This window comes from Myotis nattereri (assembly GCF_964212035.1).
Source record: "Myotis nattereri genome assembly, chromosome: X".
NCBI classification, from domain to species: Eukaryota; Metazoa; Chordata; class Mammalia; order Chiroptera; family Vespertilionidae; genus Myotis; species Myotis nattereri.
Window position 1 is genome coordinate 124,262,661 of NC_138078.1, and position 108,331 is coordinate 124,370,991.

The window sequence follows — 108,331 nt, forward strand, 5'->3', positions numbered from 1 at the left end:
CCTATACTTGGAAAACTATAAGACACTTAAGAAAGAAATTGAAGAAGATACAAATAAATGGATGCACATACTGTGGTCATGGATAGGAAGAATTAACATTGTTAAAATATCCATACTACCCAAAGCAATATATAGACTTAATACAATTCCTATCAAAATACCAATGGCCTATTTCACAGAACTAGAACAAAATAGTCAAAATATTTATATGGAACCACAAAAGACCCTGAATAGCCACCACAATCTTTAAAAGAAGAACAAAGTGGCCTCGCCAGTTTGGCTCACTGGATAGAGCGTCGGCCTGGTGACTGAAGAGTCCCGGGTTCGATTCCGGTTGGGGACCTGTGCCTTGGTTGCGGGCACATCCCCGGTGGGGGGTGTGCAGGAGGCAGCTGATTGATGCTTCTCTCTCATCGATGTTTCTAACTCTCTGTCCCTCTCCCTTCCTCTCTGTGAAAAATCAATAAAATATGTTTTAAAAAAAAGAACAACAAAGTTGGAGGTATCACCCTACCTTGTATACTACAAGGCAATAGTCATCAAAACAGCATGGTACTGGCATAAAAACAGACATATAGATCAATAGAACAGAATAAAGAGCCCAGAAATAAACCCAAGCCTGTATGATCAATTGATACTTTACAAAGGAGGTAAGAACATACAATGGGGTAAAGACAGTCTATTCAATAAATGGTGTTGAGAATATTGGACAGATGAATGCAAAAGCAATGAATCTAAACCGCTTTCTTACACCATATACAAGAATAAACTTAAAATGGATTAAAGACTTAACTGTAAGACTCAAAACTGTAAAATTCCTAGAAGAAAACATAGACATAAAATTTTGGACATTTCTCTTAGTAATATTTTTTTCTGATATATCTCCTCAGCCAAGGAAAACAAAAGAAAAAATAAACATATGGGACTACATCAAAGTAAAAATATTCTGCACAGCAAAGGAAACCATCAACAAAAGAGAGATAATTTTCTCCAATGATACATCTGATAAGGGGTTGATATGCATAATTTATTATTATTTTAATATATATTTTTATTGATCTCAGAGAGAAAGGGAGAGGAAGAGAGAGAGATAGAAACATCAATGATGAGAATCATTGATCGCCTGCCTCCTGCAAGCCCCCAGCTGGGGATCTAGCCCGCAACCCGAGTATGTGCTCTTGACCGGAATCAAACCCAGGACCCTTCAGTCCGCAGGCTGACTCTCTATCCACTGAGCAAAACCAGCTAGGGCAATATCCACAATTTTAACTTCTTCTTCTTCTTCTTCTTCTTATTATTATTATTATTATTATTATTGTTAATATTATTTTAAATCCTCACCCGAGGATATGTTTTTCATTACTTTTATTTTTAAAAAATATATCTTTATTGATTTCAGAGAGGAAGGGAGAGGGAGAGATAGAAACATCAATGATGAGAGAGAATCATGGATCAGCTGCCTCCTGCACGTTCTACACTGGGGATTAAGCCCACAAGCCAGACATGTGCCCTGACTGGGAATCAAACCATTACCTCCTGGTTCATATGTTTACACTCAACCACTGAACCATGCTGGCTGGGCCCAATATCCACAATTTTTAAAGAACTCATACAACTCAATACCAAGAAAACAAACAATCCAATTACAAAATGTGCAAAGGACCTGAATAGATACTTCTCCAAAGAGGACCTGCAGATGGCCAAAAGACATGAAAAGATTCTCAATGAAACTAATCAGAGAAATGCAAATTAAAACCACAATAAGATATCACCTCACATCTGTCAAAATGGCTATCATTGATAAATCAACAAACAAGTGTTGGTGAGAACGTGGAGAAAATGAAACCCTTGTGCAGTGTTGGTAGGAATGCAGATTTGTGCAGCCACTATGGGAAAAAAATATGGAGAATTCTCCAACAATTAAAAATGGAACTGCCTTATGACCCAGTGATTCCACTTCTGGGTATATATACTAAGAAACCCAAAACACTAATTTGGAGGAATATATGCACCTCTATGTTCATTGCAGCGTTATTTGCAATAGCCAAGCTATGGAAGCAACCTACTGTCCATCAATAGATGACAAAAAATTGGTGGTATGTATATATAGTGAAATAATACTCGGCCATAAAAATAGTGAAATATTTCCATTTAGAACAGCATTGATGGAACTAGAAGGTATTATGCCAAGTGAAATAAGCCAAACAGTGAAAGACAAATATCATATAATTTCACTTATGTGTGGAATCTGAAGAACAATATAAGCAAACAAATAAAACAGAAACAGACTCAAAGATAGAGAACATAATAAGCCAGAAGGAGGGGGGGTGTTGGGGAACTGGATGAAAAAGATGAAGGGATTGAGAAGTAGTTACGAAATAATCATGGGGATGTGAAGTAGAGTATAGAAAATATAATCAATAGTAATTTAATATGTGGTGCCAGGTAGCTACTGGAATTATTGTGTGTGTGGGGGGGGGGGCACTTTGTAAAGTATATGACTGTACACCTGAAAGTAATACAAAATAATATTGAATGTAAACTGTAATTGAATAAATAAAATTAAATTTTAAAAAATAGCAGGAAAAAGGAGCAAGAGGAGATGGAGAGACCAGGCCACACCACAAAAGATTTCTTGGGGGAAGGAAAGGGATTATTTGGAGGATGGATAAATTTGAGCACAAACCGAATGAATCTCCTTTGTGAGATTGATGAGTTTCTCTACATAGGTTCCCAATGTGAGAGATGAATTATGCCAGGTGTTTATATGAAAAGAAATCGAACTTACATACATGCATAATCCTTGCCTTTGAGTTCATTCTTTTATGGACTACTACAGTGTTGTTTTTCAATGAGGACAGAAGAAGGAGAATCCAATTTAAATTACAGAGATTTAGGCCACTCCCAAGGGGACAACTTCTTGTACTATTAAGAGACACTGGGGGACTACTGAGATGGGTTTTGAAAGATCCATTCCCCTGAGAGCTCTAAGAATAGGATCAAAGCAGGCCTAGCCCAATCTGCCACTCCTTGATTACGCTGAGCAGAGGTTTCTTTTCCAGAAGGCAGTGGGCTAGATTCGAGGGCTTTTCATTCCCTGGCAGCGCCTTAGTGTCTGTGTGCTGTGCTGGGAGGAGCTGGTGGACAGAGGGCGAAGGGACCCAGCAGAACGAACTGTGAGTGTCGCGGTCCCTTTAAGTGAGGCATGGGCGGCGGCAGCGGCGGCGGCAGGGGCAGTGGTAGAGCGCGCTCAGCCAGCTTCCTCGCGGCCCCGCCCCCTTCCCGTGAGCCCTAGGGGAGTGGTCGGACTTCGGGCGGCGACGGGTGAGGAGTGGGGTGGGGGGCGGGGGGAATCATGGCTCCGCGAGGCTGGCTGCGTTCCACCCTCCGCCGGAGTATTGGCGGCAACGGCCCCCGGGCCCACAGGCTCTCTCGGCCTCTCTGGTTGCTTCTCGCACTGGGCGTCTTTGGCTGGGCCAGGGCTTCGGACGGCGCTGGCGGAGCGGTGAGAGCCATGGACGAGGAGATCGTGTCCGAGAAGCAAGCTGAGGAGAGCCACCGGCAGGACAGCGCCAATCTGCTTATCTTCATCTTACTGCTCACCCTCACCATTCTCACGATCTGGCTCTTCAAGCACCGCCGGGCCCGCTTCCTTCACGAAACCGGCCTGGCAATGATTTATGGCAAGTGCCTCACCCCCCACGTCCGCCCCTGAGGCTCCCCCTTCCTCTGCCCGCTGGCATCTTGCTCTCCTCCCCTGGTCCTGCTGGGCCTACGTTGAGTTCTTCTGATGCCTTCCATTTTTTGCCTCTCCCCCTCCCCCAACCCCAGGTTCTCTCCCTCGACCCCTTTTTTCTGCTATGCTCCCTTCTCTGCCTCACCCCATTTCCTCCTCAGCCTCACACCCCATTTTGCCTGCCTCGCACCGCCCTTTCCTCTGCCTGTCCACATCTTTTTTCCCTCTGACCCCACCCCCTTTTTCTTCTGCAACCCCCTGCCTATGCCTTGCAAGCTGGGGACCTGGGACTGAGGACTGGAAGGGAGTGGGTTCGGTGTCTCGGGTTGGTCTGGGGACAGGGGGAGGGGAAGACATCCTAGCGATCCTTTACTCTGGGGTATCAGTTTGTTTAGGGTACATTGAAGCTGCAGCAATATCTCTACTGCTTGGAACCTGGTGTTGTTTTGGAGCCAGAGTCCACCTTTACCCATCACCCAGTTATTGCTATGTCCTGTCCTTTCGTGATGGAAATTGAAGACCTTACTACCTTGTAGCCCAAGTAAAAACCGAAACGCTGAAGAAGCTAAAGAAGGCTTAGGCATTTTGTACAATGTTTGTAAAATCTGATTGCATGTACGTATGGTTTACCCTTTCAATTCAAGCGTACCGAGAAGAGGACGAGGAAGAGTTAAAGATCTTCCTGCAGCGTGTTGTACTATATGATAATAAGGACAGTTCAGCCAAACAGTAATTAGGAACACCACACACATGCAGTATGACTTGCTGGTGGCATAAGGTTATTGGCTGATCATTGAGTAAATGGCTTCAGTTCTTGTGTCTTGGTGTGCTTTTTCTTGAGGTTATTTATTTATTTTTTTTGGTCCTGAGGGGAAATGGGCAAATCAAACCATGGGCTCAGAGCATTTTGGCCTGTGCTGGGGCCTCATGAGAGGAAAAGATGTATATTGCTGTTTTAAGCTAAGATGCCTATGAGGGTGTATGTGGCCAAAGAGATTCTGGAGGACAAATGATTCTTTCTGTGCAGTATATGGGTGAATATCATCTTCATTTGAAACAGGCTTAAATTGTTGAGCTTGTTGAACTTCATTTCTCAGACTTGCATAAAGGTACAAGAAGCCTTGGCACAAAAAGACATTTCCCTATGCATACACCCCCGTACACCCTTTCCCAGTAAATCCAGACTTCTGGAGTGTGTATCTCAAGGGAAGCAAAGAAATATAGTTGTGTGCATCAGGAAAATGTGTGAACTCAGGTCTATTTTTCATTTGTAAGATAATACAAGTCTAAGCTTGTGTGCAAAATATCTGCTTCCTAGGATTCTTAATTTTTAGACATCTTAGATGGTTTTCATTTTTTGCATTTTATTTGTAGCACCCCTTAAGCTAAATTGGACAGATAAGCTATGTGCATCTCTATATAATTTCTCTGGAAAACACTGTGTGCTTTATTTACTATCCTGAACAAACATTTGCTAATCAGCCTACTACATTTTAGGCGCAGAAAATACAAAGAAATGTAAGATCCCTACCTCCAAGGAACTTACCCTTCTTGGGTAGAAGGTCATATAAAGAAAATAATTGCACCTTTAATTTGGTTAAATGCCAAATGAATAGTATGGTGCTACAATAAGGAATTCATCACAGAAATCGCTTCCAGTAAGAGATAGTGTGACATAGTGGTTAAAGGTGCAAGGCTTTAGACCAGACATCTGTAATTTTTTTTCTGTGAAGGCCCAGATAGTACTGTCAACTTTGTGTTTCACATAGGTCTCTGTGTCTCTTGCATTTTCTTCTTCTCCTTCTTCCTCTTCCTCCTCCACCTCCTCCTCTTCCACTATCTCCTCCTCCTCCTCCTCCTCCTTCTTCTTCACCTTTAAGAACATTCTTAGCTCTTGGGTTGGTCCTGTAGTTTGCCAGCCCCTGCTTTAGAATCAGACCTGGGTTCCTGTCCCACTGCTCCAATAGTTCTGTGTGATCTTAGGCAAGTCCCTTAGGCTCTTACTCTGTCATCTATAAATTGGGAACAATGATAGTAGAATTATTGTGAGGAAGAAATGGTTTTTAACTTAGTACCTGACTCCTAAGTAAGTACTCAATAAATTATAGCTATGATACTATTATTATTGCTGTTATAATTGCATTTTTTAGGTTAGGCTCAGAACTGTTCTTTTAATTGCTCAGTCTTATAAATTAAGAGGCAAACAATATTTTTAAAATATATTTTTATTGATTTTAGAGAGGAAGAGGGAGGGAGAGATAGAAACATCAATGATGAGAGAGAATCGACTGGCTGCCTCCAGCACGCTCCACACTGGGGATCGAGCCTGCAAACCAGACATATGTCCTGATTGGAAATCAAATCGCAACCTCCTGGCTCATAGGGCAACGCTCAACCACTGAGCCACACTGGCCAGGCAACAGTATTTTTTTAAAAAAATCAAATAGAGACTTAGAATTGCCTTGAATATATTTGCTCTTTGATATAATTATCCTCATCTACTTCTTGGGCTGAAGTAAAAAAGTGGGATTACTAATTGCATTTCCTGATGTTTCTAATTTCTAAGTTAATAAAAAAGAATGGGGCACCTGAGTGTTAGTATTTTGTGAAGGAAAAACAAGGGTATCTCTTGTGGAATATAAAGTGGAAAAGTGGTTGATTTCCCACAAATTGGCATTCTTTTTAAAAAAATATTTTCTTGGTTTCAGAGAGGAAGAGGGAAGGAGAGAGAGAAACATCAATGATAAGAGAGAATTAGTGATTGGCTGCCTCCTGCACGCCCCCTACTGGGGATCAAGCCTGAACCCCGGGCATGTGCCCTGGCCACCCGGAATTGAACCCTGACCTGGTTCATAGGTCAACACTCAACCACTGAACCATGCCTGTAGGGCTTGGCATTCTTTAGCTGTCCCATTTTCTTACTATGGGCTGTGGGTATTGTGGAGGAACAACCTCCTGACTAATTTCCAAGTCCAGTTTGAGAATAAGATTGAGCCAAAGTAGTTTCAATGCCATGGAAATTGAGGTTTTCTAATCCTAATTACTGCCTGCCATTTACCTTTTCTTACGACTCCTATACCATCCTGGCTATTATGGTAATATATGTTTTTAAGACCTTCCATTTTCAATTTGACTTCCAGATGAAAAGGCTTCTTACTCTGGGAATGTCCAGATCTCTAAAATTCAGTCCACTGATGATTTTATTTCTGTGATGTCTATTTAGCTACCTAAGTCCTGGGGAAATGCTTTTTAAAATAAGCCTCTCCTTTATGTTTTTGAGAAGCAAGATTTAAAAACTTATTAAATTGTCAATGTGGTCAGTTTCTACAATGTCAAAGCATCCAAGTGTTTTGTTCATTGGGCTAGTTTGCTTAAGAAGCTTAAAAGTGAGTCGCCAGTAGTAAAAATTGTCAGGGTAGTCAATTAAGTCTGAAAAATGATCACTCACTGCAGTGTGCGTACAGATGGTATAAAAAGCAAGACAACGACAAAATATTTACTTTGCCTGTGCTCAATTAATGTGATTCATTAATAAATATTAAGTGCCTTTGATGTGTGAGTTATGGGAAATATAGATGTGAGTCACCCCTGCCCACAAAGCACTTACAACCTAGTGACTTAATAGATAATGATTATTGAGCAGTACAATGTGTGAGACACTGCTAGGCACTCTATATATAAGTATCACTTCATTTAAAGCTCATAACAGCCCTGTGAGGTTGGTACTATTATCTTCCCCATTTTACAGATGAGGAAATTGGAGCATGGAATGAATATATGACCTGCTTGAAATCAAATAACTTGTAAGTATTGAGCCAGGATTCAAGCTCCGTCACTCTGGCTCAAAAGCCTCATTCTCTTAGCCCTTAGCCACATTGCCTTATGTTAAAACAATAAAACTTAACTGTGAAGACAAAACAAATTAGTATTATGATCAACTACATTTGGTGAGACAGGTTCACTGAGAAATTATTTACCCTAAGGTTACAGACTAGAACTTGATGGAGCCAGAATTTATACATCTATATGATTACAAACTTATGCTTTTACTCCTATACCATACTTTACTAAATTTCACGAGATGAGATATGTAGGGCGATAATACTGAAATTTGTAGGGATTTTGGAGGTGGATTGTGAGGGAGGGCTTTGAGAGAATGGAGATACTCCATTCTAAATACTAAACCACTGGAGAAGTTAGTATTGATGTGAGAGCGAGATGATTAGAAAATTATATCTTTGAAAAGGGAAAACCCAGATTTCAGTTCTGTCTTTGTTACTTAATGCCAGATAATTTTGGGCAAGTCATTTATCCCCATTTTAGATGAGGAAATAATGAGTGAGGGATTTATAATAGTATCTATTTCATAAGGTTATGAAGATCAACTGATATATGCAGTGACAATTGGGATGGGGTTGGCTCAAGGTCCCAGGTGAAGGGATTTTCTTGGAAAAGAGGTTGATTATTCCTGAGAGGGAAGCTCATGAGAAATTAGCTCATATTGAGATGGAGAGGCTTGGAATTGAGACAGCTTATATCAAATGGCCTCCAGCTTTTCAGAAACAGGCAGTGAGATTGAGGACTTGAGAAGGAGGATAAAGGTTGGAGGATTTGTAGGACACAAACAGATGAATAAAAACATGTAAAACTAACCAAAAGTGAACAAAACAATTGAATTTTTGCCTATCTGGAAATTCATTGAGCTTTTAAGATAGAACCTAAGCATTCTTCAAGACGTAGATAAATACTATATATATATATATATATATATATATATATATATATACACACACACACAAACATATACTTTTTAATATGTGGAAATTTTATCAATTTTGATAACACCTAATACCCCAGTGATGTTCCTTGCATATTTTTTACTATCAGAGGCTTATAGTGTGATAACCTAGAAGAATGGGTTGAAATAAATTAGAAAACCAATGGTGGGGCTTTGGCTGATACTGGGTTCTTTAACTGTTAGAGGGTTTCTAGCATTAAGAGGGCCAGAAATATGTAAGAGGAGTGGGACCTCTCTGTTTTGTGAAATATATCTCTTCAGGGTTGTGTTCTTTTTTGCCTGTTAGTGTTCATTTAAAATTTCATGATATCAATAATTTTTGTGCCTCTGCCTGTGTAGGAGGCTAGAGGTTTCTGCCTTGTCCCCTTAACAAAGCACTCTTTTTGTGTAGGTTCTCTTTACTGAGAATTGCTTTAACTCAGGGGTCCTCAAACTTTTTAAACAGGGGGCCAGTTCACTGTCCCTCAGACCATTGGAGGGCCGGACTATAGTTTAAAAAAAAAGCTATGAACAAATTCCTATGCACACTGCACATATTGTATTTTGAAGTAAAAAAAAACCAAAATGGGAACAAATACAATATTTGTATTTGCATGTGGCCCGCGGGCCGTAGTTTGAGGACCCCTGCTTTAACTCCATGATTAGGATTTGACCTTTCACAGAACCCAAATTAACTTGATCTCTCAACTTTATTCAAATAAATTTCAATTTTCAGATGTCTGATGCTGTAAGAAAATGATCTTGAGTTTTTCCAACCTGAGTAATTATTCTCCTTGCTGATGTTTTAACTGCCAAGGTGTATGTCTCAGATTTGTCCAAGTGCTGAGTCTTCCTCAGGGCACCCAGTGACATTTCAGCATTGGGTACTTTTCCTTACAGAGTCAGGCTTGGGGACTTGGAAAGAATTTATGCTGCTGTTTATCGTAAGTGTTTCCCTCCACGTCCTGCGTGGTTCAGGGTTTGGGTCTGGAAGAGGAGCCGCACAACAAATGAAAAAGAAAAGACATGAGATAATTTGGGAATATTGGGGGACCAGGCGGCAAGTCCAACTCAAGAGGAAGGACTTCCACTGTGCTCAGGCCTCACCAAGCTTTTTATAGTGAGGGGTAAACAAGGTAGTGGTTACCAAAGTTACACTGTTCTTGTGAGTTTCACTTGTTTACACCATGGTTATACTTCCTGCACTTCCTCAGCCCCTTAGATTCCCAGATAAGATCTAGGGAGTGTTATAAGGTCAAGCCTAATTATGCTAAGAGGACTGTGCCCTCTAAGCTAGGACTTGTTTGTGACTTTACCAACAGGTCAGTCCGAGGCTTAACCCTATATCAGTTTCCCACAGCTGTTATTAGTGTTTGTAGTACTGTAGCTGTGATTTCTACATATGTATAAAGGGAAAACTTTAACTGAGCCTCTTAAGAGCTCTTGTGAGATAGCAGAGGAAAGAGCTATTACTATATCATATAGACAGAATTGACTGGATCTTTCCTCGCCCAAGTTGTTTATCAAACATAGGTGATACCTATTTGTCACTTTTTAATTTTGTTTTCTGTAGGTGAGATATTTTCAAAGTGTATCGTTATTTTATTTTATTTTAATTTATTTTATCCTCACCCGAGGATATTTTTCCATTGATTTTAGGGAGAGTGGAAGAGAGAAGGAAAGACAGAGAGAAACATCTATGTGAGAGAAACACATTGATTGGTTGCTTCTGACTAGAGCAGTGATGGCGAACCTTTTGAGCTCGGCGTGTCAGCATTTTGAAAAACCCTCTTAACTCTGGTGCTGTGTCACATATAGAAATTTTTTGATATTTGCAACCATAGGAAAACAAAGATTTATATTTTTGATATTTATTTTATATATTTAAATGCCATTTAACAAAGAAAAATCAACCAAAAAATGAGTTCGCGTGTCACCTCTGACACGCCTGTCATAGGTTCGCCATCACTGGACTAGAGCCTAGGCCCAGAAGGAGCCTGCAACCAAGGTACGTGCCCTTGACCAGAATTGAACCTGGAACCCTTTGGTCCTCAGGCCAACGCTGTATCCACTGAGCCACTGAGCCAAACCAGCTAGGGCTTGTTCATTTATTTTAAATCTGAACCTTTGTTAAAACTTTTTTTAAGCCCAGCCAGAGTGGCTCAGTTGGTCGTCCTGTGCGCTGAAAGGTTGTTGGTTCGATTCCTGGTCAGGGTGTATACCTGGGTTGCGTGTTCAATTCCCATTTGGGGCACATAGGGGAGGTAGCCGATCAATCTCTTGCATCGATGTTTCTCTTTCCCCCTCTTCTCTCTAAGTACTATGTCCTTGGGTGAGGATTAAAAAAAAAAGTTGATGTCATTGTACTGTTCACCATTTAATCATTGCTTCTCACTTAAAAAAAAAACTGAAGGATCCCTCATTCCCAGTCCCCCCCCCCCACTTCCTGACCAACTACTGCTCTTATACCTGCTATTTCTGCCTCATCACTTCCCATGCTGGCTGGCCTCTGCCCCTACTACTACACTGAAACTGCTCTTACCAGGGTCACCTATGACCTTCCTGTTGCCAACCCCAATGGACTCTTTAATGCCTGTCTTTTTTTTTGCTTTGCTGCAGCATTTGCAGTTTCTCACTTCCTTCTCTTTTCTTCCTACTCCTGTGGCTTTCCCTTCTTAGATTCTTTCATCAGCTCCTCCTCCTCTACCAGCATTTTTATGTTAGCTATTAAATCTTGGGTTAAAACCTCAGCCCTATATCCATAGTCCTCTTCCCATTTTATTTGCTCCCCAGGTAATTTCCTCTGCACCTGACTCAATCATCTTATGACTGACAAGTGTGCATCCCCAGCTGAGAGACCAATCCCCCTTCCTTGAGCTCCAGATCCCACATACTCAGCTGTGCATGTGTCACAGGTACATCAAACTCAACATGTCAAATACTGAACTGTGCATTTCTCCTTGTAAATCTGTTACCTGTGTCACTGAATGGCCATGCTATCCACCTGGTTGCTCAGAACAGCTCTTTCCCCCTCTTCTTAGTTGCCAATTTCTCACTTCCTTCTCTTTTCACTTAAAAAAAAAACCTGAAGGATCCCTCATTCCCAGTCCCTCCCCCTTCCTGACCAACTGCTGCTCTTATACCTGCTATTTCTGCCTCATCACTTCCCATGCTGGCTGGCCTCTGCCCCTACTACTACACTGAAACTGCTCTTACCAGGGTCACCTATGACCTTCCTGTTGCCAACCCCAATGGACTCTTTAATGCTATCCACATTTTTTATGGGATAGCATTCCCCTATGTGCCGACTTTCCCCTACCAACTTAGTTGCCAGGTTAGTTTAGGCTGCTTAGTCTTTCATCACCCTTTTTCCTCCCAGTCTGCTTGGTTACCAAATCATTCTGAAAGATAATGTCTTATAAAAATCACCCTGTCTCTACTCTCTTATATTAGGCCCTAAACTCTTAGTGCCTGAATGACTTCAGTGGCCTTCTGTCTAACCTTTTTGACCCTCTGTAGTCTAGACCAGTCTTTCTAAAATAGAAATCTGATGTCAAGTCCCTGCTTATAACCCTTCTATGATTTCCTTTTGATTTTGGGATAAAGTCTAAACTCCCTTCTTCAATATGCAATGTCTTTTATGATTCACCTTCTGCTGATCTTTAGCACCTCAACTCTTGTCACTTTATATCCCAGCCATAGTGAACGGCATGTGATTCCCTAAATGGCCTGTATTCTCTCACTCTTCTTGACTGGATATATACTTCTGTTCTGCCTACCTGGAAAACCTTTCTTTTACTTTGTTACCTGCTTTGGTGATGCCTCTGGAAAGACTTTCCTAATGTCCCACTCCCTCTTACTTGGTTAGGTACCTCTTTTCTTCTTCGATTATATATACCTCTTTTCTACACACACACACACACACACACACACACACACACTAATAAAAGGGTAATATGCAAATTAACCATCACTCCACGACAAAGATGGTGGCACCCACAGCCACAAAGATGGCGGTGCCGGCCGGAGCCATGGAGTCGGCCGGAGCGGGCAGGACACTTGCCTTCCTTCAGTCAGGACACTTGGCTTCCTTTGTCACCCCAGCGATGAAGGAAGCCAAGCCTCCCGCAAGCCCCGGCCAGCCACTGAGGGCCAGCCTCCGGGCGACGGCCATGGAGCTGGCCGGAGCGGGTGGGAGGTCACTCCAGCCTGGAGTGAAGGCGGGAGGCAGCGGCCAGAGCGAAGGCCTGGGTCCCGGGTGCCTGAGGGAAGCCGGTGCCGGCAGCCAGGGGAAGGAAGGCCTATTCTTGCACAAATCTTTGTGCATCGGGCCTCTAGTATATATATAATTGTTTATTCAGTCTGTTTTATTTTGCTAATTGGACTTAGAGATAATTGGAGGAAAGATCTTGTTTTCATCTCTAAACCCTGAGGGCCTACTTAGGCTAGTACTCCATTCACATATATTAAAAGAATGGCCGGCTGGTTAGAGTGAAATGAGATAAGAAGGTAAAATGTAACTAATAGGGATATACTGTGAATTTTGGAGTTAAAGAAAGTTCTAGAAGTTTAATTTTCAGTTGAGGTATATCTATATAATGTAATATTATTTGACCATAAAAGGGAATTAAGTTCTGATTCATGCTACAATGTGGATAAACCTTGAAAGCATTATGCTAAGTGAAAGAAGTCAGACCAAAGGTCACATATTATAGGATTCTATTTATATGAAATGTTCAGAATAGGCAAATCTATATGTAGAGAAAATAGATGAGTGGTTTCCAGGGGCTGGGAGTTGGGGTAGGGGAAATGGAGAGTGACTGCTAATAGGTATGGGGTTTCTTTTTGGAGCGATGAAAATTTTTTTTAAAATTAGATAGTAGTGATCAACATACAGGCAGTCCTCGGGTTACGTCAGAGATCCGTTCCTACGGTGCAACGTAATGTGATTTTTGCCGTAAGTCGGAACCCACCTACATAAGCACCTACATCACTCACATAGAGCACATACACAGCAGTAATGAAGTGAAACAGTAAAAAAATTTTAAAAGAAAGATAACAATTCCTGACCTTTACTTGTGGTAAATAAATAATAAAAAACATAAAGCACATATGTACATACGTCAAAATGATGGAAATGTTTTTTTTATAAATAAATGGGAGATGGCAACGTAACCACGAAATGACATACGTGAGTCCGACGTAACCCGAGGACTGTCTGTACAACTTTGTGAATATACTAAAAGCCACCAAAGTTTAAAGGGTAAACTTTATGGTTTATGAATTATAGCTCAATAAAGCTGTTATTAAACAACCAGGGACCCAGTGCATGAATTCGTGCACCTGTTATTAAACAGCTGTGGGCCACAAGGTTGTAGTGGGTACAGGGGCGAGTCTTGGCCCATCCTCTGTGCCCCCACCTGGCCCCTCCCACCATGGTCCCTGGTCCCCTGTCTGCCAGCAGCTCCACTCCCGCCTATGTTCCCACACGCTGACGGTGCCAACCCCATTCACATCCACTGACCGTGCGGGTTGGGCCCGGCACCATCAGCCGGTGCAAGCAGCAGCTGCTGCCCCTATTGCCCCTCAGGAGCAGGGGGAGGTGGAGAAGCCCTTAGGGGCGATCGGGGCCAACAGCCGCCATTCGCACCCACTGACGGCAGCAAGTGCAAGCGACGGCTCCGGCTGCGGGTGTGAGCGGGGATGGGGTCAGCACCGGCAGCAGGTGCGAGTGCCAGGTGGGACCCTGGCACGCAGGAACAAAGAATTTTCAGTAACCACCAGAGACTCGCCCCGATGACAGTGACCAGCACCCCGCCTTGTTCTGGTGCCCCCGCTCACTTACTCCACCATCCCCCCACAGCCAACGCCAGCCATGTTCCGTGCATGCCCCCTGGTGATCAACGCATGTCATATTGACCAGTTGTTCAGTTCAGTTGTTCCGCCATTCAGTCTATTTGCATATTAGCCTTTTATTATATGGGATTTGGTCAATATAACTTTATAGTACCTAGAACATTGTACATATTTAAATATCAATATGATGAACCAGGTAAAATTCTAGCAATATGTTAATATCATAGTGCCAGATTCAGGACTTCTATTCCATGTTTTGATTTTGAAGTATGTATTTTTTAAATATATTTTATTGATTTTTTACAGATAGGAAGGGAGAGGTATAGAGAGTTAGAAACATTGATGAGAGAGAAATATCAATTGAGCTGCCTCCTGCACACTCCCTACTGGAGATGTGCCCACAACCAAGGTATATGCCCTTGACCAGAATCGAACCTGGAACCCTTCAGTCCACAGGCCGACGCTCTATCCACTGAGCCAAACCAATTAGAGCTGAAGTATGTATTTTAAAATTAAAATCTGATCTTTTAATAGTAGGGGAACTCAATCAATCTGCAAATGTTATTGACTTTCTAATTCGTTAAATGTGTATTATTTGGCCAGCCACGTGCTTTAGGAGTAACTTGAGATATGTGTGTGTTTAGCAGTCCTGTGAATCGATGGATGGAGGTGGTAAACACATTTCTAACATGATTGCACTGTCAGGTTGAGATATTTTGGAGCATATTCTGTGTACAGATGGTTTGAAGCTATTTTCTCATTTTGTTACCTGCCTAATCACTTCTTCATATCTTGATCTAGAAATGGAATGATATGTGTTGTTACCCTAGGGAATGTTTTTGCCTTCTGTCTCACTGGATTGCATGAATATTGGACTCTTAGCTTTGTGAATTTAGTAATACTTTAAAATGTAATTGCATTCTGTCTAAAAATTGGTTCTGAACCGCATGGGACTATCATAAAATATTTTCTGTTTTCAATTTAAAGATGTGTGTAGGGTATAAAAGAAGTCATCTCTGTCTGAAAGAAGAGCTAATATTGTTGTGGGGGGTTTTTTTGTGTTTTTTTTTTTTTTAATTTCCAGGTCTTCTTGTGGGCCTTGTGCTTCGATATGGAATTCATGTTCCAAGTGATATAAATAACGTGACCCTGAGCTGTGAAGTGCAGTCAAGCCCAACTACCTTATTGGTAAATGTTAGTGGAAAATTTTATGAGTATACGCTGAAAGGAGAAATTAGTCCACATGAACTCAATAACATTCAAGATAATGACATGCTTAGAAAGGTAAGTTCTTAATTAAAAGGAAATTTTGATTTTTTTAAAAAGTGGATAATTAGGAGCAAAGTGATTCAGGAGAAAAATAATGAAATTTTAAATGATATTTAAAATAATTAGCCTCTTAAAATGGAGTAAAATCTCAAGGAATATAATGTAATGCAGAGTAATGAACATGTCTGTACATTTCATTTTATGATTGAGGTTAAGTACTATAAACCTTTTTTTTCACTCTGATGTTTGCAATTGTAATAAATGGTAACCAGTATTGAGCTAAGCAGAATTTATAAATGTTTCTTTCAATTTGAAGATAGTCCTTAGAGTTTATAGTACTCCAACACATTGAGTTGATAATACATAAAATATTCTATTAATATCTTTGAATTCTTTCTTGCCTTGATGGTATTCTGTACTGAGGACAATTTAATCTTTCTTTGATTCATAATCTGGCACAACTTCAGAGGCTTCAGTCTGAGTGTCAGTTATTGTACCAGGCTGTACATAGAGCCTTATGTAGGAGGTTGGGTTGCAGTCTCACTGGCTCCCAGACATTCTTCAAGCTGCTTTCTCCTGTTAACCTCATAGTTTCTATTCCTGAAGCTTCTCAGGGTCTCTTTGTTTCCACCCACTCTTGACCATTTGCCTCCATTTCTATCTTCTACATTGGCAGGACTTGGCTTTTATAACTACTTGATTGTGTTCCTGACCATCTTGAATGCTTTTTAAAATTTCATATGAACTTCAAGCTTATTTTGCTGCAGGAGTTCTTTCTACCTATGGAAAATTCCAGTTCCTTAAAAGTTCTAGTAAACGAACTTGTAGCATGGGTATGTGTGTAGATGCTTTGTGTTCATATCAAATCCTACTAGAGCCTTATGAACAGAAGGGGGCATCTGTATTATTCTAGGGAATAAGTATTAAAAGAAATGGACTGTCAGGATTAGAAATGAGTTGTGCAGAAACTTTTTTTTACCACAATATTATGTTATATACCTTTAGAGATATTACCTAGGCATAAAGAAGTTGGTTTCCTCTTGCCAAACATAATGCTGTACCCCCATATTTCATGTTACTAGTTTTGGGTCTCATTTAAAACAAATATACTTCCTCCTATTTTCTCATGCTTTCTCCTATTTAAAGGTTTTTAATATAGTATTTCAACACATTTTTACAGATCTGACTTAACTGGTTGTTCCAAATCTATGTCCTTGTCATTTGGTTGAGAAATGAAACAACATATATCCTATATGAAATATTTTTGGTTACCACACTAAAATTCTTGCCTTTCACCAGTTTAACATTTCTTTTTTTTTTCTTTTGATAGTGTGATAATATAATATGAAGTGCTATAAGGGAATTCTGCTAAAAGAACTCTTTATTTTAACAGGTTACTTTTGACCCGGAAGTATTTTTCAACATATTACTTCCTCCTATCATATTTTATGCAGGATATAGTCTGAAAAGAGTAAGTGCTTTTGTATTTCATATACTTTGAACAATGTTAAACTCCGTGGGTTTTATCATCTTTGACTCTTCAGAAACAGACAACTCTTCCCAACATTCCCTACCTTCTCTTCTTCTTCTCCTTTATAAATGCTGAAATTTATGCCTGTACAAATATTAGTTCTCTTATTTCCTTTAATGAAAATGCATTTAATATTAGCACATTAGAATAGAAAACCTTTTTTGGTAAGTATTCTAACACAGTGTAATCTTTTCTTTTGTCAGAGACATTTCTTTCGAAACCTTGGGTCTATTCTAGCATATGCTTTTCTTGGAACAGCAATTTCTTGTTTCGTAATTGGGTAAGTACTTGCAGCTTAAAACATGTTTTAGCTTGCAAATTATAATTTTAAAATAATGCATATTTGGTTTATGCAGTATTGTGTTTCTGAATGAGTCTAAGGACTTTTTCAGTAAAATGTGTTCACATAGATAAATCATTTGAATTTTCCTTAAGGCCAGGGAATTACCCTATTTAAATGACATTAATTAAATTTGGGATTAGCTACAAAGTACTACAGTGGACCCATCTTCTTATTCTTACTATATACTAACTTCATTAACAGTTGATTTTTTTTCTAAAGTAGAAATATGTTTATTGAACAGGTCAATAATGTATGGCTGTGTAGCACTGATGAAAGTAACTGGACAACTTGCGGGAGATTTTTACTTTACAGATTGCCTGCTGTTTGGTGCCATTGTATCAGCAACTGATCCAGGTATGTATTACATGAGAGGAGATTAAGTACTTAAGGAACAGTGTTTTGCTGGCAAACATTTGTGGGCAATTCTTCCTTTGAGGTGTAGAATTCATGATTAGGCACTTCCCATAGTACTGTACTTTCCAGTTATGGAGGGGGAAAAATAAAATTCATGGTTCCTTTTGGCTTAAAAACACATTTTTTTTCGTTTACTTTATTACATTTGCCTGTTACTGGTCCACATAATCTGATATGCTGTTTGGAAACAGACTATAAGGTATTTTTTTCAGAATTCTAGGTTGGTCTCTATTCCTAGTGATTAGGTATGGGAGATGAACTAGATTAATAAAAATGGGTAATAATTATATACTTCTTTTCAAGCTTCTAGAAAAGCAGTTCCCTAAAAATCTTCTATTTACATTCAGCTATTGCATGTAAGAGTAAGAAAAGAAGTTTTTACACGATTGTATGAAGACAATTGTGCTAAAAAAGAATTTTTTTTATAAAATTGGCTTTATGATTATAAAATAGTCTTGATATTAGCACAGCTGAAGAGTGACTTTAATTGTACTGCGTTAGGTTATAGTTTTCCGAATATAGTATTGGTGGGCTTAACAGCTACAAATTAGGCAGTTAAAGAATATGTAGGCTGAAGAGGTAGGGATAGAAACATAGGTTGCAGTATTTTTGATATGTTTTTATTGATTTGAGGGAGAGGGAGAGAGACTGATGAGAGCGAACCATCAGTTGGCTGCCTCCTGCACTCTCCCTTCTGGGGATAGAACCTGAAACCAGGCATGTGCCCTGACTGGCAATCTGGGAGGATGCAACCAACTGAGTCATACGGGCCAGGGCTAGGTTGCAGTTTTTGAACTGAGGAAGCAAGTTTTCTTATACTAGACTTTAGAAGCTCGGTAGAGGTTTGTTCTGTTATACCTTTTGATCCTGAACGTTAATCACCTTCTTCTATTGTCATCCAGCACAATTACAGGTAGGATCCTGAGGTTATCTCTGAATTCTGTGTTAACCTTGATGACTATGGGAAATAAGGAAATGTTTTACATTCTATAAGAGATTATTTTAAAAGATAAGAAGACATTTTAGAGATATATTTATGTAGCTTAGCATTTTTAAAACTGAAAATCAAATTGCTTCCTTAAAGACCATCCAGACTGCCCCCTCATTACAGTATTTGAAACTGCTTCCATTATCAATGTGAAGATAGCATGGTTTTTGCAAGGAGCCAGTGTTCTCTGTTTTCTGTGTCATCACTAGAAGCAAGGTCCTCCACTTTTTAAAGCCTATGAGGAATTTAAGTCAATAGAACTGGCTACATTGCTTCAACCTTATGGTTTTGTTCTGAATGGACCAAGCAAAAATCTTTTACTTATATAAAATTGGGCAGTTATAGTTAGTCTGAATTATAAAGGCATATACACCTGTTTGGGTTTATTTAGTGAGTGAGCTGTATGTGACTCAGTAGTTATAACACAACTTCAGTCTCATCAGAGTTTCTAAGAATTTTCATATAAAAGAAGTGTGTTTTTTTTTTCCTTCTCAAGCTATAATAGCATGATAGTTGGCTTCTTATTAAGTTAAATAAAGCAACTATAATTCTGGTCAAAAAGCAAACTTGTCCTGCCAGTGTGGCTCAGTGGTTGAGTGTCGACCTATGTACCAGAAGGTTGCTGGTTCAATTCCTGGTCAGGGCACATACCCAGGTTGCTGATAGATCCCCAGCAGGGGGCATGCAGGAGGCAGCCGATTGATGTTGATGTTTCTCTCTCATCGATGTTTCTATACCGCCCTTTCCTTTCCCCTCTCTCTAAAAATCAATAAAAGCATGTTTTTAAAAAAGCAAGCTTGTGTTTTCATTTCCTACTATCTTTGCTAACTCAGTGTGCTTGAAATTTGCAAGTCAAATAGAAGTGAGTTATAAGGCTCCAAGGAAGAAATGAAGTTTGTAGCAGAAATGCTTTTCATAATATTCTTCTTCAAAGATTAATGATCACCTGGTCGGTAAGAAATTTTGAATACATTCCTTATGGAAAATAAATGTACAGGACAAGAATATTAGCATTCACACGAAGAATGTGGTCCAACTCAGTCTTCCAAGGTTATTTTCAGCTGTTTGTAAGAGAGAGAAAGGAGATTGTGCAAGTATACATTTAGGGAAAAGAAAAATATTGACATAAAACTACTGAATCTTTAATATGGTAAGAGAATGTTTATTCAAGTTGAATTCTAAGACAAAGAAATGAATTTCTAAATAACAATTATAATCATCTACAGAGGGGAATATGTCATATTTATGATGTCTAAATATTACTCTGACTCTTTCTACTTGCTAGTGACTGTTCTTGCCATATTCCACGAGCTTCAAGTTGATGTTGAACTTTATGCACTTCTTTTTGGTGAAAGTGTTCTCAATGATGCTGTTGCCATAGTGCTATCTTCGTAAGTGTTTGTTTCTTATTATATTCCATATATTGAATGTTAGGGTACTAGGAACCAAAAGTCACTTATTGAATGAAGTGCATTATGAATGGAAACATTTGAAAAAACTGAGGCATTATTTCCCTTTTGAAAAAATGCATACTTATAGATAACATGGAAAATGCAGGGATAAAAAAGAAAGAAGAAAATATGTACTCTTAACACCTAAAGACAGTTATTGTAAACTAGAGGTCCAGTGCATGAAATATGTGCACAGGGGGTGGGGGGGGTCCCTCAGCCCGGCCTGTGCCCTCTCGCAGTCCAGGACCCCTCGCTCAGTCCAGGACCCCTCGCTCCTTACCGCCTGCCTGCTCGCTGCTTCTTAACACTCGGCTCGCTGCTCCTTAGCGCTGCCATGGAAGCGGGAGAGGTTCCCACCACCACTGCTGTGCTCACCAGCCACGAACCTGGCTTCTGGCTGAGTGGCGCTCCCCCTGTGGGAGTGCACTGACCACAAAGGGGCAGCTCCTGCATTGAGCGTCTGCCCCTGGTGGTCATTGCACATCATAGCGACCAGTCATTTTGGTCGTTCTGCTGTAACAGTTGCTTAGGCTTTTATTATGTAGATATTCTAGGACATTTCCTGTTTATTCTTTTTCCTATGCATGATATTTTTACATAATTGTGATTATATATATATATATATATATATATATATACACACACACACACATATATATCTATATAATTTTATATTCTGTTTTATTGTAACATGAAATTTTTAGTTTTTGAATTAAAGTAAATTTTTGAGATAATGTATTCACATGATTTAAAAATAAAAACTATGTAGAAAGGTAAATATTGAAATTTTTTTACTCCTGTCCTCATCCACCTGTCCCCCTAGCCCCTTCTAGGTTACCATTTTTATCAATTACCTGTGTATCCTAGTATTTATTTATTCAAATGCAAGCACACATATGAATGAATATTCTTATTTGCCTCATTTCTTATTTTAAAAGTAGCATGCTATATATGTCCAAACCTAGCTTTCTCTTACATAATTGTATTCTAGGAATCTTTCCATATCAAAACAGTTTTCTCATTCTTTGTTTTGAGCATATAGTGTTCTATGTACTGTACTATGAATTAAACTATAGTTTATTTTATCAGTCTCCTAATGTTGGAAACATAAAGTGTTTTCAGTTCTATGCTATCCAAATAATGCTGCAGTGATTAAACTTGAACTTACCTGTTTTATATATGCATAGGTATATTAGTTAGATAAATTTCCAGAAGTAAGATTAGTGGGTTAAGGGGTAAATACATTTGAAATTTTGTTAGACAACGCTAAATTGCCCACCAAAGGGATTATGCCATTTTGCACTTTAAGTGCTAAATTATGGGAGTGCCTGTGTCCTTGTAACTTCACCAGCAGACTATTTGTAAGACTTTTGTATTTTTGCTAATTTGATTATTGAGAAATTTCTCATTGTGGTTTTTAAAAAAATTTCTCTTATTTAATACAGTCATTTCAGAAACACGTTTTAAATTTTTGAAGTGTTAAATAATACTCCTTTTTAAAGACAATTATTGAAATGAGCAATATTTGAATATAATTATAGAAATTACTATACATATTATTAGAAGGTGTTTGTAGGTGAAAGAAGGGGTCTCAACCTCTGAGGAATTCAAACCTGCCAACCCACTCCTACTAAGCAAATATCTAATCTTATAGACATTTGCCTTTACCCTATACCAGAACTTTCTATGAGAGAAAAGTAAAAGCCCACATTTTCTCTTTATTTTTCTCCTTAATTTACACTTTATTAACTATAAAAGAGTAACCAGTAACTGACACTTTATTAACTATTAAAGAGTAACCAGTAACTGGTTTGCATAGCTTGAGTGGCCCCAATGCCTTACTGCAAAGTGGAAAATTATCCTTTCTGAAAGGTAACACTGATCCCTTAAATATTGTGTGTAAAGATATGCAAAAGATCCAATTCTTTTTGGTGAATGTGATTTATGTAAATTCCACCCCCTCTGACATATTCATTGCCAGACATTTTGCAGCTGTCTATAGCTAATGTAAATTTAAGAAATAAAGCCTAAAGGCTAGAACTAATGTTGATACAGAACATATGTACCTTCAATGACAATAGATGCAAAGTAAAAGTTTTATATTATTTGAAGGGAGGAAGAAATGAATAGTGTGGCTGTAACTTAGGTGCTATAAAAATTAATGAAGCTACCAAGATTGTTAAGCTTTCAGTACATAGGAGCATGTAAGATCACTAGATGAAAAGAATAAGGTACAGGCAGTTACCTTTAGCATGGATTCCTCATCTTAGATAATTATTCTGCTACTTAATCATCTTACTAATAAGTATTCCTTCTTCATTGTCTGTTGGATGAAGAGTCAGAAAAATCTCTGTTCTGGTCCTGTCTTAAACTGATGTGCCCTGTACCTTACTTTTCCCATTAGTAAAGTAACGTATTTCTTGCAAATTTGAGAATGAACAGTTGAATAGTATTAAGGGAGAAAATAACTGACAAAGGGCCACAATCCTCCTTCTATTATAGCCTTTCTCAAACAGGGTTCTGTGAGGGAATATAAGCCTTATAGAGAATGATTCGAGTGATTTCTTTTCTCAGTTCTCTTTTAAAGATGGTACATAGCTAGTACTATTCTAGATTCATAGAAGATAAGTTAACTCATTACATGGTCTGGTGGAACTCTGGTGGAGAAGGACTGTATATCTAGAGAATATCATATCAAGGCATTGTTAGCAGTGTAGGTGTCTTAATGGAGCTGAGCAAATGAGTTTCTGCCCAAAACCCGAAGGGAAACCAGTTGTGTTGCTGGCTGGGAGAAGTAACTAGCTGGAGTGCTCAGTAATATGTCTATTATCATCTTTCATTCGCCCTTTAAAGTATGTTAGATAGAAATAGTCTACTTTATGTTGGATACTGCTAAATATCCTACACAGGACAGCACCCACCATCCAACAAATAATTATCTGGCCCCAAATATCAATAATGCTGGATTGAGAAATCCTGGTGTTGTAAAATTAGAGCACTCATACATTGGTGTTAACATTGAAATTGATATCACCTACTCTTTTGTGTTTTAGATTTTGTCATTATTTATGATCATAAAATTAATACATTTGTAACAAAAATTCAAATAATTTGACAAGGTAGGAAATTCCTGAAATTCTAGCTCTCAGAAATAACCATTATTAAGGTTTCACCTAGACTTTTTCCATTAGGATATTAACGTACATATAAATATATTAATCATTTTAAACAAAAAAGATATAGTACTATACATACTTTCTGTAACTAACTTTTTTCACTTGGACATTGTATTATATTAATACCTCTATTATTCCATCATAAGGATATACTACAAATTTATCTCTCCAATCCCCTGTGGATTAATATTTGGCATTTTTGTAATATTGTATTATTGTGGATAGTACTCCAGCAAACATATGTATGTATAAATCTCTGTTAATCCTTGAAACTATTTCTGTATGTTATATTTTAGATGTAGATTTTCTAGGCCAATGGATATGATCACTAAAAAATTAAGAGATATAGTCATATTTCCCTCCAAAAATGTAATACAGATCTATTTGAAAGCAGTTATTCAACATATAAACAGAGGCATAGGTATAGTAATACCTTATTTCTAGGAATGAAGCATGAGGAAATAGTCCAATTTTTTTAAAAAGCACAAATATGTTTTTTTCACACTGTTATTAGTAGTAGCAAAAAGATTAGAAGCAAATTTTAAATATGTAATAGTGGGAAAATGCTTTAAAAATTTATGTTATTCCCATTTGGACCAATTTGAAGTCTTAAAAGCCAAGGTTAGAGATACTATAATAATTCTTATGTCATTGTCAGTTAAAGAAGCAGAATTCATGACCATATGTTCACTATGATTATAACTAAACATAAAATAGCATGAATGTTACAAAAAGGGAAAAGAAATACAGATGGAAAATGATAGATCTGTCAGTGTAGTGGAGTGATTCCCCCTCCCCAATTGTACATTATATTACTTTCAGAATGTTTTTAGAAAGTATTCATAAAAATGTCACTGCCTCAAAATAAAATGTTGATTGATGTAGAAAAGATGAGTTAGGGTTTCAATCCAGAGGCCAACATTTGACTGAAAAAGAAGAAAATAAACCTCTCATTTGTTCTCAGCCCATCATGCTTTTCATGTGTTCTCATACATTTTAGTGATTGAAGCATAAAATAATGATTAATGTGAATCTTGAATATACATGAACTAATCCAGGGAAGGCAGTCTCAGGAGGCATGGCATTAGATAGTTCTAGACAGCATTTTGAAAACTGTCATCAGGGAGAAAAAAAAGGTTGTTGTAGCAATATCCTTTATTTTCTCCAGCTAGCTGCTATATTTTCATGTTATAATGTGGTCACATCTCATTTATGGTGATGGGGTCCTTTATGGGTAGGTAAGAAAGCATGACATTAAAGGCCATTTTGTATTTATTGAAACAATATCAAATCTACTGGTCCCAAAGTGATCTGGTCACTTTGAACATTTAAATGCAGATGTTTAATTTTTTTCATTTGAGATTGAGTCTCAGAAATTTCTTGGTAACATTACCAGAAATTGATGTTAGTGCTCTACTTCAATAAAATAGGTAAAATTAGGAAACTTTAGTTTGTTTTTTTAACCTAACTGGGGAGCTATAGAAAGAACTTGGTGTACATGGTACAGCCAGCTTATTTTGTAGCTTTGAATCAGAAGAAAACATTGCTATAACTACAGGGAGAATTCGTTATATTCTTAGGAATGTGGGTTTTTTCCTCCTTTTCTTTAAATGATTTGTATGATGTCTTTGAGTCTGGACTTTTTATAAAAATACTGGTTCGTTAATTTACTTGTATGAGAACTGATTTAGTAATGGTGGACACTCTTGCCAAAGACCTGCTGGCAATGCTGATTTTCTTTCTTTCTTTCTTTTTAATTAAATCTTTATTGTTCAGATTATTACATTTGTTCCTCTTTTTTCCCCCTATAACTCCCCTCCACCCAGTTCCCACCCCACCTTCCTCCCTTACTCCCCACCCACTGTCTTCATCCATAGGTGCACGATTTTTGTCCAGTCTCTTCCCGAATACCCCACACCCCTTTCCCCCACAAGAATAGTCAGTCCACTTCCTTTCTATGCCCCTGATTCTATTATAATCACCAGTTGATTCTGTTCATCAGATTATTCACTTGATTTTCAGATTCACTTGTTGATAGATGTGTATTTGTTGTTCAAAATTTGTATCTTTACCGTTTTCTTCTTCTTCTTCTTCTTAAAGGATACCTTTCAGCATTTCATATAATACTGGGTTGATGGTGATGAACTCCTTTAGCTTTTTCTTATCTGTGAAGCTCTTTATCTGGCCTCCAATTCTGAATGATAGCTTTGCTGGATAAAGTAATCTTGGTTGTAGGTTCTTGGCATTCATCACTTTGAATATTTCTTGCCACTCCCTTCTGGCCTGCAAAGTTTCTGTTCAGAAATCAGCTGACAGTTGTATCGGTATTCCCTTGTAGGTAACTGACTGTCTTTCTCTTGCTGCTTTTAAGATTCTCTCTTTGTCTTTTGCTCTTGGCATTTTAATTATGATGTGTCTTGGTGTGGTCCTCTTTGGATTCCTTTTGTTTGGGGTTCTCTGCGCTTCCTGCACTTGTAAGTCTATTTCTTTCACCAGGTAGGGGAAGTTTTCTGTCATTATTTCTTCAAATAGGTTTTCAATATCTTGGTCTCTCTCATCTTCTGGCACCCCTATAATTCTGATGTTGGTGCGCTTGAAGCTGTTCCAGAGGCTCCTTACGCTATCTTCGTATTTTTGGATTTTTTTTTTCATTTTGCTTTTCCGGTTGGGTGTTTTTTGCTTCTTCATATTTCAAATCGTTGACTTGATTCTTGCAATCCTCTCGTCTGCTGTTGGGAGTCTGTATAATATTCTTTATTTCAGTCAGTGTATGCTTAATTTCTAGTTGGTTCTTTATCACAACATCGAGGGTCTCATTAGATTTCTTGTAGATCTCATTAAGTTTATCAACAGTTTCTAGAAAACTATTGCAAGACCTTAAAAGTGTGGTTTTGAACTCTATATCCAGTAGTTTGCTTTCCTCCATTTCTGTCATTTGTGTCCTTTTCTTTGTCTCCGCATTTTTTATGCTTCCCTGTGTTGATAAAGTGGTTTTCTGTGCTAAGTGTCCTCTAGGGCCCAGTGATTCAGCCTCCCCAATTACCTGAGGAGGACACTCTTGGTGCACCTCCCTGTGGGCTTTGTGCACAGTCTTGTTGTAAGTTAAGCCTTGATTGTTGTAGTTATCACTGGGAGGAATTGGCCTCCAGGCCAATTGGCTGTGAGAATCAGCTGTGTCTGCAGTGGGAGAACTTCTGTGCTGGAGACACCCCTCTGGGGCAAGACTTGCTTCAATGGGGCTTTGGTGCTCACTGAGTCTGCCCCCTGAGTGTGTGCTTTATATTTCCACGGAGCTGCAAACTGGATGGTCCCACTCTGACCTCTGGGTGGCTCCTGGCTCCTGGATCTCTAGGGAGGTGCTAATCTAGCCTTTGCCTGAGGCTATCCAGCAAAAGCCTCCCTGCAGGGCTTGGGCGGGGCGGGTCACACGGGATAAACAGGGCAGGGCTAGCAGTTCTGGCTGCTCTCAGTCTTGCCCTCAGTGGCTTTGCTTCTCAATGTCCCGGTAATCGCTGCAAGCCCCTTGGAGAGAAAGCTGCCCTCGAGTTCCGACCGATGCCAGACAGTCCCCCTTTCTCCCGTATGAGTCTGGGTCTCTAGAGACTCACCCAGAACTAGAGCTCAGAGCCTGAGACTCCCTCCCAATTGAAAACGACAACCGCGCCCTCAGCCGCCAGCCCACTCCGCATGCACCTCCGCACCTTAGTATTTTACTTCCGCATTGTGCCTCCTCTGAGTCTCGGTGTGCTTTTCTCTTTCCTTCTAGTTGTAGAATTTCCACTCAGCCAGCCTTCGTATGGTTCTGGGTGATGTCCGTTTGGTCTTTTAGTTGTATTTTTGAAGTGGTTGTGTGAGGCAGCAATCTCCAGTGTTTACCTATGCTGCCATCTTGGTTTCTCCCAACATTGATTTTCTCAGCTATTTCTGTTTCATGGGGTGACTGTTTTAAAAGAGGCATTTTAGACCAGACTTGGACTGTGAGTTCAAGATGGAGGGTGTCTCCTGTAATTGCCTATCTTACCTCTTACAGAGTGGCTTTCTTTAAGAAGTTTGAGGTGGATGGTCCAGCTGGGTATGCTAAAAGTACTGTTGAGTGGTTTCTAATTTCTTGGAAGGCCTTTTAAGCCATTTTTCCTGTAAAAGTCCATTTCAGTGAGTGAATATATGTTAGGCATTGGGCCAATTCTGGTATTCTAAAAGTTGAAAAGATACTTCAGTCATCTTTTTTTGTTTGTTTTCCCCCATAGGAATAACAAAATGTGACTGGATTGAGTATTATTTCTCTGCTGGAAATAAGTGTACTTTTTCATTGGTTTGTTCACATTAGTATGTTAGGGCTTTTCAGGCACTCAGTATTGATAAATCTTAAACAGTCACAAAAGGATAGTACTGCACAATATCCAGAGGCTGGAGGAAAAGGCTCAGTACAATTTTCATATAGAGGACCTTAAAATGTTCTACTGCCTAAAACTGTCATTTATGTAAAAGCTGAGTTTTCTTGTTAGCTTGAGCCACTACACAGTGTTTTGTTAACCTTTTGACCTTACTTTGGCAATTTGAATCCAAAGTACAGCACTAACATCACTCTGGTGCCTTTTGATTTCCCCCTTTGATTTCATCTTTTAAGTTCTACACTAGATAGTGTTTTTATTTATTTATTCATGTAATTATTTTTAGGTAATGTTTCTAAAATAAAAGTTGCTTCTAGAAGTAAGAGCAATCTCTCCTTTGTAGCTCAATAGTGGCATACCAGCCAGCTGGAGACAACAGCCACACCTTTGATGTCACAGCCATGTTCAAATCGATTGGGATTTTCCTTGGGATCTTCAGTGGATCTTTTGCGATGGGTGCTGCTACTGGAGTGGTGACAGCTTTAATATCCTTTTATAATATTTATCTTTTCTTATTAACCCAACAATGTAATTGAATGCTGTGTTCTATGGTCTCTCCTAGTTCCATAATTGGCACTGTGTTATAATTATTAACCTTATAACTAAGTACTTGGTTTGAAAACATTAGGTATTCATCTTTACCAATAAAGAAAATAATATAATTATTTTATGTAGGATAACATGCCCTCAAACTTTCACTACAAAGGTTTAATTAGACATAGTCACCCTTTGGGGTGAATTTTAAGGTTGTAGACTAAATTGATATAAAGGCAGATATATTTCAAAGAGACTCTGAGTGTTCTGTGTTGCTGTTCAGTGGGCCAAGCCAGCTCAGCCAAGGGTTTGAAAGCCTGAGTGAGGATGGTGAAGGATGAAGAAATGACAGAGAGAATAAGCTGGGTCTAGGTGAATCTTCTTGTGCCTGGCTGAGGGCACAGAGAGAGATCCAGAGGCAAGCTGAGCCTTTATTTTATAGCCAGAGGTAAGCAAGGTAGTGGTCACCATAGTTACAATGTTCTTGTGAGTTTCACTTGTTTTGGCAGCACTTGCTGCGCCTCCCACAGCCCATTAGCTACCTAGGAAGGATCTAGGGAGCATCATAAGGTCAAGCCTAATTATGCTAAGAGGACTGTGCCCTTTAAGCTGGGACTTGTTTGTGGCTTTGCCAACAGGTCATTTCAAGGCTTAACCCTATAACCGCACCCCACATCTTGCCCTTTTTAAATTTTTAAGCTACTTTAATGAAAGTAAAACTTAAGCATCAAGAACAAAACTCTGGCTATTAAAACAATAACAAAACAGTGCCAATGCAAAACCTAAACTACAGACATGTTAACATTTTAAAACTTAAACATAAAGCTCTGGCTATCAACAAAACAGTGCCAATGTGTTAACATTTTTAAAACTAGTAAGAATAACAAAACAATGCCAATGTAAAACAGCAATAAGTGAGTTTCTGCTAAATGAAAGCTTCTTTTGCTAATTTACTCAGAGTCCTTGGACTTGGCTGCGCAAGACTTTGCAGAAGACTGGCAGCTAACCAATGCTAGCATATCGAGAAACATTATTGAGGGAGTAGCTTCCACATCTTGCTTTTCTACCATCTGCTGGGCCTCAGTTGTTAACTTCTTTAGCTGACCCTATGTTGGAACCTCGGTCCCTCACGTAGCCTTCATCATCTTCCTTTTCTGTATTGCTGTCATCAGGGCAATTCTCAGTTTTTTGAGCGATGGGACAAGGAGCTTCTCTGGGCCCATTGTGGTGGCACACGTAACACTCTGGTACCCAAATTGGCTGCGCTGCTCCTTCTGGAAAGATACAAAACACAACATCTTCCCCACATCATTACTAGATCTGGTAAAACTCTTGACTGGTTTGTGCAAAACTCTTGCCAGGCTAAGTCAGCAGAGGCTATTGTACAGGAAGCCCCAATGCCTTTCGGCCGCTGTACAACTCTCTGCATTGTAATTCAAAAAATTTAACATGTAACATTCTTCTCCCCCTTTTTTTGTTTTTATAAAAAAGGTTTATATTGATGGAATTCTGACCATTCATAAAGAATGTTTATAGTTGATGGAATTCTGACCATTCATATAAAGGTATACATTTTAGAGCTTGCTACTGCATTCCTCCTCATCCCTGGTAATGCTGTCAGGTGCTCCAAAATGTTAAATCAGAAGATATCACATGAAGACTCAATAAGACAACTTCGTTTAACTCGGCTAAAGTGGGTAAGAACTCATTAGAATAGGCTACTAAACATGGTATGATGAAACCTGAAGAAATAGCTCTGACTTCCTAAATACATATAAACATACATGCTCTTCTGTATTTACGACTTTCTACTTTAACTTAAAAAGTTGCAAATTATGCAGCTTTACATTTTTATTGTGAATTGGTTCTACTTTTGAGCCTTAGCACTTCAAAATAAAACCTTAACTTTGAGTCAAACTGTTAGTTTTTCTTTTTGTATCAAGATCTAACTTTGATGTGTTAAAACTAAGTAAAATCCATTTACTCAATCCAAAACAAGCATTAAAAAGAAAACCCTCAAATGCTATCTTATATCCATTTTAAGAGTAGGCTTGGCACTTTCTGCTATTACCTGAGTCCTGATCTATCACCCCAGGAAGAGTTTGCCAATCCTGCACTTCCTGGGGTGGCATGATAAAGGTTTACTGAGCTGGCTGGAAAGGCTGCAGTGCAGTCAAGGGTAAGGACTCTACTGTCTGGTGGGACCGGGGCTGGCCCCGCTTGAAGTTTCCCTACCTAGGGTACATTGGATTATCAACATCAGTCATTTACCAAATTGCTTTCCTCTCCTGCATCCTGAACATAGTCCAGGCTGCTTGTTTCCACTCCCTGTAGCCCTTTGACTTTCATTTCTAGCTGCTTGTATAGGGGGTAAAAGGAGAGGCTTATGAGCAATAGTAAGCTCCCCAAATGTTTGCACCAGACCCTCATTATCCCAAACCTGCTGGCGCTGTTCCCTAGCTTCCTCCAATCCTCATTCCTATTTGGGAGGAAGTGCATTGTCAGGAGGGCTCTCTCCCACAGGAGCTGTAGCCCCAGGCACTGGAGGAGGCAGCGGAGGCGCGGACGGTACAGGTGGAGTTGGAAGCCTCTGGTAGCCTTCCCCCATCTGTCTTGATTCCCCTGCCACATTCGTCCACTCCCTTTCTGGAGTGGGCTCTAGGCCAGCCGTGGGCAAACTACGGCCCGCGGGCTGGATCCGGCCCGTTTGAAATGAATAAAACTAAAAAAAAAAAAAAAAGACCGTACCCTTTTATGTAATGATGTTTACTTTGAATTTATATTAGTTCACACAAACACTCCATCCATGCTTTTGTTCCGGCCCTCCGGTCCAGTTTAAGAACCCATTGTGGCCCTCGAGTCAAAAAGTTTGCCCACCCCTGCTCTAGGCAGTCCCTAATCAGGGACCACAGACTGAAAGCAGAGGCAGGCATTTCCTCTGGACCTTCAGCTATGTAATGATCTTTAAGTTGTTTTCCTACCTTCTCCCATGCCTCTATATTTACCTTTCCTTCCTCAGAAAACCATGGGCAGATTTTACTCACAAAACCCAACAACTCGAAAAGCTGTTCATACCTCACAGAACAGCCCCATGCTTAGAGCATAGCCTTAAGCATAGACACGTATAAATTCTTTTCCTGCGATCCTGAATTTCCCATATTTTACACCTAGTTATATCACTGAACTTCGCTGCTTACCTTCCTTCTTGTATTCTGCACATGCTTCACTGGAGCACCTTTCACCTGACAACTGTAGTTCCCCTGAACTCAGGCCCCACGTTGGGTGCCACATGTGCCGAGCCAGCTCAGCCAAGGGTTCGAAAGCCTGAGTGAGGGCAGTGAAGGATGAAGAAATAACAGAGAGAATAAGCTGGGTCTAAGTGGATCTTCCTGTGCCTGGCTGAGGCCACATAGATCCAGAGGCAAGCTGAGCCTTTATTTTATAGCCAGAGGTAAACAAGGTAGTGGTCACCATAGTTACAATGTTCTTGTGAGTTTCACTTGTTTTGGCAGCACTTGCTGCACCTCCCACAGCCCATTAGCTACCTAGGAAGGATCTAGGGAGCATCATAAGGTCAAGCCTAATTATGCTAAGAGGACTGTGCCCTTTAAGCTGGGACTTGTTTGTGGCTTTGCCAACAGGACATTCCAAGGCTTAACCCTATAGCTGCGCCTTACAGTTCAGCCTGGCAGTCTTTTGCTGTTTGTTTAAAAGGAAAAATAAGAAACCTATGACTGTTATGCCAACTGAACTAGATAGGGTTCCTGGGCTAAGGTAGATAGGAGTTCATCTCAGTTTTCACCAATTTTAGCCTTCTACTACAGAGTCCTAGACACTGCCATTAGTTTTCAATTTGCAATATTGGGCAAGTCATTTTTGTATTCATTCAGAAAACATTTTTATTGCCCACTATATGCCAGCTGCTATGCTCCTGGGCATCAAAAATAAACAAGACAGACATGACCTCTGCCTTGCTAGAGCTTCTGGTATAGAAGCATTGACACTTCACCTCATGGGTCCTCTGTGTAGGAAGGTGGAGGGTAGGAGCAGCAGGGAAAATCATTCAGACTAGATGATCTCTAAAGAGCTTCCAGCTCTAAAACTTCTAAGACACTTTCATATAAAACTAACACTGCTTTCAAGATTCTATAAGTTTGCTATACTTCAGCTAAGTGCTGGAAGGAACTTGCCTTATGGCTTTTTACAGGTGAATTGAGGCACAAAGGGGCAGTAAAAAGAATTCTTCGAAGGAGCTAGGCCCAATAGTATCTCTTCCCCATTACAGTTCCTTGAGGGTAGGAAGTATATCTTATTAATATTTTCGTTGTAGTACAGGTTTATTGAATTGAATGTAGATTTCAGCCTGAGGTTTGTCACAGCTTCACACAGGCCCTTCCATTGTCAACTAGCAAATACTTTTTAGACTAGTATTAAGTGAGTGACTTGCCTCAGTTTCTTCATCATGGAATGCTCTGCATCACAGAGATGTTAGGGCATCAGATAAATAGAAAATCTCATGGAAATGACATTTTAAATAAATATAAATTGCTGTAAGTATGGAAGCTCTTTTGCTTTGCGTCACAGATTAATAATCAGCGTTGGCATGTTGTGTATCTGATCTGTTGCTCCCATCTCTACCTGTCCTTTACTGTGTGGTTTCTGGCAAGGCATATGATACCCATAAAACAATCAGAGTGACTAAGCTGTAAGACTTCTTCGTGAAAGGGATGGCTGCTCACTCAGTGAGATGCTCATTTTAAGAGTTGCTTCACTCTGGTGCCTTTTTATTCTGTGGTTTTTGTGTTAGGCGGTAAAGCCTTCTTTTATTTTCATGGTTGCCTTGCTTTGACTATTACTTTTTCTAGTTGCACTTCTGTATTAAGATCTTGTTACCAACCTTGACAATCTTACGTGACAAAGTTCACCAAATTACGGGAGTTCCAGTTGTTGGAGACAGGCTTGTTCTTCTTGATGTCATGGAGTACCTTCCTCTTGGCTGAAGCATGGGGTTTCACGGGTAGGTTACTTTCTCCTTTTGATTGTAAGCCCTTACAGAGAGTGACTCTGCTAGTAATTTTTTCTACTGGTAGACCAACTCCTTTAGTATTTAAACACACTTATTAGGATTGGGATATATGCTGTAACTTTAGGATGTAAAAAAGATTTTCAATGGAAGTGGTATGTCTCAACAAAGTAAGTCACAACTGAAAATGTCAACACTCAGCGTATAATCTGCTTCTGTAAAATAAAAACCTCCATAGAAAAGTCGGGAACTCTCCTTTCACGTGAACTTTGAACACTTTGTCATTGCAGGAGTGGTTGCAGTGTTGTTCTGTGGCATCACACAGGCCCATTATACATACAATAATTTGTCCACAGAGTCTCAGCATAGAACTAAACAGGTAAGATAAACTTTATAGTTTGTGAATAAAGTTTTTCTCCCTGTAGTGAAACAAATCTGTTCAAAATGATGCCTACTCATTCTGACTCCTCTTCTTTTATTTTTATTATTTTTTAAATCTTTATTATTGAGAGTATTACAAATGTCTTCCCCATTTTCCCTCCTTGCCCCCCACCACCCAGTTCCCATCCCGCCCTAGGCCGTCACCACCTGGCTCCTCTTCCTTTGACCCCAGAAATAGATGGAATTGGCAGGTTGAAGGGTGACAGTTTTTAGGATAGAGGTAGGTGACCAGAATAGCCAGGGACTATTGTGATTGTGTCAGTTAGCTTCCTTCCCTGTTTTCTTAACCTAATGACTTTTAAGAGGAATGTTTTTCTAGTCAGGTCTGACTAGAACCATGGCTGTTTGACGTTGGTAAGTTTAACTTCTAATTTGACTGGATCTACTGCTGGGTGATACAGAGATTAATGTCCTTCAGGCACTTCTAGAAATGTGAAAACATCAGGGGTTGGGCTACATGTGGCCTTGAATGCACAGTTGTGCGAGGCACCTGAAGGGAATTATAAAGGAGCTAGGCATAGCATTTTCTAGTCTTATGAGGTATATGGTGGAAAGATATGAACAATATGTAATGTTTAGAATAGAAACAGATGCATAATTGATTATGATTACATTAAGAAATAGAAGATTTAAGTTTTACCAAATGATTAGAACACTTGAGATTAGCCTGGAGAGGACTCATGACAAAGCAGGAGCAAAGGTACTTCTTTTTTCTGGAACCACAAATTTAGTGATTGACATATGCTTTTTTTCCCCACCCCCTCAAAAGAAATTAGGCTTCTTATACACTGGGGCTACAAATCCCTTTTACAAATTAGTTCAGTGCAATAAGTATAGAGAAGATAATCAACTGGGGTGGTGGCGGCATTTTTCTACCCAGTGGAGTGGGGAATAAAAAAAACAAGGTCACAGTGTCCAGTCTTATTGGTGATATGAAGCTGGTGTACATAAAAAACACACAAAACAAAACAGATAATAGGGTAGTGAAGGCCTGGAGTGGGGCAGGGGTGGGCTAGAAGAGATCAATCGGGGGGAAAGGAGGTCATATGCAATACTTAAAACAATAAAGATTTTAAAAAGCAGACTAATAGAACTTCTAGCTTTGTGTTTCAGATTACATGTCATACCAGATTTCAGAGAAGCAGGGGGGTTGGTTTGAGGCTTGATGAGCTACAAAGCTATCATAGAAAGAGGGTACAGAGCACAAGACAATGATGCACTGATTCCATAAATGAAGGACAAGACCCAGGTAAATAGTGAAATCACACAGCAGGGCAGCAATATGAGAGTTGTCATGAAGTGCTCTATGCCAGGACAAAGAATTTGAACTTGGGCCTGTGAAGAGGAAAGTGTCTATGAAACAGCCATATTTAGAGAGATTAATTGGATAAGGGTATACAGATGGGTGACAGGGATACCAGTTAGGGTCCTTTTGCAGCATTATGGGTGGGAAGTGATGAAAGGTAGACAAAGGTAATGGCAGGACAACAAGGAACATTCCAAAAGAAAAATTGTCAGAGCAAATGTCATAACTACATTTGCTTCCCTCTGAATCACATATTTTGGGGGATATACATGAACTTTACATATTTGAAGTATCTGTTTTGTTGTCTTAGTAATACTCATTTTTTCACATTGTATAACTTAATTTATTTACTGGACTAACCTTTTAACATTTCGTTTCAGTTGTTTGAGCTTCTCAATTTCTTGGCAGAGAATTTCATCTTCTCCTACATGGGACTGACACTGTTCACCTTCCAGAATCATGTCTTTAACCCAACATTTGTAGTAGGAGCATTTGTATCCTTTATAATTTGTTCTATTTTTAAAACTTTTTTTAAAAATTGAGATTTGCATGTGTTTTCTAGAGGGGTAGTTGACAAGAATACATTTAAATATATAAGATGTTCCTCTCAGTACAAGTAAGAATTTTAACTCTTTTTTTTCTGCTCTGTTTATTCTATCTTCATCTGTTTATTGCACAAATAATACGGATAGATTGAAATGACAGAAAAAAAGTTTCCTACCATTCTGCTAATTCCAAAAGAGAAAACTATAAAATGTTTGTCCTCTATTGCGAAAGCGAAGAAAGAGAGTGTAGATACTGGGGAGCAGTGCAGTCTATGCCACAGGGTCGTTGAAAGCTGGTGAAAGGCTGAAGGAGGCCGCCTGCCCCCAACCTCATTCTTGTTGAGCCTTTAAAAATCCAGTTGAAGGAGAGAAGCTGAGTACATGAAAGGGAACAATCAGTATTGCCAGCCTCATGAGAAGGCAGGAGGAGATGAAATCCAGAGCGTGTGGGGAAGGATTGGCCTTCACTGGGAGGAGGAATAACTCCACTGTGGCTCCAGGAGAGGGTAGGCACATTTGTAAGATGGTGTTCCTGACTGCTAACCTCTATTTTAATCTATAAAATATGAGGTGAGATTATCTGTTGAAAGTGAGATAGGAGCAGGTGGCCTATCAGTTACCTATTATGTAACAAATTACCCTAAAATTTAGCAGCTTACAACAACAACAGGCATGTATTATATCACAGTTTCTGAGAGTCAGGATACTAGAAGTAGCTTAGCTGGGCTCTTCAGGCTCCAGCATCCCTCATGAGGTTGCAATCTCTCTCTGGGCTGGGACTCTGCAGATTTGATGGGCTGGAGAATCCACCCCAAGTTTACTCACACGGCTGTTAGATAGAGGCTTCAGTTCTGCTCCACACAGACTTCTCCATGGGGCACCTCATAACATTGCTTCCCCCAGAGGGAGTGAGCTGAGAGAGCCCCAAGATGGAATCCAAAGTGCCTTTTATAACCTAACCTTGGAAGTGATATACCATCATCCCTTCTGCCACATTCTGTTGGTCATACAGGTGGACCCTGGTGCAGTGTGAACGGGGATGTTACAAGGCTGTGAATAATTGCAGGGAGGGATTTTTGAGGACTATCTTGGAGGCTGGATTCCACAGGTGACAGGAGTTTTGTGGAGAAGATTTAGAAATAGTTGTTTTAGAGAATGGGACAGTGAGTTGACCAAAGAAATGCTGTAGGATTGCTGAGCCGTAATAGGGACCCACTTGAGTCTGAGGAATAGATATTAGCAGTAGAATCAATCTGCCCTGTTGTATGACTTCAACCTGGAGTACTTAGCTGTAAGCGTGGAGGAAAGAGATAGTTGATTCCATCTAGGTTTGGGGTTTTGTCAAGTGGGTGCAAAGAAAACGGCTCTTCGGGCTCAAGGCAAAGAAAGCACAGAAAGAGACAAATGAATGTCAGGTATTGCAGAATATTATTAAGATGTGGTTAAGCCAAGCCAGTGTGGCTCAGTTGAGCATCGACCTATGAACCAGGAAGTCACTGTTCAATTGCTTGGTCAGGCACATGCCCGCATTGTGGGCTTGATCCCCAGTGGGGGGCATGCAGGAGGCAGCTGATCAATGATTCTCTCTCATCATTGATGTTTCTATCTCTCCCTCTCCCTCTGTGAAATAAATAAAAATATATATTTTTAAAAAAGATGTGCTTAAGAAGGGAAGTGAAGCAGGGAAAGGACTGACTGTGAGGGGAAAGTAATAGAATCTTTGGACTGGAGGTCCCAGACAGGTGGAAGAACTATCCAAGTGGGATAGATAAACACAAAACGTGAAAAAAAAAATAGAGAGGATGTTTGAATTAGTGATTTTAAAAAAGAAATATTTTAAAACCACCTCAGAATACAGATTCCGCCAAAGAGATTAGCAGAAATATTTTTTAATTTAAAGCTCTAAGTAGGATCTCTGTTAGAAAGTGAGGTATTAGTGAATGCCATTCTACAGAGACTTAGTCTTCTGGGAATGAACTTCAGGAAAAAAAAAGATAAAGCCCTATTAATAAGAGAAGAACCTTAGCCTGAAGACTCCCATGAGATCAGTAACTCCATATCCTGCTAGTATTTGAGAAATTGTTGAACAGTCACGTTCCTTGCTCCACTGTACTTAACCGGAAATAAGGCTAATTATTTTCCCTAGGTTTCTGAGTCTGTTAGGAATTGAAGTTTCTGGATACAAAATCCTACCATGAAAATTGACCCCTACAAGGGAGAGCTGTTCTCTTGTTGGCTATGTTAGTTAGGACCTAGATTTGGTTTCATGTGACAAAGATCCAAATTAACTGAGAATTAAACAAGATAGAAGTTTTACCAATGAGCATATAATGCTTATGTACAGTTCCTTTTTGCCTTTAGCCTTACAGATGCTAATGATTTCCAACGGTACTTAGGTCAGCACTTGTTTCCCCATCCTTGTTTTGTTTTTAATCTTAGATTTTCCTTTATATATCTTTCAGAAAATAGGGTGGAGATTATATTGTAACTCCTGAGATAAAAATTGTAATTGTAAAGCAGAGTCTCTATAGACAGCAAACTGGAATAAAAGACACTAAAATTGTGTGGGTTTTTTTTTTGTTGTTAAAACCATTCTGAATTACCATTAAGCCTTCCCTTTGAAGCAGGTGGAAGTTATAGACTTAGAGGACTGCATCGGAGCTAGCAGAAATTTCAGTGGTATAAGGTGCTTGAGCTGCCCTTTTCTTTGTTCCGAGGAAGCAAGGGCAAGTTTAGCCAATATTACTCTTCCTCCTACTAACACTGACAATTACAGTGAATTAACCTATTGTAGTAATAATCTTAAGATTATACCCAAGAATCTCTGCTTTTAAACATGTTTCTGTTCATCTCATGAATTTCTTATATGTTAGATCTGCACTGTCCAATTTGGTAGCAACTAACCTTTAAATAAGCACAAATTTAAATAAGCACAAATAATTGTGATTATTTAAATTTAAATTAATTTAAATGAAATAAAATTTCAGTTCCTAGGTCACACTGGCCACACTTAGAGCAGTCAGTATGTTGGACAATGCAGATATAGAACATTTCATCATTGTACAAAGTTCCATTGTACTGCTCTGTGTTAGAGAAATCGAAAGACTGTGTTAGAAACTCAGCTTCCTAAGATAGTCTTTCACCATCTTGAATGTAGAGTCTAAATAATATAGTAAAAAGAAATTACCCTTAACCTATTAATAATTTTAGATTGCTATTTTCTTGGGGAGAGCTGCTAATATTTACCCCTTGTCCCTCTTACTTAATTTGGGTAGAAGAAGTAAGATTGGATCAAATTTTCAACACATGATGATGTTTGCTGGTAAGTTATAACTCCCTCTCTTTCCCCATTCCAAGAAACCACTCACAATGTATATGCCAGCTTGATTTTAAATGGAAATGATATGCTGGTAAGATATTACTCCCTTAAACATTGAAGTTGCAACCTCCAATAGAAAAAAAAAAGTTAGTGTCTGTATTCCCTTCTATGGGAAAATTTTAATGTTCTGGTTCCAAATTCCTACATGTCAGACATAGTTGAGAAGATAAAGATTTATGCACTTTCACACAAATATCTGTATGTGAATGTTTATGGCAATCCTATTAATAATTACCCAAACCCAGAAACAGTCCATTTCTGTTCCAATGGGTGGATGAATAAGCAAACTGGTATTTCCATTCAATGGAATACTACTTAGCACTAAAAAGAACAAACTGTTGATACTTACAACATGGATGAACCTCAGAGGCATTATGCAGCGTGAAAGAAGCTAGTCTCAAAAGGTCACATACTGTATGATTTCATTTATGACATTCTGAAAAAGACAAAAGCATAGCAATGGAGAACAGATGAGTGGTTGCCAGGGGTTTGGCAGGGTGACAGAGAGGTTGAATTAAAAAGAGGTTGAACAAAAGAATTTGGGGGTGGGTGGGTAATGAAACTGTTCTGTGTCTTGGTTGTGTTAGTGGTCACACACCTCTATGCATTTGTCAAAACTTATGGAACTATACACCCAAAAGAGTGAATTTTACTGTATGTAAATTTAAAAATAAATTTCAAAAAATTGTTAAAAGATCAATGTATGTCAGTATCATCTACTAATTCTTTTTTCCATTTATTGGTACTTTTTTCCATTTATTGGTACTTTTCCATTTATTGGTACATATGTATTTGTTCACACCCCTCTAAGTTCTCAGAAATTTCTCTGAATTTACGAAGCTCACATTGGTAATAAGTTATTGAAGAAATGCCTCTTCCATTTCCTTTTAGGCCTTCGTGGTGCAATGGCATTTGCCTTGGCCATTCGAGATACTGCCACTTATGCACGGCAAATGATGTTCAGCACCACACTTCTGATTGTGTTTTTTACCGTATGGGTATTTGGTGGTGGTACCACTGCCATGCTGTCATGCTTGCATATAAGGTAAGTAGTGATTGGGGACCTCATTTCCATATTAAATTATAATTCAGGTTATTTTCTTTTAATCATGATAAATTTTTAAACTTTAAGAAATCTATAATATTTAATGTTTTCCTTTTAAAAACTAACATGTAGTACAGAAAAATGAAAAATATGCAAAAGAAACCATTGTTAACACTTTAAAGGATGTCTTTCCAGACCTCTTACTATACATTCTATATATTTTTAACAAAAAGGGCCAATACTGCAGGTACTCTTATAAACTTATTTTTAGCCGAAACCGGTTTGGCTCAGTGGATAGAGCGTCGGCCTGCGGACTGAAAGGTCCCAGGTTCGATTCCGGTCAAGGGCATGTACCTGGGTTGCGGGCACATCCCCAGTGGGGGATGTGTAGGAGGCGGCTGATCTATGTTTCTCTCTCATCGATGCTTCTGACTCTCTATCTCTCTCCCTTCCTCTCTGTAAAAAATCAATAAAATATATTTAAAAACAAAACAAAACAAAAAAAAACCTTATTTTTAAATGTAATATAGCATGGGCATTTATGTTATTAGTAAATAATATTATTTTAATGGCTATTTATTTATTTATTTATTTATTTATTGTATTATAATTTATTTAACCAAATCTCTACCTTGTATTGTTTCTAGGATTTTGCTATTACCATTAACATTTGAGGCTTTTGCTATTACTCTTACCAATAACAATGTGAACATTTGTAAATGCACACACCATTGTGCATTTGATTATTTCCTTATGATGCATTCTTAGAAGTGGATTGCTTGAATGTAGAATATTCATATGTTTAAAGCTTTTGATCCACATCACCAGATTGGATCATCAAAATTTTTCTTCTGCACCCTGTAAGACAGTCCTGCCTATCTCAACCCTAATCAATATAAGATATAATCATTATTTCTCATCTTTATGATCACCATGGTTTCTGACCTGACAATCCAAGGTCGAGATTGTGAGGTCTCTGTCTTAGATTCAAACTCGTTAATGTATTCAATTGGAAAGCTCCCTTGTATCTCAAGAGTTCTGCATTGTTTCCATGGATACAACAGCCTATGTTGCTAAAGCCTTTGTAGATTTTAGTCCTGTGTTTGGCTGAAACTTCATAGACCTTAAGAGCTATGGAGCCTGGCCAGCATAGCTCAGTGGTTGAGCGTCGACCTATGAACCAAGAGGTCACGGTTCGATTCCCATTCAAGGCACATGCCCAAGTTGCAGGCTTCATCCCTGGTGTGGGGTGTGCAGGAGGCAGCCGATCAATGATTCTCTCTCATCATTGATGTTTCTATCTCTCTCTCCCTCTCCCTTCCTCTCTCTAAAATCAATAAAAATATTTTTTTAAAAAGAGCTACTGAGCTTCCAGAATACCTAGGGTTCATTAATGAAAACCATATTTCACATTTTATAGAATCTGTTTTACATTTTTTCATTCTAAAGACCAGCCAGCCTTAAAACACACTTTTTTTAAAAAAAATATATTTTATTGATTTTCTATAGAGAGGAAGGGAGAGAGATAGAGAGCTAGAAACATCGATGAGAGAGAAACATCGATCAGCTGCCTCCTGCACATCTCCTATTGGGGATGTGCCCGCAACCCAGGTACATGCCCTTGACCGGAATCGAACCTGGGACCCCTCAGTCCACAGGCCGACGCTCTATCCACTGAGCCAAACCGGTTTCGGCAAAACACACTTTTAATGAGATTATTATCTTTATCTTGCTTTACTATTCAAATACCTTTCTTGCAATTTCTGTGCTGCTGTATATAATAAAGAATACACAAAAATAATGTTTGTATAACCCTGATTATTACTTCAGGAGAGACCGGGCATTTTTTTTTTTGAGCACCTACTATGTTCTGGGCATTTACGAAGTGCATTTTACAAATTTATCTAATCACAGTAGCTCCAATTTACAAATGAGGAAATAGAGGCTTAAAAAATTCTAAGTTGCTCAGTTTCATACAATTAAATGTTGGAGAAAGGAACATCATCAAGAAATGAGGGTGGTAAATTTTGAGAGGATTAAATATTTTCCTTTTCTCAAGAGCTTGTAAATAAAGACTCCTTATTCTAAAAAAATTAAATGTAATAATTTTGGAAAAATAATACTCTTAAATGGAGTCTTAATGTTTAGGTAAAATCAGTTCTCTTCTCTAACTTGTCTTCACACAAACCAAACAAAATATCCATGCTTTACCCCCCCCCCAAAAAAAAAACCCACAACCCCCCCATAACACATAAAGTTGAATACACTTCACCATCTTTGCAAACTCTTTGGCCCCATCTTGCCTGTCCTATGGCATAGTTTGTTTCTTAATTTTTTATATGCACACACACACACACACACACATACTCACATACTAGAGGCTCTATGCACGAAATTCGTGCAAGGGGCTCAGCCCCTGCCTCTGTGGCGGCTGCCTTGGCTTCCACCGACGTGGCTTCATCCAGAAGGACGTCTGGTCTAATTAGCATATTATGCTTTTATTATTATAGATTACCTTACAGTTTTAGGTTAACTCTTGTTATTTTTGTTTTGGGATTTTTTGGCCTCTGCAAAGAGAGACTGGAATTTAAGTTTCACTTCCCAACTCCGAAATTTGGCTAGTACAATTTTGAGGAGGCTGAAATAAGTCCTTAAAGTTGAAGATTAATGAAGACTTAGACTTTACTTTGAGTTCTTCCTCATTAATTTTGAGTTCTTATTCTTTCCTTTACCAATTCTGTGATCTTGAGCCTCAATTTACCCTTTTAAGCCTCAATTTTCTCATTCGTCATGTGTGTTAGTACCCATCTCCTAGGGTTGTTGTAAGTAGTCAGTGAGCTAATGTCTGTAAAGTTCTCAGCACAACATTGCTAATGTGCCTTTTAGTCATTCATTTGATAAATTGAGCATCCCATGTGCTAGGCACTGTTTTAAGCTCTAACTTAATGGTTCTCATTTGAGGGTGATTTCGCCCCCACTGCAATGGACATTTGGCAATGTCTGGAGACATTTTATTGTCACAGTCTAAGATAGGAGGCTGCTATTGGCATCTAGTTAGTAGAGGCCCATGGTGCTACTAAACACCCTACAGTGCACAGATCTGTGCCAAAATGTCAGTAATGTGAAGATTGAGACCCTGCTCTAGAGAGGTACAGCAGTAGTAATAAGAAAGAAAAAGTCCCTGGTCTCATAAGTCTATATTTTAGTGGGAGAAGACTAAACTAGCAGTCAAATGAAAATGGCAATTTTAGGTGATATTAAATTTTATGATGACAAACAAGGTACTGTGATGGTGACTAGGGATCAAACGTATTTTATAGGTGGAGGTGAGGAAAGGTCTCTCTCTCTCTCTCTCTCTCTGTCTCTCTCTCTCTCTCTCTGTCTCTCTCTCTCTCTCTCTCTCTCAGCTACATTTAACCTCAGTCTATCTGAAAGACAGGGTATTGCCAGTTAAACAGTGAGCAGGAAGAAGAGCAGCCCAGGCAGAGAGAAAAGCATATGCAAAGGCCCTGAGGCAGAAACAAACTTGACCTCTTTAATGAACAGGAAAAAAAGTCCACATAGCTGGAATATAGTGATTGAAGTGTAGATAGGAAATAAGGTGGGCAAAATCCTATAGAGGCAGTAGTTGGCAAACACATCCTGTAAAGGGGTGGCTAGTAAAATTTAGGCTTTGTAGACCACATGGTCTCTGTCTCAATTATTCAACTCTAGCATGAACGCCCCAAAGATGTGCCCTAGCTGGTTTGACTTAGTGGATAGAACATCGGCCTGCAGACTGAAGGGTCCAGGTTCAATTCTGGTTAAGGGCACATGCCCAGATTGCAGGCTCGATCCCTAGTGGGGAGCATGCAAGAGGCAGCCAATCAATGATTCTCTCTCATCATTGATGTTTCTATCTCTTTCTACCTCTCACTTCCTCTCTGAAATCAATAAAAATATATATATTTTTAAAAAGCCCCACAGATGATACATAAGTCAGTTGTGTGGTTGTGTTCCAATAAGACTTTATTCACAAAAACAGGAAGTGCACTGGATGTGGCCTATGAGCCTTATTTTGTGGACCCCTGCTTTTGGGTCTCATACGATATGGTAATGAATTTGGATTTTAAAGTCCAATTGGAAATCTTGTAAGATTTTAAAGTAAAGGAGCAACATGATTATTTTTGTAAGGTAAAAGCATCACTGCAGCTGTTGTATAGACAACAGATCCTCAGTGAGTTAGAGCCAACCAACTAGCTATTCCTACATCTTTTCATAGTTTGTTATGGTCACATTTGGCTCCCTGTCATTTACCACACATATTTTGCAATTCTCTGTCTCCGAGCATTTGCTCCCATTGTTTCTTTGCCTTGAATTCTCTTTCACTCCCAAGAAATGACATAGCTCAAGTGCCTTCTCCTTTCTGCCATCTTCTTTTGTATTGGAACCGTTCTTCCATTTGCTTAATGTTGGGTATCTTTATAACAGCACTTATTTCAATTAGCCTTGTAATAACAACCCTATACAATAAAACCCTAATATGCAAATCGACCAAACGGCAGAACGACTGGTTGCTATGATGTGCACTGACCACCAGGGGGCAGACACAGGAGCTGCCCCCTGCTTGTCAGTGCGCTCCCACAGGGGGAGTGCCGCTCAGCCAGAAGCCAGGCTCACAGCTGGCAAGCACAGTGGCGGTGGCAGGAGCCTCTCCCACCTCTGCAGCAGTGCTAAGGAACAGCAAGTTGAGCGATAAGGAGCAGCGAGCAGGCGGGTGGTAAGGAGCGAGGGGTCCTGGACTGCGAGAGGGATGTCCGACTGCTGGGGGGATTGGGCCTAAGCTGGCAGGCGGACATCCCTCGAGGGGTCCTGGACTGCGAGAGGGCACAGGCCAGGCCAAGGGATTCCACGCCCCCCCCCCCTGCACAAATTTTGTGCACCAGGCCTCTAGTATTGTTATAAGAGCTACCACTTCATGTTAATGATATACCAGACACTCTTTTAACATCTCAAGATGCATTTTTCTCATTTAATTCTTGCAGCAACTCTGTGTGGTGAATATTATGCCTATTTTTCAGGTGATAAAATCATGGTTCATTGGGCTACATAATTTGACTAAGTTCATTCACACAGCTGGAAAGGAGCTGAGATCAGATTAGAACCCAGCTCTTCCTGATTACAGAGTCTTTGGGGATTGTGCTCCAGTTGTGTCTGTTTCCCCCACTAGTCCTTGAGCTCCTTGACAGCAGGGGCCATGTCTAATTCATGTCTATGTCCTGTGCCTAGCACAATGCCTGGCAGATAATGAGTGTTCTCTAAATGTTTATTACATTGAATTGGTGCTTTCTCTCTAAGACCACTAGGTGTCACTTTAGATGCACAAATGTGGTTAGAGTTTAATGTGCTCAAGAAGCTATTGAGCAGCTTCTGGCCATTTTAACAAAGAAGAAATGAACCTTTCTTGGAATTATGAATCCATCTGTTTTCAAGTACTTGACCATGATTCACTTGCCTTTCAGATGAGGTCTTGCATCATTTCTCTCCCTTCAGTATTATTTGTATTCTGAGTTGCTACTGCTACAGCTTCTCACACTGCTATTTTTTCTGTTATCTGTAGCAGTGACCTTAATCGCTAAACATTTGAGCACCTATTGTGTGTCAGGTACTGTGCTAGACTCTGGGGCTACAGAGATGAATTGAGACATGACCTTTACCCTCAAGGAGCTCACAGTCTGTTTGGGGAGACTGACAGCTAAATAGCTATACTGTACTGTGTTAAGTGTTATAGAAGGTTCTAGAAAGTGTTGTTAAAACATAAAGGAAAAATGATTCTGCTTGGAGAGGGTCAGAGAATGGTTCATTTGGAACTCGTAAAAGGAGTAAGAAAACAAGGGACAGTGCATTTCAGGTAGAGGGAACAGCATAAGCAGAGGCATGGAGGCTCGGGAGAGGACAGGGATTTTGGAGAGGAGTTGTCAGGTGTGGCTAAGAGAGAGTATGTAGAATAGAATAAGGGGACAGGAAGGTTGGAGAGGTGGGGTGCTAATTTGTAGAGAATTTTGAATGCCACACAAAGGACTTTAGATTTTACCCTCTGGGTTGTAAGCCGCTCTCAGAGTCTTTTGTCAAGGGAATAACCCACTGAGTTCTATGCTCTAAATAACAAAATCTAGGGGAGAGCTTGGCAGCTGGAAAACCTTACATCCAGTTGCTACAGACCCTGTGAGTCAGAATGAGGCCAGAGCGTGAGAAGTTGGAATGGAAAGGGGAGAAGATGTGAGAGAGAGCTTAGAAAGAATGAACAGAGTTGCTGAGTGCTGTTGGTGTAGAGGAGATAAAGAAGAGTCAAAGAGAACTTCTTTATAATGAAGCTGTTCCCTGGGAAAAGAAAAGCAGGATTCTGAGCAGATGAAAAAGAATTATGAAGAACCAAGGCTAATGTGTATCCATTAGCCTATGAAAAAAACAAACACTGTAATTGGACCCTCTCTTCGGTCATCACAACAGAATGTTACCATGAGAGCTGAGAGGTCCAAAAACATGAAACTCCCTGCTGGAACTGCATTGTGCCAGTCTTGTATTTGGAACTACCCAGTAAGTAGTTCTTATTCAGTAACTGGGACAATGCTGCTTTCTCTGACTCTGCTTATAATGGACTTGTATTCAGAGAAGCAAATGTTATTTTTCTGAAAATGGTAAGTTGGATTGTAGGAAGAGAATCATTAGTAGACCCTGCTTGTCTAAGGATCTGAGCTGTTGCTAAGCAAAGTGGCAGGAGCCAAAAATTTATATCAACAGCCAGAGAGAAGCAAGAAAACATTAACCATTCCATAGCTACTGCATTGAAAAAAGTAGTTCCCTGACAATATACATATGTGAATAGACTTTTTTTTTTGGCTTCAAGATCTCATTTGCCTTTTGTTTTTCTCCTTTAGGGTTGGTGTTGATTCAGACCAAGAACATTTGGTAAATATGCATTTGTGTTGTCCCTGGCGTTTCTGTCAAATGTACAGTTGTTTGGAAAGAAAACAATCTGCTGTAGACTTCATGCCACCATTATTTAGATCCTATCCTATTTGTATCGGCTTTTAACTGGCATCTTTCCTGGCCTTTCTCACTCTGTGATAGAAACAAAACTGAATTTTAGACAGTGTGTGGTTATCAGGGGTGACAGCTCTCATATCTGTGGGCCTACCTGGGCTTTGGCTGCAGAGAAGAACAGTCCCATAAGCACTCCTGAGTTTTCAAGTGACTGTTCTGGCACAGGGAACCTTTTTCCACTTGGGTTTGCGCATGAAGGCTTTTCTCTGATGTAAGCCCCACTCCAGCTGCTCTTCCTGTGTAACTTTCAAATTGGATGACCAGCAGCTGCCCTTGAGAACTGCTTTGGAGCCTTCCCTGCCTGATCAGGAGAATGCAGTTTCTTACTCTGTGCCTTAGCCTTGCCCACATTTTCTTGCCTGCTTCCATGTGTTACTTTCTCAGTTGTTCCTCTGCACCTGAACCTGGTAGACTGAGTACAGTGTAATTTTGTGCCTTCTGTAGACTGATCACTCTTTCCTGGTATTTTCCATCCACCTTTTAATGGATTCTGAGCACCGCTTAATATGTGACTCTGCCCTAGACTTTAGAATTAGATGGGAAATTGCGGAAATATTTTTAAAGGTGGAAAGCATCTCTTTCAAAACACAATTCTTTTTCTTGTCTAAAACAAGCCCTGGGCTATTTGTCTTCAGGGTGTGGTTCAAAAAATCATTAGTCAGATCCATTTCCTAAATGCTAATTTTGTTAGTTTTGAGTGATAAGTGTGTATGTGATATAGTAAGTACTTCTCTTTTGTAAGAACCTTGAAGTATAATTCCATGGGCTTGAAATACCTGAGCAAACTAGGCAGAATAAATTCCCATGATGCTCAGCTGCTGGGGTAGTTTCCAAGGGGATAATAGCTCCTTAATGCTTCTATCTCATGTCTAAAAAAAAGTAAAGTTACCATACAGATCACCAGACAAATGCTTGTTCATTACCTCTTAGTCTCCACCTGCTTTGTCTCCTCTGTCATCACAGAGGAGAAATGGAAATGGAGTGACAGGGAGAGAGCTAGGTTGGTGAATACCACCTGTGACATACAGAAAAAAAAAATACAGTTTTTCCCTTGCCTTCAAAACCCTATGGATGTCTTGGGTTGTTACATTGTTTACTCAATATTGTGAGGGTCCACTGGGAAGCACAGAGGAATAGTATAACAAGTATGGAATGTGTGGGTGTTGGATGTACAGGTGTTTATGTGGTGAGATTTATAGCTTAATTGCTCTTTTGGCTCTTATAAGTCCATGCAGTATTCTTGACCACTTTTCTATTGTGTATATATATTTAAAGGAAGATTCATTTATATCCAGGAAGGAACCAAAACCATAGAGCACTTGTGCTAGAAAGGGCCTTAAATATTTTCTAACCCTCACATTGCATGCATGAAGAAATTCAGGTAGGCCCACAGAGGGGAAGGGACTTGCCCAACTAGTTCATGTCAGAGCTGACATGAGCCCATTCACCTAACTCCCCACGACTGGCCCCACCACATTACAAATAAGGACCCAGTTTATGTTTTTGGAAGCTATTTCGAAGACGCCAGCTTGCTATGTTAGTTTTCCCTCCTAGCTGGTCAGGCTTAATATGGAATTTCCCTACTTGATTTCATTTTGCTAATGTTAGAACATAGTAGCAACTTTGAAAATTTCTAATGTCCCCCAGGTTGGAGAGTACCTTATACATAATAGGCTATATTTCTGGTTGTATAAAGAAATAACTCTTAAATAAATGTGTTTTTATCTTTGTTTATATATTGATTTCTTTATTATTTGTTTGCAGGGTATTCCTGAAAATGAAAGAAGAACTACCAAAGCCGAGAGTGCCTGGCTTTTCCGGATGTGGTACAACTTTGATCATAAGTATCCTTAATTGAGAAAAAAAATGGTATTATGGACATGGACAATTGCAATTTAATGGAACAACTGTTTTGACCATTCCCATCCTGAAGCAGAACATAAAACCTTTGGTCTTCCCTTTCTCCTCAGTGTAGTGAGAAGGTTATTAAAGGAAACGCACACAAATGAATTCCTCTGAAAACCCATGAAACTAGTAGGAACTGATAATTTCAAAAGCTGGCTGTGTGAAGGAACGAAAGATCCCTTATGTTAGATTTTCTTTGATACATAGGTTTTTTTATTGAGCAAACTTTAACATTTATTGTCCTTTAGCTAATTTAGTGAACCCTGAAAAAGGTATTTTTGGTTCTTGTCAGTGTACTTGCTAGAATAAAAAAGGAAAGGCTGCCTTAGGAAAAAGCACAAGATTAAGATAAAAAACACAGTGTTTAATGTTAGATACCCCAATAATGAGTGATATACCTTTTTTCTCTGACCTTTCCAAAGACTGGCAGATTCTACTCTATTCAGAATGCCAGTGTTTTATTGTTTGCCAAGTTTCATTTGTGTCCTCTTGTAATAGTCTTCTTCATAGCTATACTTTGGGTCAAGTTATAGTCTATAACCTATTTTCATAATGTCTTTAAAAATATTTTATCACTATTTATCAAAATTAATTTCTCATTTGAAAATTGAACTATAAAAAGGGACCATGGAGTTCTTTCAGGCTGAGACTTACCAGTAAATGAATCAAAACCTGGTTTATGTTCCATTGAAGCATATTTGGGACAACTACATAAAAAGATTTTCCTTGCTTTTGTCTTTCTGAACAAAATCATTTATATTTAAGAAAAATGCATTGGATACTTATCATTATAATCTACTACTTACTATATTCTGTCAGCTAGATTTTTATGTTCACTTTTCACAGGGTATTCCTGCAAATGAATTAGATTACTGTAAGGAAACAAGAATGCATGCATATCTATGGTATTAAGACTCTCATTAGGGAGAGAGATCCTGGCTCTTTAAAATTGTTTAATGATTATGTCATTACTTTTGGCTCCATTATCAGCATTTTGGATATAAGCCACTTCTACATCTCTTGGGGCCTTTTCACCCCTCTCATTCAACAAAATTTGTTTAGTGTTTCCTACATAAAATGTTCTGTACATTTTCTGCATAATATACAAATCAGTTAACTTATCCTAATATAGAGAAAGAGTAGAATAATAGCTTTTTTTCTTTATAGTTTTATAGAGCTAAACACCAAGACTTGTTTGACTCAATATTACCCTATTAAGTACTAGTAGGCTAAGACCTGGCAATTTTAAAACCCAGTGCCCTGGTGGAATTAATGATTCATCAACTCTAGATTTCAGTTCCTTTGTGTAGCCAGATTGTTTGTTATAATTGAGATACAACTTAAATACAGAAATATACATAAATCTTAAGTGTATAGCTTAATGAATTTTGACCTGTGTATATACTTGTGTGCCTTCCACCCATAGAAAGTGTGTAGAACATTTTCAGCACCCCAGAAGGTACCCTGTGTTTCCTTGTAGTCAATAATGACTTCCCTGTCCACCCCCAAAAGGGCAATCACGATTCTGATTTCTAGTAATATGGATTAGTTTTACCTGCTTTTGTTTATCATACAGATGGAATCATGTGTGCTATTTTATGTCTTCTTTCACTCAACATTGTATATTTTATCCATATTGTCTGTACTAGTGACGCGTTTTTGTTTTGTTTTTTTTTTCATTGCTGTGTAGTGTTCCATAGTATGAATATACTATGGGTTGTTTGGTTGTTGTTTTTTAACCATCTACTATGGATAAACATTTGGTTTGTTTCCAGCTTTGGGCTATTACAAATGAAGCTAAACTTTCATGCATATATTTTTTGGTAAACATAGGCACTCATTTGTCTTGAGTTAGATACTTAAGAGTAGAATTTAGGGCAAGTATATATTTAGCTTTAATAGCTAGTGCCAACCAGTTTTCCAGAGTGCTTGTAACCGATTTGTACCCCCATTAGCAAGTTAAGGAGCTCCAGTTGTCCCACATTTCCACCAAAATATGATATTTGTCAGCCTTTTCATTTTTAGCCATATTGATGGGTTTGTAGTGATGTCTCACGTGATTTAGTTTGCATTTCTCTGATAACCACTGAGGTCAAGCATCCTTTCATATTGGCCATTTTGATATCCTCTTTGTTGAAAAATGTCTGTTCAGTTCTTTTACCCATTATGTGAGTTGTCTTGTCTAACTGATTTGAAGTTCTTTCTATATTCCTGAATTGGGTTCTTTGTTGGTTATATGTATTGTGAATATTTTCTTCCAATATGTAGCTCATCTTTTCATGTTCTTAATCCTGTCTTTTGAGGAACAAAACTTCTTCATTTTAATGAGGTTTATTTTATCTTTTCTTTTATGATTAGTGATTTTTATATCTTAAGAAATCTTTTATATCCCAAGGACATGAAGATATTTTCTTTTAAAAGTATGATTGTTTTAGTTATTGAGTTTGTGTCCGTTGTGAGGTATGGGTCAAGACCTACTGGGTATTCAATTGACCCAGCACCATTTATTGAAAATAGCATCCTTTACCCACTGAATTGCAGTGGAACCTTTGTTGTAAATCACTGGGCCATATATGTGCGGGTCTGTTTCTGGACTCTCTTTTCTATTTGTCTATTTTTACATTAATACCAAACTCTCTTAATTATTGGTATCAAACCAATCTGGCTTTGAATATTGGTGCTTCATTTACTTAATTGTGTGACTTGAGGCAGATCATGGGCCTCTCTGAGCCTTAGTTTTCATAGCTGTGATATAGAGATAATAACAAAAGCTCCCTTTGCTATCTCACTGACATAATGTGGTGATGAAATGAGACTACATATGTGAAATTCCTTTGCTATCCATTCAAATAGTTGGTATATTGTGATGGTGGTTGTTATCAAATGAGTTGTTCTTTTAAATTTGTGAAGAAAGGAGCACAGCTCTTCCTTAACCAGCACAGCTATCTGAAGCCTCTGCTGACGCATAGTGGGCCTCCTCTCACAACAACACTCCCTGCCTGCTGTGGACCCATTGCCAGATGCCTAACCAGCCCCCAGGCTTATGAAGTAAGTGGGTTTTATCCAAAACCTAAGCTCTTTATTAAGTTAAATTTATTTGCTCTGTGGTTCAGTTACTAGTTTTGTTTTGTTTTGATTGCCTTTAAGATATAAAATCCATGAGAGGGAATATAAGCATATGTATTTTGCTCAGCCAGAAAATAAACTGAAATCTATAAATATAATTTACTAGAGGCCGGTGCATGAAAATTCATGCACTGGAGGGGGCGTCCCTCAGCCTGGCCTGCCCCCTCTCACAGTCCTGGAGCCCTCAAGGGCGGGAGGTGACCCGGCGATCAGAGGAAGGCGATGTCCCCATCACACCTCTGCTGCTGCCACTGTTGGCAGCGCAAGCCTCAGCCGGCCCTGGTTACCTGAGCCTCGGGCGGCCTGGGCAGCTGGGCAGCTGCCATCCAAGGCTTGCCTGTGCCTAGGGCAGGCCCTTGGCAGCTGGGCAGCCACCACCTGAGGCTTGCCTGCACCTTGGGCCGGTCCTGGGTGGCTGGGGTGCTGAGGGGACTGAGGGACTCTGGAGGCAGGTGTACAGCAAGGCCATGCGCCTGCTGCCCTGGTGGGGCTGAGGGGACTGGGCGCTGCCATCTTGTGGCTGTGGGTGCCGCCATCTTTAAGGGTGTGACATGACAGTCAATTAGCATATTCCCTCCTTATTGGCTGTGGGTGCCACTATCTTTGAGGGCATGATGGTCAATTAGCATATTCCCTACTTATTGGCTGTGGGCGCTGCCATCTCTGAGATTGGGGCAGTCAGTTAGCATATTCCCTCCTTATTGGCTATGGGTGCTGCCATCTTTGAGGGTGGGGCAGTCAGTTGGCATATTCCCTCCTTGTTGGCTGTGGGCACCTCCATCTTTGCGATGAAGGTCAATTAGCATATTCCCTCCTTATTAGATAGGATAGCCTTTGAAACAGCATTTGAAAACAAATCTAGAATAGTACCTCATTTAACTGTTGGTGATTTTAATAAATAATTCTATTTCCATGCTGGTTTTCATTTATTTGCAGTATGAAGCCTAAGCTCAGTACCAAAGATGTGTCTTAATTTATAAATTCAGGTTGTCACAGTCATATTGAGAGGATTAATAAAACAATCTTTGATGCCCCTAAAGTGCAACAGATGATCTTTTATTTCACACTTACCATCTTTTGTATCTTAGGGAAGCTTTTTCTACTTCTATTCCACATAGCTGGGAGGTGTGAGCATAACTAGATATAATCTAGATACCATATTTTTTATTGATTTCAGAGAGAGGGAGAGAGAGGTAGAAATATCAATGATGAGAGAGAATCATCAATTGGCTGTCTCCTGCACGCCCCCCGGCCCCCAATGGGGATCAAGCCATAACCCAGACATGTGCCCTGATCAGGAATTGAACTGGTGAGCTCTTGGTGCTCAACCACTGAGCCATGCCTGTTAGGCTGATGCCATATTTTTTTTCTTAGCTACCAACATATGATTGATGAGTTGGCAAGTGGTACAACAAAGAAAGAAAATGACAAATGCTAACCAGCTTTTACTTTAATGTATGAACATTTTATTTTTAAGTTCTTTCCAAAAAAAGAATTATTTCTAACCTAACCCTTCAAAATAATCTATGGTATCAAATAAAGTGCCCATGTTAAGAAAACTCACCAGTCCTAACTGGTTTGGCTCAGTGGATAGAGCGTCAGCCTACAGACTGAAGGGTCCTGGGTTTGATTTCAGTCAAGGGCATGTACCTTGGTTGCAGTCACCTCCCCAGTAGGGGGTGTGCAGGAGGCAGCTGATCGATGTTTCTCTCTCATCAATGTTTCTAACTCTCTATTTCTCTCCCTTCCTCTCTAAAAAAATCAATAAAATATATTTTTTGAAAAAGAAAGCTCGCCAATTTTGACTACTCTGATGCAACATCTTGAATAGAGAGGCGAGACTGTGGTGGAGCAGTGCAGACATGCACTCCCCCCAGTTCTCTGTGGTGTGTTAGTGCAGACCCCACAGAGAATAGATGGAGATGATTAGACTCACTCAGTGGGGGTGGCACCTGGATCAGGGTGGAGTGCCTTAGAGCTTTGTGTTACATTTAGTCATGAGTTACATTTCTGACAGATTGTGCTGCTGGGATGGCGGAACATTCCATGTTGTCTCTTCTCTCCCTCCCACATTGCCCAAAGTCCCCTCTCTCAAACACAATCTCCTTTCCCTCTGTGCTCTGTGGTTCTGTGCAGAGGGGTCAGACAGCTCTGTTGGTGAATCAGTGAAGCTCAGCTCTTGGATTTCAGAGACCCACTCAGCCATCTCCAAAAGTCAGAAGAGTTTCAGAAGGACTGTGTGTCCTGTGGAATAAAGCCAAATAGAACATTGTGGTATTAGTTTCCTAGTGCTGCTGTAACAAGTAGTACAACTGAATGGTTTAACAACAGAAATTTATTGTCTCACAGTTCTGGTAGACCTGCTTCCTTCTGAGGGCTGTGAGGGAGAATCTGTTCCATTGCCTCTCTCCTAGTTTCCTAGCTTGGGGTTTGCTGCCAAGCTTTGGCATCCTTGGCTTATAGTTATATCACACAGATCTCTGTCTTCATCTTTACGTGGTGTTCTCTCTGTGTGTGTGTCCAAGTCTCCCCTTTTTATAAGAATATTCAAACAGTATGGAATGTACAAAGTGAGAAATAAAAGTTGCCCTCCTCCTACCTATATCCCTTAGGGCAAGCATGTCAAACTCAAAGGCTAACATGGGCCAAATAAACCAGGTTTAAGTTTATGTGGGCCACAAAAAAAAAGCCTCAATTTTTATAGAAACATAGGTTTATTTCGATAGAGACATGCTGAATACAAAGGGATCAAATAAATGAGTAATCGTTAACCTAAAATAATAGAACATTTTAATAAAAATTAATATTTTTTTCTTGAACATTAACTTACCAGACACTGAATAATTGGACAAATTAATAAGCATAACACAAATAAACCTATTTTTCTTGTTCTCCGAAAGTGAAATATTTCCTGTCGCTCATACCAAACAAATCAGTACAAGACTAATGACGTGGCAATCGGCTGCTAAAATATTCGCTGCTAGTATTAGTGGAGAGAAATGGTGCGCCTGCGCATAAGGCGCGTAAGGGAAATGAATGCAACATGATTATAGTAATCAGTCATTAGCGAGCGTTGTAGTTTGTTATTTATAATTATGTATAACAGGATATTGTAAAAATTAAGTTACAAAATTTTTATTAAAATGTTTCTTACATACTGTTATATTGGCTGGGCCGCAAAAATATTCATTGTGGGCCACATGTAGCCTACAGGCCATGAGTTTGACATGCTTGCCTTAGAGGAAGTCTACTAAGGTTTTATTGTGAATACCTCCTGAAATATTTTATCTTCACAAACTTATATGTGTATATATATAGCTGTTACTGTCTTACACAAATAAGATCATAATCAGTGTATTGTCCTGCTACTTGCTTTTTTATTTTTTGCTTAATGATATGTCATGGCTACCTTTTTATGAGTACATGTGATCCTTTGGCTTCTCTTTATTTATTTGTAGCTGCATTGTGCTCCATTGTATGGCTATACCAAGATTAATTTAGTCAGTCTCTTATGGATAGACCTTTAAGTTGTTTTCTTTTCTTTATTGTTATTACAAGCAATGTTTATGGTGAGTATCCTTGTAAATCTAAATTTACTCAAGTATATAACGGTATATAGAATAGATTTTAAAGGTTAAATTGCTGGGTCCAAAAGCATATATGCATTTTTAAATTTGATAGATACATCCCCAAACTTCAAACTTAATAAAGAAAGACATTAGGATGTGCTGAAGAGCTCCTGCTGACATTTGAAGGTGTCACAGACCTTTTCTCTGAGCATTGCTGAATTAAGTGATAGACACTAGTTAGACTTAGTGTTTTAACTAGTTTAGGCAGGAAGGAATTATAGTTGGTTGGTTGTTACAGGTTTGATCTTTATCTTTGAATATTTAGGCAAATTTCTAGCAAAGCAAAGCAAATTAAATTTATTTTATTTTGTCTAGTAGTCTCCTCAGTCTATTTGACTATCTTACACAATTTTGTTGTTGTTGTTGTTAATCCTTACACGAGGATATTTTTACTTTATTTTTAGAGAGAGTGGAAGGGAGAGGGAGAGAGAAACATCGATGTGAGAGAGACAGGTTGATTGGTTGCCTCTTACACACACCCTGACCAGGGCCAGGTAACTTGCAACCGAGGTACGTGCCCTTGACAGGAATTGAACCCGGGACCCTTCAGTCTGCAGGTCAACACTCTATCCACTGAGCCAAACCAGCGAGGGCCTCTTACACAAATTTAAAATTTCAAACACACATAGTATTGGAGAGCTGGATGTAAGATGTTTCTATCAGCTCTATTCTCCTAAGGAGAATTAGACACACAGGTTGTTGTTATTTTTTCCCCTTGATCATTATGAGTGGTTAGAATGATTCCAATTTTTTTTTAAATATATTTTATTGGTTTTTCACAGAGAGGAAGGGAGAGGGACAGAGTGTCAGAAACATTGACGAGAGAGAAAGATCCATCAGCTGCCTCCTGTATGCCCCCCATTGGGGATGCACCCGCAACCAAGGTACATGCCCCCGACCGGAATCAAACCTGGGACCTTCAGTCCACAGGCCGACGCTCTATCCACTGAGCCAAACCGGTTTGGCGATTCCTACTCTTTACATTAAAAATAACTTTCTTATTTTTAAAAGTAATGTGTATTCATTATAATAAAATTTGTGATAGTACAGAAACATAAAGAAGAAAATAAAAATTACTAGCAACCCTAGCATGCAAAGATAACTGTCATCATTTTGTTGAATGCCCTTTTAGACTTTTCTATGCATACATACATTATTTTTTTACCAAAATGGCACTATATATTCTTGACTTCTTTCCCTTTTGTAGAGCTTTATTCAATTATACTCTTTGGGCCACAAAGTTTACATTAGAACCAAAGTTTATCAAGCTGGGAGACAAGTATGCAGTGAGGATTCAACATATTTGGGGGATATTGTATTTCTAGGCATTGTTAATACAGAAGTAAAAGCTTCATTTATATAAGTCCATTCAATAATCAATTGAAATTAGTTTAGTGAATTCTCTCTGTATGCCCCAAACTGTTAGGTTATTGGACTAGAGCCGTGGTCGGCAAACTGTGGCTCGTGAGCCACATGCGGCTTTTTTGGCCCCTTGAGTGTGGCTCTTCCTAAGCCTTAGGAGTACCCTAATTAAGTTAATAACCGTGTACCTACCTATATAGTTTAAGTTTAAAAAATTTGGCTCAAAAGAAATTTCAATAGTTGTACTGTTGATATTTGGCTCTGTTGACTAATGAGTTTGCTGACCACTGGACTAGAGCATAGAAGGGACTTAGTCTAGTGGGGGGAGAGTGCAAAATAGACCAGTGTCATTGCAGTTACAAGGGTGAGTGACACTCTAGGGCAGTGGTTCTCAACCTTCTGGCCCTTTAAATACAGTTCCTCATGTTGTGACCCAACCATAAAATTATTTTTGTTGCTACTTCATAACTATAATGTTGCTACTGTTATGAATCGTAATGTAAATATCTGATATGCAGGATGGTCTTAGGCGACCCCTGTGAAAGGGTCGTTCGACCCCCAAAGGGGTCGCAACCCACAGGTTGAGAACCGCTGCTCTAGGGAGAGGGCAAAGTACAGGACTAGGGGAGAACATAGCAGGTACACCTCAGCTAGTCTTGGAAATTCAAGAATGACTTCTGAGAGAAAATGACTCTAAGCTGAGACCTCATGGATAACGAGGTGATAATCACGTGAAGGAGGGCAGAAGAGACAGTAGGTAAGTGAAACCTTGAAAGATTTAAGCAGCTGTCAGCAGCTTAGGCTAGCCAGAACACAATGGGGCTATTGGGGTTGGGGAAGTTGACTGTAGTGGGAGATGAAGCTGATGGCACAAGTCAACAATGTCTTTTAGGTCAAGGAAAGGACTTTAGACTTTATCCCAAGGGTAGCTGCTACCCCTGAGGGGTTTTAAATAGGGAGTCCTTGAAAATTCTGCTATTGGAAATGTTTCTTGAATTTCTTAACAATTCTTAAAATTTATTTTATTTGCTTTTAGAACCAGGAGCAATTGAAAGATGATGATTCCGATCTTATTCTCAATGATGGTGATATTAGTTTGACGTATGGGGATTCTACTGTGAGCACTGAATCAGCAACATCTGGTGGCCCAAGGAGATTTATGGGCAACAGTTCTGAAGATGCCTTGGACCGCGAGCTTGCATTTGGGGACCATGAACTGGTCATTCGGGGAACACGCCTGGTTCTTCCTATGGATGATTCTGAACCCCCATTAAATTTGTTAGATAATACGAGACACAGTCCAGCCTAAATTTACTAATACTCACTTAGTGATTTGTAAAATTTGCACATGTGATTGTGAAGAAATTCGTACTACCTAAAAAGTCCCAGTGCATGTCTGAATGTTTAAGCTATATAAATGCTATTTATATGGCATTGAAAGAATATAAATATGTACGAGGCAGATTGTGAACAAACTCTTCTTTTATGTTTTATTGGCTGCACTATGTAGACTGGATCTGTTTTAGAAATTTATTTTAAGTGATGCTGTGTGTTCCGTTAGCTTTATGTCTCAGTTAAAATATAAAAAGTGACAGAGTTACTCTTTCTTATATTTACCTGACACTTAACAAGAGTACCATGTTTTTGTGATGTGAATTAATTTTGTTTTGTAGGAGGAGAGGGGAAGAAGAAAGAGGGAATGTTATTTCAGGGGAAGCCCAGAGAGGAGAGGTTCCTTTGATAGGAGACTTGTGTTGATTGTTGCTGCCTTTGTCCTGACCTTTTCTTTCCTTTTTCTCTGGTGGCCTGTTGTGGCACAAGAGGCTGATGGCATTCTAATCTTGCCCCATTCAGGTTGGGGAGTGAAGTGGGGCCCTTTCCCCCCTTTGCTATGAAAGAACCGATTCCTTGACTATAGTACACTACTGTTGGGAAAAGAAGGCTGCACATGACTTCCAAGACTTTGTTTCTTTTCTTCCAGACCAAAATTGTAGAAGACGCATCCAGCCAGCTTAGCCAAAGTACAGGTATATATAGTTCAGGACACTTGATTTAAATTTGAAGGAGCTGGGCAGGCTGTGAGGGGCAGAGGGCAGGAGAGGAGTAAAGAGAATGGTGGCATGCAGGTCTCTCTTCCCAAATATGTAAATATTCTATACCAGATAAGTTTAAATAAGGAACTCAATTGCTGCTTACTTTCTGATTTCTGTACTTGATCTGTATAACAAGCTTTGTGGTCACAAGTTTTTATATCGATTTAAATTGCTGCTCTTTAGCAGACAAACAGGAGCAAAATGTAAAATTTTTGAACTTAACTGTGTCTAACTGTCACTTGTTAGTCTGTAGTTAATGTTAAAAGTTAATTTATGAATCCATGATCTTTGCACACTACACCAAAGTTGGTCATAAGAGAAATTCAGTGCTCTGGAGAGCTTATTGTAAGGTTGGTGATTCCTCTGTGTGTACTGGTGTAGTTGTCTTTATTTTCATGTTATTATTTAATATGAAATACCTAAGCTGCCATGTGTTTTTGTTTTTTACAATCTTCAAGGAAGAATTCATAACAATTTCCCATTTCATATTCAGAGTATGAAAGTGGATGCTATTTTGTGATGCCGAAAATACCTAAAGGTTCATTGAATGCTGGGAAGGGGGATACTTTCTTATGTTGATTCTAACCTGTTAATGTTTCCGAAGGAAAAGAGAAACTTTGTGGGTTTCCCCCCTCAGGTCTGAGTAGCATTGCCTTAAATTTTATCCAGTTCAAAAATTGATTTATTTACATGATGTTCAAATTTTCCAACAAAAAATATCTTTCCAAAAAAATATATTTATTCTCCCAAAGGTATCTGTGCTGTTGTAAATACTCCTTGAGATTTTAAGGGAATTCTACTGTTGTACACTTGAGTGGCAGCTCTAACTGTTGGCAGAGCCATTTGTTATATGTGATAGTGACTTTCCTGCTATGCAGGAACCCTGTGAAGTGTGCATTTTATATGATGTGTGCCTCTTCATGCAATCAATACTTTCTTGTTAATGTATGCTTGAGGGGCTTTAAACTTCAGTGTCATTTACTCATGAAGTTATTCACGTTGTAAAAGGATATACAAGAAATTAACAGCTACCTTTTTTATTCTTTCAGGTTACTAAGCTCACTTTATGAAAATGACTATAAATACTTAGCATGACATTTTGGTAACTTGTCTGTTTCAGCATGCATAAGACTTTTCCTTAGAGAAACTGATAATGCTTGAGTCAACTAAATCAGCCTTTGTAAATTATCAAAGGGGAACCAAGTCTGCTGTACTCACATCAGCATCTGGAAGATTCTCCTCTCTTCTAATCTATGTGCACATCTCCAAGCAAAGAAGGAAAAAAACAAACTCTGCTCATACATTGTGGGTTTAGACACCTGAATGGACCTACATGAACTACAGTTTGAATTGCCATCACGCACAAGTAGAGCTGCTCTCGGACTTTTCTGTTCTTTGTAAACCCTACACGTTTAAATGACTTGAACCTTCTCTTTTAAAGTTATTTTTTAAGGTTCCTTGGCATTTTATCCTAGTTGTCCGTGTTTGGCAATGTGATGTTATAGTAATAGACTTCTAATCTTTATGTATTTTTTGTTTTCCTTTGGAGTACTTGGACAAATGTTATAGTGGTTTCTTTTAGGAAAATCTGTCATTAAAAAAATTATAGCCTTGCAAATAACTACTCACCGTATTTACGTCACAGTTTATTCTAGTGAGAAGTAAAGAGTGCTGACTCATTTATTTTTGTACCTATATATCTACTGGGAAAGGAGGAAGAAAGATGTTTTAAAAAGAAACAAACAGAAACCTAACAACATAATTTATGGGGTGGCAAATTTGTGGTGCTTATGTGTAAGGCTGGATGTATTTACTTATGGGGACAATTGAACCATTTATGAAATATGACTCAAGTCAGTCAAATCCTGTTGCACTGGTTGGTAGCCTGTTAACTCAGTAATGGATAATGTAATGAAAATGTTAGTTCCATTTTATGGAGAGAGTAAATTCTGTATCCAGTTAGGTAGAAAGACAGTTCCACATTTGGCTGAAAGCATGATCACACAAATAGTTCTTTTTCCAAGTTAGAGCTAGGTCTTTCTTTTTGTACATAAGAAGCTAGGTTAAATTTTGCTGGCAGTAATTTTGTATAACATAGTAATGGCACCAACCACCCTATTTCTGTGTTGTTGCCATCCATTCCAGCTTCCTTGCTCATGGTCCTGTGAGAGACACAGCTAGTGGACTTACACACCACAGGCTCTTTTCTTGACTAAACCCCTGTTTTCTAATTCACAAATCAAACCTTACATTAGATTTGAGCAATAAACTTGTTAACATGACTCAATACATGAGCATACGGAGGTGAAAGTATAGATGTTTTGACTTAATCAAAAAGTCCTTGATAGGAAGTACCCCACATATAATGCAGTATGAGGTATAAGGCTTGAAATAAATTAGACATGATAACAATAGTTCCCCTTTTTTGAGCCCCTCTTAGATAAAACAATGTATATATGAGATATTTTATATCTATATGAATTTAATCTTAATCATTCTGTGGGGGAACATTCTATTCTCATTTCAAAGCTTAGGAAACGGGTTCAGAAAAGTTATCATACTGCTATTAAGTGAAAAAGCCAGGACTCAAATCCAATCTTGACTCCAAAGTCTAAACTGTTAACCACTACTCTACTGGCTTCATTGTCAAGATCCAGGCTAATCCATCTTGGCTATACCTAGAAGGATGATGAAGGGAACAGCAGACTTATATCCTGCTGCCTACCACCTATATGTCATCAGGGTAGGACATGAATTCCCAGTTCTGTTCCTCCACTTGCTGCACTATTGACTGCAGATAAGAGTTCCCCTGGTTGGGAAGTTTCTCATATTATTACTAAAACTAGAGGCCCAGTGCATGAAATTCATGCACGGGGGTGGGGGGGTCCCTCAGCCTGGCCTGCACCCTCTCACAATCCAGGACCCCTCAGGGGATGTCCGACTGCTAGTTTAGGCCTCATCCCACAGTCAGATATCCCTCTCGAAATCCAGGACCACTGGGTCCTAACCTGGCCTGCCTGCCTGCCTGATTGCCCCTAACCACTCTGCGTGCCTACCACATTGTCCCTAACCACTCACCTGCCTGCCTGATCACCCCTAACCACTCTGCCTCCCTGATCACCCCTAACCCCTCTTCCTGTCTGCCTGATCACCCCTAACTGCTCGCCTGCCTGCCTATTGCCCCCTAATCACTCGCCTGCCTGCCTGATTGCCCCTAACCACCTTTGCCTCAGCTCCCGCCACTGTGGCTTCGTCCAGAAGGACATCTGGAATGATGTCCAGAAGGTCGTTTGTCTGGTCTAATTAGCATATTATGCTTTTATTATTACAGATGCCTGTGTCTCTGAGCCCATGGGCTAGGCAATCTGGCTAGCATCATGCCTTCACACTCTAACTTTCAACATTTTCACCAAGGTGCCCATGTCTTAGGGCAGAGCTTATGGTTCTGAATAATGATTCTGTGACCACATAGTTTGGTGTAATAGAAAAACCCCAGGCTTTGGAGCTACACATACCTGGGTTCAAATCCAGACTCTGCTACTTGCTTATTGTGTAACATTGGCCAGTTGCCTTTCCACTTTCTTAGCTGTAAAGTTAATTTATTAAGAAATAGTTGAGTGCTTACTTTGTGCCACACACAGTGGATACAGCAGCAAACAACAATAGTCTCTCCTCTCACAGCATATTCTACAGCAGTGGTTCTCAACCTTCCTAATGCCGCGACCCTTTAATACAGTTCCTCATGTTGTGCTGACCCCCAACCATAAAATTATTTTCGTTGCTACTTCATAACTGTAATTTTGCTACTGTTATGAATCGTAATATAAATACAAGATATAATATGCAGGATGTATTTTCATTGTTACAAATTGAACATAATTAAAGCATAGTGATTAATCACAAAAACAATATGTAATTATATATGTGTTTTCCGATGGTCTTAGGCGACCCCTGTGAAAGGGTCGTTCGACCCCCAAAGGGGTCGCGACCCACAGGTTGAGAACCACTGCTCTACAGGAAATGCCGACAGCTATCACCAGTTGTTAGGAATTATTCATGCAAGAAAGACTGATTGCCTTCTGGTAGGGGAATATCTATCTTAAATAATCAGCAAGTACATCAAATACAATAATCATAAGACTATGATGGAAAACTCCAGGAAGCCATGAGGGAGGACTGAGATCTGGTGGTAGGAGAGGGAAGATTTTTCTGACCAAGTGATATTTTAGCTGAACCCTCAAGAGTAAGCAAAGGGTCAACCAGATGAAGGGGGTGAGGATGAGGAACATGCTAGGCAGAGTGAACAGTGACAGCCCTCTACCTACACTTGATCTTCCATACAACATTCAATCAAATAATTATTGAGTGACCAACATACCATGTACTGTGCTATATCCACATAGTGAGGAATAAATACATGTGGGCTCCACTCATAACACTTGCATATTAGTGTGGAAAACAGGACATAGTACCCAAGAATCATCTGGAACCCAAACCTTCCCCTTAACTTTCTCCCCTTCAGCTCTCTCCCACTGCACCTCTCAGGCAAATCCATACCCCTCCTCTGGATAGCACCCTTCAGAACTTTGAAAAGAGGAGCTGGTATGTCTTTTCTGAGTCTTTTCACTCCCGCCCCCCCCCCCCCCAGGCTTACAACCCCATTCCCTTCTTTTCTTCTGGACATATACCAGAAGATCATTGTTCTAGACATTTTTATGAATGTGCCTAAGACCATATTGGCTTTCTGTTTCAGTGGCCATTTCCCCCTCATCTTATGGTGGGCTGCCACCAGAAAGTGGGCCAGCCCCCTGCCCTCATGGACCTTACATTCCAGTCAGCCATAAATAAACAAATATCCATAAAGTAATAAGAGATTGGGATAAGTGAGAAATAGGAAATGTGGTAGAGGGAGATGGGGACAGGGCAGGTGTGGGAGGGCTTGTCAGATGGCCTTGCTCAGGAGGTAACAGTACCAAGGCTTGAAGGAGCCGGGCAGGCAGAAAACAGGAAGAGTGCTGGAAAGGTCTAGTTTAGGGTAGATACTCAAAGAATGTTTGTTGAAAGGAGTGAAATGTCTTCCTGACCTTTATTGAGTTGGTTTTCGAAGGTCAGCATCGTAGCATAGAAGTGATATAATCCACAATCCTAGCCCTGTCTTCCACTGGATGCTTTTAGGAAGCCAGTTAAACCCCTCTGAGCCTGTTTCTTCCTTTTAAAAATGATTATAGTCCATTGATTCAGTAAACATTTATTGAGCTATTGTCATATGCCAGCACTGTGGTAGGTACTGGATTATGATCCAGCCCCAAGTAGCTGCCAGGTCTGTCTAGGGAATCAGATGAAGTGATATACATTGAAGCATTTTGACCAGGATTTAGAAGGCTCTTGAAACTGAGGTTGAGTATTCTGTGATGTCTTGCTGATGAGGTGCTATATGAATAAAATATGGAAAACTTTTCACACCATGCTTCTACTCTGGGCTGCTTTCCTACAGAATCTCCAGTTCAGCGAGTTGGAGGTGTCCCAAGAGGTTGCCATGGCAAAGACTGAACTCTGAGAACTGGCTTAGCTGGGACTGTCATGGCTGCAGACTGAACTCCATGAGACCTGACAGTTTCTGGCCAATTCTGTCTGCCGAGTGAAAGAGCCATATCTTTACCATGTACTCATACTGCAATTGCAGCTTGGGAGTCCTGCCCTTGGTGTCCTGGCTGGACTCCAGGTCTGCTCATTTTCCACTTGGTGCTGTCTGATGGGCACTGGGACCCACTAAAGAGACGCAGCTTAGTTGTGCATGTTATTTCTTTTGCAGTGATGGAAAATTGCATTGAAGGCTCTGTGAGTGCTTCTTGGAAACAAGGTTTAATTTCTCCAGATTTGTTGGAACTGAAGTGATTCACTGTGTTTTTAAATTCTAATCCTACAAAAATTGCTTGAGAAGTATTCAATTCTTGGTTGCTTTGGGAGTCATGAGGCTTTATTGCATGATTTTTTTTTTATTTTGTTCATTTGAATTTCCTATACAGCTGTGTTCCCATGTGGACTAGGCCAAAAGCATGTGAGCTGTTGTTTTCAATTGAAAAATCTGGAAGTCTTCTGTCAGATAATGGAAGATGCCTGTTTTTTCAATCTTAGAGCTTGTTTAGTATGAGATTGCAAGATAATGACAATTGGACCCCCAATTGTGCTACAAAAAAACCTTTTTTAACATAATTGTGAAACATAAGCAATCACAGCTCCATTTTCTAAGGGGAACCAAGAGGTTGATAGTTAAGCATTCCAGTCAACTAATCCTTACTAACTTCTGGTCACAGACACTGAGTACCTCACATGGGTTGTGCGCTGGGCCAGGCACTAGTGGTACGGAGATGACTAAATCATTATTTTGTTCTGAAGGTGACTGTGGGCAATTAGGTAAAAAGCATTTGTATGAAACTCATTAGAAACTGTTTGCTGTATGGAATTCAGGTCTCTCCCTAATTGTGGTTGATAGTTGGCAGAATAATGAACCCCAAAGATGTCCACACCCTAATCCCTGGAGCCTGTGAATACATTGTTACATGGCAAAAGGAATTAAAGTTGTAGATGGAATTAAGGCTGCTAATCAACTGATTTTGAAATGGGGAGATATTCCTGGATTATCCAGGTGGGCCCATTGTAATCACACAGACCCTCCAAACTTTCCTGGCAGTATTCAGAGAAAGAGAGGTGATTACAGAAGCAGGGTCAGAGAGATGCTACATTCCTGGCCTTGAAGATAGAAGGCGGCCCCTAGAATCTGGAAAGGGCAAGGAAAAGGGTTCTCCCCTAGAGAACACAAGCCTGCTGACACTTTGGTTTTAGCCCAACAAGATCTGTGCCAGACCTGTGACCTACATAACTATAAGATGACAAGTGGGTATTGTTTTAAGCCACTGAGTTTGTGGTGATTTGTTACAGGGTCAATGGGTAACTGACACACTGACTTGGAGGGAGAGGTGTTGTCTAGATCAGTATGCAGTTGTGAATGCCTGCTCTGTGTCAGGCACTGTGAATGGTGCTGAGGATACAAAATTTAACAAGATCCAGAGTCCACAGTCCAGTGGGTAAGACTAGCAAGTATAGAGACCATGTGGCACCACAATGAAGGAAAGCCCAGATGATAAACATACAACCGGGGAAAGGATGGGGAGGCTAAGGAAGCCCTGTCATTTCTATGACTTTAGCCTAGCTTTAACTAACACTTCCACATTACTCACTGGTGTAAGAAAATTTCCCAGGCCCCATGCCCACTACATTACCAGGGAGTGACAGTGTATGGGATAACTGATCAATTTGGGTTCTGGAAAGATTACTCTCATTGTGGCTGCAGTGGAAAATATGGATTATTTGGATAGGGGCAAGAGTGGGCACAGATGATGGTGAGAAGACTTGGCCTGAGGGAGAGTGGTGGCCTGGACTAGAGAAATGTCAATGGAGATGGAGAAGAGGGAATAGATGCAAGAGACATTTAGTCCAATTCAACAGAATTTGGACACTAATCTAGTGAAGGAGTGAGAAGGGGCCATTTATAATGATTCTCAGGAATCTGGATTGGGCAAATGGGTGGGTGGAATGGTAGTAACTACAGTTTTAGAGCATAACTTTTTTGACAGAAATATTAAAATATATATCAGTAAAGGTACAAATCTAAATTTGCCTCTGGATCACATAGGTAAGGACAGATGGAGCCCAATTGGGAAAAGGGGGGTAGGAGAAGGGGACTAAGTGCCTCAAACAAGAAAGTTGGGAGAGGATGCAAGTTTGAAAAACACCAGGACTTGTAATCCATTCTCCCATTATAACCTAGGAACATCTGGAGTTTCCTGATATGGGTGGTGTCTGGGGAAAAAAAGTGTTTAAACCAAAGCAGAAAGCTTCCAAAGTTCTCAGGGAAGGAGGGTGGTGTTAGGAATGTTTTAAAAGTGCCTGACTCTGGATTTCGGTGTATCCTCCATAGCCGGAAGAATAAAAATATATGTTGTGGGATCTCTAAAATGCAGTTCCTAGCATTTTCCAGGAGGGTAAAGGGCCAAGAAATGAATACTGGATCTTGAAAGGAAGCTATGGCTAGTTAGCCAGACCCATTCTGGTTCTGTGGAGGATTATGTGCAAGCGAGGAAACTGCTTCACTTAGAGCTTTTCCCCAAAGGCTGTTGCAAGAGTTTCTAGCAAATCCAATCTAGTATCCAAAGCCTTCTGATACGCTGTTCTCAAACACTGTGTGCCATAAGCTTGCTAAAACAGTCAGCTCTTGAGCCGCAGTCTTTGTGGACCTTTGAGCCAAATAGCAACTATTGGAACAGAGTTCATTAAATATACAGGAATACCAACTTTTTCAAAATCAATTTTTTCCTCAATAGAAGGAAATCAGCAATCGACAGTGTAAGTGACAAAAAAAAAAAAAACCCATAGATGCCTATATTACGATGAAGGAAACATCTGGTTTTTGTTTTCTTAACTTTCATTAATTCATCTGAGGTGTGAGTCACCAGCTCACCAGCCAATGTTTCCAAAATGAAGTCTTCCTTGCCTCTGGAATCGTTTGGAAAAGTCACTTAAGAACTACCTTGAGGGAAAGATGATCCACAGAGAGGTGTCATTTTAAAAAAAGTAATATTAGTCCTGATTGGTGTTTCTTGAAATTGCTTTTCTATTAGCCCATGATTACATTGATTCCTTAGCAGCAGAATTTTATTTCTCCACCCAGAAATTGTAGGACTCATGTGCTGACTTTAAAATGTATATTCAACTCAGAACCTCACAAAGGACACCCTTCACTTTATTGGTTCACTGTAGTCTTTCCTAGTAGCTGGTGGAGTTAGAGCTGTAGCCCCTAGGAATACTAAGGAAGGAGACATTTCTCCTCTACCTCTTGCCAAGGTTTTCCTGAACTTACACCAGTCTCACCCTCCAAAGAAAGTTCAGGTGGAGACACCAATGAAAGAGGAAGATTACTTGCTGGGGATGGTTAGACCCTACCACCATTCGGGTTAGTGATTCTATGTTGCACCCACTCCTCTTGATGACCAACATCCCATTTTCAAGATGACTGCTCAGAGTTCACAGCTGGCCTATGGTTAATATCTAGGCCAGTGATGCCGAACCTTTTGAGCTCGGCGTGTCAGCGTTTTGAAAAACCCTAACTTAACTCTGGTGCCGTGTCACATATAGACATTTTTTGATCTTTGCAACCATAGGAAAACAAAGACTTATATTTTTGGTATTTATTTTATATATTTAAATGCCATTTAACAAAGAAAAACCAACCAAAAAACTGAGTCCGCGTGTCACCTCTGACACGTGTATCATAGGTTCGCCATCACTGAGCTAGGACAAACCTGGCTGGTCCATACAATGATAGAACCAGCAAGTTCGCTCTCATTACACTGTATTTTCTCTAGCTACTCTTAGGAAAACAAGAAGTGCTTACAGGTAAATTAAAAAGTAACAGGTACAGCTCTTCTCTCTGTATTGAACTAGTTGCCCACTTCCTTTCCAAAGCTCTGATATATTTTAAAACTTTCTCTTGTTGTTAATTTAAAGAAAAAACAAAGGGTAGGTTCATTTTCTACCTCAATTGTACAACATCTAATGTTAGTACTGACAGATAATCTATAGTAAATAAAACACAAAACAGTCTTAAATATTTACATGATGCAACTGAATTTGAAAATCAGTGTCTACCTTGGTAATTCAGGACAAGAATTGTAGCACCTGTCCCTATGTCATAAACACAGTAGGCCCTCAAGTCCTTATGTCTGAAGGAAGGTCTTTACCTAGGTAGCTTTCTTCCCTTCATCAGATAATCTAAATTTCTTGCCAGCTTCTGGCTCATATAGTTTCCTGCTCTAAAATAGTCTTTATACTGTGTTCCTTGCAGTAAATGAAAACTCAATCTTCAGAAAGAAAATTAGGTCATAGGCTTGCCCTTTTCTTGATTCCCCATCAGATTGAATTGAGATAGGATACTGGCAAGAGCAGCAGGATAAATTATCATTTGTGAAGTGTCTGGCCCAAAAGGGATTATTTTGACAGTCTGTTCTAACCATCCAAGCAATGTTTCCAATAAAAAGTTTTATTAGGTATTGTCACAGATGTAAATGTTTCATAAAGATATCACTCCACTTGTAAATCATGTACTTGAATTCATACTAAAGTCACCTCATTAAATACCAAGGAAAACGATGTCTTTCACATAAATCCTGGTCTCAAGTGACTTAACAAAAAAGAGCAAAGAACAAAAAAACAAAACTCAAGCCCCAGCCATCTAAGGCTGAACTTGGGAGACTGACAGGAATACAAAATTTCCTTTATCTGTTTCTTTCATCTTCTTTACCAGATCATATATTCCAAGATTTTAATTATCTTCCCATGTCTATCAGATTCTCCCAAGGTAATAGAACTGGAGAAATAATTCAGATTCTAACTTTAAAAGACACTGATTTATTGAGGTAAGATTTGTATGGAGTCAAATCCTTTTTCATGTAAAGTTCTGTGAGTTTCGAAAAACACATACAGTCATGTCACTATCACCACAATAAAGATACAAAACATTTTCATCACTCCAAAAATCCCCATGTCCTTTTGTAGCCCCTCTTGCCCCTAGGCTCCTGGCAACCACTGACCTGTTTCTGTCCCTATAATTTTGCCTTTTCCAGAATGTCAGATAAACATAATCACACAACACATAGCCTTTGGCATACTATTCACTTGAAAAATTAATATTATTTTTCAGATAATAAAGATTAATACATGTTCATTATTAAAAAGAATATATTTAACTAAGAAACAAGGAGATATAAAAATGCTTCCCAAAGATAAACACTGTTAATATTTTGATGGATTTCCTTCCAGTCTTTTTCCTATAGATGCATATGTACTCCCAGGTACAGGAACAAAATGTACAAAATTAGAATCCTACTGTATACAGGATTGTCTTTACTTTGTATTTTGTTACTTAATATTGTGGTCATTTTCTTAAAGATTAACTGCCTTGAGGATTGGAGGCAAGAGCCTAATCAACAGGTTCAGGGATGAACGAGAAATAGAAGCAGAGTCATCATGACCCAGACAAACCAGCTCCAAAGCTGCTTTTGCAGGCTCTGTGCGTTCTACATTGGTTTCCTGGGCTGCTGAGTTCCACTAGTTTTCATCAAAACCTCTTTCTTGTTGCTGCTGCTTGCTGTTTCTCAGACGAAAACACTCCCCTCCCCCATTCTTCTGAGGACCCGACAGCACCCTGTGTTCCTCTCTGGCAGAGAATGTACCACACCACATTAGAATTATTCATTAACTTTGTCCATCTCCCCTACTCAACTGTGAGCCCCTTGTCTCATTCTTCTCATTCCGCCCCCCCCCCCCATACTTGTGTCATGTTACTCAGCCAAGAGTAGATACTTGCTAAGAATGTAATGAACAAACTAATGAATGAACAAATGAACACAACAAGATGAAAACTCCCTCACTGGACTGGTTGCTGCCACTAATTTTTTCACCCTTCTGCTTTATGCCCCTTTTGGGGCATTATTTTTGGTGGCCACCACAGAAGGGGTGGATTTTGCTTTCAAATACCTTGGCACTTCTGACTCACAGCTACACAGCTTGGCAGGAGAGCCAACAAACTACTTGTCACTTTGCTATGTCATGCCTCATGTGTTGCTCCGTGGAGCTGTGCCAAAGTTGTATTGTCAAGGAGATGTAACATGCAGAAAATGGACCAGTCAGGGAGGAAGAAAGAGGCAGTATGCTCAGAGTTGCTGTTGATGGGCACACAGACGTGTGAGTGATTGATTTGTGCTTCTCGGTGGCCAGATCAGCTCTTGCTTGCCCTGCCTGCCCTTTTAGGGGTGGGGAGAGAATTGCAAGAGCCTGTGTTTAAGAGTCAAGATGAGGTGAAAAGAGTGACGGTGAGGGAAGACAGAAGTCAGAGTTGAGAGTGTTCTAATTCCCCCCTTTATTTTTCACATAAAATAATACTAATAATAGTTGCCACTTATTGAGTGCCTATTATGGGCCAGGGACAATGTTAAGACCTTCACGTGCATTGTCTCATTGAATCCTTACAACAACCCTCTGAGCTAAGCACTGTTATTATCACTCTTTTACAGGGAAGTAAGAAATTGAGGCTCAGAGAGGTCCAGTGAATGTCTAAGATCACACAGCTACTCAGTACAGTGCCTGGGCTACAATGAACACTCTATCAATGGTAGCAGTTATGGATATTATCATTATTATTAATCATAAGAAATAGCTGATGCCATAGTTGCAGAGAGTTAAAGCAGGCTCTGAGATACAGACTCCTGTAGGCCTCCTTGGAGCTTTCAGAGGCCTGCTCTATGGGCAGGAAGTCCCCTAACTTCTCTTTCTGACTTTTCAAAAATTTGGAAGGTGGCTCCTTGGGTGGTGGGAAAAATGATGCCATGCTTGTGTTTGGCTCCTTCTTGGTTCCCACAAATGCCCTTAAACTTTTCCATTTTCTGAGCGCTTTTGTGAAACAGCTATGATGTGGTTGACAGTATTTGTAGTCAGAGCCAAGTCAAGCCTGCCTCTGGAGGAAAGCTGGAAGCCTTTAAGGGTCTTGTCAGGGCTCACGTAGCCCACAGGCCCCTTCTCAGTGTCACTCAAGTCCGAGGCTTTCCCATTAGGCAGCTGCCGAGCACAGTGCCCTCATTGATCCCTGCGCTGTTTCCCTGGGTGGGGAAACCAACACCGTATTGGCAAGGCTGGGGCCTTTCCCCAGGGAGGCCTTTGCTGGAGCCCCTGATCTGCCTGTGATGCTCTTCATGGTTCAGGGACTACTGCGGACAGCTCAAGATGATTTCCCTTTCCGTGTTTCTTGCAGCTTCCCCCCTCCCCCGCCAGGACCCAGGAGAAACTTTGAAACTTAAAAAGTTATCCACATGCCAGGAATCCACAGTCTCCCTGTAAGGGGTAGATGAGCACCATATGCTGTTTATATAAAAATAAATGGCTTCCCCCCATGAAGCACCCAGGCCTGAATCACTGGCTAACCCCCCTTTTATCTTAGCAGCTGAGCAGTGGCCCTCTGGATGAGGATGTGTATGTAGAAAGCACTTTGGCTTGAAAAAGCCCCAACAGTTTGTTTGTATGAGCTGCATCTCCTAGGGAGGCAGGTGGTAGGCAGGCCAGTGGCCCCCTGTGGGACCAGCTGAAGAAGACAAGAGATGAAGACAATCAGGTAGTGCTGTACAATGGCCTTCTGCCTCCCCAAGCAGATTTTCAGAGGGGTTCCCCTCATCCTCATGACCCCCCTGTAATATTATGAGCCCTAGGAATAGGGGGAGAGGGAAATCTCTCTCTCTCTCTCTCTCTCTCTCTCTCTCTCTCTCTCTCTCTCTCTCTTTTGACTTCAAACACCACACCACAGGGCTTGCTTGGGTTAGGCAATTGGTGCTCATTCATTCATTCATTCATCAAGCAATTATTGAGCACCTACCACATATACATCTTGATATTGCACAAAGCCTAGACCCAACCATTTGCTCTCTTAGTGATGATCCAACGAGGACACTGAGTCAAAACTAAAAGTTTGGATGTGAGACAGGCTGAAATTCAACAGCCTGGGCAGCTAGTGAGTGAAGGCATCAGTTGCTGCATTTCAGTGTGGTTTCATTCATTCAACGGTCAATTCATGAGTGTCTATTATGGGCCAGACACTGTGGTAGGCACTAGGGTTATCAGAAGGAAGAGTCCCAACTCTGATAGAAGGCAGTTTCAGATAACAGGAGCTAGCATTTATTGAGTGCTATGTGTGCCAAGAACTATGCTGAGCACTTTTTGTGCCTTATCTTTTTGAATCCTTGTTCCAGACCTGTATGGATGGGTAAACTGAGGTTCAGAGATTTTACTAACTTGCACAAGGTCACTTAGCCAAAAAATGGCAAAAGTAAGCTTGAAAAATTAAGTGAGTCCAAAGGCCTGAGGCTGTGTTTTTTGTGCACCCTCTGTCTACTGCAGGAGTCAGTCAATTGCTGCCTGTAGTACAAATCTGGCCCACTGCCTGGTTTTATACTGCTGGAGAGCTAGAATGACTTTTCTTTATTTACCAGAGGCCCGGTGCATGAAATTCGTGCACTGGGGGTGGGGGGGTCCCTCAGTCCAGCCTGCCCCTCTCACAGTCCAGGAGCCCTCAGGGGATGTCCTGCTGATGGCTTAGGCCCACTGCCCAGGGGAGTGGGCCTAATACCGCAGTCTGGCCTCCCTCTGCAGGAGGCAACTGGCCAATCAGGGGAAGGCGACGCCACCATCACACCTCTGCTGCTGGCCATGAGGGTGCCTGAGCCTCGGCCATCGCAGCCACTGTGGCTTACCTGAGCCTCGGGCCTTCACAGCGGCAGCAGCCACTGGCAGCTTGCTGGAGCCCCGGGCCAGCCCTGGGCAAGCAGCAGTAGCCATTGGCCGCAAGCTTCCCCATGCTTAACCAATCAGGTGTGCTCATCCAGTGATGGGCAGACCACATCTTCCAGGGTTCTCCTGGCTGCAGGGGAGGGTGCTGGTCTCCCTCCGGCCCTGGGTCACTGGGTCTGGTTGCTAGAGGAAATTCCCTACATTGGTTGCCCGGACACCTGGAGGCCTCTACCGATTCCTGACCCTCACCTGAGGGGTGTTGAGGGGTGATGGAGGTGGCCTGGGAGTTTGAGGAGCTGTAGGAAGGAGCTGCCTTTTTCAGAACTCCTGACCCGCATTGCTGGAGGCCAAGGTGGGGTATAGCCAGGCCGGCAGCTCTTAGCTGTGGAGCTTGGATTTTCCCTCACCTGGCCTTCTCTGCTGGGCTTTCCCTTGCTCATCTGCCTTCGTTGCTGGGCTGTCCCTCACTCATCTGCTTTCGCTGCCAGTGCGGAGGTTTCCCGGCAGAGCAGCTCTGCTGCCACTTGGCAGAAGGAACCTTCAGGAGCGCTCACAGCTGCCGCCACCATGTGGGGAGTACAGGCTGCCCTCCACCAGGCCCAGCCTCCCCAACCCCTGTCCCTGATGCTGCAAGTCTCCACCCACCTGCCCCTGCTATGCACACAGCCTGCTGATCAGTCATTACATGACGGCATCCCGACCAATTTGCATATTACCCTATTATTAGATTTATTTATTTATTTATAATATATTTTTATCGACTTCAGAGAGGACAGGAGAGGGAGAGAGAGATAGAAACTCAATGATGATGAGAGTATCATTGATTGACTGCCTTCTGCAGGCCCCACACTGGAGATCAAGCCCACATCCTGGGCATGTGCCCTGGCCGGGAATCGAACTATGACCTCCTGGTTCATAGGTTGATGCTCAACCACTGAGCCACGCTGGCCGAGTTAAGAATGACTTTTAGATTTTTAAATCTTCACAAAATGAAGATTATATGAAATTCAAATTTCAGTATCCATCAATAAAATTTTATTGAGATACAGCCACACCCATACCCATTCATTTGCATATGGTCTAAGGCTTTTCCACTGTAACAGAAGAGTTGAGGAATCTTGACAGAGGCTGTTTGGCCAGCAAAGTCAAAAATGCTATCTAGATCTTTGCAGGAAGAGTTTGCAGTGTCCCTGGCCACATAGGTCACTGGCAGAAAAGGAAGCAGGTCTCAGCCCATATCTGAACTCAGGTGGTTTCAGGACCTCTGTCCTCTGATCTCAGCCTCTTCTTCAACAACTCAGGCAGATCTCCAGGGAGGCTCAAATGAGGCATTTCAATGATGGCTGCCTTTGAATTCTTTCAGCACTTCTTTCAAGAGTCTCTGAGGACTGAGCTGTTTAGGGTAGTATTAGATTTTTCCTAATGTTTAGATAAAAATGTAGACAGCAGATCTTGGGTTATTTGTGAACAAAACCCTGTCCTGTTGGTCTTTGCTGAGAGATGCCAAATTATCTCAGGCTCCACTGGTAGCTGCATGCAGGGGCCTTATATGGGCATAATCTCCTAACCCGGGCCTGTCTCCTTTTCTGTGGTATGGTCACATCCACTTTTAAGGTTATGTGTGAACATTTCTGGTCTTTCCATTTGCTCAAGAAGTGGGGAATTTAGCTTCTGCTGCATTTGAAGGAAACATGACTGCTGTCAACTTCTGCACATGTCTTATTTGTACATAAAAGAGGACAGTAGCCTTCCTTTTGGCATTCATCTCTATTAACAATCTTCTGTAGGTGCAGGGGAGAATTTTGGAAATGCTGGAGTGGGGGAAATGTAGCTTCAGTACTCTGTTCTCCCCCCACCGGGATTAGTGTGTTTGAAAAGATACTGATAAAGCAAACATTTAAAGTATGACTATAGGCAATGGGTTCTGTGTGAGGTATCCCAGGTGTGTTATGTTACTCAGATCTCACAGTACTCATCTATTCAGCAGATATTTATTGATGTTTACTAAATGCTATATCTGTGCTAGGCCAGGGCTACAACAGTGAATGAGATAGATAGTCCCTGTCCTCATGGAGCTAACCCTCTTGTGGGAGAGGCAGGCAATAGACAAGTAAAGAAATATTTAGAAACCAGGACAGATTATGATGAGTGGTGTAAAGCTAAAAAACAATACACCAAAACTGAGTAATGGGGTGACCTACCCAAGACTAGGGAGTCAGGGAAAGCCTCTCAGAAGAGGACAAATTAAAGATGAGACCTGAATGATAAGAAGGAGCTGACTGGGGGACTCTCAGTGTTTGGACTGAAAGTCTTGGTGTTAAGATTTTGGTTAAGAAAGTTAATGAAAGCCGAGACCGGTTTGGCTCGGTGGATAGAGCATCGGCCTGCGGACTGAAAGGTCCCGGGTTCGATTCCGGTCAAGGGCATGTACCTGGGTTGCGGGCACATCCCCAGTGGGAGATGTGCAGGAGGCAGCTGATCGATGTTTCTCTCTCATCGATGTTTCTGACTCTCTATCTGTCTCTCTTCCTCTCTGTAAAAAATCAATAAAATGTATTGTTTTTAAAAAAAAGAAAGTTAATGAAAGAGCTATGACAGTGCCCAGCTGGTGTGGTTGAGCATTGACCTATGAATCAGGGGTCACGGTTCAATTCCTGGTCAGGACACATGCCTGGGTTGTGGGCTAGATCCCCAGTGTGGGGTGTGCAGGAGACAGCCAATCTAAGATTCTCTCTCATCATTGATGTTTCTCTCTCTCTCCCTCTCTCTTCCTCTCTGAAATCAATAAAAATATTTAAAAAGAGCTATGACCGTGACTCAGTTGACTGGTGCCTCACACTAAGGAATACGAAGCTCCAGATAGTTATGTTCTAGCTAAGGCCTTTAACCTGGACTAGGCTAGCCCTGGAAAATATAGCTTTGGTTCAAAAGAAAACCTTTAGGCAAGTAAGGTGCCCCACTATTGGACATCTAAGCCCACATATTTATGGAGCTCTTTCCATGAGCCTAGCACTGTCCAGGCTCTGGGGATCTAGAAAAGAATCAGACAGCAAGGAGCCCACACTCTAAGGGAAGAAATAAGTCATATAATCAGGTAAATGAATCCATAGTGTGATAAGTACAACAGAATATGTGCAAGATCTCAAGATAGCTCAGAAGAGGAGGCAGCACTCAACACATTTGGGAGGGCCAGGGAACAGACAAAAGAGGCTGAATTTTGAAGGGCTAGAAGGGCCTTATAAAAACAAGGAACGCCAGTGAGAAAGGCCCAGAGGCATGAAGCCACATTCCCTGGGCCTTTGGAGAATTAGAAGTCATTATGTTATGAATTTTTGAGCCTAGAGTACAAGATGGAGAGTAGTGGAGATTGAGGTTGGAGATTTCAGCAGGGCAGGTCATGGGAGGGCTTTGTTGAATAAGTGTTGTGGATTTGAACTGCACTAAAGGTATGTAAAAACAAGAAACAGATCTCCCCATTGATTTGCCTTGATAATGCCCCTCTTGTTATCTAATCCCATGAATTTAGACTTGATTTTCTAGGAAGCTATGGGATTTCAAAGAAACTGCCTGATCCTTTTCTAGACAAATTTCATTCTTTTGGAAGTAACTTCCCTCCCTCCCCCCACAAGTACTGTATACTTTTCTTATAACTTTTCAAAGCATCTACCATATGGTATTTCTCCCAAGTGAGAGATTATTATCCCTTTATTTGGGGGAGCTGAAATGAAGTCATCTGTCCTCTGGAGTGACAGCTGCAAGCAGAGATGTGCTCTCCAGGGCAGCAGGCCTGCCATCTGAGCATCTTCTCTGTGTCTGTCTCCAATCAGCCGCCCATTGCTGCTTTCCCTTTTTCCCTTGCTTCCCATTATGTAAGATCATTTTTTACAGAGATGAGCTCTGGGCTCATTCTGAATATTTTAGGTGTCAAACATCCTGTTTTTCTCTCAGCAATGTGACCTCGTCAATGACCCGCTGCATTTCAGAATGACATCATGGGATTAAACTCAGAATGGTTGAAGAGAAGTGATTATGGGAGCCTAGGGACCTCTGCTTGTCTCTTTACCTTTCAGCAAGTTGTTTGAAGATGTTGAACAAGAAGCCTGCAAATGAGTGTTCACTTTGCAGAGAAGAGGGGTCATAACCTATAGCCTATGGACTAAATTCTGCCTACAGAGCAAATCCAACCTGAGCTGTTTTTGTAAATAAAGTTTAATTGGCACTCAGCCACACTCATATGTTTGCATATTGTCTATGGCTGCTTTCACACTGCAAAAGCGGAGTTGATCCTATATCACAGAGCCCATATGGCCCACAAAGCTGAAAATATCTACTATGTGGCCCTTACAGAAACATTTTGCCAAGCCCTGCACCGAAGCCTTCATCCTTCCCCTTTGGAAGAGAACATGTGAATTTAGTGGTGTCCCCATTCCCTTCCTCTCTTCCCAAACACATGGCACAACAAAAAGTAGAGATTGAGTTTTAACAAGCATATCAGAGTTTTCATATTTATTCAATGACATCAGTACTTTTACATTTATTAAATGCGTTGCCCTTCCAAAAAGTTCCCTTGGGACATTGCATACTTATTCCGATGCTGCTGCCAGTGTGCTGGACATCTTGGGGGCTGCTCTTCAGAGCCAAGTTATTTGACACCTGAGAAAATTCCCTTCACCTTCTTTTTGGAATCAAAGTAGTGCAGCCTTGTCAGAACACGTGCCTACTGGCCATGCACAAATGTTGGCCAATTTAAAAAATTTTCAATCTACCACTCAGGCTATCCCAAAGAATTGGTTACAGGTTCTGAAGATAGTTCCCTAAAAAGCTCTTTGAACATGATTTCTTCAGACAAAAGAGGTTTGCCTCACCCAAAGAATTAGGAGTCAAGATTATATTTTGGAAACACCTTTTGGAATGTTGGTGGGTGTTTTCAGCATTTGGGCCATTTGATTTATCACAAAATAAAACACTCGGTGTGTGGCTTTCTCCTCCTTATTCAGAGACTGTTTTCATATTCCAAACGCCTTTACCATCTGTCCCACATTTCCCCAGCTCTTTATAGCCGCTGGCAGTGGGTTTTGCTGTGGCTTGCTGCATTGTACCCATTTAGCTAAAAACAGAATGGACTAAGGGATGAGGGAACCCTTTGCTCAATTCCCTTTCTCACAGCCAAGTCTGAATGGGAAAGAGTCTCCTAGGAGCTGGGATGTGGTATACTGTGGGTGGGCCAGGGATTGCTGGGAGAGCATAGAGGCAGTGGACATGTCAACTTTTGGTAGCCACTCTTGTCTCATGAACCGCTGTGTGTTCTGGATTGCTGTGGTAGAGGGGGTCTGGAGTTTGGTGGTTTCTGAAAACCATGAAATGCCTACTTATTGTTCCACATTTCTGCTTTTTCATTTTCCTTAAACTCCTTCTGCAATGGGAATATTGTGTGGCCAGCCCTGAAGCAAAAAGATAACCAGTTAAGCAAGTTGCTTTTTTTTTTTTTTTTGGTCCTTTATTACTTTTTCCCCCCAAGAGCCACTGGCTCCCACACAAAATGTCTATATTTCATGAGCTCACAATTGCTACACAGATTTCTGCTCTGCCAGAGTCTCAGATGCAGGCCTCTGGGGAAGTTACTCATATCATGTTTATATTTGTACTAGAGGCCTGGTGCACGGATTCATGCACCAGTGGGGTCCCTCGGCCTGACCTAGGGAATAGGGCCAAAACCAGCTCTCCAATATCCCCTGAGGGTCCTGGATTGCGAGAGGGCACAGGCCAGGCCAAGGGACCCCACTGGTGCACGAATCTGTGCACCGGGCCTCTAGTATGCATATAAGATCTTTGGTTAATCTCTTCCCACCATCCCCCTTTCCCCCTTCTCTCTGAGATTCATCAATCTGTTCCATGTTTCCATGCCTGTGGTTTCCGCTCCTGCGTCTGTCCCCTGGTGGTCAGTGCACATCATAGCTGCTGGTCGGACGGCTGAACAGTTGGACGGTCTGGACAGTCGCTTAGGCTTTTATATATATAGACTTCCCATTGAAATAGCTTTGCTTGTGTGATGAGGTATGAGTAGGTGGGTTAATAAGAATCAAGGAGGATTAGGACTGGGGCCACAAGTGTACATTCATCACCAGTGCTCCCAGATTGGCATCCCACCACAGCTCTGGGGACTGAGGGGCTGCTTTCCAATCGAACCTTAGTTAAAGTGGTGGGGGGGGGGTAGTTTCGCTTGGAAGGTGCTTTTGCTTTTCTTAGATTATCTTGCTCCAGGAACCAGAATTTAAATTTGAGCTGTTAGCTAGAGCCCTGGGTGGGAGACTGGTCCTGGTCTTGGTATTCTGGAGCCAGGTCTTTTGTGTCATGGGTCCCTCAAGGAAAGCTGAAAGCCTTAGACCACTCACAAGAGGTGGTTCAGAGAGAGAATGCTGGGCACGCCATATGTATCTGTACTACACGTTTTTCATTAACAAGTATGTTCTTCACACATATGGTGATCTGGTCCCACTGGACCCTTTTGAGGGTAGAAATTATGTCTTCTATTGTTTGAGCAGCACCACACAGGGTCTCCTGGATCAGAGGACACATAATGCTCTGATTTGTCTGCAACAATGTGTGAAATAGCAAGTAAATAGTACTTCAGGGCATTTGGTTTTATATTTTAAGCTTATTGTCTATTCTGGTAGTACTTAGTAATCAAGTGGCCTTCGGGTGGGAATCCTCTAAAGGTCGAATCCCACAGGACTTCCATCAATCAGGCAGCATTTGAAGGAACTTGTACTTTGTTCACAAAATGTCTGGCATAACAAGTCTGGTCCTTGGTAGATGTCCAACTGGCATGGCTCTCCACCAAAGCGAGAAGTGGAGGAGGGGCTTTTTGCAAGAGAGTTCTTTAGTTTCCCATTTAAAAAAAGAAAAGAAAAGAAACAGGGCAGCTTCGGAAATGTTTGCTGGAAAGCTGAGAACCTTGATTTTGATGTTGAGCAAGAAAGAAATTATGTTGGCAAGAGCACTATTGAGGTTCAGTTCTTAGTATTCATAGGAGTTAAGAGCTTGACTTGGTAGGTTGGACACGTTCCTGTGGACAGAGCTTATGGAGTTGGAATGATGGCTTTCTGTTCTTGTTATTGGTAGTATGGGGGAGGGGGACATGCAGGGTAGGGGAAAGAGAGCGGGGAAGTAAGAGGGTTGAAGACAGAAGCAGGGCAGTGTTGGAATGCAGGAATATTAGCTAGTATTCCTTTTCACTGTCCTCCAGAAAACCTGAGACTGTTCAAAAGAGCCATTAAACATTGGGGAGGCTAAGTGCTTCCCTGGGTCTCATCACTAGCCAATGGTATACTTGTTTTCAAGTTTACCATGCCTTATCTGTCAATGATTTAACCAGTCTTCAGCACCCATTAACAGTTCTGAGAAGCCACCCTCTGCCACACCTTCCTTCAGCCCTAGGGGTTATTTTTTCTTCTTTCCATTTTTCCTTCAAGTATTTGCCCCATTTGGAAATTTTAAAAAAAGAATCTTCCCCAGTGTTCTCCTTTCATGAGTACCAGAAGCAATTCATACTGGGAGAATGTAGGCCATGGCCCTTAGGCAACCACTGATGATCTATTTTAGACCCCAATTGAGGCTTCACAGCCTCTTCATTTATTGTATTGTTTATACTTGAAGACTGCTGCTCTCCTCTGAGGGTTGCATCTGGTTGACTGATTGACTGAATCATTCATTCATTCATTCATTGGTTCATTCACTCAATTCATCCAACATGTATTCATCCAACTTTCATCCTGCCATATGCCAAGCTTTAATCTAGGTGCCATGTTATAATGTGGGGCGAAACCAGACAAGTTATTTGTTCCCACTGAGCATATATTATTGCTAGGGAAGAAAGACAATAAACAGACCAAAAAATCCACACGAGCAATGGAAATATCCAAGAGTAGCAAGTGTAACACAAAGAATGAAAGTAGGGTGATGTAATGGAGTGACTAGGTGGCTTATCTCAGATAGTGTGGACAGCATCCATGAGGATATGACCTCTAACCTGAGATCTGAAGGATGAGCAGCCAAACTTTTAAAGAATGAGAGTGAGGAATATTCCAGTGTAAGAATGAGCTGCTGTAAAGAACCTACTGTGAGCTAGACACATGGCAGACAGAGGGTAACAAAATAGAACAGGTCTTTGCCCTCCAAAGCTTCTAATCTAGATGGAGAGACAGAAAATAGATAGGCAGTTACAATGCAATTAGGTCAGTGCTATGACAGGAAAAGTATGTAGAGTTAGAGCAAGGTCTCTGAAGGCTAAGATGGAGGGTTAGAGTGGCTTCCTGGAGGAAGTAGCATTTAAGCTATTAAAGAAGGATGAGAAGAAGTTAGCCAGGTCAATAGGTTGTAGGTGACGTTAGGAGAAGGGACAACATACCTGAAGGGCCAGTGATCACAGAGCATAAATGTATCTGAGGGACCAGGAAAAGTTCATAGAGTTTGAGGAAGGAGAAGGTGTTGTGGGCAAGGAGACTAGAGAGGTAGACATGTTCATGTTATGGATTTGTATTCTGATGATAATGGAAGAACTGTTAAATAGTGTTATGTTGGGAAGAGACATAATCCAATTTATGTTTTGAAAAGACCATTGTTCTGGCTGCTATGGGAAGATTGGATTGTATGTAAGGGAACAAGGGTGGAAGCAGGAAGATCATTTAGGAGATGGGTCCAGTCATTCAGGTAAGAAAGGATGTTGCCAAGGACCAGGGTGGTAGATGGAGATGAAGTTAAGTGGACAGATTCATGAGATACTGAGAAGGTAAGACTGACAGTACTTGATGAGGGATTTTTAAATGGAGGTAAGTGAAGGAGAGAGAGAGAGAAGTCAATGGTGTCACCTAGATTTTTGTCCTGAGCAACTAGATATATGTTGGTGCCATAAAGATGGAGGAGACAGAGTATAAGATTTGGTGATGGAGGTGAAGGCAAGATGAGGATCTCTGTTCTGGACATGTTGAGTTTGAGGGGGATGTCTAGTAGTTAGATGGAAATGCTGTTGTCTAGATCCCAGGGAAGAGTTCTAGCATAAGAAAAGCTGTCACTAGATGGAAGTTGCAGCAGTTGAGGTCATGGAAGCGGAGAGGCAATGCTAAGAAAAGCAGGCAGAAACAAAATGAAGGCAGAGAAAAGGAAAGGACCAGGGACTGAGCCCTGAGTCCCTAATTGCCACATTTAGAGGTCAAACAGAGGAAGAGGAGTAGCTAGTGAAATAAAAGAAAACCCAAGGTATCTTCACAGCAGCTGAGAGAAGAAGTGCTTCCAGGAGGAGGGAACTATTAATGGTCTAACACTGCTACTGAGCATTGTGACAGACACAATGGAATATCTTTTGAATTGGATACAGAAGGTCACTGGTGTCCTTGACCAGAGTTATTTCAAGGTGATAGGGTATGGAAGCCTGGTTGGATCCAGTGGAGAAAGGAATGGGGTATGAAAAGGTGAAGATAGAGGCACCAGAGAAAAGGCAACATTTTGCAGGTTAGAGGGCAGCCCAAGATTGCACTACTCCTCCACCGCCTGGGAACTAAGATTCAATTCTTTCTTGGTTGAATTTCTATAGTCACTGAAAATGTAACACCCAACAGTCTCCCAAAGGAAAAAAAGTGACCACACTTTACATAACCTGGATCTTCCTCACTTTACCAAACCCTCATCACAGAGCCTCTCATCCCTAGTTAACACAGGCTCTCCTTTCCTAAATGCATTCTGTTCACTCAACTTTCAGAGACTTCATAAAGGGTCCCCTGTATACTGAGGAAGCAGCACACTCATTTTTAAATTCATTCTTTTTTTTTTAACATTTTCTAACTGCCTATTATTAAGTGCACTGAGTGGGCCCTGAGAATAAAGTATTGAAGAAGACAAACTCATGGGGTTTGCATTCCAGTGGAAGAGGCAGACAAAAAATAAGAAAATAAGTGCCCTAGCTGGTTTGGCTCAGTGGATAGAGCATTGGCCTGTGGACCAAAGGGTTTCAGGTTCGATTCCAGTCAAGGGCACATACCCAGGTTGCAGACTCCTCCCTGGCCCGGGCCCTGGTCAGTGCTTGTGCAGGAGGCAACCAATTGATGTGTTTCTCTCACATCGATATTTCTCTCTATTTTTCCCTCTCTCTTCCATTCTCTATAACAATCAATGGGAAAATATCCTCAGGTAAGGATTAAAAATAATAAAGAAAGTAACTAAATAAGTATGATATTTTCAGATAGTGTTGAGTGCATTAAAGAAAACAACATAGAATTATAGGATGCACAGCAATGGAAAGGGGAGGAGACAGAGTGTAAGAGAGGCTCATTTAATCAGGATGGCCAGAGAAGAGTCTCTGAAGGGGAGATATTTGAACTCTACAGAACTTCACTTGTCTCCTTTCTCCCAATAAAGCAATAACAAGGACATGCACTGGAGCTGCTACCACAATATCTTCTAATACCACCCTGCCACTTCAATACCCATGAGGAAGAGCCTTCTATCCCTAGCTTTTCAGTTCCTTGACCCCCTTTCCTCCAACAGTCTTGTCTAACCCCTGTCCCACTCAGCCACTCAATTCCAAGATAATACCTTAGACTGGTCATTACCAATTTTTCTACCAAAACTTTCACTGTCTCATTGGAAGGCTAGAATAGGAGACTAGCATCTTGTACCTGTCCAGCTCATCCCTATAGTGACCACAACTATTTTTTTACCCCAGTTTACTGTCCATCACCCCATTGATGTCCTCTCTTCCCTCCTTACTTAGCTTACATTCCATAGTCAGTCATTGTAGAGATGAATAGCAGAGGTAGGAAAAAAAATTGTATTCATTCAGTTGCATATGCTCCAATTCATTGCCCTTCTCACATTAACATACTTATGTAGCAACATCCCAAACCTGGTTAAGTTCATTAATCTCTCTCTCTACTTTGCAACTGCAGCTGAAATGTGGCTAAAGAAAAATACCAAACCATGATATCTGGTCTCACTTTAAATTCATGACCACTAACCACAAGTAGGTCCTTAGAGTTGCCTGGCAACCTAACCATTTCCCTAGATATTCACTTTCTAATTCTTGTTGAAGAATATGTCACATGTACTCCTCTCTTCTCAAAACTCCATCACCTCTTTCTCTATTTTTCACTTTCAGTGGGTGATCTATTTTCCTGTTTTATTGGGAAAACAGAAGCAAGCAGAATATAAAAAGAACTTCCAAAAGCTCCCACAAACAAATCTGTTACAATGGAAGAGGTGTTTGTTTCCTATCTAAGGACAACTCTTCCACTTCTTCATGCGATTCCCACCTCTTATCACTTACTCAAAGACATAACTATAAAAATTCTTCCCAGCCGAACCCGGTTTGGCTCAGTGGATAGAGCGTCGGCCTGCGGACTGAAGGGTCCCAGGTTCGATTCTGGTCAAGGGCATGTACCTGGGTTGCGGGCACATCCCCAATAGGGAATGTGCAGGAGGCGGCTGATCGATGTTTCTCTCCCATCGATGTTTCTAACTCTCTATCTCTCTCCCTTCCTCTCTGTAAAAAATCAATAAAATATATATATTTTAAAAAAAGTTCTTCCCAGTGTGATGTTAACAGCTAATCTAATACTAATCTAATGCATAATTTCCACTGAGGACTGCAAAGTGGTGATATTAGAATTCTACCAGAACATCTTCACTTATTAGCTGGAAATACTTCTATAAATAGAAATGTCCCTACATCTACTATATGCTTTTATAATAGTATAGTGGTACCATTTTTAAATTTTTAAAATTTATTGATGTTAGAGAAAGAGAGGAAGAGAGAGCAAGAGGAAGAGAGAAACATTGATTTGTTTGTCCACCTATTTATGAATTCACTAGAGGCCCGGTGCACCGGCCTGCCCCCTCTCACAGTCCAGGAGCCCTGAGAGGCAGGAGGTGACCCGGCGATCAGCGGAAGGCAACACCCCCATCACACCTCTGCTTCTCCTGGTTACCTGAGCCTCGGGCGGCCCTGGGCGGCTGGGCAGCAGCCATCCGAGGCTTGCCTGCACCTTGGGCCAGCCTTGGGCAGCTGGCGGGCTGAGGGCAGGTCAAGCTGAACTACGTGCCTGCCCCTCTCCCCCCGCCAGCAGGGCTGAAAGGACTGGGGGACTCCAGTGGGGCTAAGGGGACTGGGTGCCGCCATCTTGTGGTTATGGGTGCCACCATCTTTGTGACAACATGATGGTCAATTTGCATGTTCCCTTTTTATTAGATAGGATTGGTTGATTCTTGTATGTGCCCTATCCAGGGATCAACCTTGCAAACCTCGTGCATCAGGATGATGCTCTAAAAAACTGAACTACCAGGCCAGGGCCTAGTGTTTGATTCTTTCTCTCTGTTTACCAATTTTCAAAATAATGAGTTAAATCTCTAGCATCCTCCAACAGTGATGAATGGCTTCCCCCCACCATCTCACTCCAGCCAAGTTTTCACCATCACCATTCCACCTAAATAGCTTCTGTCAAGATCATAAATGATTTTCATGATGCTAAATCTAATCGTATAGCCTCAATCTAGTTATATCTCAGGAGCATTTGACATGCTTGTATTGAAACTTATTTTTCTCTTTCCTTCTAGGACAATCTACTTTCCTGATTTTCTTTCCACCTCACTGATGACTCTTCAATCTCTTTTGTTGATTCCTCCTCTTCTCTCTAACTTATTTTTTTTAATTAAGATAGAATTTTTTTATGACTCCTATATTTATTGCAGTGTTGTTTACAATAGCCAAGATATGGAAGCAACCCAAGTGTCCATCAATAGACAAGTGTATAAAAACATGGTGGTACACATATACAATGGAATGTTACATGGCCATAAAAAAGAATGAAATCTTACCATTTACAACAACATGGATGAACCTAAGAGGGTATTATGCTAAGTGAAATAAGATAGTCAGAGAAAGACAAATACCATATGATTTCTTTTTTTATTGTTTTATTGCTTAAAGTATTACAAAGGGTATTAAAAACCATAAAATTTGCCATTTTAGAGTATACAATTTAGTGGTTTTTAGAATACTCAGAGTTGGCAATTAGCCAATGATCTAATTCCAGAACATTATCATCACCCCAAACAGTAACCTCTTATCTACTAACAGGCATTCTTTATCCCCACTCCCAGCCCCTGACCACTGTAATCTACTTTCCATCTCTATGGATGTGCCTATTCTTCTCCTTGACTTCTTAACATTGGAGTACTCCAGGACTCAGTTCCTCTTCCTCTTTATCTATCCTTACTTTTTGGTGATCTCATCTAGTTCCATGGCTCTAGGTACAAATCCATACACTGATAACACCAGCATGGACCTCTCCCCTGAATTCTAGACTTGGTTACCCAACTTCCTACCTAATCTGTCCACATGGATGTCTAAAAGACATCTCAAACTTAACATGGTCTGCCCTGGCCAGTGTGGTTCAGTGGATAGAATGTCGGCCTGTTTACTGAAGGGTTGTGGGTTCAATTCCCGATTAAGGGCATGTACCTAGGTTGCCAGTTCCATCCCCAAAGGAGGCAACCAATTGATGTGGCTCTTATACATTGATGTTTCTCTCTCTCTCTCTTTCTCTACCTCACCCTTCCACTCTCTATAAAAATCAATGGAAAAAATATCCTCAGGTAAGGATTAACAACAACAACCACCACCACCTCAATATGGTCAAAACAAGCTAATGTCCTCCTAGAATCTGTTCCACTTGTATAGTCTTCATTTCAGACTATGACAATCCCATTCTTCTAGTTCAGGGGTGGGCAAACTTTTTGACTTGAGGGCCACAATGGGTTCTTAAACTGGACCAGAGGGCCGGAACAAAAGCATGGATGGAGTGTTTGTGTGAACTAATATAAATTCAAAGTAAACATCATTACATGAAAGGGTACGGTCTCTTTTTTTTTTTTAGTTTTATTCATTTCAAATGGGCCGGATCTGGCCCGCGGGCCGTAGTTTGCCCACGGCTGTTCTAGTTGCTCGTGTACCAAAACCTTGCAGACATCTTTGATTGCTCTCTTTCACTTACATCCCACACTTACAATTAGGAAATCCTGCTGGTACTAACTTCATAACATATCCAGAATCTGACCACGTCTCACAACCTCCACTGCTGTTACTCTTGTTGAAGCCACCATCATCTCTCACCTGGTTATTTTAATAAACTCCCTATTACCACCATTGTGCCTTCTATAGTTTTCAGCTCAGAAAAGGATGGTTCTTTAATATTTATAACATTATATAGTAACACCTATTACATATATAGCACCTGCTACATGCCAGACATTACGAGGCCTTACATGATATGGCTCCCATTACTTCTCTGACCTCATTTGTAACTACTATCCCCATCATTCATACCACTCTACGCTGGCCTACCGGCTGTTCTGAACACCCTATGCACATTTCTGTTTCAGGGTTTTGAGTGTTATTCCCTGTGCCTGAAACATATTTACCCGATATCCTCCTGGTTCATGGCTCATGGCTTACTCATTCACTTCCTTCAGGTCTTTGCTTATATGTCATCATCTTAGGTAACCACTCCCTCAAAAATTAAATCCCCACACTCAGTCCCAGGACCCCCTAATCTCCTTCTCTGCTGTGTTTTTCTCCATAGCGATGATTGCCTCTGTCAAACTATATGTTTTACTTATTTATTTTATTATTTGTTTCCTTTCTGTAGGTTTACAATCTGTTAGTGAAGGGATTTTGGTTTCATTTTTCACTGCTGTATTCCCAGCACTTAGAGCAGTGCTTTGCAAATAGGTGCTCAATAAGTATTTGTTAAATGACTGAATAATAGTACCAATTAACAGACACAAATTATGCAGCTATACACCTTACATTCATGGCATCACCTAGTTTTCATAACAACCCCAAGAAGTTGTATTATATACATATTTTTCAGATGAGGAAACTGAAGAGTTATGTGACTTACTCAAGCTCACACATCCGGAAAGTCCTAGAACTCCAAGCTTCCACAGGGTCACAATCTGGCTGCTCTTGCCTTCCCTCAAAGTGCCTTGTCTCAAGAGAGCATTATTCTATGGGTATCTCTGGAATCTCAATGCAAACATGTAAATGGGACCCAAATAATGACATTTAGATTTTAAAAGTTGCCCAAAAGCAAGCTGTACTTTGTGGGTTTATTTTTCTTTCATGGTTTTCCATCTGTGGAGCTACAGCCACAAAGGACAAACTCGGTCCTGCTCAGACTCCAGAGATGAAGAAACTGACATACGCATCAGTGGGAAAGAACAATGTGATGGGAGTTGGAGAAGAATTATCTTCTGGAATGAAAATTGTGCACAGCAGAGGCAATTTATCATGTCATATCATTTCTGAAATCATCTCCCTGCTGCCTGCCAGCCCATCAGAAGTTTTGCTTCAGTGGCTTCCTTACTGTTCTTTAAGCAAATGAAATATGCTTGCTTCTAGCTTTATTTGTTTATGTAATTTTTGTATTGTTTTCATAAGAGAATGTGTTTTAATAACTTTATGTACTTTACAGATAGTCATAGATACTTGTGACAACATTTTTGCAGCTGTATAATAAAATAAGCATTGGACAGGGTCAGATTGACCAACACTTGCTGGCATAATCTTTTATATTTGATGCCAACTCTACTAAATTAAATACAGTTAAAGCAAAAACACGTTATTGTGAGCATAAAGATCTGGTTTTCCACATAGTTGGACTTTAGTTTTGGAGAAACAAGGGGACAGTGGTTGAAGAGGATGTTTATAAAAGGGCCATAATAAGCTGTTTACTATGCAACTTGACAGGGGCAAGATTTTGAAATGGGTGGCCCCATAAATGGACTGGAGAGTTTAGACTGCAGTTGGAACTGGTCTCTCTTCTGAAAACATCATACTGGGGGGTTCATATTAGCTCCATTTTACAGAGATGCCTCGGGGAAATTACAACCTTACTTTCTATCTCTGGTCCATTTGTAGTTAAAAATGTTTAGTGTTTCACCTTTATAGACATCTCCACTGACCACTTTTAAGAAATTGAGAGTGGATAGTAATGATTGAACATAGGTGTTAGCATGTTTCCTTTCTCATTATCTTTGAGATTTCACCTTCCTTCACCTTAGTGCCATTCTTCACTTCACATCTGGAAAGAGAGACTATGCAGCAGGAGTCCTGTGAGCACTATCCAGCCTGTGGCCATTCCATGAAGGCTTAAACTCTTTCATGATGGTCAGCTCTCTTTCTTTTGCAGGGCCCTGGGTATTAGGAGATCACTTCTTTTTTTTAATTTTTATTTTTTTAGTTTTTAAAATATTTATTGTTAAGAGTATTATAAATGTACCTCCTTTTCCCCCCTTGTAAATAACGGTGCTCTGAACATAGGGGTGCATATATTCTTTCTAATTGGTGTTTCAGGATTCTTAGGTTAACCTCTTAGTACAGAACCCAAGTCAGCTTCACCATCACACCTACCTGTAGGTTTAGCTCTGCCATCAGGAGTGAACAGATATGCCTTTTTCCATATGCCAGCTCTTTCAATATTAAAAAATACTTCCATGTCCCTTCTCAGTTGTTTGTCACAAGCTCCTCCATATATGGCAGGGCCAACTCTAATTACCATCCTAACTCTTGGCCTCTGGATCCTCTTAAATTTGTCAACAACTTTTGGAGATTGTTGCTTCTGGTCTCTAAATCTAATTATAGTTATAAAGAAAACAACTCATTGGACTTTTGCTCAACACTAAAGATTGTTATCTTAGTTAGAAAGATAGTTCTAAGACTCTATTTTCCTAGTTAAGAGTTCTTTCTGCAACCCCATTCTGTCTTACATGACAGAATTAAGAGCCAAAGAGATTTAAAAATGAAGGGTTAGAACCAACAAGATGAAATATAACAGAGACTTTTGCATCTGCCAAAACAGCTTAAATTACATGCACTTTTAAAGTTGTCGTGTCACATGGCTGACTCATGCAGAACTTGTGGTCACCTAAAGCCCCCAAGTCTTTCTCCATGCTGGCAAATTATGTATTCCTCATGCTCTGCTTTAAAATTCTTAGAAATTAAAGATCATCTTCTTCATTTCAAGTCATTCTTCTAGCCTACCTTGATATTTTTAAAAATTTTATTAATGTATAATTTAAGTGCAGAGGTGTTAAATGTACAGCTTGATTGATCTACACACACACACACACACCACTGTAATCACCACTCACATTAAGAAACAGAACATTATCAGCAACCAGAAAGCTCCCTTGTACCTCTTTCCAGTCCATAACTCCACCCCAAGATAACTACTGTCCAGATTTCTGACACAGTAGATTAGTTTTGGTCTGTTTTTTGAATGTCATATAAATGGTTCACACACTCTTTTGTGAATGGCTTTTTTTTTTTGCTCATCCATTATGTCTGTGAGTCTCATCTGTACTGGTGCATACAGTAGTAGGTTATTCTTTTTCATTGCTAAGTAATAGTTTGTTGAATGGGTGTACTACAATTTGTTTATCCACTGTCCTGTTGATATAAATTTGGGTTGTTTCTAAGTTCAGATCAATACAAATAATGCTGTCATATTCTTGTACATGACTTTTGGTGGATACATGGATTTATATTAATAATAAACCCAGAAGGATACTTGCTGGGTCATAGAGTACATATATGTTTAGGTTTAGTACATGCTGTAAAACAGCTTTAAAATGTGATTGTGGCCCAGCCAGTGTGGCTTAATGGTTGAGTGATGACCCATGAACCAAGAGGTAACCAGATCAAATCCCAGTCAGGGCACATGCCCTGGTTGTGGGTTTGATCCCTGATAGGAGGCTAGCAGGATTAATATTTCTCTCTCATTGGTGTTTCTCTCTCTCTCTCTCTCTCTCTCTCTCTCTCTCTCTCTCTCTCTCTCTTTATCTCTCTCTCTCTCATCAATAAAAACATTAAAAACTTTAAAAGGTAATTGTGGCAAATTACAGCCTGTGCTGACCTGTTTATGTGTCCTTGGCTAGGCTACAGTCCCAGTTATTCAAGCAAACACTAATTTACATTGTGCTATAAAAGTATTTCATTGATGTGACAAGTCCATAATAAGTTGACTTTAAGGGACATTATCCTAGATAATCCTGGAGGGCCTGATTAAATCAGATGAAAGGTCTTAAAGGTAGAGCTGAGATGTCCTTGAAGAAGAAAGTCTACCTCTGGACAACAGCTTCAGCTCATGACCAAGTTTTCCAGACTTTCCTGCTAATTTACTCAGTGGATTTCAGATTTGCCTAGCCAAATCTCTCTCTCTCTCTCTCTCTCTCTCTCTCTCTCTCTCTCTCTCTCTATATATATATATATATATATATATATATATATATATATATATCATACTGATTCTGTTTCTCTGGTTGAACCCTGACTGATGCAGATTTTGCCATAACAAATACCTAAATATGTGAAAGTGACTTTGGAATATGATAATGGGTAGAGGCTGGAAAATTTTTGAAAACCATGGTAGAAAAATCCTACATTGGTTTGGACAGACTGTTGATATGGATGTTAAAGATTATGCTGTAGAGGCTCAGGAGGAAGTCAGTAGCATGGCAAATCATCTTATAGAATTCATATGTCATCATAAAGAAAATGCTGGTAGGATAATTTATCTTCTTCATTTTTTAAATATAAATAGATCAAATGTAATTCTAAAAAATGTTCAAATGATCTATAGGAATACAGGAAAAAACAAACAGAGAGAACAATAAGAAAACACCAGTGGGCAGTGTGAAACATGGCAGGAGACCAGCAGCAGTGGAGGGGCACAGAGGGAATGAGGGCAGGAGAGGCAGGGAGGCTGGGAGGTGGGTAACAGTATGGTGGTGGCCCACAGGCTGCAAGGGAAGGAGGAGGTGGGGAGGCAGGGAGGCAGGGAACCTGATTGGCCCTGATCGCAGGCCAGGCCTAGGGACCCTACCCATGCATGAATTTCGTGCACTCGGCCTCTAGTTTATATATAACATTCACCAAGATAGACTCTATCTTTAGCCATAAAGCAAACCTGAACAAATTTCAAAGAATTCAAATCATATAGAGTGTGTTCTTTAGCCACAATGGAATCAAACTAGAAACCAACTAGGGAGAGAAGAGGGAAGGAAGAAAGAAAGGAAAGAAGACCAGCAGCATGTGCATCACCAGGGAGCTTGTCACATATGCAAAATCTCAGGTCCACTACACACCTGCTAAATAAGAATCTGCATTATAAGAATATCCTCAGGTGATTGGTGCCCATATTAGAACTGGAGAAGCATTTGCCAAGACTAAATGGGAATAGAGAGGAAGTTATAGATATGAGAGAACTGTTAAGGCAGAACTGACAGGATTTAGCATCATATGTAGTGATCCTTTATAAATTAACTTATTTCTCCATCTGCTGACATCTTCACTTTTTCATCAACTAGAGTTCCAACTGACCGCACACTCTCTTGGATTGTGTTCACACCACAGCTGAGGAGCTGGCCTTCTCTTTTGGTTTAGAGCTATCTGTAGACAGAATGTTGGTTTCTTTTCAGGGGCCCCAGCAGATGGACCCTTATGCAGTTCAAAATCAATAAACTGTAAAAGAGAACAGTGCAGGATATTTCCACATATTTTCTGTTTTTGCCAAAGCAGATTTAGACTTCAGCTGTTTCAGTAATTTCTTTAAGTTTCTTCAAAGACAACAGTTGATTTTCATTTAAAAGCACTGGAGGGGTGGGAGGAATTGAATTACCTTGAGAAGTTTTTAAAAGTAAAATGTAATCTCTTTATTTGAGTTGCAAAGGACAAAATGCATCCTTGTTTTCATTGTGAATACATATCTTAAAATCAGTAGTTCATGGGTTTCTATAACTATTTTTTTAAACCTCACCCGAGGATATTTTTCCATTGATTTTTTTATAGAGAGTTAAAGGGAGGTAAGGATGGAAAGGAGGGAGGGAGGGAGGGAGAGAGAGAGAGAGAGAGAGAGAGAGAGAGAGAGAGAGAGAGAGAGAGAGAGAGAAACATTGATGTAAGAGAGACACATCAATTGGTTGCCTCCAGAATCCGTCTGAACCAGGGCTGGATATCAAACCTGCAACCCAGGTATGTGCCCTTGACTGGGAATCAAACCCACAAACCTTCAGTGTGTGGGTCCTGGTCCCATGCTCTAACCACTTAGCAACACTAGCCAAGGTTCTATAACTGCTATTTAAAACAGGGAGAATGGTGGGTAGCTTGACCCAGATCATCCAGGAAGGATCCCTCCCCATGAATAATAATTACCATATGCCAGTTTTAGAAGGACATTGACGTCCTTCATGAGTCAATATGTTTATTCCTGTGAGATTAGGATGACAGTTACTTCAGCTGTTGACCTGTTCTCTGTCCTTCAAAACCTCCAAAGTTGTCAATTAATGAAAAAGCGTACTCACCACTAGTCCACAGCAGCCATGGTGGAAAAGCATGAGACGCCTTGCAGAGTAATTTCAAGTTAGGAAGAAACTTAATCAGAAGCTTATTCAGCAAGAACTTATTAAATGCCCACCAAGTTCAAGACGTTGTGCTTAAAGGGTTCATAGTTGCAGTCTATACTAGAGAAACCAACTCTGTTTAAACTAAGGAGAAAAGGAATTCACTGGCACAAAATCAGATAGCAAAGAGAATTGATAGGAAGGCTGCGGAACCAGGTTTGGAAATAGTCTAAAGCTGAGGGAAGCTTGGGGTCAAGGTCCCAGCCAAGCTCACATCACAGGAACAGACTGGTTCAGTGCTTCTGTCATCCTCACTGGACACTGCATGCTGACACTGTCCCCACCAACCATTGCCAATGACTACTTTGATGCCCCAGCTGCTGCCATCAGAATGAATCTGGAACTGTCCCTTGCTTCTTTGCAACACTGACTCCAGATTCAAAGTACTGCACAGCATTATTAGGTTGGTTGAGCTTAGATCACATGTCTATGCTTAGGCTGCTAGGGGTCAGAGACAGTGAATGTGCAGCACTTTCAATTTCTTCAGTGGAAGGTGGGCCCTGCCTCCCATCACGATTCACACAATGGGGATTCCCAAACACACTCTCTCCCTCAGTGATCTCATCCTGCCTCTTGGCTTTAAATACTGCAGCCTACTGATGGCTCCCAAATTTCTATCTCTATCGAACATCTCTATCAAGCTCCAGACTCTTATGTCTGCATGCCCATATGGTATCTCCATTCAGATATCTTATTGACAAATCAAATTCATCATGGCAGACAAAATTTCTTGATTCACCTATCTCCACCCCATATAAGCCTGCATCTCCCCCAAATTTTCTTTCCTTAGTAAACAGCACCACCAACATTCAAGCCAACATCTTAGGAATTTCCTTTCATTCTTTTTCTCTTACCCTACATATCCAATCCATAAGGACGTCCTATGGTTTCTACCTCCAAAATATACCTCATATCTGCCCTCTTCTCACAATTCCAATACTCTAGTCTGAGCCATAAGCATCTTTTTGCCTGCATCAGTCACTTATGCCATTCAGGGCACCAGTAGGAAACAAATGGTTTAACCAAAAATAGTCTAATAACTATTAACTATAAACCATTATATATTATCCTATATAATAAAACCCTAATAAGCAAATCAACTGAAAAAAGGAACAACCAGTGGCCTGCCCCCACCCCCAGAGGGAGGCGACCTGCCAGTGGCGGCAATCCGGAGGGCTGTGCCAGCCGGTGGGTGGTGCCAGGCCTCCAGCCAAGGCGGGTGCCAGCAGGGGTGCCCTGATTGCTCCACCTGCTGGTTGCCCCACAGATGGCCCTGATTGCTGGCCAGGGCTAGGGACTCTACCCTATATATTGGGAACAGTCTCTTTGATTTAAAAATTAAAACCTGGCAAGGCTACTCTAACACTGAAAAAACAGATGATGCAGTGATGACATGCATGGACTCTGGCTTGCACATTTTGGGGGTCAGCCCTGATTCTGACACTTATAACTATGTGACAAAGCCAATTACTTAACTTCTCTCTGCTTCAGTTTTTCCACCCATAAGATGGGGGAAATGGTACTACTGCTTCAGAAGGATCATGTTATGCACTACTTTTTATAATCAGGGCAAAAAAATCTAGCTGCCCATACAACAGCAAGATACCTTTCACCTGTATAAAAGGTATGGTCACTGGTGCATGCGGTGTCCTGAATTGTGAGAGGGATGTCTGACTGCCAGTTTAGGCACAACATCCTCTGAGGGGTCCTGGATTGTGAGAGGATGTAGGCCAGGCTGAGGGGACCCCCTCCCATGCACAAATTTCATGCACTGGGCCTCTAGTTACTATATATTATTATCACTATATATTATACTAGTAGCCCGGTGCACGAAATTCATGCACATTAAAAGGGAATTAATTGCCCTAACTGATTTGGCTCAGTGGATAGAGCATCGGCCTGCGGAATCAAGGGTCCCAGGTTCGATTCCAGTCAAGGGCATGTACCTTGGTTGCAGGCACATCCCCAGTGGGGAGTGTGCAGGAGGCAGCTGATCGATGTTTCCCTCTCATCAATGTTTCTAACTCTCTATCCCTCACCCTTCCTCTCTGTAAAAAAATGAATAAAGTATATTTTTTAAAAAAGGGAATTAATTAGCAGAGATATTTTAATATTGCTATTTGCCCTTTCTCTATAATAGAAGTGTGAGAGATGAAAGGAAATTAGTAAAATGTATATGAAAATAATATGTAAATTTATTAATAAACTAGAGGCCTGGTGCACAAAAATTTGTGCACTTGGGGGGAAGGGGGGGTCCCTCAGCCTGGCCTGTGCCCTCTCACAGTCTGGGACCCCTCGGGAGATAACGACCTGCTGGCTTAGGCCTGCTCCCGAGTGGCAGAGGGCAGGCCCAATACCTAGGTGCAGCCCCTGGTCAGGCTCAGAGCAGGGCTGATTGGGGAGTTGGGCGCCGCCCCCTGTCATGCACAGAGCAGGGCAGATTGGGAGGTTGCGATGCCACCCCCAGTCACGCTCAGGGTAGGGCTGATTGGGGGGTTGGGGCACTGCCCCCTGTCACACTCAAGGCAGGGTCGATGGGGAGGTTGCGGCGCCACCCCTTGTCACGCACAGAGCAGGGCCCATCAGGGGGTTGAGGAGCTCCCCCCTGTCACTCAGAAAGTAGGGCCGATAGGGGAGTTGGGGCACCGCCCCCTGTCACACACAGAGCAGGGCGGATCAGGGGGTTGGGGCACCGCCCTCTATCATCCACAGAGCAGGGCCAATCAGGGGGTTGGGACGCCACCACTCTCACACTCAAGGCAGGGCCGATGGGGAGGTTATGGCTCTACCCCATCACACACAGAGCAGGGCCTGTGGGGGGGGGGTGGTTGGGGCACCGCACCCTGTCACACACAGAGCAGGGCCAATCAAGGGGTTGGGGCACCGCACCCTGTCACACACAGAGCAGGGCCGATCAAGGGGTTGGGGCACCACACCCTGTAACACACAGAGCCACAGGGCGATCAGAGGTTGGGGAGCTCCCCCCTATCAGGCACAGAGCAGGGCTGATCAGGAGGTTGGGGCACCTTCCCCTGTCACGAACAGAGCAGGGCAGATAGGGAGGTTGTGGCCCCACCCCCTGTCACACACAGAGCCGCAGGGCGATCAAGGGGTTTGGGCGCTGCCCCCTGTCACACTGATCCCGGTGCCAGGAGGCCTCGCGGCTCCGCTGATCCCAGTGCTGGGAGGCATATTACCCTTTTACTATATAGGATAGAGGCCTGGTGCATGGGTGGGGCTGGCTGGTTTGCCCTGAAGGGTGTCTTGGATCAGGGTGGGGGTCCCCACTGGGGTGCTTGGCCAGCCTGGGTGAGGGGATGATGGCTGTTTGCAGCTGGTCACACACCATTCAGGGTGGGGGTCCCCACTGGGGTGCTTGGCCAGCCTGGGTGAGGGAATGATGGCTTTTTGCAGCTGGTCACACACCCTTCAGAGTGGGGGTCCCCACTGGGGTGCCTGGCCAGTCTGGGTGAGGGGCTGAGGGCTGTTTTCAGGCTGGCGGGTGACGGAAGCTCCCAACCGCTCCTTTTTTTCTTTTCTTTTTTAAATTCTGGGCCAGCTTTAGCTCTGAGGCTCCAGCTCTTAGGCCTCCGCTGCTGAAAGTAGGTAATCGAAACAATGTATAACTCCAGCTCTGACTCCAGCTCTGAGATCCCAGCTCGCTGAAAGCAGGTTTCTGGGGTTTTGTTTACCTTCTATATTCGTTACAATGTTTTTCAAACTGCCAGCTCAGAGGCCTGCAGCAGCAGGCGGGGAACGTTGGAGTCCTCTGTCACTGAAGCAAGCAAGCGTCATGTTAGTTTCAAGCTGCCTGGCTGCCAGCTGCCATCTTGGCTGACAGTTAATTTGCATACCTCCCTGATTAGCCAATGGGAAGGGTAGCGGTCGTACGCCAATTACCATGTTTCTCTTTTATTAGATTAGATAAACAGTAACAAAAAAATATAACAGAGGCATGATATAAAAACAACAAAAACATGATGAAAACAACAAAAACATGATATAAAAACAACAGTGACGCAAACAATGGCTGATAAAGTGATTAAACTTTTCTAATATCTCCCTGTAAACCACATTAAGAGTGAAAACACTTTCAGAGTGCTTGACTAATTTCCCTTGTGATGAAGTGCTTAGAACTTTAACTGTAACATCACATGCTCTTCAAACTCTAGAGAAAGCAACATATAACTGACCATGTGCAAAAACGGGTTCAGGTAGGAATATGCCTACTTTGTCTAGAGTTTGTCCTTGTGATTTATTAATAGTCATCACAAATGCTGGCATCACGGGAAACTGTCATTGAATCAATTTAAATGGGAGGCCAGTGTCAGATGGGGACAAATTAATTCTTGGAATCAGAACAGCCTCTCCCTTTGCAGATCCTATTAATACTTCAGCTTTGATAATGTTAGGTCATAATCTTTTGATAATAAATCTGGTACCATTACAAAGACCCCATTTACTATTGAGATTTCTCAATAGCATGATGATTGCACCCACTTTCAATTTTAATTTATGACACGGCATTCCCGAAGGAGTAATACTATTAAGAAATTCGATGGGAAAATTTTCCTTTTCAGCATCATCTGTGGAATCAATGGAATCATAGCAGTGGTTCTCAACCTTGGCTGCACATTAGAATCACCTGGGAATCTTTTTAAAATCCTGATTCCTGGGCCTCATCCTCTGGAAATTGTTTCTTTGTTATGGGGTGGGGCCACAACATTAGTAACAAAGAGACAGAATTAAAACTTCATCGTGTGGAGCCACTACAGTGTTTTGGGCAGGTTCAAGCCTTGGGCTGATGAGAGGGCACAGTCCTCTCATTGCTACATGCAAGTTTCAGCTTGGAGGGCAGGGCCTTCCCAGCACAATTATAGCCAACAGTTGTAGTTGTAAGCTTGAACCTATGGTCCGAACACGTGGCCCCATGTGCCTGTGGGCTTGATAGAGTTCAGGTGCATGTAGCTGAGTAGGATTGAAACCCAGGAGAATGTTGTAAACATCTTGGTCACGCCCTTACTTTGCCTCCTAGCATCTGCTATAAAATAAAGGCATGGCTGTGGGCATGGTCGCGCGCTCTCTCAGAGAAGCAGCGTCCCACCAAGACCTGGCTTTCATTCTCTTGTCTGCCTTTTCTAAGCCTCTCAGCCACCCCCACTCAGGTTCACCCCTGGCCGTGCTGGCATTCAGCACACTTTAGAAAGATCTGCCTCCATGCTCCGAGGGCGGGTTCCTGCCTCAAACCCTGCCCTTACAGGAAACAGCTCTGGGAAACAGCTCAGGGGAGGGCGCAGCCATTGCCAAGACAACCCCTGCAGGACTGACTTCCTTCCAGTTGGTCGCCAGCCAGACCCCAGTTGTGATGAACACCACCCATGGATTTTATATAAGTAGATATTATTACTATAAATCACTACTAGGTGTACCGGTTAATAATGGTGGATTTTGTAATCAAAGAAAACATGATAATTTTAAGAGAAATATCAAAAGTGCTTTATTCAAAGTAATGTCCATTGCTAGCTACACATTTCCCCCATCTTTCAGGTAATTTGTGGATACCATTCCAATAGAACTTTTCTTGTTTTGAGGCAAACCATTCAGAGACCAAATTTTCCACTTCTTCATATGTTTTTAAGTGCTGCTCAGAAAGTGCTGTTCAGAAAGTGCATGTGCCATCAATCAGAACAAATGGTAATCTGAAGGAGCAAGGTCTAGTGAATACAGCAGGTGGGTTAATACTTCCCAGGCAAGATCTTTTAATATGTCTTTAACTGGTTTTGAAGTGTGTGATGAAGCAGCATCATGAAGCAAAATTACTTTGCCGTGTCTTCTGGCCCATTCTGGTCGCTTCACGATCAAAGCGTGGTTCAAATTGATTATTTGTTGTCGGTAGCAATCAGTATTAATGGTTTCACCTGGTTTTAGAAGCTCATAATACACCACACCTTCCTGATCCCACCAAACACAGAGCATTGTCTTCTTTCCGAAGCAATTTGGCCTTGCAGTCGATGTTGATGGTTGACCTGGATCAACCCATGATTTTGTGCATTTGGGATTCTCAAAATAAATCCACTTTTCATCGCCAGTCACAATTCGATGCAAAAAAGACTTTCTTTCCTACTGTTGAAGCAATATTTTACTGATGACTTTTCGGTTTTCCATTTGTCTTTCTTTCAGTTGATGTGGCACCTATTTTCCTTCCTTTAAAATCTTTCCCATTGCTTGTAAATGATCGGAAATTGTTTGCTGAGCAACAGTTAATCTTTCTACAAGTTGTTTTTGAGTTTGACACACATCTTCATCCAATAATGCTTGTAATTGTTGGTCTTCAAACTTTTTCAGTTGACCTGGACATTTGTCTTCCACATCAAAATCATCACTTTTAAAGTGTTTAAACCAGCATCCACAAGTATTTGAGTTGGAGCATGTTCACCATAAGCTTCCTGAAGTATATGATAACTTTTTCTTCAAAATAAAGTAATGAATTAAAACTTCCCACAAATGCTCTTTTTTGGCAAGAAATTTGACATTTTTAAGCGTAAAAATATCTATGATGTTAACACCTTCAGCAAATTTGACATGTGAAGTTTTTTTGTTTTTGTTTTTTTAATATATTTTATTGATTTTTTACAGAGAGGAAGGGAGAGAGATAGAGAGTCAGAAACATCGATGAGAGAGAAACATTGATCAGCTGCCTCCTGCACATCTCCTACTGGGGATGTGCCCGCAACCCAGGTACATGTCCTTGACCGGAATCGAACCTGGGACCTTTCAGTCCGCAGGCCGACGCTCTATCCACTGAGCCAAACCGGTTTCGGCGACATGTGAAGTTTTGAAGCTTGCTGTCAATAAAACAAAATAGTATACATATCAAATCGCATATATATCAACATATGTGTAATTCCATCTATTGAAAAAATCCCCATTATTAACTGGAACATCTAGTATATATAAACTATGTATAATATAAATTGTAATATACAGGGTGTCCCAAAACATGTATACATGCTTTAACAGCTGATAGCTTAATTTTGAAAGTGAAATGTATTTTTTTTTTATTGCTTAAAGTATTACAAAGGGTATTACATATGTGTCCATTTTATCACCCCGCCCTAGACAGTCCCCTAGCCTCCCCTATCCCCCAGTGTCTTATGTCCATTGGTTATGCTTATATGCATGCATACAAGTCCTTTAGTTGATCTCTTACCCCCCTACCTCCTGCCCCCCAACCCTCCCCTGCCTTCCTGCTGCAGTTTGACAATCTGTTTGAGGCTGCTCTGCCTCTGTATCTATTATTGTTCAAAAGTTTATAATGGTCTCTATTATCCATGAATGAGTGAGATCATGTGGTATTTTTCCTTCATTGACTGGCTTATTTCACTTAGCATAATGCTCTCCAGTTCCATCCATGACGTTGCAAATGGTAAGAGTTCCTTCCTTTTTACAGCAGCATAGTATTCCATCGTGTAGATGTACCACAGTTTTCTAATCCATTCATCTACTGATGGGCACTTAGGCTGTTTCCAGATCTTAGCTATGGTGAATTGTGCTGCTATGAACATAGGGGTGCATATATCCTTTCTGATTGGTGTTTCTGGTTTCTTGGGATATATTCCTAGAAGTGGGATCACAGGGTCAAATGGGAGTTCCATTTTCAGTTTTTTAAGGAAACTCCATACTGTCTTCCATAGTGGCTGCACCAGTCTGCATTCCCACCAGCAGTGCACAAGTGATCCTTTTTCTCCACATCCTCTCCAGCACTTGTCGTTTGTTGATTTGTTGATGATAGCCAGTCTGACAGGTGTGAGATGATACCTCATTGTTGTTTTGATTTGCATCTCTCGGATGATTAGTGACTTTGAGCATGTTTTCATATGTCTCTTGGCTTTCTGAATGTCCTCTTTTGAAAGGTGTCTATTTAGGTCCTTTGCCCACTTTTTGATTGGATTGTTTATCTTCCTTTTGTTGAGTTGTATGAGTTCCCTATAAATTTTGGAGATTAGGCCCTTATCAGATATGACATTGGCAAATATGTTTTCCCACACAGTGGGTTTTCTTGTTGTTTTGTTGATGGTTTCTTTTGCTGTGCAGAAGCTTTTTATTTTGATGAAGTCCCATTTGTTTATTTTCTCTTTAGTTTCAAGTGCCCTAGGAGCTGTGTCAGTGAAGAAATTGCTTCGGCATATGTCTGAGATTTTGTTGCCTTTGGATTCTTCTAGAATTTTTATGGTTTCCTGTCGTACATTTAAGTCCTTTATCCATTTTGAGTTTATTTTTGTGTATGGTGTAAGTTGGTGGTCTAGTTTCATTTTCTTGCATATATCTGTCCAATTTTCCCAACACCATTTATTGAAGAGACTATCTTGGCTCCATTGTATGTTCTTGCCTCCTTTGTCAAATATTAATTGAGCATATTGGTTCGGGCCGATTTCTGGGCTCTCTATTCTATTCCATTGATCTATATGCCTATTCTTGTGCCAGTACCAGGCAGTTTTGAGAACAGTGGCTTTGTAATACAACTTGATATCTGGTATTGAGATCCCACCTACTTTGTTCTTTTTCAGGATTGCTGCAGCTATTCGGGGTCTTTTTTTATTCCAGATGAATTTTTGGAGAGTTCGTTCTAGATCTCTGAAGTATGCCGTTGGTATTTTAATGGGAAGTGCGTTGAATTTATAGATTGCTTTGGGTAGTATGGACATTTTAATGATGTTGATTCTACCAATCCAGGAACACGGTATGTTCTTCCATCTGTTTATGTCTTCCTCTATATCTTTTTTCAACGTCCTGTAGTTTTCTGAGTAGAGGTCTTTTACCTCTTTAGTTAAGTTGATTCCTAGGTAGCTTAATTTTTTTGGTGCAATGGTAAACGGGATTGCTTTTATAATCTCTCTTTCTGAAAGTTCACTACTGGTGTATAGAAATGCCTCAGATTTCTTGGGGTTAATTTTGTATCCTGCTACATTGCCAAATTCATGTATTAAGTCTAGTAGCTTTTGGATGGAGTCTCTGGGGTTTTGTATGTATAATATCATGTCGTCTGCAAATAAGGACAGTTTTACTTCCTCTTTTCCAATTTGGATGCCTTTTATTTCTTCTTCTTGCCGAATTGCAATGGCTAACACTTCCAGTACTATGTTGAACAGGAGTGGTGAGAGGGGGCATCCCTGTCTTGTTCCTGTTCTTAGGGGAAATGGTGTTAGTTTTTGCCCATTGAGTATGATGTTGGCTGTGGGCCTGTCATATATGGCTTTTATTATGTTGAGGTATGATCCTTCTACTCCCACCTTGCTGAGAGTTTTTATCAAAAATGGGTGTTGAATTTTGTCAAATGCTTTTTCTGCATCAATTGATATGACCATGTGGTTTTTTTCTTTCAGTTTGTTTATGTGATGTATCACGTTTATTGATTTGCGGATATTGTACCATCCTTGCATCCCTGGGATAAATCCTACTTGGTCATGGTGTATGATCTTTCTGATGTACTGCTGGATCCGATTTGCTAAGATTTTGTTGAGGATTTTGGCATCTATGTTCATGAGGGATATTGGCCTGTAGTTCTCTTTCATTGTGTTGTCTTTACCTGGTTTTGGTATTAGGGTGATGCTGGCTTCATAGAATGAGCTTGGAAGTGTTCCTTCCTCTTGAATTTTTTGTAGTAGTCTGAGGAGGATAGGTTTTAGTTCTTCCTTGAATGTTTGGTAAAACTCCCCTGTGAAGCCGTCTGGTCCTGGGCTTTTGTTTGATGGAAGCTTTTTGATGACTGCTTCAATTTCTTCCATAGTTATTGGCCTGTTGCGATTTTTAGATTCTTCCTGATTGAGTTTTGGAATGTTGTATTTTTCTAGGAATTTGTCCATTTCCTCCAGGTTGTCTAGTTTGTTGGAGTAGAGCAGTCCATAGTATTTTTTAATGATCATTTGTATTTCTGTGGGGTCTGTTGTTATTTCGCCTCTATCGTTTCTGATTTTGTTTATTTGGGTCCTCTCTCTTTGCTTCTTGGTGAGTCTGGCTAGAGGTTTGTCAATCTTGTTTATCCTTTCAAAGAACCAGCTCTTGGTTTCATTGATTTTCTGTATTGTTTTTTTGGTCTCTATGTCATTTATTTCTGCTCTAATCTTTATTATTTCCTTCCTTCTGCTCACTCTGGGGTTTTCTTGTTGCTCTCTAATTCTTTGAGTTGTAGAGTTAGATGATTTACTACCATGTTTTCTTGTTTTTTGAGATAGGCCTGTAGAGCTATAAACTTCCCTCTCAAGACTGCTTTCATTGTGTCCCATAGGTTTTGGATTGTTGTGTTTTCATTGTCATTAGTTTCCAGAATGTTTTTAATTTCTTCTTTGATCTCATTGGTAACCCAATCAATATTTAATAGCATGCTATTCAGCTTCCAGGTGTTTGAGTATTTTTGGTTGTTTTTATTGTAGTTTATTTCTAATATTATGCCATCGTGGTCTGTGAAGATGCTTTTTATGATTTCAATCTTCTTAAATTTGGGGATACTTTGCTTGTGACCCAATATATGGTCTATTTTTGAATATGTCTTATGAGCATTTGAGTAGAATGTATATTCCCTGGCTTTGGGGTGGAGTGTTCTGAAGATGTCTATTAAGTCCATCTGATCTAGTGAGTCATTTAGGATTGCTGTATCTTTGCTGATTGTTTGTCTAGAGGGCTTATCCAGTGCTGTCAGTGGTGTATTAAAGTCCCCTACTATGATTGTATTGTTGTCGATCTCTCCTTTGATATCTTCCAGGAGTTTTTTTTATGAATTTGGGTGCTCCTGCATTGGGTGCATATATGTTTACCAGAGTTATATCTTCTTGTTGTATTGATCCCTTTAGTATTATGAAGTGGCCTTCCTTATTTCTTGTTATGGCCTTCACTTTGAGGTCTATTTTGTCCGATATAAGTATTGCTACCCCAGCTTTCTTTTCCTTTCCATTTGCCTGAAAGATATTTTTCCATCCTTTCACTTTCAGTCTGTGTGAGTCCCTTCTAATGAGGTGGGTTTCTTGTAGACAGCAGATGTATGGGTCATGTTTTTTTATCCATTCAGCCACTCGATGTCTTTTGTTTGGAGCATTTAGTCCGTTTACGTTTAAAGTTATTATTGAAAGGTACTTGTTTGTAGCCATTTCTGTTTTTGTGTGGCTGTTTTCTTTCTGAGCTTTTTATTTCTTATTTTTATACCAGTCCCTTTAGCATTCCTTGCATTGCTGGCTTGGTGGTGATAAACTCCCTTAGCCTTTTTTTGTCTGTGAAGCTTCTTATTTCCCCTTCAAGTTTGAATGATAGCCTTGCTGGATAGAGTATTCTTGGATTCAGTCCTTTGCTTTGCATCACTTTGTAAATTTCAGTCCATTCTTTTCTGGCCTGATGTGTTTCTGTTGAGAAATCATTTGACAATCTAATGGGAGAGCCCTTGTATGTAACTTCCGTCTCTCTCTTGCAGCCTGTAAGATTCTCTCTTTGTCCTGAACATTTGCCATGGTAATTATGATGTGTCTTGGTGTGGGTCTTTTCGGGTTCACCTTGTTTGGGACTCTCTGGGCATGTGTGACTTTTTTCTTCCCCACCTCAGGGAAGTTTTCTGATATTATTTCTTCTAATAGGTTCTCTAATCCTTGTTCATCCTTTTGTTGTTCTGGTACTCCTATTATTCGTATGTTGTTTCGTTTCATGTTGTCCCAAAGCTCCCTTAGGCTCTCCTCCTGTCTTTTAATTTTTTTCTCCAATTGCAGTACATTTTGGGTGTGTTTTGCTTCCTTGTCTTCTAATTCACTAATTCGGTCCTCCGCTTCTCCTAGTCTACTGTTGATACTTTCAATGGAGTTTTTCATTGCAGCTATATCACTCTTCATTTCTTCTTGGGTCTTACTTAAGTTGTTGATTTTTTCATCTGTTTCTTCTAGCTTCTTCCATATGTTATCGATTTTTTCATCTGTTTCGTCTTGCTTCTTGCAGAGGTTGTCGATTTTTTCCTCCATCCGGTTTATGCACTCTAGGACCCTTATTCTGAATTCTTTTTCTGTCATGTTGCATGCCTCTGTATTACTTAGCTGCTTTTCTGGAGAGTCCTCCTTCTCTTTCCTTTGGGGGTTTCTTTGTCTACCCATGTTTGATCTCACTGACATATCTAGACGTTGAGTCGTTCAGTGGTTGCTCCCTTGGTAGCAGTGACTCCTTGATCTGTGGTTGCTCTTCGGGCGGTTGCGGTAGCAGCTGCTCTTCAGTTGGCAGCAGCTCCTCTGGTGGGTTCTGTTCACAGCTGTGGTGGCTCTTCTGGCTGGTGGGCGAGGTTTCACGTACAGCTGCTGTTCCTCGGCAGAGGGTGTGTTGCTCAGGAGGTTGCTGTTGCTTGGACCTGCTGCGTTGATTTAAAGGCACAAAATACAACACAACAAGGCACCACGTACCAGGCACTATACACAAATATATTCACGATATTAATAACCCCAAATAAAGGTGATCACCCGAATTAAGAGAATTAGGGAACAAGGAAGAAGAAAGAGAAAAAGATAAAAGAGAAAAAGAAAAGAAAAGTAGGGACCAAAAAAAAAAGGAGTGCAAAAATGAAATTTGGAAAAAGAAGGGGGGAAAATAAAAGCGAGAAAAGAAAAGAAAAAAAAAAAGAGCGAAAAGAGAGAATGAAGTGGAAGAGGGGAAGAGACTTTTTATATGAGGAGAATACTCCTATAGAACAGCCATTAATCCCAACAAATTCCAGCAACAGCTCCCTGGAGATGAATGCAAACTAGAAACAACCAATAATATAACGATGAAAATAGAATGGAGAACACTAATCCCAAAATAAAATAAAGAGAAAATAAAATGGCACTTTAAAAAATGGTAAAATGGTAGCAGTAGTAATACTGGTTAAAAATAAGAAGGTAGTAATTAAAAGGGTAAAATCAGGTGATGGAAAAAGAAGAAAAAAAAAAAGAAAAGAAAAAAAAAAGAAGAAAGAAAAAAAAAGAAAAAAAATTGGTTTCTTAGTTAAGAGGTGGAAAAAAAAAAATTGCAGTAGTGAAGGTCCCTTGGTTCTTCTATTCTTCAGTGTGGCTCGCCTTAGACCTGCCAGGTATCCAGGAGAGTGTTGAATTTCCCTGCGATACACTGTTCCTCTGTGTTGTAAACCACAGTCCTTATTTTAAAGCAGACCGCTTTTGTTTCCCAGACTGCCTTATTTTGTGTTTAGCAAAGAGTCAGTTTGTGGGTCAGCCTCTGGGTGGCAGTGTTTTGGGGTTGGCCTCTGAGGCTGTAGGGCCTTTCTGTCCAGTGGAAGTTCACTGCCCAGAGCTGGCTGCGTAATAGTTAGTTACCAGCGCTGTGTTGTTGCTGGGATTGAAAATCCCTCTATAGGCCAGACCCTGTTAACTCCTAGGGACTGATCAGGTTATTTTAATCCTTGATCTTGTACAGGGTGGAATCTGGGTGTGGCTGTGCTCCTTGCCTGGGGGCTGGGGGGAGGAGTCTCACTCTCTGGAGAGAATGGCTGCCCCAGTCCTGTGCTCGGGGGTGTCTCAGCACTCAATTCGCTGCCACCTCTCTCCGGCTCCCCCTCTCTCCTCAGTCTCTCCCCAGATTCCACTCCTCCGCACACTCTCCCTCTCTTCAGCACAGGTGAGTGTCTGTATCCGAAATGTCCCATGAACAGGATTCAGTGAAAACAATCAAACAAACGCCGGCCGCGGAAACGGGGAAGGCTTGGTTTCTGTAAGCTTCTTCTCTTACCGGGACTGCATGGTCTGGTCAGCTCTTCAGGCTGCCCCCTTTAGGCTCAGTCCTCTGTGATCACAGCACTGAGCTCTCAATTCCCCCGGCGGCGCCAGGAATCCCGCGGTTCTCCTTTCCCCCGTCAGGGGCTGTGCCTGTCCCAAGGGACGCGGCTGCCGCGCGGTCTCCCTCCGACTCTCTGGGTTCAGAGGTCTGGCAAACTTTCCTGCCCAAATCCCTGGTTTTTTTTTTACCTTTCCTGGGGAGTTCTGCTCTTCTCGGCTGCAAACCGTCTCACCAGCTGAGC

The 108,331-nt window shown here is 40.8% G+C and overlaps 1 protein-coding gene across 2 annotated transcripts; it reads left to right on the forward strand.

Moving 5' to 3' along the window:
* Positions 1-3,286: 3,286 nt before the first annotated feature.
* On the forward strand, positions 3,287-61,027 carry SLC9A6 (solute carrier family 9 member A6). Of its 2 annotated transcripts, XM_081080898.1 has the most exons (17): positions 3,345-3,683; positions 15,454-15,653; positions 17,032-17,109; positions 17,373-17,449; positions 17,754-17,866; positions 20,200-20,305; positions 28,276-28,417; positions 33,378-33,483; positions 33,780-33,868; positions 35,617-35,730; positions 38,992-39,103; positions 40,052-40,205; positions 45,850-45,939; positions 47,123-47,153; positions 49,053-49,132; positions 52,136-52,241; positions 58,347-61,027. In XM_081080898.1, exons 1-17 carry the CDS (start codon positions 3,356-3,358, stop codon positions 58,617-58,619), a joined length of 2,199 nt encoding a protein of 732 aa, XP_080937024.1. In that variant the 5' UTR covers positions 3,345-3,355; the 3' UTR covers positions 58,620-61,027. The 2 variants fall into 2 exon arrangements, with proteins under 2 accessions (XP_080937023.1, XP_080937024.1); XM_081080897.1 differs by lacking the exon at positions 45,850-45,939 and having other exon boundaries at positions 3,287-3,683.
* Positions 61,028-108,331: the final 47,304 nt, after the last annotated feature.

What these genes read in the sequence shown, in the direction of transcription:
- SLC9A6 (XM_081080898.1), top strand. Translation starts at nt 3,356, where the DNA reads ATGGCTCCGCGAGGCTGGCTGCGTTCCACCCTCCGCCGGAGTATTGGC. An exon ending in GTTGCCATAGTGCTATCTTC is followed by an intron (nt 20,306 to 28,275) that starts GTAAGTGTTTGT and finishes TCTCCTTTGTAG; the next exon opens with CTCAATAGTGGCATACCAGC. An exon ending in CTGTTTGGGGAGACTGACAG is followed by an intron (nt 45,940 to 47,122) that starts CTAAATAGCTAT and finishes TTTCTCCTTTAG; the next exon opens with GGTTGGTGTTGATTCAGACC.